The sequence below is a fragment of the Ctenopharyngodon idella genome, chromosome 6 (genome assembly GCF_019924925.1).
Source record: "Ctenopharyngodon idella isolate HZGC_01 chromosome 6, HZGC01, whole genome shotgun sequence".
Lineage (NCBI taxonomy): Eukaryota > Metazoa > Chordata > Actinopteri > Cypriniformes > Xenocyprididae > Ctenopharyngodon > Ctenopharyngodon idella.
The window spans coordinates 10,282,501-10,409,572 of NC_067225.1; the positions used below are offsets into that span (position 1 = coordinate 10,282,501).

Genomic DNA, 127,072 nt, shown 5'->3' on the forward strand with positions numbered 1-127,072 from the left:
CAAAAAAACAAAATAACGACTTTATTCAACAATATCTAGTGATGGGTGATTTCAAAACACTGCTTCATGAAGCTTCGAAGCTTTACGAATCTTTTGTTTCAAATCAGAGGTTTAGAGCGTGTATCAAACTGTCAAAGTCACGCCCCCTAGTGGTGAACCATTGAAATTTCGAAATGTTTATGATGATTTATACTGAAATCACATGACTTTGGCGCTCTGAACCTAGCTTTAGTCCCCTAGTTGGTTTTTGCAGGGATGATAAAAAAACAAAAGGTATTTGGTCACAATCAGCTATAAAACTGAAAAGCTTCTTGTGTTATAAAAGTACAAAATAAATAGAATAATGAAAAATAAAACTTGTTCCTTAAGAGTGTTACAATTTGCTCCACTTAAACTATATTTAAACTTTCAAAGCTTAAGCCCAACCCTCCTATACGCATTCCACTCCTTTTAAAGCTGTTCAAAGTATTCTCCTTTGTCGATGAGCGCAAAAAGGCGCATTCGACGCTCCAGTAATTCACATACAGTACGCACTGTTCTTCTTCTGCTCTTCTTTCTGTTGTGGCGGTTAGCAAACAGTGTTGCATTACCGCGCGCGCCCCCTTCTGGATTGGAGCGTGGATCACCCAACTGACTGTATTTGTCGTCTGATTGCATGCACCGAACTGTGACTTCCGGTTCGGGACGAATACATGTACCGTTACACCCCTAGAAGACACCGACTCTTCCACTGGGTTCTTGTGGATTACCATCACAATCGCTGTGTGTGGTTTTTCAGTCGTCATCCAAGCGGCAAACATTTACTTGCGTTATATGGACTCGCATTATTTTTTTCTAAAAATCTTCATTTGTGTTTATATGAAGAGAGAAAGCGATATACATCAGGTATGGCATCAGAATGAGTAAACGATGAGAGAATTTTCATGTTTGGTCGATCTATCCCTTTAAGAAATGGTCAAACAGTGTCAGAAAATTATTCAAATCCTTGAATTTTCAGTGCGAAAGGACACTTTTATTTCTTTCGTTTGCTTTTGTGTTTAGGAGAATCTGCAGGTAAAGATATCAACCAAGCAGTCTTCAATCTCTGCTAAAAGATATTTACAGCAACTGTATCACTGTATCAAATCCTTGTTTTAATGCTGTTGTTTATTACACTGGAACATCCATCCATGATGTTGTCTCTTCTCAGAGTTTCAGGAACATGATGCACTATTGTAGGAGTTCAAACAAAAGGTATTGTTCTGTGGTCCTCATCTTTTATGGTGTTACAGTCATTCTACCGCCTACAGGTGAACTACAGATATTCATGTGTTTCTTTTTTCTTCAAGCACATTCTAACATAGTGAAACATGATATGAACTTGCTAAAAGCTTGTTAAGCGCTTAAAAAGGAGCTTTCACGAACTGTTCTGAGAGAGAGAGAGAGCACAGAAGTTCACTCTAAATTGAGAAAGCAAAGCATAAAATGTTTAACAGTCTTTGTATTGTCATCAGTTTATATGTGTTGAATTATATTACTTTAGCATAGCAGCGTTTGTATACATCTGTTATATTTTGTACTTAGGTTTTGTTTTATCTTTATCTCAGACCCAGACATTCAGTAAAAATCTATAAAAAGAGAACAATCTTTTCAATATTTTATTGTGTGAAAATTATTTATATCAACTACAGCTATCCCACTGCACAAGTGCAATGCCCCTAATATTGTTTTAAATTAAATTATTATTATTTTCAAAAATTCTACTGTACTTGGTTGCCAAGAACACACACTGTCAATGAAGACCATGCTTGAGATGAAATATGAGACGTGTGATATGTAAAGAAAAAAACAAGGTTAATATCTCTTGTTAGCAGAATATGCTTAATGTATTTTATTTTCCCAAACAAGCTGTATAACAATACAAAAAAGTATGACAGTTATTTAACTGTGTTTAGGTTACATAAATGCAGCGATGTGATCCATTTTGTTCCAAAAATTTTTTAAAAGTAAGTATAACTACCACTACCATTATTTTCATCACAAAATGCTACTGAACACTGGTGGGAATTTTCCTTTTAAAAAAACAAAAAAGGCCAAAAATGACGTTATGACGTTACAGCAATTCAGTAAACTGGCTGCAGGACCAAAAGTGGCCATAAGAAACTCCAATTCATTATTACATGTGAAAAAAAAAAAAAAAAAAAAAAAAAAAATACACTACCGGTCAAAGGTTTGGGGTCAATAAGAGTTGAACTTTCTATTCATCAAATAATCCTGAAAAAAAATTGTACACAACTGATTTCAACATTGATAATAATAATAAATGTTTCTTGAGCAGCAAATCAGTATATTAGAATGATTTCTGAAGGATCATGTGACACTGAAGACTGGAGTAATGATGCTGAAACTGCACTTTATTCAAATAGAAAATAGTTAAATTTCATGCCTGGTTTTTTATTTGATTTGCCATCATGTTAACAGAACAGGTCTCATTTGAATGAACAGGTTTTCCTCCACACAAGCTTTCCACCACTACCAAAAAAATTATAAAAAAAATATATGCAATTACAATGACTAACCAGACAGGGAGGGTTATAACACTACTAGTCAAAGTCTTAACAGCAAACATTGTGCAAAATGGGACAGTGTAAAGGCTTACATTTATTTTTAGAAATGTTAGCTTATAGTTCAGCAGTGGTTCAACCTTAATGTTATGAAGCGACTTTTTGTGCTCCAAAAAAACAAAATAACGAGTTTATTCAACAATATCTGGTGATGGGCGATTTCAAAACACTGCTTCATGAAGCTTCGAAGATTTACGAATTTTTTGTCTCGAATCAGTGGTTCAGAGCGTGTGTCAAACTGCCAAAGTCACGTGATTTCAGTAAACGAGGCTTCGTTACGTCATAAGTGTTTCGAAACGTTTCAAAATTTCAATGGTTCACATGACTTTGGCAGTTTGATACACGCCCCAAACCACTGATTCCAAAAACAAAAGATTCATAAATCTTCGAAGCTTCATGAAGCAGTGTTTTGAAATCACCCATCACTAGATATTGTTGAATAAAGTCATTATTTTGTTTTTTTGGCGTACAAAAAGTATTCTCATCGCTTCATAAGGTTGAACCACTGTAGTCACATGAACTGAATATGTCTTTAGTAGCTTTCTGGGCATCTGAAACTATTAAGGTGCAGTATGTAGGATTTCTGTCCGCTAGAGGTCTATTCAAAACAAAGGCGTAGCTTGATGACGCCAAGTTTCAGCACGGAATCTTGGGACATGTGGTCTTTACCTCAACGGATGGTGCAAAAGAATAGGGATAGGACTCGGGAAGAAATCATGTTCATGGATGCGATTATTAACGTTATTGTAGTATGAAGCAGAGCAGGACCGAGTGTTGTGGGAGCTGAACGAGGCCGCTGGAGCGATTGTGCAACACACGCCTCACGAGCAGCGGAACTTTTGTTATGCCACAGTCGCCGGCGCCGCTTCCGCTTTTCCGGTCAAGTGTATGAGGTCTGTATGAGGTAACGCAGCTCTGTTTATCATATTAGATACATTTGAGAGTGTTGAAAATGATGTTATAACGTTACTCTGTGCGTTCGCTCAGCGGCTGCTGTGAGACACTTGTTTGAGACACACTGCAGAAAGATAGATCAATTTTAGAATATCATATTAAATGCTGGATTGCTTGTGTTGATAAATGGCATGGAATTAATTTTAAAACGTATTGTATGATGGAGAAAATTCTGTATTACTGTTACTAAAAATAAAGCTGCATCTGATTATGCTATGTTAGCTGCTTCACAAAATAGTGTTTTTCTCTGAGGCATGGTAAAGCATGGTACTCGCAAACAGTCAAGAAAACTAAACGTGTTGAGCTATATAAAAACAATTAGTTTTCTGTCTATAAATATATCAAAACAGTTGTTCCCTTGTCTATTAAAATGTGTATTATATTACATCTTCTTTGGTGTTTCCATGGTTTCTACAAAAAACCGGAAACCGAGGGTAATGCGGGTATGACGCAATTGACAGGCGACTCCTCACACGTCCCGGAGCCTTGGTTAAAATTGCAATTTTCTCACGATTTACAAATAGTTTTGTAACATTTGGGAAATTGTAAGTACTCAAGTGAACAAAATATATAACACTGGCCTAGTGGTTTTTGGATATTTTACTGCAAAAATCTTACATATTGCACCTTTAATTATCTTTCTGTCAATGGAGGCCTCACTGAGCCATCGGATTTTATCAAAAATATCTTAATTTGTGTTCTGAAGATGAACGAAGGTCTTACGGGTGTGGAACGCCATGAGGGTGAGTAATTAATGACAGAATTTTTATCTTTGGGTGAACTAACCCTTTAACCCAGCATTTTTTTAGAGTGTATATACTGATTTGTAATACATTGTGATCATCACATCGAACGTATGTTTGCTCATGGATTATTATGTACTAACAGAAACAAGTGAGGAGTGTTTCTACACTTCTGTTGGTGTTGTGAGACAGAGCAGTTGGCAAACTCCGTCAAGGCCGCAGGCTAATCACATCTCTCCTTGCATCACTACAGCATTCATTTCACAGTAAAATTAGTCCATTTACATCACAGGCCAGCCTACTCTCACACACACAGAGATAACCATTCAAAGTAGCTCAGTGAGTCAGCCAGGTCTTACATTAAGATAGTTAGATACTACTAACAATGTGTGGTAAAATTATATACAGTACTGTACATAAACACTCTCCCATTACTGCTGTTTTACCATGAGAATCATTCACTCCACCCACTCTTGGAGAGAATCCAAGGCTGACACATGTAGCTTGAATGTATTATATGGAGCTCAGTGTTCCAGCAGGACCATCACCTGCTTCTCACTTCCCCAGTCATTCAGCCATTACACAGAACAAACAGGTAGTGTTTACACATCTGCCCCCACTCCTGCTGTCTGCGTGCTACACCCTATACCTGTGTGTGTGTGTGATGAATGTTTATGAGTGTGTATCTCATTCTGTGTGTGAACGACAGGGTCAGATAGTATGCAAGTGCTGTGTGTGTGTGTGTGTGCCTCTTTCATAAATCCATCTGTTCCATGGTAACACTCTTCGTCCCCTGTTCTTTCTGCGTCTCTGTGAGACGGCATTAGCATCTCCATGTTGTCAGGTAGGCTCTGGAAAACAAGAGCTGTCTGGATGACGCACATCTCCAGGGCTGTTAACCGGTCACCTGTCCTTGGAACTATATTCAGTGAAGTTTACACACACCTTGAATATAATATCCTCCATACAGACACGCAGCACAACAGTTACACCAATTTCACTGCCAAATTTCTAATTTGCATTCATTTTAAAGATTCTATCTTTTATGTAAATGCAACAGACAACGAAGTTGCAGTATGGATATGTTTACTGGAATGGAAAAATAGAACAGATAAAATAATTATAAAATATAAATCAAATTAAATGTATTCGTTGTTGTATTTTTCCCATGTACATATACAAGTTCACGCTTCCTTCTAGCGTGTAGTTTCTGATTTATGACTGTCGTTTTAGGATTTCCTCATAGATGGTGACAAAAGTAGTGCCTTTTTCTGCTGGTAGTACAAAGCTGAGGGCAGAAACCACCTGCCACATGTTCACTGCCACCATGGAAACTAATCCTGCTCTGTGTGTGAAAAACGGGCCCTGACAGCTCAAACCCAGACATCTGCAACACCAACAAATATGCGGTGACTCTCGCTCTGGGCCTTTGTGTGTTTTTTGTTTGTTTGCAGTTGTGTGTGTTTCTGTCACATGCATGTTTGAAACAGTTGGTTAAAATATATTAGTAATCATTTTGTAAACTCATAAAATACCTCTTTATTTGTAACTTTTTTATTTCAGTTTTCATTTTTAATTACTTAATGGCTTTTCAATAAACTCACAAACCCCAGTCTGGGAAACGCTAAAATGTAATATTTAATGCACTTCATGTTGTTGATAACAAAGAATGGTATATATTTTCTTTCTCTTTGTATTTTTATATCAATATGGTACAAGATTATCATATTCAGATCACTGTGATAAATGAGTTAGGTAAAAAGTAATCTAAAAGTAATCAAAAAGAAGTGAGATTATATTACCCTAAAGGGTTAGTTCACCCAAAAATGAAAAAAATTGTCATCAGTTACTCAACCTTAGGATGTACCAAACTCGTGAGACTTTCGTTCATCTTCGAAACACAAATGAAGTTATTTTAATGAAATCTGAGATCTTTCTGTCCCTCCACGCTTCAAAAAGTTCATAAAGAGATTGTAAAACTAATCCATATGAATTGAGCGGTTTAGTCCAAATTTTCTGAAGACACTCGATCACTTTATATGATGAATTTAGGCTTTTATTCACATATAAACATTGATCAGCGAACTCAAATGGAAGCTCAACTGAACCTGCTTGACTTGCGAGAATGAACCTCATTGGTTCCTGTGGAAGCTCAAATGTGCTGCGTAACACGAGAACGAACCTCATTGGTTCTTGCTGAAGCTCAAAGGTGCTGCGTAACACGAGAATGAACCTCATTGGTTCCTGTGGAAGCTCAAAGGTGCTGCGTAACACGAGAATGAACCTCATTGGTTCTTGCTGAAGCTCAAAGGTGCTGCGTAACACGAGAATGAACCTCATTGGTTCCTGTGGAAGCTCAAAGGTGCTGCGTAACACGAGAATGAACCTCATTGGTTCTTGCTGAAGCTCAAAGGTGCTGCGTAACACGAGAACGAACCTCATTGGTTCTTGCTGAAGCTCAAATGTGCTGCGTAACACGAGAATGAACCTCATTGGTTCTTGCTGAAGCTCAAATGTGCTGCGTAACACGAAAACGAACCTCATTGGTTCTTGCTGAAGCTCAAATGTGCTGCGTAACACGAGAATGAACCTCATTGGTTCTTGCTGAAGCTCAAATGTGCTGCGTAACACGAAAACGAACCTTATTGGTTCTTGCTGAAGCTCAAACGTGCTGCGTAACACGAGAATGAACCTTATTGGTTCTTGCGGAAGCTCAAATGTGCTGCGTAACACGAGAACGAACCTCATTGGTTCTCGCACGTCAAGAAACATGCTTGAGCTTCCATTTACCATAACTGATGTGTTAACTGATGAATGTTTATATATGAATAAACGCCTAAATTAAATCTGTTCATCATATAAAGTGATCGATTCTCTTTATAAAATTAGGACTAAACCGCTCATTTCATATGGATTAGTTTTACGATCTCTTTATGAACTTTTTGAAGGGTCAAAGTGGTAGTTGTGTGGACTTTTTGTCATGTAATTTGGAATTAGTAACCGAAAATCTGTAAGTATATTTTGCTCTGTACACACACTCACACACACATATATATATATGTGCGTGTGTGTGTTTGTGTGTGTAGCAAGGATTCACAGAATTGATCAAAAGTGGCAGTAAAGACATTTATAATTGCAAAACAACCTATTAGAAGGATCATGTGACACTGAATAACTGGAGTAAGGATGCTGAAAATTCAGATTCAGAATTCAAATTGAGAAAATGAGAGTTTTAAAGTGTCCAAATGTGTTTTGGAGACACTGTATTGTGCTTACTGTATATGTGTGTGCATGTTCATGTATATATGTAGGTGTGTTGAGGTTTGTTTGCCAGATAGAGTCAATAAACAGCTCGAACAAAAGACACTTCCAAATCGCTTTGGGCATATTGTATGTTGACCTCAATATTTCTCAGTCTAATTGGTGATATTGAAGATACTCCTATGACCAATCACAGGCTGTGAAGCACCCTAAAGGCACTTGCATATTTCATTAGTGGTATTGTAATGGTCTTTGGCTGAAACACATGGCCCCTGGAGCCTCTTTAGTTGCAGTAGCCTTCAGCATCATCAGAGCAGAACATGAAATTCTGATCTAATAACAGCCCTCCGATTTCACATCTGCTACAAACAGCGTTTCTCTTTCAGCTAAACTGCTTGTGTTTTATTAGTATTCATGTGTAGTCTGCAACAGATGTGAAATAAAACAATGTGCCTCACACTATAACGGTTACTATAATGCATCTGTATGGTAAACGAAGACCAATACATCAGAAGCGTGCTATAATGATGCACTGCTAGCCTAACAACAGCCACAGATGTTGAATGGCTTTATGTGTGTGTTATCCAGAAGAGTTGGGGTAGTAATGGTAATTTATTTGAATGAATTTGACTTGAGAGATATGGAGGCCAGGGTGACTCAATGTGAACCTGTGTGAAACAGATGGTCAGGCCGATGGAGAGGGAAGAGAGAGTCCAGGCTCCTCTAGTTAATGTTTTACCTGTTACCTATTAGTGCAGATTACCCATTACCCCTTCTGCACATCAAACTCTCCACTGACTTCTAGATTTCCATAGCAATCATATGCTTCCACAGTTACCAGGCTAGCGTACGTGTGATAACTCAACACACAAACACTGAGGAGTTGAGAAGAACTTTATTTTGCCATTACATCACTGCAGCATATGTGAGAAGATAAAACCAGCACAGAAGAGAGGAAGTGGAGAGCTCAACAAACATTGTGTTGGATAACAGGTGACATTGTAAATCATGACCATTTCAGAAGACAGATGATCAATTGCGGCTCTTACATTTTATATATATATATGAATATCTCACATTTTGACGTTTGGGTTCTTGTTTTCCCATTCAGAAATGATTCCCAACAAAAGAGCATAGTAGTTATTCGTGCTTCTAATCCAAAAATGTCACACACGAAGAAGTTCTGCACTTGCTTAACGCGAGCCGAACGAACAAAACTGAATCCACATGTATTGTGCGTGTGGCTCAACGTAGAGCAAGTGCAGTTTTATCCATCGAAGTGATAAACTCCAGCCAAAAACTTTGAATCCAAGAAGTTTTCATTCATCTCATTTTTCAGGCATGTTCCCTGCAAGTAAGAAAAGTAAAATAAGTAAAACAGCTTAATTAAACTGTATATTCTAGCATTACCATATATTCAATACACTGATATATTGTTTACAATAGCTTTCCTGACACAATTCCTACTCAAGTTTTAGTTTTGGCTAGGATTTCTTACATTCAAAATGGTTGAAAATGCAATTAATTTTCCACTGCATGATGTAATACTTTCATTTTACTTTTTCCCCAATGCATGTTCCGTTCCCTTAATCTAAAAAAAAATGTTATTTTAATATGTTGATATTGTAGTTTGTGCATATATTGATATCAAATTCCAATTAATTAGTAAAATATGTTCTGCAAAATGCAAATAGTTTAACTAATAATAATAAAAAAAACACGTTTTTCTTAATGCATTTATGTATGGTATGACAAAATCCCTTTTAAGCTTTTTTTGTGTAGTTGGTTTTACCTGTCTGGCTCACCTCTGTAGGTTCATATCCAGGTTGCTCTGATGGAGGGCCTCAGTCGACATGCTCGTTTCCGTACCTGCAGGTCCTATGAATCAGCCTGGCCAGTGTCGGGTTTTTATAGTCGACAAAAAAATCATCCCCCTCTCCTTTTCCCGCAGCAGTGAAGGTGCTGATCTCTCCACGCACCTGTCGCACTTTAGACAGGTCTAATGTTGACCGAGGGGCGGGGTGTGATGGTCCTGCTGAAGTGTGGTTTGGGCCTCCAAGGCTTTAGATGCAAATTTCCTTTTACTTCCACGATCTAAGATCTGATATTTTATACGGATCACCCCTGGTCGTAAGCGGTAAACGTTTTTGAATCATTCAGTCACTAGGCTACAAATAAGATGACAAGGAAGGGCTTGCTGTGCTTCACGCAGGGCGGGTTTAATTTGCACAAAATTTACATGACACTTGCAAATGTCTCTTTTTTTTCCTGATTCAGATCAGGTGCTGAAAAAAGAGTTACCCGATGGACGTCTACTACTTCTTTTTATAGCTGTGTGCAGAGAAAACTGAATAACAGCAGTGTCTGAAAGATCTACTTCACTTCTGAGAAGATTATTAGGCTACTTCAAATAGGAGTTATTGTACATTAGGCCTATCACATCAACGATTGAAGTCTACCTCAGATAAAATACGTAACTCTTCTAAATTAAATATATATGTGTAGGCTAACATTCAAACCTACATTTATTTTCTCGCTTCAACTATTGTTTCTGCTCGGTTCTTGTAGCACGAATATTGTGCCATCATGTGGTGAATGATGGAAATGCCTTCTGTGTATAAACCTGTTTATATCAAATGAAAACGTTGTAGGGTCATTTTAAGAAACACGATTGTATAAAAGAGCAAGTCAACACCTCAAACTCGTTGTTGTGCTCCTCAAACCATTCCTGAACCATTTTTTCTTTGTGGCAGGGCGCATTATCCTGCTGAAAGGGTGTATCAAAGTAACATCCACATGGATGGCAGGACCCAAGGTTTCCCAGCAGAACATTGCCCAAAGCATCACACTGCCTCCGCCAGCTTGCCTTCTTCCCATTGTGCATCCTGGTGGCGTGTGTTCCCCAGGTAAGAAACGCACACGCACCCGGCCATCCACGTGATTCATCACACCAGGCCACCTTCCTCCATTGCTCCGTGGTCCAGTTCTGATGCTCACGTGTCCACTGTTGGCTCTTTCGGCGGTGGCAGGGGTCAGCATGGGCACCCTGACTGGCCTGCAGCTGTGCAGCCCCATACGCAACAAACTGTGATGCACTGTGTATTCTGACACCTTCTATCAGAACCAGCATTAACTTCTTGAGAAATCTGAGCTATAGTATGTTGGATCGGACCAAACAGCCAGCCTTCGCTCCTCACGTGCATCAGTGAGCCTTGGCCGCCCATGACCCTGTCACCGGTTCACCACTGTTCCTTCCTTGGAGCACTTTTGATAGATACTGACCACTGCAGACCGGGAACACCCCACAAGAGCTGCAGTTTTGGAGATGCTCTGACCCAGTCGTCTAGCCATCACAATTTGGCCCTTGTCAAACTCACTCAAATCCTTACGCGTGCCCATTTTTCCTGCTTCTGAAATATATATATATATATATATATATATATATATATATATATATATATATCCTATATCGCTGGACTCCACCCCTTAGATATATCTAAGGGGTGGAGTCCAGCGATATAGGATTTGGGGCCTTTAAACACAAAAATTGTACACTTTAATAGTACATAAATTACAACAGAAGTTATTTCTATAGATTCAGTTATTGCTAAACTATTTGTTGCGAAAATTTGCTGTTGTGAAATTTGTTGCTTAACATTTAGTTTTAGCCTAAATGATTAACAAACCCTTTGGTGATAATTCCCCCAAAATGAAAATTCTGTCACAATTTACTCACCCTGAGGTGTGTTTAAAACTTACCATTCACTTTCATGGCATATTTTTTTCCATACAATGAAAGCAAATGAAGGCTGTCATAAAGCCTATCTCTGTTTGTGTTTTATTTTTGAGTGAACTAATCCATTCTGCAGCTCCCCTGCATCTCTCCACCCCACTTACATGCTATAAACCTTGTATCCAGCAGGTGGCAGCAGTGGTGTTGCACTCTCTTTTCGCCAAGTTGCTCACGTCATTATTTTCCTTAGTCTGTTCTGTTGGAATGTTTGGCTGGCATATAAACCCCTGGAGTATATTGTTGTTGTTTTTTTTATGTGGCAAATTCTTCATTCATAAGCAAAAATTTGCAAACGCTATTCCATCCTATCCCCACTTTAAAAATGTAATTAAACTCACTTTTTAAATCTCTTTACTATATAAAGAAAATCCATGTATTTAAATGCTTTCCTAGTGTATCAATGTCTGTATGTTGTTGTATTAATACAACTCTAGTGTCTGTGTCCTTGTTATGTTGTTTTGCAGCTTATGTTTTGGTTATATTTTTTATAAAAAATATGTGTGTGTATTTGTACACTAAAAAATGCTGGGATGTTTCGACCCATGTTTGGGTCAAATATGGACCAACTCAACCATTGGTTTAAAGGCACAATATGTAGTTTTTCACCACTAGAGGTCACCTATTCAAAACAAAGGCGTAGCTTGATGACGCTGAGATTGAGCGCGGAATCATGGGAGATGTTGTCTTCACCTCATAGCCGGTGGAAAAGAATCGTGATGGGACTTGGGCAGAAATCATGTTCATGGATGAGATTATTAACGTTACTGTAGTATGAAGCAGTGCAGGGTGAGTGCTGTGGGAGTTGAACGAGGACGCTAGAGCGATTGCTAATGAGAGACGAGCGTGACATGCCTCGAGAGCAGTGGAACTTTTATTATGCCACAGTCGCCGCTTCCACTTCTTCCGGTCAAGCATATGTGAGGTAACACAGCGCTGTTTATCATATTAGATACATTTGAATGTGTTAAAAATGATGTTATAACGTTACTCTGTGCGTTCGCTCGGCAGCTGCTATGAGACACTTGTTGCACACTGCAGTAAGCTAGATCGATATTGGAATATCATATTAATAAATGCTGGATGGCTTGTGTTGTTAAATGGCATGCAGTTCATTTTAAAACATATTATATGACGGAGAGAATGCTGTATTACTGTTACTAAAAATAATGCTGCATCTGATTATGCTGTTAGCCACTTGACAAAATAGTGTTTTTCTCTGAGGCATAAAAACATGGTACTCGCGGAAAATCAAGAAAACAAGATTCAAACAATAAGACTAACCATGTTGAGCTATATATCAATGATTAGTTTTCTGTCTATAAATGTAACCAAACAGTTGTTCCCTTGTCTAATAAAACATAATATATTAAAGCGTCTTTGGTGTTTCCGTGTTTCTACAAAATAAAAACAGAAATCGAGGGTAACGCAGGTATGATGTCATTGATAGGCGACGCACGGACACAGCCCGTTTCCTGGTTAAAATTGCTTATTTCTCCGGATTTAAACATTCTTGGAAACATCTGAGATAATGTAAGTACACAAGTCAACAAAATAAAGAACGCTGTTCAAGTGGTTTTTGGATATTTTGATCCAAAAATCTTACATATTGTACCTTTAAATTTTTAAATTAAAATTTTAAACCAATGGTTGGGTTTGTCCATATTTGACCCAAACGTGGGTTAAAACAACCCAGCATTTAGAGTGTATGTATTCCCTTATGTTATTGTTATTCGAGCATTAATAATAAAAAATACAAAAATGTTGGTCTGGCATATTTAAGTAATTAATGTGAGAATAACAACGACATATAATGATATTTATATAGCCTATTCAATGACATTTGATAAAGTCTGATGAATGAATGCATCCACTCTTTTGTGCCAGTAGGTACAATGTTCCATAATCTGTAAATGTTTCGCACTGCATAAAAGTATCGATTTGTTTTTATTTGAACTGCGTCGATTCAAGAGAATAAGCGAACAGTTGTTTGTTAGATGAGGAAAACTGAACGTTTTATTACAGACACGGATTACTCAAATTCAAAATGGATTGGTTTTTATCAGATTTGCCTCCCGATACTACCTGGAGTAGCTTTAGAGATTCCCATTAATCGAAATGAATCCCAGGGATTTGCGTCTGTGTTCATTCAAATTCACGATCCTCCACTAGTAGCACTCGCGTGCCCTACATCTTTCCCTGACCCCGCCTGCTCGGGCCAACACGGTCCGCCCAGACTCCGTGAGTAGGTAACAGCAGTATTTATGTGTGTTTCGGCATCTTTTTGATCAGTGACTTTCATCCCACTGAAGTCACTCCACGGCATGGTAAAAAATACTGTGCTTTAGCAGTCTTAGAGGACTTGTTCACAAATGCAAAGCAATAATCGGTGCGTAAACTAATTGGCAGCACCCACGACCAACGAGAAGCCGACCGGGAACATCTCCGGAGCTCTTTGTCAGGACAAACAAGTGCTTTATATTCCCGACTGAGCTCAAGTGTGCAGGGCTTGATCGATAGGACTGGAATGTGGCTGTTTCGCCGGAGGTTAGACTGTCGGACGAGCGAAACCAAAGCACGGGACCGGGATCTGGGAGAAGCAGGATGCTGAACCTCGATCAGGGTGAGCGCATATGGCCACGTCTGGACGCTTTGTTCAGAATTACATGACAATGCCAATCGCGGGTTTGGTTTAAGCATTCTGGCACTGTCGTTCATGCGAAAGACACGCATGTCACTGTAAATGTCTGTACATCAGTAGCATAGGGGGATTTGCTTGCGCGTGTTATGAATCAAGAAAATGATGTCGTGGCCTACTTCGCTCACGATGTCTCATCTGCACTGAGTCTAAATGAGTTTATGCATGAGATTTTGTAATACACAAGATCATATGTTATGACACTGTTGTCGTTTAACGCAACCCGTCTGCGCTTATAGATTATTATATTCATTTACGCACGGAAATCTCTATGCATTAGCCTTCATACCTGCAGGTAAAGTGATTATGACTTCTGTTTGTATGCAGCAGTTGGGCATTGACGAGACACGACTTGACACACAAACTTGAGTGCGACAGCTTCATGAACTTAGACATGCTTTTTGTTATGTGTTGGCTTGCATATCATGTGAGTGTTGTAGTACGAGTATACTAAACATTTTCCTGTCCCAGAGAATGTACAATGATTATCTTATGGAATTGAGGGATAGATATCATGTCATACAACACCATTGACATCTTGGGGAACTGTTTTTATTAACGGGATACTCCACCCAAAAATGAAAATTCTCCCATGCTTTACTCACCCTCACGTCCCAGATGTACATGACTTCCTTTATTCTGTGGAACACAAACGGAAATTTTCAGAAAAATAATCCATGTAATGGAAGTGGATGGGTCCTTCAAAGTTGACGCTTTAAAAACCTTGACTGTAATCCATATGACCCCAGTTGATGAATCACTGTCTTCTGATGCAAAATGATAGGTGTGTGAGGGGAAAATACTAATATTTATGACTTTTGGCCAACTATCAGCGCGCTGTGAATGTTTGCGTGTTGTCAGCATGTCACTTGTCGTGTGAGTTTCACAACATCAACATTGTGGAACCTATCCACTTGTATTATATGGCCTCACAGAGATTATTTTTGTAAATCTACATTTGTGTTCCTTAGAAGAAAGTCATATTATACACCTGGGATGGCATGAGGGTGATGTTGTGTGGAGCATCCCTTCAAGAACCGGAACTATTTTTTAAATTCTGGAATTGTTTTGCCGTTTTCATGACATTTGGTTTGTTCATAGACTGTACAAAAATACTCTGACAATGTTTCCTGCCTCACTATTAAAGGGATAGTTCACCCAAAAATGAAAATTATCCCATGATTTACTCACCCTCCAGCCATCCTAGTGTATGACTATCTTCTTTCAGACGAACACAATCAGAGTTATATTAAAATATCCCAAAAAAGTGCATCCATCCATCATAAATATAATCCATACGGCTCCAGGGGGTTAATAAAGGCCTTCTGAAGCGAAGCAATGGGTTTTTGTAAGAAAAATATCCATATTTAAAACTTTATAAATTAAAATAACTAGCTTCCAGCAGAGGACCGTATGCATACTGTGCAAGTCGACTTGCACCACAAGAGTAACCCCTGACACGATGTATGACGCACGATGTAGAAGTATTGAAAGCTTAGACGCCTCTCGCGGTTTAAACAAATAGGGCTGTGCAACAAACTCAAGCTCCTTCTCTTATATCGAAATCCTCCAACATTTCTCCTTAAAATTTCTCGATTTAGACTTCTAATTTGTGACCGGCGTTTTGTTTTGCTCTATCCTCTACGCTTCCTCGTTCGTCATTGCGTCACGCGTCGGGTCAGAATTCACTCTTCCGCCGCAAATCGATGCGTACGGCCATCTGCTGGAAGCTAGTTATTATAGTTAATAAAGTTTTAAATATGGATATTTTTCTTACAAAAACCCATCGCTTCACTTCAGAAGGCCTTTATTAACCCCCTGGAGCCATGTGGAGTACTTTTATGATGGATGGATGCGCTTTTTTGGCGGTTCAAAATCATACCCCCAATTCACTACCATTATAAAGCTTGGAAGAGCCAGGATATTTTTAAATATATCTCCGATTGTGTTCGTCTGAAAGAAGATAGTCATATACACTAGGATGGCTGGAGGGTGAGTAAATCATGGGATAATTTTCATTTTTGGGTGAACTATGTTAATACAACACCACAACTACAGTAATATAGCCTACAGCGTAAAATACAGTGTGAACAGTGTAATCTGATTCAAGAACAAATGACTGTGAGAACCAGAATCATTAAATTCCTCCCAGTTTCAGTCTTTCTTTGATATCATTTTTACAAACGGTGCTTTTCTTAAGGATGAGCCAGTGATCTTGATCAGTGTCATGTACTGTACAAGTATATAATTTGCTTCTCGCATAACCTCTTGATATTCCAAGAATGTGATTTTAGGTATGTCACCCTATCATATGTCATGTTTACTAGTTTGTTTGCTTCATCTTATCACCGTGCCTTCTTCAGGTTCTTTGTTAGGTCTAACTCTGATCCCATCAGAGTTCCCATGCATTGTGGACTTTGTTGGAGCATGCTACAAAAAATGTACAAACATAGCATACCAAATCTTTTTCATTGACAGCAATACACATACACACTGGCATCTTAAGTTTTTTTTTAACCCTCTGTTGTTCTTTTAGGGGCTGTACACTTTTCAACTTTTTTTTTTTTTTTTTTCATTCCATTGCTCTACTTTTTTAGTTGTTTTTCTACATAAACATGCTAGACGGGCAAGTTGGACCATGTACTTGCATCTTGCATGACACAGCGTTCTAAAAATATGGTGCTCAAGTTAAAATAAGTTTTTAAAGACACGTCTCTAGACCTTGCTATTTTTCTCCTTCCAATGACATGCATCTTGCATTTTTAACCACAAAAACACCAGCTGTGTGAATGGCCACTTATGGACTTTCTCCCTGCAGACTGTTGCTTTAAGGAGTTGGAGACTGTCAGCACGTGCACTGCCAGTTTTATTTGTGTGATGTTGTCATTTGGCCTTTAGCCTGTGCGGACGTTCCCCAGGAACATTTGGTATTGGCACATGTCACCCATCGATTGCAGTGGTACAGTAAAGCAGCAGTGGCACAGCACAAATGATGCCCCCAGGGCGGCCCCCATCATTTGTCCTGCATGTCAGCTCACACATCGAATCAGAGTTAATTCATCATGGCTGGAGACCTATTCCTGTAAACGCTGTCATATTTAGCAAAGCTATCATGTGACACCAACAGATTTGAGTAGTTTGGATTGGAGCTTGTGATTGCTATGCTTAGGTTACAATGGTTGGCAACTGGTATATTACTGATTGGTCTGCAGTCAGGTGTTAGTATAATTAATGTTGATTAATTATTAATTTGTATTGATTTGGCTTGTCAATATGGACACCAGATTATGGATCACACTCAAGTGAGGTAGCATCAATACTCACGTGTCATTTCAATCAGTGCAATGGAGTTTTAAGTCATGGTCACATTTACTGTTGTTTGGCCAATTTTTGTGGCCGAAATCCAGTTGTTTCAATAGGAATTCAAACAACTGCAAATTTCGTGGGATGGCGAAAGATTTCCTCACACACATTTCACAATGTGTTCAAATTGATCACGCAGTGTTGATTGGTCATTTGCTGTGTTGATTAACAGAAAGCTACTACACTAGAAAGATATTACATTACACTATTGACAATAGACCTGTTTGCACATTTTTTGTGACCGCAAAGTCTTCATCTTTACATGAACCACTTTTCGATGATTGAATGCATTTAACCAAAACACATGTAACGGATGTTTTGTAAAATCATAATTTGATGCATATTGTTGACCTAAACTTCAGATATTGATGTGGTTTAGCTCTGTTTACGCTGGCTCAACTTCCATGAATACAGAAACAGAGCAAGATTTTTCCCCGGATACGCTGTATGATGAACAGACCATTCATTGTCCTGCAGGCCTTTAGCTGGTTGGTCAAATCTTTCGTCTTTAGCTCCCACTTGTGTTTGCCACATGGGGATCCTTTTGTTCCATGTCCAAATCACCAAAAGACTCGCATTCTTTTGATGTCCACCAACTCTGACAAATATATGACTCACAGACCTTCTTATGATGGACAAAAACAGATTTCAAATTAAATGGGAGCATAAAAAGTTTTGCTTTGTTTTGAGAAGTCCCGATCAGTATGTTTATCCCCATGTTATGTAACAGTTGTATTGGTTGCAGAACATATTATGTGGTAATTTCTGCATGGGTGTTAGAGGTTGTGTGTACTAAGTGTTACAGGCTAATAATGAACAAAAACATTGAGTGAAATGGTGTGTGCAGTTAAGTCACAGGTGGTTAGGTGGGGGCATTCCTTAAACCTTGAACGAACACAATAGAAGTGACCTGGAAAGACTGAGAGGTGCTATGGAGTTGCCGCTAAAGAATAGACAAAGGCGTATAGAGAAGGTGGAGGGGGTGAGGTCATAATACTATTAATCCACTCAACACAAGCCACATGTACTGCAGAATCATATTAAATATGCACAAGCACACTTGTTGAACTAGCATCACACTTGCATTGTCACCACTGTGTTGTTGTGAAAACAGTTACTGTTAATGGATTGGCCATTTCTGTCTGTGCATGCATGAAATTACTGTATTGACATGGGTAGATGGCATGTTTAATTTGTGGGACGTAAGTACAATGAGCTCCAAAAGTTATTGTTGAGAACTTCAGTGTAGATTGTTCAGCCAACAGAACAATTTTCAATCCGTGATATTTTCAGTGACCTTAAAGGGATAGTTCACCCAAAAATTATGTCACTCTGACCATCATTTATTCCAAAATGGTATGATTTTTCCTCCTCCTGTGGAACATAAAAGAAGCCATAAAAGTCAGTGGTTGCCAAAGCTGCGTTCGAAATCTTAAAAATGTTGCCTTCGGAGGATGTATTCCAATGTAGGAAGGCATCAAGGCACGTCCCAATCCTAAGTTAGCTTCATTTCGTGTCTCCTGAGATACCTTCATCTGATCGATTTTTGAAGGCAGCATAGATGTATCCTTCGCTGTCTTGAATATCCCACAATCCTGTTCTTTCTTTTCGGTGACAGTTGCGTTAAAAAATAAAGATGGCGTCTGAAAGTTGCAGTTGGTGGTTAGTTTGCGTGTAAATGTAGGCCACTTTTTTTGTCCAACGTTTTCCACTTCTAATTTCTAGCGAGAAATTGCTATTGTAGTAATTAAATATTCACTTAGTTATCACCAAAGCTTGCGCTATTTTGCTGTAGATCATTAAACCCATACAAAGTCCAAAATCGGTTTTGTGAGGTACATTCCTTGGCAAATGCTGCCTACAAAGTCATTGCCTAAATAAGGCAGCAAGGCGACAAGTAAGCTGACTAAGGCTGCATCCGAAAACCTAGGCAGCTGACTTGATGCCTCGATGCCTTATCAGGCAATGACTTGTAAGGCAGCGTTTGCACATGAAGGCACCTCACAAAACTGATTTTGGACAGACTTCTGAGGCAGCGTAACCGTTTAATGATCTACAGCAAAATAGCGCGAGCTTTGGTGAGAACTAAACAAATATGTAATTACTACAGTAGTAATTTCTCGCTAGAAATGACATCAAAAGTGGAAAATGTTGGTCAAAAACGTACATTTACACACAAACTGACCAGCAAACGCAACTTTCGGATGCCATCTTTATTTTTCTAGCTAAACTGTCATGAAAAGAATGCATAGGATTGTGGGATGCCAAAGGCAGCGAAGGATACATCTATGCTGCCTTCAAAAATTGATCAGATGAAGGTATCTCATGAAACAGGAAGTGAAGCTAACATTGGATTCGGACGTTCCTTGATACCTTCCTACCTTGAAATGTGTCCTCCGAAGGCAGCATTTTCTAGTTTTCGGACGCAGCCTAGAACTGCTCCAGAACACCTGCCTGAAAGTCTCTAGTAATCCTTAAGACCTTGATTAGCTGGTTCAGGTGTGTTTAATTAGGGTTGGAGCTAAACTCTGCAGGATATTGGCCCTCCAAGAACTGGAGGTTGACAAACCTGCCTTAAGACATCAAAACTGTACTGGAATAGACTCCAGAAAGTCTATCCCTTATTGCCTTGTTTTTTAACTGAAATATGGCGTCTGGCCTGACTAAGGTCCATTGTGATGCTTTGCTTGGATGGAAAGAATCAAATTATTCACACCTTCTTTGCTTCAATATGTTGTTAGTTTGGCATGCAATAAAATGATACAGAATAATGTATTTCAGTCTGATTCAGAATTAATGAAACCTTAAATAAACTGGATGCGTCAGGGATCTGATGTCCTTATGTGTATTAGACTAGTGGCTTCCCCATCTAAGGCCTGTCATCACTGATCAAGTCTGTTTACTACAAAACTCTTCCCTAGCTGGCTGTGATATTCAGTGTTCTGAACAATGCCATAACTTATTTGTGTTGAGTTGTAGTAGAATAGCCACAAAATCCTTTGTTTAGCTCTCTGTCAGAGCCAAGCAAGCATTGTAGTGAAATCTGGTGTGGTAATCTGAGGAAAGCCTGTCTCCCCCCCCAAACCTGTTTTTTTTTTTTCGTGTCAGGTACATTTCCTGTGCGTCAAATCTGTAACCTCACCCCGTTCACCTGGAATGATCCATTTTAATCCTTTTAGTATTACCCCTGGATATTCATTTGACGACCAGATATAAATTTAACAGAATGTCCAGCATTATTACTTGTTTAGGACAAAGTAATCACCGAACTGGATACATTTTTTGTGCCTTGATAAGATAACCATGCATCAGCATAAAGAAAACATAGTTTTATTAACTACACCTTTACTTGTTGTTGTTGTTATTCTTATCAACATATTTTCTGGTGATTCCAGTAAGCATTTGTTGCACATGAGCCTTTGTTGTTTTACATTGATGTGACCTTTTTTTTTTTTTTTTTTTTTTACTGTAGTTGGTCTCACGTGACCAACTGTGGGTACGATTACAGAACCTAAAATTCAATCCAGAAGTCACAAGGTTTGTAGAATGACAGATTGTTTTCATTACCAATGGTAGTTTGATGAGTGATGAGTGATGGACCCTGCGAAAGAAAATAGGTAGGCCAGCCTCTATATGCTAGTCATCTGCTTTTGTTTTGAAGTTGATTTTGTTGTTTTTATGCAATGTGTTTCCTGTAGACTGAGCCATGTGGTGCCGAGAGCGTGACCTCACTGGAGGCCCAGAGTTTGGCTGTTTGAAACTATAGCATATGAGGTTCATTTCCTCGTCATTCAGAGGAAAAAAAGTTCTTGTCCACATCCATGCATTTTAGCGTACATTTATATGACAACAATGTACTAAGAAACTGAAAAGTTTTTCCTTTTGCTCTTTTGTTGTACAGTTGACAATGTTGTCAAAACGATCCCCGTTCACACGGATCCACAAAAACGACTAAAAACGCTGTATAATGCTTAGGATTGTCACAAGTACTGACTTTGGTACCAAGTCATTTTAAAAATGTGACAATACCAGCTTTCCCATTAGCATTTTGAGTGGATTCGTAAACGCCTCTGATTGGCCATTGTGTTCACATGCTCAACAGATATGTTTGTGATTGTTGTGTGGCTACAATGATCAACGCTTCAAAAACATGTTGTAAATAGACATCTTTGACGGTATTCACCGAGCGCTTACACAGATACACAATCACAGACATATTACAGTACGTCGGGCAGGACATCCAAACGCTCGCCTATCATTCATCAATCTCAAATATGGCTTATCATCTCAAACATGTAAGTAGTAGCAACTTTACATGGCCACTCACTTTAACGTTAACCTAGAAAAATGTGGGCTATTTAAGTGTTTGTGCGGGGTGTGAACTGAATAGTAATGCGCTTACGGCATGACAGCTAACATGGAGGCGGCGGTGCGATCACTTGCACTTAAAATACTGGTCATACAGATAAGAGTAGTACATCTTTTGAATCTGTGAAAAGTCTACTTTTATTTGTGTGCACTCACAATAACAACAAAACGTTGTGCTTTTGTAAAATAATGAAAGCAAACAGCGTGCGATTTCTGCCGTCTCTCTCTGTGAACTTGAGCGTGCCAAAAAAAAAAGAACCAAAACTCCACGTAAACTTGCCTCACAGACATGAAAAATATATCTACTTTTTAAATGAACCAATTCAAATGTAAAACAAATATTCTCAGGTTATGTAATCCATATGAAACGTGCATATAGGCTCATCCAATCCTGAGGAGATTACGAGTCAGCATCGTCAACTTCATCACTGCAGGCGAAAATACAGTAAACACTAGTGTATCAATAAGTTATTAAAATGTTAAAGCAATCTCCTTTCTGTTTTTCCCTGAGGCATTCATAATCATTACTTCTGCCGGTGCGCTGTGGCAAGCTTTATGCGTGCCCTTGAACGCTGATTAGGCTATGTAGGCATTAAAGGTTCTTTATTATGATTTATATGGTTTATTAATAAACGTGCGATTAGTCGACTAATGTTTAAAATGAACGACTACTAGTCGACCAGAAAAATCTTAAGTCGAGGGCAGCCCTAAAAGAAACACTACACGCCTGTTAGGGCTGGGGCAATACATCGATTCTTGATCGATACAGTGAATCTGGATCGATCCTGATATTTTCTCTCTCTAATCCAGTGGTCTCAAACTCAATTCCTGGAGGGCCACAGCTCTGCAGAGTTTAGCTCCAATCAGCTCCAACTCACGCCTGCTTGGAAGCTTCTAATAATCCTGAAGACCTTGATTAGCTGGATCAGGTGTGTTTGATTAGGGTTGGAGCAAAACTGGGCAGAGCCCTCCAGGACTGAGTTTGAGACCACTGCTCTAATCGATTGTGAGCTTAGTTTTAACAGCAGATGGCGCTCTAGGCTAGTTTTTAACCGCACACTCTCAAATGCTCACGAAGAAGACTGCTGGAGTCATGCAAGTGGTTTAATATACTTGCACCTCGGCTCAGAATGCTTTTATGGTGCGAGATTTGTAATTTGCTTCAACCTTTCAAACTTTATGAATTATTATTTTAGGTTAAAGTGGTGTGTGTAAAGGAACTGGAAGCAGGCAGAGTATGAGTGTTTCTAAAGCACGTATAACAGTGCCATCTGCTGTTTAAAAACTAAGCTCAGATACGTCGGAAAATATCAGAATCGCTCCAGATTCTTCGTATCGCGAATCGATATTCAATGTATTGTCCCAGCCCTAACGCCTATAGACTGAACATGTAGCCTAATACGAATATGCATATCACCATTTTCACAAATATATATATATATATATATATATATATATATATATATATATATATAATTTTTTTTTTGTAGTTTACACAGAGACAATAACAGTATCTTTTATGGACTTTGAAACTGTTTTCAAAAGTTTGCATTTTCAGGCCCCCAATATGCAGTTGTCATGTAAATGAACAACCAAAACGCCTAAAGCTTTCTGTTTTTAGTTGAAAACGGTGTCGTGTAAATGACCCCCCCCCAGTCAGATTTGTTAGTCTCAGTCTGAAGAGTTGTGAAATGTTTCATCTGACTCCATTTTCTAGTTGTCTGCACAACCAGGCTTTGGGTTCCTTTCACCCTTCGTCAGCAGATACTGCAGGCGACACATGAACAGAATGAGCGGAGCATGACTGATCCATTATGAAGGAGTTATGCAAGAGAGGGTTCCATCTCTTTCTCCTCCCTACACACACGTTCTTCACACATTGTATTCCCCTCTCAGCCTCTTACACTCTTTAAAAATCACCACACATAGTCTTCTCCTCTCTTTTGTTTTGCTCATTGCTTTTCATTAATCTAATTTTTTCCTCCTTTTTTTTTTTTTTATTCCGTCCTCTCTATTCTCTGCCCGGCTTTCTTCCGCTGGCGGTGTTCCAGGTTCACCCACACACACACACACACATTCACTCACACTGATCTTTTCCGGAGTGGAATTCTGTAACTCCACGCTGGGTGTTTGGCGGTGTCCAAACCGCAATGGGATGAGAGAAAAACAGCCCCTGCAGGGTTTGGCCGAGACGGCAGACTATTTTAGTAGCAGCATGTGCCAAAGAGCACCTTCCGATTCATGAAAATAGGAAAATCTGCTAGTGGAGGATTATCATTTGGATGATGGTGTGTTGGGCGCTATCTAGACAATGTGTGAATGAGAGGGCACTTCCATGTCTGTGCAAATATGATACAGAATGTTTGTATGTGTGTTTTAAATTGGATAAGACAAAGAAAATGTGTAAATGTTTATGTAAGGGAAAGATAGAGTGGTGGGGTGTAGTTTTTGGCGCTTGTGGGAGGATATGATTGAGGTTTACAGCTGGACAGACACTTTTCTGACATTTTGCAACACACTAAGACTAGCACACAGTACTGGAACAAAACAGAGAGTGCGAGTCCAGAAAGTATGCATTTCATGAGCAAAACTGGATAGAGAGTTGGCAGAGAAGAGGAACGCTCTGGAGGCTGGATAAGATATGGAAAACAATGAGACAACACTATGATACACATTGATCTTTTCGCGAGGTGACGCATCAGGCTGGAACCCTGTGCTCCGATGAACATACACACTGTTCAACCCATCGGCCAAGTTATTCAGGAACTGAATGCTTTCCAAACACGACAGTGCCTAAAACACACACAATATCATCTGTAGCCAACGCATGCTGACGGTGCTGTAGGTGGGTTACTTAATAGATGATTGGTGTTGGGTGTGGGTGACTAAGGGAGTCGTGAGCAAACGTAGCCCACAGACAAGGCCCCGCTGTTGGGTAAGACAGGACAGCTTGTAGGGGGTGTAGCAGTTGGTGCCGGATCTGCTTCTGTGGTCAAATACCACTCACATAGTGCCACTCATTCAGTACATCATCAAACACATACAAACAAATGACTGTGCCTGTAGTTATTCATGCATGAATCAGTTGCTCTTTTTGTCTTCAAAGTAGTGGTATAGATAAAAACCGAACTTAAATGCAAAGTTTTTTGCACAACAAAGGTCCAATACTTGTAAAAACAATTCCTCATTTTCACTCTCTGTGAAAAACACTCAATTTCAATGGGCGTTACCTCTTGCAGAAACGTAAGTTAACGCCCACTGCTGTGATTGGCTAACTTCATCGCATCGTATCCATGCCCTCCTGTACAGCATGTGTGTTTTGATACTCGAGATGGCAAGCGCTGTGATTGAACCGTAGACTATATGTTTTAGCCCGCATCAGGTCCCGAGGCAGAAGAAATTGAAACAACCGGGTATGTACTGATGCTATTAGCAACACTCAAAAAATGATATGCTTGGTGTCTTAAAGGGTTAGTTCACCCAAAAAATGAAAATTGTGTCATCATTTACTGACCCTCATGTTGTTCCAAACCCATACGACTTTCGTTCATCTTCGAAACACAAATGAAGATATTTGAATGAAATCTCTGTCCCTCCATAGACAGCTACACAGCTACCACTACGCTTAAAAAGTTCATAAAGAGATTGTAAAACTAATCCATAAAAATTGAGCAGTTTAGTCCAAATTTTCCGAAGAGACACAATCACTTTATATGATGAACATATTGAATTTAGGCTTTTATTCACATATAAACTTTCATCAACTCACACATCAGTTGTGGTAAACGGAAGCTCAAGCATGTTTGCTTGACGTGCAAGAACCAATGAGGTTCATTCCCGTGTGTTACACAGCACGTTTGAGCTTCTGCAAGAACCAATGAGGTTCATTCTCATGTTACGCAGCACATTTAAGCTTCTGATTATGTTCGCTGATCAATGTTTTTTATTGTCCATAAAGCCTAAATTAAATCTATGCAACAAGATTTGGACTAAACCTCTCAATTCATATGGATTAGTTTTACGATCTCTTTATGAACTTTTTGAAGCGGCAAACTTAGTAGTTGCGTTGCTGTCAATGGATGGACAGAAATCTCTCAGATTTCATTTAAAATATCTTCATTTGTGTTTCGAAGATGAAAAGTCTTGCGAGTTTGGAATGACATGGGGGTTGAGTAATTAATGACAATTTTTCGTTTTTGGGTGAACTAACCCTTTAATAGCGTTAAGCGTTAGTTTGACATTTATTACAAACACACTGTAAGATAAAATAATAAATGTACTTACCTGCATTGCCTCAGAGGACAAAATGCTTGGCATTGCCGTATCTTTTAATAAAAGATATTTTGAAAAACCGGCAGTATGTTGAGAATAATTCACGAAACAGTCTGGTGTGAAATGTGAAGAACAAACGAGAATTTTTAACTTTCAGTCGCTCAGGGACTTCATTAAATTAAACATCAGCCATGCATTTGTAATGCTCGGATCTTTAAGAAGGCTATACAAAGTTTCTCTACATCCACTGAGAACAATGTCTGAGTTTGACGGACTCAACATCCTTATCCAACAGCAGTATCGCTCTTGTGATTGATTGAACAGACATGAGTTGTTCAGAACACACCTCCATAAATACATACGACGATGACCACCCATCATAAAACGATGCAGGTGTAGCTGCTGCCGCACAGAAACATGTCAGATATGATTACAGATAAAAAGTGAAACACTCTATCCACACCCAGAAAAGTTATCTTGCCAGTGTGAGTTTTTTTAGTTCTGTAAATAGATGGGGTGCAAGAAGTGCTCATCAACAGCTATCTCTCTGCCTCCCTACACATTTTGAGAGTTATTCATTGACCAAAAAAAGAGAAAACACAAAATAGGCAAAGTTGAATTTGACAGGTAGCATTATTTATTTATTTATTTAAATATGCTATAGAAATTGTGATAATATTGCCATTGTGAATTTTTTTGGTATGATAGCAATGTAGTGAAAACCTGGTATCATGACAGCCCGACTATCATATTTTTTTCCCCTTAATGCCGGGCTCAGACAGGAGTTTTAGGCCGATTTATCCCTGATTTACCTCTCCTGACAATCTGAGAAAAAATCTTGTCCACTACCTTGGTCGATTACGATGTTTGGCCCAGATTATCTGCTGTTGTGAGGCATTTACAGATCAAATCTTAAACCTCCTGATCTGCTCGCAGACACATCAGGGCCGCCCCAATAACATCAAACATCTTGTTTGATATTTAGATTTTTAAATCGGGATGATTATTATGACTATGATTATGTCAGTACTTTCACAATAGCCAATGAGAGACAAGTCTACAAGGAGACAGAGGTGAATGAGAGAATTTTTGAAACGGCGGCCACAAAACAAGTTGCTGTACTGGTCTGTTGAACAGCGGAGATGGAGGAATGGCTTGTGGAAGTGTGATTGTAGAAAACTGCTAGCATTATAAGCTAATATTCTGACAGTGTTGCCAACCAACGGTAAAGATTTTAGCCACTGAGGCTAACATTAACTAACATGCTATTGAGAAGCTGTAAGTATTCTCCTTATGTGCGTGATGCAACCTGATTTCAGAATTGGTTAGGATTTAAAAATTCCTGTAGTCTGAACCCGGCTTAAAGGGTTAGTTCACCCAAAAATTACAATTCTGTCATTAATTACTCACCCTCATGTCATTCCACACCCGTAAGACCTTCGTTCATCTTCAGAACACAAATTAAGATATTTTTGATGAAATCTGATGGCTCAGTAAGGCCTGCATTGTCAGCAAGATAATTAAGACTTTCATATGCCCAGAAAGCTACTAAAGACATATTTAAAACAGTTCATGTGACTACAGTGGTTCAACCTTAATGTTATGAAGCGACGAGAATACTTTCTGTGCGCCACAAAAACAAAATAATGACTTTATTCAACAATATCTACTGATGGGTGATTTCAAAACACTGCTTCATGAAGCTTCGAAGCTTTACGAATCTTTTGTTTCGAATCAGTGGTTCGGAGCGTGTGTCAAACTGCCAAAGTAACGTGATTTCAGTAAACAAGGCTTTGTTACGTCATAAGTGTTTCGAAACGTTTCGAAATTTCAATGGTTCACGTGACTTTGGCAGTTTGATACACGCTTCGAACCACTGATTTAAAAAGTATTCTCGTCGCTTCATAACATTAAGGTTGAACCACTGTAGTCACATGAACTGTTTTAAATACGTCTTTAGTAGCTTTCTGGGCATTTGAAAGTCTTAATTATCTTGCTGTCAATGCAGGCCTCACTGAGCCATCGAATTTTATCAAAAATATCTTAATTTGTGTTTTCCGAAGATCCACTGATCTCCCTGTTGGACGTTACGCACTTTTTGAGCTAACCTCGTAGGCTCCCTCTGGGAAAAGGACTGAACAGTAAACACTGGACTGTATTTCAGTTTATCAGAGGAAATATGGGAATGAAACAGACAAAAGCAAGGGATTTAATCTCATTGAGTGCTCAGCTTTTACATACAGTGGTGTAAGGTAAATTGGATTGTTATTTGAACGTGTTTCCTGGGATGGGAATGGGCCGGGTGGCTAATGTTGGACCAGCGGGCGATTAATCATATAGTGTTTGTCAGTAATCTGATTATGTTGTTGCTCTAGAGGACAGATAAACACAAGCGTGTGACATGGAGGCAACTCGGAGAGCTTTTAGGTGAGAAAAAGAAGAACAGGCGTCCAAATCCACTAAAACATCTCCAGGGAGTGAAGGCGGTCAACACTAAGCTTCTCTGTTTAAATGGAAAGAAGTGCAAGTTGAGTTAAACAGCCGCAGATGGAAGTAATTAATGAGCTTTAGAGGAAAACAGCAAGCGAGGAGGAACAAAATAAAGTGGGAGGCTAGGAGCTGAGCAGAAGGAAGGCAAACTGAAACAATGGGATAAATCGAAGCCAAACAGCTCTAACAGCTGTGTCAAGTTAGGTTACCGTGGTTACAAGTGTCCATCTCACTGGCCAACAACAGGCGGGTAAGACACTCCAGAGGTCATGATATCAACACGGCCGATAAACAGGTGTTGTCTATTTGACTGTGGTCATCCCAGAAACCACAGCAGTGTAACTCATTTCTCTGTCCTCTTCAGATATCATTCTAATATACTGATTTGGTGCTTAATAAACATTTATTATTATTATTATTATTATTATTATTATTATCAATGTTAAAAACAGTTGTGCTGCTTTATATTTTTGTGGAAATTGTGGTACGAGAACGCGCTGTCTGTGAATGTCGTGTCATGTGACACACACGACTCTGTGCACAGAAAGACGCGCAGCCAGTATCAAGTTCTCTTTCGCGCTTGAACAAACAATAACACACAGAATTATGCCAAAATGCCAGTTTTGTGGAGTATCCTCATAAGAGCAGTCTTAAATGAGTTAATAATGTCTTAAATGAACTTAAAGAGTTGTGAGAAAATGAGATGCACGTCAGATCCACGTCATGTTCGGCAGTGGCAGCTCTTAAAGTGACAGCAGCCTAATAAACCAGTTGCTGTGAAGTCTGTCATTAATGTTAATCAAAGAACAAAGGTAACAGAGAAAATTGTAGCTTTAATAGGGATTAATCTATATTTAATGTATAATTTATGCAGTGAGGACTGTTAATTGTTTGATAAATATTCATTTCTGTATATTTTCTACCTGTTAGACAGGAAAGACCACAGGTAAATATGACATTTAGCCATTTAGACTTTTTTTTTTAAAGCCTAATAATTGTTGAAATTGATAGCTTTTAGTTATACTGTAATGTTGAATGTCTATAATTAATGTTTAAAAAATAATAATTTCATAGAGACATCAGTAGCAGTATTAGTATCAGTGATACTGGCCTGCATTCATGAAAAGATGACATTAAACAAATATTTAAAATGTACTGTCTTTAAGTTGTTTCTACATTATTTTGGAGAGTAACTGTGAAATTATCACAATATAAAAATATAAAAAAAAAACAATGTTTTTAATTGCGATTAATTACAGAAAAAATATGAAAGTGTAAGTAAAAAGTAAAATCATCGAACTATCCTAAACATTTCTTTAAATCTTTCCATATCAAACTTAGACTATATATGTCCCTTAACTAGACTAGTGCTTGTTGTGTACTCAAATGTGAGTTTAAACATTCAGGAGAGTATAGTGTACTTTTGTGTAAGCATAAATGAGGGCATTGTGGTCAGTTGTTTTAGTTCCTCAGGTTGTGATGATGATGCTACAGCAACACTTAGAAGAGCCCCACAAGCTAAAATGGCTCTGATTGGATCCTAGTCTGTTGCTATGGAGGGGGAGGCTGCCTTCCTATTGGTCAATGCTGCCTGGCCTAAAGCTGATAAGGGTTGCATCTTTTCATTGTTATGGTGACAGACAGGAAGTGGAAGGTCATTATTGTTGGACATCTGTCTGGATAGGGAGATCTACTGATGTAAAATGAGGAGAATATGGCTGCTTTTCTTTCTGTGCTGGATTGTAGTTTGGTTTGGCAGGGATTCTCTGCCACGAGGGGGTTGACGTAAACAGAGCTTTGATTATCCCTAAGTTAAAGATAATTACTAAGGCATGTGTTTTGTATGACAGAGAATGGGAGAAAATAGGGAGGGAGTGTAACTGAATGAAGAATTTTCTCACGTTCTACTCGGACTGGCTTCAGGGGAATTATGGGCTTGGGATATGCAGAACTACATAGTTTCATAATCTACTCCTCAATTAGTTTTTTGAATGACTAGTTGACTAGTCGGTCTTAAGGAAGCCCTGTATAATTAAGTTGTTTTAGGGCCATGCCCACCAGATCAGACGCGTTTCATTTTTGCATTCAGAAACAGCTGTATATAACACTGCAGAATGAACACAGCTCAACCTTTATAGCTATTGCAGCTTTGCTTTAAAGAGGATGAAGTTTAAGAGACCGCTTCACTTCTAAGAGGGTTTTAGAAAGCACGCAATAATACACACACACACACACACAAACCAAAATCCATTTTTTGGCTCTGAATTAATTCCTTTTGAAATGCAGCTTTTAAAAATATTAAAGTTAAACAAAAATTCTAGATAAATGATTCCATTTTATTCAATATCACTAATCAACTATTGTCAAGTGATTGACAAGTCAATAGCAATTTTTATAAATAAATTGTCCTTTCAGTCAGATCTTTTCCGAAGCAGCTCAAAAGACTGTTCTGAATGATTTGTTCATGAATCACACTGAATCAGTTCAAGCCCGAAACACACCAAGCCGACGCCGACGAGCTAGTGGCGACGAAAGCAGACTGCGGGGTTGGCTCACGTCGGCAGCGTCTGAGTCCAAAGTTGCCCTGACACACCAAACCGATGCTTGACACCCGACGGCCAAGTAGCACGTCCGTTCTGCGCCTGCGTAAGAGGAAATGCCTTTCGGTACCAGCAGGTGGCAGTAGCTGAACAGCCAATCAGAATGATCAGATGGCCCAACTGACCGTTGAGCTCCGATGCCGATTCATCGTCGAATCGGCCGGGGGAAAAAAGCCGACTTCAGCTGACGGTGTGGAACACACTGAGAAAATTTAGTCGGCCGATATAAGCCAAATGAACTTAGTGAGAAATAAATCTGTAAAATAACCGATTTATACTTTTAGATAGCAGTTTCTTAATGCTAAAATACGACTACAGAATCTTCACACAAATAAAGAAGTTATTAAATTATTAGACAGGACTGTTAAACACAGTAAACTAATGAAGACAGCGAATGGGAGCGTTCTCAGCACTGTCAAAATAAAAGCCCCGTTTCTGGGCGAACAGAAAAAATGCCAAATATTGGTCGACTATCAAGCATTTCTAGAGTTGTCAGCTTGTCGCCAACAAGGTCATTAAACCGAGAACTAGGGCTGGGACAATACATCGATTCTCGATCGATACAATTAATCTGGATCGATCCTGATATTGACTCTCTTGAATCGATTCTGAGCTTAGTTTTAACAGCAGATGGCGCTCTAGGCTAGTTTTTAACCGCACACTCTCAAATGCTCACGAAGAAGACTGCTGGACAGCGCTTGTGCGTTCGGCTGAGTCATGCAAGTGGTTAAATGTACTTGCACCTCGGCTCAGAATGCTTTTATGACGCGAGATTTGTAATTCGCTTCAACCTTTTCGAACTTTATGAATGATTATTTTAGATTTAAGTGGTGTATGTAAAGGCAGAGTACGAGTATTTCTAAAGCACGTATAGCAGTGCCATCTGCTGTTAAAAACTAAGCTCAGAATCGATTCGAGAGAGAATTGCGATACATCGGAAAATATCAGAATCACTCTAGATTCTTTGTATCGTGAATCGAGATTTGATGTATTGTCCCAGTCCTACCGAGAACTCTGTTTTGGACATAATGAGCAGGATTACAACTGAAAATCATCTCTTTCAGACAAGTCTGATTAATTTTGAGAAAACAGATGAGTGAACTGACTCGGGCCATTTGGAATGTACTGAGTATTTGACTGATAGGGGTGAAAAGTTACTTTAATGGTTGAAAAGAAGAAATAGTACAGCAAAAACATGCTGGAAATATGTTTATGGCCTGATTTTATAGCTTTTTATCCAAACATGTATAAACAAGTTGGTTTTAATAGCATTTTATTAAACCATTTCATTAAACCTTTTAGCTAAGAGACATAATTTTCGTGTTGTTTATTGCCAATGCAAGGTATTTTTAGCTTCTTAAGGGCTGTTATTATTATGAATCATGGTTGCAACAAACCAGTTCATTGAAATGAATGGTTTAGAACAACCACTTTGCAGTTCCAAATCACTGCTGGTCAACAGTTCTGACACATCACTACTTTTCACTGCAGTGTCAAAGTGCATTTGCTTAAAAAGAGAGCTGGATAAAGAATGAGGAACTAGTATTAGAGGAATTCAAGATGTATGGCTGAGTTCTGTAGTAAACAGTGCCAGAACAATCACACAACTGTCAGAGAATAAGTGGCAATTGATTAGATTGTGATCATTTAGAGAAAGATGACCTGACCACAGAACAGTTATTAGGCATCGTTAAGCACAAAATTAACCACAACTGTGTGACAGAGGAGAAGGGCATGACTGAACAAGCAGTAGGGGAGATAAAGAAAGAGAGAGAATAAAAAAGAGTGAAGTAAAGCAGAGAATAAATAAAACGGCAAACATCTGTGAGTGAGTTATGGCCTTACCTATCAGTGGGGTCATGTGGACATGTTAAATTTCATAGAAGTAGCCTTATATTACCCAAAATCTTTTCCAAAGAGCCTCAGACACAATAGTCAAGTTCAGGGGAAAAGGTAAAGCTGAAGGGCCGGGACAGAATAAGAGGAAGATTAAAAGGAAAACAAAAACACAGTCTTTCACCTCTGCTCTGTTACAGATTGCGAGTCAGCATAATTCTGAACCTGTAAAACTTGAAATAAATATAGGCCTAGGTAACTACAAAGGAGTTAGATTTAATGTTCTACATAGCAAATCTCCACTGATTGATTGTTCTATAGTTGAAAGATTTAAACTAGCTATATTATCGCCCAGCAATAAATTAAAAGTGGGATAATTAGTTGATCCTACTTTACCTGCGCATACAGTATTCTCATATGAAGCAATATACTAATCGTTAAAAGAATGCAATCTCGATTCAAACATCCACGCGATCTCATTCCTAAAATGATCACAATTCGCTTGTGTTTATTAAACCTGACAAAATCACATGCGTTGGCCCTGAGCCAGAGAGAGCAGTCGTCATGTATAGCCTAGGTATGAAACAGCTTCACAAGCAGTATTTTCAACCACACAGTATTGTTATTTTTGTGTTACAAATATTCATGTGATCACAGAAGAACTGGGATTAAAGTTTATAATTCGGATATAAACACTGATGTCTACGGAAGTGATCAAAATAGAGTAAATCACCTTTTGAAAGTAACATGGCGCTTCAAATAACGACTGTCGTTAATCCACCAGGTTGCGACAAGTGACTTGTTAAAGGAGACCTATTATGAAAAATTCACTTTTAAATGGTGTTTGAACATCAATGTGTGTTGGCAGTGTGTGTACACAACCACCCTATAATGATAAAAATCCACTAACTCCTTTTTTTAATCCCCATAAAACCTCAACAGTCTCATAGAACAACCCGTTTTTATTTTCTGTACAATGTGATGTCATATTGTACAGGCTCCGCCCACAACTGCTGACGGACTCTGCCGTATTAGCATAGTTTCCGCCCTGAGCGAGTTGTACACTGTCCGCCATTGTTTTGACGCCAGAGCAGCTGCAGCGACATGATTGTCTCATAAGCAATTGAGGTGTTTTGTTGTTGGATGTAAGGGTGAACATAACAGTCTTCATTTACTCCCGACATCTCAGCTGCTGAAGACGCAGTAGATTGGTTTTGTTTTTGAAGGGAATGCGCCACAGATCTAATATACACATGCGATTTCTGTCCCGGCTGTTAACGTTCACAGACATAACTAACTGTGTTTGTGAACTTTGTGTGTTTTTGACATAACCATGTGGGTATTAAACACGATATGACATGAAAGAGAAGTTAGTTTAATACTCACAAGCCGTGCCGTCTGAAAGCCAGCTTTCTGTGCGTGTGCTTTAGATGTGTGCGCTCAGAAAACCATAAATTAGAAGTTTAAACTGATATAGCTTTAAAACACGTGCACATAATAAACTTTCATGATGAAGAAGAACTGCAATATCCCTGATCGCGATATAGATGATAATCAAAACCAAGCAGATGTTTTGTTAGTATTTGGCAGAGTATCCGATACTGGCAGGAGCTGTTGAAGGGAGTGCTTTCCTGGAAAGGGTGTGGAAAGCAGCAGCTCATTTGCATTTTAAGACACATGCACGAAAACAGCATGCACTCAAAAATGGCCTTTGTGTTCAAGCGCTCATCAGATATGTCCTCAGGCAACTTGTAGTCTTCCAATCTTTATATATAACACATTGATTTTTCTCTCTCTTACAGGTAGATTCATGTGGACACGAGGTGTACCCTGATTTCCCAGCCCCATCCCCTTCCCTCAGTCACCCCTTCCCTACAACCCGTTCGCTCCGCCCAGTGCACTACGGTCACCATGACGTCCACCTTGCAGACCTTAGCCTTTAAGCTGGCCCCTCCCTCAAGAGAAGCTGGCCCAGAGCAATTGGAGCCTTGTAACGATGTAGCGGGACGACGTTATGAGGTGGTCCCCTCGGTGGTCTGCTCTATGTGCTGTCTCTTCGGAATCATCTATTGCTTCTTTGGTGAGTTGAGTCTTCATGTTTATGTATGCATTACCAAGACACATTATTTGTATGTATTACCAAGACACATTGTTATAATTTTATTACAGGTAACAGTCTGTAGATGGCGCATGATCTCATGCTTGCAGTCTGTCCCTATTAGAATTATTTCTCAGTGTTTTGGTGGTGGTTTTAAATTTTTCATTCTGTTTCTGTGTCGAACACATGTTCTCTTATTCTGAGACTTGTTTTTTTTTTTGCCCATTTTTCAATATTGATGAGGTTCTAAATAAGGTCAAAGCTTGTATAACTGTACTGCAGTCTACTTGAGATGGCCACAGATTTAAAGGGAACATATTCTACTTTTTTGTACCATTCAATTTCCCCCCCCTAAATCCACTTATGTTGTTGTTAGTCAACAGCTGCCATATAGAATTCAATGGATGTTTTGGATACTGTACCTTTAAGCCTTCTCTATATTTGAATGGCTACCCACTTTGCATGAGAAATGCAAACAATAGCATTGAAAAATAGGCACTGATGAGAAAATAAACTTTGCAGAAAAACCTGTTGCACACAATTTACCATGTGCCTTCTGTTATCTGATTGATAGTTCATACTTTTTGTAAATAAAAAGCCTTTTAGAATAATTCTAAAAATGTCCACAATTAAAACTACTGAGCTTTGATCCTAAAACTGAGCATTTAAATATCATATTTACATGGCATTTTATTGGGATGTATAGAGTGAAAACTGATATTTATATGAATTTATTGTAAGTGATCTATATAAATAAAATCTACATATTATTGTATTTTATGTCTCTGAATAAAATTGAGGTGGGTCATTCCATGTCAAATCAACCATATTTCAGAAACTTCCCCAGCTCAAATGTTTTATTTTGTTAATATTTTTTCTTAAGAAAGACAAACAAATAAACAAAAACGAAAATAAAATGTCATGTAATGTATATTTACTGAGTAATCCACTATTTAAAAGTACAGCTGATACTTTTTTCTTTCAGGAACTGCTGAAGAACAAATAATGTTGAAACTAGAAATGTACCTGTTTTGCATAGAGTATACCTGTCTGAGTGCCAGAAATATTCTTTTTCCAAAGTAGTATGTGCCTGTAACTCTAAAAGTATTAAAGATATCCTAATATCCTTCTAGATTTTGGTTCTTAATAAACTGTATATGAGCCATAAAAGCTTAATGTATCAAATACGATACAAAACATAAAACACATGCTGCGTCCCAATTCGCCTACTTATACTATGGCCTAAAAGTATGTACTGTTTTTGAGAAGAAAAAGTACATACTTTTGAGTGTGTAGCAGAAGAGTATGCAAGCTTTGGGACATACTACTTCGTCATAATTGCGTCTTTAACTGATGCTCTTTTGCTTAGTTACGTGCAACCTGTCACTGTTTAAACTGCCCTGTCAATCATCTTGAAAATCCTCCACATTCAATTAAATTTAATTTCCTACTGTTTCGGAGAGAAATGTAGTCGCACGTTGATCTGCCAGTCATGGGTCTTTGATGCAGAGAACTCTCCTCATGTTTACATAATGATGCGTTTAAAAGTTAATGACCAAACGCATCGTTATAAAAAGTTCACAATGCTGTTTTAGATTAAATATAATGTGGATAACATTTAAATATGTTTTCGTCAGGTTAGATAGGCTACTGATTATTAATCACTCAAACCCCTTTATCTAAACCGCTCTGCTTACCCGCCGGTCTCGCACATGTTTGTAGTTTTTTAACACTTTCTATTCGTGTTTGTAGTTCTGATCAAATCCTCATCCACAGCACAATGGGTTGTGGGCAATATTAACCATTAGAGTGTTCACGGTATGTTGAGAAATCGAGTCCCCCCCAGGAATCGGGTCTCTTTTAGGACCCCAAGTGATCCCATTGGTTCATTGGGGGGTCTCGATTTCTCATGACACCGGATCTGCACTTCGGATTCTAACTGGGAAAAAGTAGACCATCTGGGTATCTTTGGAATACTCATTTCAACATACTATGATTTGGAACACACACATTCTAATTTCGAATACTATTTAGGACAGATAGTATACAAATTGGGATGCAGCAACAGACTTTTTATTTATTTTTTTATTTTTTTACATTTTTTATTTATGTGTCAGGCTGTACAGGGTTAAATTACACTTTAGCAAATCTCAAAATGAACATCCATTTTCATAATGCACATAATGCACTTTCTTTTTTTTTTTTTTTGTGATTTTATTTTTATTTAATACCCTGTTATTTTTTAGTATTATATATGAAAGTTATAATCCTCATTGAATCAACCTCAGAGTCATAGCTGTGTGTTTTTTTTTTTTTTTTTTTCTCCCACTGACAACTATGGAAAGTGTTGAACTGCTAATAAACTGCTATTCTTGAGCTGTGAAATCAGCCACTCTGTGCAAATTTCCAGTATTTATCCATCACAGATGTCTTTCTCTTCTCCCTCCTTCACTCTTTTGCACATTTTTTCACTCATTCAACTCTCACCTCCAGTTCTCTTTCCCTTTTGCAGGTTACCGCTGTTTCAAGGCTGTACTCTTCCTCACGGGTCTGATGTTCGGTTCTGTGATCATCTTCCTGCTCTGTTACAAGGAGCGAGTATTAGACACACAGCTGAGCGTCGAGGCCAGCGTGGGCATCGGGCTGGGCATCGGCACCCTGTGTGGCCTGGTGACTATGCTGGTACGGAGCGTCGGGCTTTTTATGGTGGGGCTGCTCCTGGGCCTGCTGGTGGGCATCGGGACCCTGATAGGCATGGAGGAGCTGTCGTCCAACCCCCCGCGGTCAGTGTGGGTGCCCCTGGGCGTGCTACTGGGGCTGGGCATGCTGTTCGCCGTCCTCACCCTGCAGTGGCAGAGATGCTTCACCACGCTCTCCACGGCCGTGTTCGGGGCTGCGGTGATAGTCGTGGCCACGGATTATTTCGTGGAGCTCTTTGCACTTGTGAGGTACATTTACGAGCGGGTGAAAACGGGCCCCCGGGAGCCGGTGTGCTGGACTACGTGGGTGGTCCTGGGAGCCTGGCCTGCTCTCGCCCTGCTGGGTGTTTTGGTGCAATGGAGAGTGACGGCAGAGGGCTACTCCCACACGAAGGGTGAGTCAGGGACGGCCGGAGTGTTGTTTGGAGTATGTGACACAGTGTTCTTGTAGATTTACTGTACCGGAGAGCGAGAGAGAGAGGTTTGTATGAATGTGTGTGCAGCACGGCAGATGGTTCCTGTCTGTCGGTGTGCTCTGAGGCCTGTGTGACAAATGTTCACAGAAACAATCATGCAGAGCAGAGCATCAGGTCATGGAGAGGCTCTGTCTGTCTGTCTCTCCAAGGCAGTTTCCAGTTCAGTAAGCTGAATGGTTTTAATGTCAGATTTCTTAAAGAAAGAGTTTACATGAAAGTTCTGGCATTATTTCACCCTCATGTCATTCCATTTTCCATTGAAAACAAGAGGAGACATTTAGCAGAACGTGCAGAGTGCTCTTTTGAAAGTGAATAGGCACAGATGCTGTCAAACTCCAAAAATAAGACCATAAAAGTAGTCTATACTAATTGAAACATGGCTTAAGGCCCGTTCACACCAAGAACGATAATTATAAAGATAACGATAAAGATATAGTTTTAAAAATCTTTCTAAATATAAAAGAATAGCACTGTCCACACCACAGCTATAACGATAATGACATAGAGAAACGATATCATTGGGATCACTTTCAAAACTATTTTTTTCCAACTGTTGAACAATAAAACACTGACAGCCAATCAGAATCCGTTCTAATTTAAGGGCCTGCGCATTTAAAATGGCAGACGACATTGCGGAGAAGTTAATCACCGAGGTCCAGAAAAAGCCACCACTGTTTGACAAGTCAAACCCCCTTTTCAAGGATACTTTAAAGAAAATGGATATATGGAAAACAATCGGTCATACCCTCAGAATAAATGGTGAGAAGTATTAATGATGAGATGATGCCAGGCTAACAAACAGTGTAAAATAAAATGACCTCAGGTATCCAGCGCTAGTTTCGACAACATTGTCTATCTTCCTTTGAAGTTGCAGTGAAAAAGACTAGGTGTTGTTTTTATTCCACTATATTGACTTTGTCAGCTAAATTCACTGTTAGATTAGATCGATTACACTAGCTATTTACTCGAAACATAGCATGCTGAGGACATCTGCTGGTTAAAGCCGTGTAAATGCAGCAAAAACATGTTCACACTTTGAAACTGCAGCGCATGAGCTTAGCATAAACAGACTGTTATTGTTCGTTGGTGTGGACGCAAATATAGTTATCGTTCTTGGTGTGACTGGGCCTTTATTACTGTAAATATCAATAGCAAATGCTGCGATTTTATTACATAATAAACATATGCACAGCGGGTTTGAGAGCAAAGGCACTGTGTTCATGTACACTCGTGCAGCTCATGATCTGATTTTTTTTTCAGTGTCTCCGAGCAGCTTGGAATAGTTTATAAAGAGAAAAAGCTTTAAAGTCGGCATTAAATGGAAATTCACTCTATATATTTTCTACATCAAGTTATAGTTCTTATTGTGAACAATTCATCCATGCATGCTTAATTTTTTTTAATGTTTTTGGCCTGAAAATCCAATTAACAAACAATGCATGGAACCAAGTTACGCCCTGCATTTTTTTCCTTTTTCGATAATCTGTTGTACTCGGATTTACGTCACAAGACAAGAAAAGAGCTGTCTCGACTTCCATTTCATTGTGAATTTAAGAGCTCCCTGCAGTTTTCAACCAAAATAAAAGCTTGGTTTGAAAGAAATAAATATTAAAATTGTAATTTTGCAATTGCACTAGAAAATAGAAATTAATAATAATGATGTTATTTTTCTTAAATACATTATTTTTATTTTACTGTATTATTGCAATAGTTTAGGGCTGCACAATTAATCGAATTTCTAATCGTGATTACAATTACAGATGCCACAATTATGTAATCGTTCAAAGGCGCAATTACAAAAAAACGGTGCAAAAAAAAAAAAAGTGTCCACTTACATTATTCTGCATGCTTAAGATGTGTTTTTTTTTTTTCTTTATTTCTTTCTTTCTGCAGGTTATCTTAAGGGTTTTATCCATTGTTTTAATTTTAGTTTTAGTATAACATTAAAATACCATGCATATTTTTACTCTTTTTTTTTTTAAGAAACTAAACCAATATATAGTTGACATTTGAGGCTTAATGCTACAGAAAAGCAATAAAAGCTTCAGAAAGAGTGTTTTCAGCTTATGTAAAAATTGCAAGCACAATTTTTATCCGAAAAATTACAACTTTTGCACTATGTTGATATTTTCCGCTATGTTTCTCGTAACAGGGCATGCTGTTTCAAGATTATCAGTGAATAAAGAAGTAAATTTCATTGACTACATTTACATACACCTAAGAAAATTCCAGGGTTTTTGCAGAAAGCCGCTTTCTAAAACATCATTTAAACACAAACTCTGTTTTCTTCACGCCGTTTCAGGGATTAAGAAAGCAGTTTTACACCTGGGTTTGTGCAAGAGAATGCGGCTTATTTGATCATGTAAACATATGTAGGTTTTTGAAGAATGTGCATGACTGTGGAAAAGAATGGATGATTAAAGTAGAGGAAAAATGTGGAGAAAACCGCTTACTGGTGGAGCCACATGTGTACGCAGGTTATAGTACACCACCAACACAGTGCATGTAAACATACTCTAGTTCATCGCATTAAAGCTATTGAATGGCTTGGGAATAATATATCACATGACATACCACATGTGTGCTGTATTACCTTGACAGGGTTCGTTCCCATTCACTGTAGTTGTATAGAAACAGTTTTAATTTTTGAGTGAACTGAGCCTATAAATGTTCAAAATGTACGTTACTGTTATGTAATGCACTCTTTCTCTCTTTCTCAGTGATGATCAGTCGTCAGCAGCGGCGGGTTCAGCTCATGCGTATTCGTCAGAAGGAGGAGAGGAGGGAGAGCAGCAGGAAGAAGAAGAGGAAGCAGCCGCAGAACTCACACCACACACATGCTGCCAAAGCCCTGCACCCAGAGCCTGCCTACCGCAGGAAACCCAACCCTATACGACGCTTTGATGGAGATGTACTTTCTCCTGTGAGTCCACACACACTGTCCTATACATGCATACTTGCTCAAACTTATACACATTTACTGGAGGGCAGGGTGTGAAATTAATGGGGCTTTTGACAAAAAAAAGTGACAAAAATGCCACTGAAACTTGAAATGTGATTGCAAAAGAATGCCGTCTCAGTGAATTCCTTGGAGTTTTTTTTTTTTTTTTTTAGCTTAATTATCTGGATGGAGAATTTATTTAACCCTTTACCGGTGTGATTAGAACGTTTAGTGCGTCATGTGATCAGCTGCTAAATTCAAATCCGCTTTTGTGCTTTGACTGGCGCTGAGCCAGAGAGACTTGTCATATCACAACTGTTCAGTGTTTTCAACCACATTTTGTTTCAGACATTTAAATACACATAAGTAAACATTTATAGTTTGTAAAATACACACTGATGTCTATGGAAGCAGAAAATCTATGAGAAATAATTGAAGTTGAACCCTTTCAAACATAATTTAACAATGTGTTTTATGTCAGAAACACATTGGGTAGGTAACTATAAAGTTTATTGTATTCTTCTCCCAGTTCACCGGCCACTTACTTTCATGACTTTTAGAAGTGAATGAATTTACCTGTTGTAAATCTTGCAGACTGATTCTGTGCATTGCAACATAAACTAACATGAAGGCACTGATCAATTAGCATGATCATAAATGTGTGTAAAAGACAAAATACATTTATTTACATATATTTGAGAAAATCAGATATTTCACAATCTAGTTAAGTCCCCCTGTGGTGAAAATCAAGTTTTTATTTGTTGCTTATGTTTATGTGGTGTTTTTAATATGCTTTAAGACAAACCATGGGCAAATTCATTAGTCAACACCATTGCTGAGTATTTTCTGTTTAAAACTTCAGTTTCAAAAACACAGTTTGAAATCGCTGGTATGTGTGACGTCACAAACTACTTTGTAACCAATCACGACAACGTGCGGGCGGGCTTTAGCATATCATTAACTATGAGTCTCAAGAGAAGGTTATCCCGGTATATTTTTCTGTTGATATGAAAAATCGTGTAGATTTAGCAATATAGCGGGTGTATGATGTATATTACGATGTTATGATGAACTGCCTTTTTCCACTGACATTCTGAGTTCAAAGTGTTTCTAAGGATGCTGATTGTTAGAAGGCAGCTGTCTGACTTGCGAACGGGAACATGGTTTGTGTAACATTAGCAACACATTATTAGCTGTTTGATAACGAAGTCAAGCAAAAGACTAATACTAATTAAAGCTGCAAGCAGCAACGAAAGGGCCCTCGCACCTGGGACCACCGCCACCCGATGGCCTTAGGAAAACAGTGAATAGTGGGCGACATGCATGTAAGTGAGTAAATACTGTTTCGTGGCGTTTATCGCATACATTAGCACTTAGCCAAGGGTTGCATGATTTAATGTGTTTCTAACATGATTAGTACTTCATGGCATGTTTAAATGTGTTTCTGGGAGTGAATTACAGTGTAAAGCATGCCATTTCCTGTTGCCAGCAGGTGGCACTATGACTAGCTGAATATTGGCATGTAGATGTTTTTAGGCCAGGACTTTTATCACACTTGTGAAGTTTGGGGCAGATCGGACACTGTATGCCTGAGTTACAACAACTTCTTGTTTCATGGCGAAACATCAGACTTTGTCAATCCGCCACGGACACGAAATCTCAACGAAAACTCAAGATCTTCGCAATTTAACATTGCTAAGGCCTTAAGATTAGACTGACAACATAATGGTGTTTAATTTCTGTGAGGAGTTCATCACAATGTAAAACATGATTTTTCCCGTTGCCCACAGGTGGCGCTATGACTGTAACTGAATATTGCCATGTAGATGTCTTCAGGCCAGGACTCTAATAAAACATGAAGTTTGGGGCAGATCAGACATTGTATGCCTGAGTTACAACTTCCTGTTTCATGACGAAAACTCAAGATCTTCGCAATTTATTGTTGCAAAGGCCTTTAGATTAGACTGACCAAATATGATGTTTATCTGATAACATCTCTAGGAGGAGTTTGTTAAAGTACAACGTCTGGAAATGGCAAAAACTGCAAAAAATTTTGCAAAAAAAATTCAAAATATCTCACTTCCTGTTGGGTTTACAGATTTTGCACCCAGGGACTTTTTTGTAGGTATTGGGCTGTTACATGTGTGTACCGAATTTCATACCTGTACGTGAGACGTAGCGTGAAGGGCGCTTAATTTAAATTTTGTAGGTGGCGCTTTCAAGCCATTTTGCCACACCTAATTCTGAAACCCATATTAGATGTAAATTTTCACCACTTCTGACGCGTGTGCAAAGTTTCATGAGTTTTCGAGCATGTTTAGGCCCTCAAAAATGAGATTCATTTCGGAGAAGAAGAAGAATCGACTGAGCAATTATAATAGGGTCCTCACACCATCAGTGCTCGGGCCCCAATTACCGTTATGTGTCCGACGTTGTAAAAACTGATACCATTGTGCAGCGTTTACCTCAGTAAGTTGACTGAGTGGATCTCTGAGCTGTGCGAGTGAGTGGAGGCGGGGCTAATTAGCATATTCATAGATCCGCAAATACTAAATGAGGCAAGGGTGTGGAGTTACATTCAAGCTATTTTAAGGCATGAAGAAATTTTTTCCACAGGAAAAAACATTTAAATATGTCATTTTAGTGATCAAAGATGAGTTTTAAGGGATAAAAATATTGACTACAGGGGGACTTTACCAAGTTTTATATTTTGAATAGAAAGGAAAAAATGAAATAAAACTGTTTTGTTTAATTTTTTTTCCACACTATTGTGGCAGTCATCATTTACAAAAGTTGTTCCAAAATCCATCAGACTTTCATTCATCTTCGGAACACAAATGAAGATATTTTTCTCTCCATTAAAAGTATGTTCACCCAAAACTTCAACAAAGAGACACTTTAGTTTTATATGATGATGAACAGATTTAATCTCGTCTTTTATTAACATATAAACATTGATCAGTGAGTGATGTTTACAGCATTCAAATTTGGTCACTGAAGCTCAAGCATGCTTTCTTGACATGCCAGAACCAATGAGGTTTGTTCTCGCAAGTACGGTTAAGCTTCTGTTTATGTTCGCTGTATAATGTAGTAATATTTTGAATCTATCCCTATGATGTATCAGCCTATTTGTGTTTTTCTCCCTGGCAGAGCTACATCCAGAGTTTTCGGGACAGACAGGTGGATGGACGTGCTTATCCCGTGGGCGGGCTGATGGCTTCGGGTCACACAAGTGTGGATATGGACTATGACTGTGGCTCTACCGTCCCCCTCACTTCTGGGGTTGGACCACATGTTCGGGTCTGACCACACTCACTTATTCACAAATAAACGCGCACACACACACACACACACACACACTCAAATCCGGTGCTGACCTGACCTGACCTTTGGTACCGCACGCACAGAGGCTTGGGTCTCCTCGGAACCGAACAATAAAGCACTTCTAACTATAATACTGGACGCATCATTCAGAGACCGTGGTTGTATTAAAGAGCTGCTTTCACACACACATAATTACACTAATACACTTTACCTGAACATGTGCCTGAGATGTGGCATTCTGTTCACCTAATATTGAAACCATCATGAGGTGGTCAAAAAAAAAATCAATCTGGGTTCCATTCTGTCGAATTATTTTCTAAAAACGTCAGTGTGGTGAATTAGCGTGTTGCCCGTTCATCAGTGTTCATCAACTATATTGCGTTTCTGTTTGTTTGTGACAAATTCATCAGTTTGGTGCTGAATCTCGTCTTTGTACAATAACGCTGACTCATTTCGAAGTCAGCCGCCCCCCCTCTCATAGTAAAGTCTGTGGATTCCACCGGTCAGTGTCTGTACTGTGAGATCCCGCATTCCGGCCCAGGACCGTACCAAATACTGCTGAGCAGGGGTGCCTTCGAGACACCAGTAAGAAACTCTCTCAGGAGAATATAACTCCTTAGCCTTGTTTCAGAAAGGCTGTAGGGCAAAGAGCCATATTACTGCTGATCAGAGCCACCTGGTCCACTCTGGGATGCAGAGCTGAACACCTGGTGATAAAACGAACGTCAAGATGGTGGAAAAAAAGTGAAGATGTTACTCAGGGACGGTGTGAATGTTGTGGAGCATTGGGGGAAGAACTACAAAGGACAAGGACACAGAACGATGATGCAAAAACTGTAGGTTTGTCCCCTTTGAGGATGTCACCATGACTGTTCAGTTACTGCTGTGTATAAAACTAGTTTGCAGTGCCATGCAAGTGAACATTTCACAACATCCTTCTAAAAAGACCCCCGCAATCCCTTGGGGCAAACTGCATGACATAAACACCCCCATTTTTCTTTCCACAATGCGTTTTCATGCCCATCTTCATACAAATAATTGAAATGAGCAGATTCTGCCATGGTGTCTTTCTCTCTTAAACTCTGCAAAGCAGAAAAGTCTATGTTATGTACATATAATGCACATTTAGTATATCCATTTCAACATGGCCTCTCATATTTATTAGATATTGGTTTAATTCTAATTAATTGTTTTTCAAGGGATTTTAAGTCCTGACAGGTGAATGGATGGTGGTATTTATTAGTTTGTTTAATTTGTTCGGTTTTACATGCCGAGTAATGTTTCTTTATAACTTACTTTCTGATAACGGAGCATAGTCTTAAAGACAAGAAGTCCTCATGCAATGAAACCTTTGACAATCTGACATCAACTTTATTTTTCTTTTTTTCTTTTTTTGACACTGTACAACAGCATGTGTTTGTATGGGCCTGGTTATTATAGTAAAGTTTGTGAATTCACTTTGTCTCTTGTGGTCTGTGACTTATCTGTGCATTTTTATACTATGTATAGGAGCTGCACGATTAATCGTAAAAAGATCGCAATCTCGATTCAAACACCCATGCGATCTGATTTCTAAATAGCATCGATTTTCCTGTGTCTGAGCCAGAGAAAGCAAGTGAACCACACATGTTATTTCTTGTGTTACAAATATCAAAATTATCACAGAATTATTGAGATGAAAGTTTATAGTTTGGATATAAACACAGAAGTCTATGTTAGCGATCAAAACTTTTAAATCTAACTTAGCGCATCAAATAACAGTTGTACCGATTACATCGTTACGCCACTAGGTGGCGACAAGCCAGGGTTGCCAGGAGTTTGATCGACAGGCGATCTAACCAATCATAACGCCGAATCCGCCATTTTGTCCGGCAAAGCCGTCAGGGGAGTTAGTAGATTAACATTAGTGGACTTGATCTTGAAAAATTGTGTACTGACATCTTTTTGTGGTTGAAATGTGGTTCATTCATGTTTATTTGATATAAATTAACTAGTAAGAAGAGATGATCAGTTCATGAGCCACTTGAACTGAGGCACTACAGCGATCTGTCACGACACATTAAAGAGCCACAAAATGGTATTTGTTTAAATTTCTTTAAATATTACAAAATTTGAAATTTGAGACTTTGTTTCATATCAAACGTAACCTGCTCTGTCTTGTCTGTTGATACGTTGTCAGTGTCCTCTTTGCTCCGTGATGTATTTTTCACTGTGAGAACATGATGTGTGGCGAGAGAGCAGCATGGCTTGTCGGACATAGCAACAGTAACTAAAGGAGGCGGGTCTTTGCAAACGGTCAATTGCTACTCAAAACTAGCCCAATCGTGTTTCAGGGGGGTCCTCCGGTAAAATTCAAGTTCCAGGGGCTAGCATCATGTTATTTGGGGTGGCTTCAAGCCGCGGACATGAAAAACAACCCGGGACAACAGTGTAAAATTCCGCAGTGACTGTTAAAAATGCATTTTACATGAAATGAATCATTCAAAAGATTTGTCCAAAAACATTGATTCATTCAGTAGGCTAATGAAGCAAGTGGTTATGAGTGAGTCATTCATTCATTCAAAAAACAAAAAAATTGTGACTCTCATTTTATCCAGAATCTTGCAGCTCTAGAAAAGACACACACAAACACAGAGAGAAGACATGATAATAGAATGTGTTGGTTTAGGTATCTTTATTTATTATGCTTGGTACCATCCTCCATTTTGTTAGCCTAGTCTGTTTTGCGCCTCTCTCCATTTACTGCACTCAACCTCCTTTAATATTTCCGTCATTCTTTTACTTTATTTGAAACTTAAAGTTTAATCTTTCTTATCTTACATCTTTCCAAATTGACATAGCTACTGGACTTATTAAAATACAGATTTGAAAAGAAAGTGATCTCTCTCTCTTCTCCCACTCATGCAGATGTGCTCATATCACTTTTAGGATGTGTGGAGGCAGAAAAATACAGAATATAATTAACTGTCCTAAAGGTTTTATTCTCAACTTTGTTTGATTCTTTAGTTGCAGCTCCTCGTCCGAGGTTTACATGATGTCCTGCTGGTGCTGCGTAGATTCACTCACCACCTGTAGGGGGCAGTAGAGAGTTTTAAATTCAAAGACAGTCTCTTCCTGTCACCAGGCAATTTGTGAGGAAATCACTACTGGTTTCTATTATTTCAGTACTTTAATCAAATATTTTGAAGTTGTATTGGAGTATTTGACCACAAAACTATCTTATCACCCTTTTGAGGTGATAGGCCTGAGGGAGAATGAACTTGGAAGACTATACTAAGGTGAACTGAAATGTTGGTTGTGTGTGTGTGTGTGTGTGTGTGTGTGTGTGTGTGTGTGTGTGTGTGGGTGGGAAGGGCATCAAACCTCTCCGTCACGCGTCTCGATGGTCTTGATCAGGACAGTTTTCTTTGAGTGCATTTCAGATGCTCTCTGTTGGTGCTCTGGACTCGTCTCTGTTGAAAATGATATTAATAAAAACATACACAACCATTTAAAGTTTGGGGTTAGTAAGATGTTTTTGAAACAAGTCTCTTAAGCTCACCGATGCTGCGTTTATTTGATCTAAAATACGGTAAAAAGGTAATGTTATTACAATTTAAAATAGGTTTTTTTAGAAAATAAAATATAAAAATGTAATTTGTTAATCCTGTAATTGCTAGGCTTCAGTGTCACATGATCCTGGCTTCAGAAATCATTGTAATATGCTGATTTTCTGCTCAAGAAACATTCTAGTAACACTTTACAATAAGGTCTCATTAGTTAACATTAGTTAATGCATTAACTAACATTAACTAATGAGTAATACATTTGTTACAGTATTTATTTTTCTTTGTTAACTTTAATAAAAAAGCCTACAACTGTTTGTTCAAGATAGCTCAGGTCCATTAAATAATATTAACAGATACAACATTTGATTTTATTAATGTATTAGTAAGTTATGAAATTAGCACCGACTAAGATTAATAAATGCTCTAGAAGCCATTTTGCAGTTTTCATTGTTAGTTCATGTTAACCAATGTAGCTAACTAACGTTAATAAATAGAACCTTATTGTAAAATGTTACCAACATTTCTTATTTTTATTGTTTTAGTTGAAAACACTTGTGCTGCCTAACATATAGTATATATATATATACATATTTATATATATATATATATATATATATATATATAATATAAAACAGCATTTATTTGAGAGTTTTCTTTATTAATAATATAAAAGTCTTTTTGATCTGAATAAAAGATCTTTCCTTTTATCTTTCTTGTAAATAAAAGTCTTGCTGACCCCAAATATTATTAAAAATATTATATTAACATTAAATTAAGTTATACTAACTGTATTTAACACTCATTTCCTGTTTAACCCTTCTGTTGTGTTCGGGTCTTTTTGAATGTTAGTTAATCTTATCGCATTGGACTAAAACGTACTGACACTGCTCACACAGTGTATTACTACTTCTCTTTTTTTTTTTGGATAATTTTTCGGATTTTTATTCCCACCTTGTAACACTTGTGGTGTTCAAGGTCAAAAATTGCCAGCCTACAAAAAAAATTGCTTATAAATCTCTCGAGGCCTACGATCAATCAGTTTAAAAAATAAATACAAAATCTGTCCTAACTGAAAGAAAACAAGATGACAAAATTATGATAATATAGCATAACGAGAGATTTATAAGCTATTTTTTTCTGTAGGCCGGTCATTTTTGACAGGGAACACCACAAGTGTGACTTTGTGCCATTTTGTACAAAATAAAAGCATTTCAAAACAAACTTCCTGGTTAAACATTGAAAAACAATGCAAATGTGTTCCACATTTTGTTGAATATTGACAAAATTATCAACAAATAATGCTACTTAAAAACTGAGGTGCATAAGATCAATCAGATCCAAAAAGAAAAAGAAAAATACCTGTCCTAATTGAAAGAAAACAATATTTGTTGATAATATAGGCCTAATGAGCGATTTGCAAGCCATTTTTAAAAGGCCGGTCATTTTTGACCAGGGTTAAAATAAAAAAATAATTAAAAGTCTTCAAAAAAACATACACGAGGCATCACAAATTGCATTCAGTCAGGCACAGCGCCTCCCTGTGGCCTCTGAGGAAACACATCTACAACATTTCTAGTTAAAACTGCAAGGTTTTCATCTTACCTCTAAAGCTTAAAGTGGAATACGACTGCATGGGCATCACAATCCTTTAACGTGGGAGAGGAAGGAAGACAAAAAAAAGTAAGAAAAAGCCATCGGAGTATGTTAAAAACAACAAGGACCCATCCGTTTAATTTCCTGTCCTTTGTACCTGCTCTCCTCTCCTTCCAACAGCTTCCTATAGGTGGCGATCTCCACATCCAGGGCCATCTTAATGTTGAGCAGGTCCTGATATTCTCGAAGGTGACGCGCCATCTCGTCCTTCATGTTCGCGATCTCCGCCTCCAGCCTGGCGATGGTGTCCTGGAAAGCATTGGCCTCACGACCGTGACGATCCTCCATATCTCTCATCTGCCTCATGAGAGACTCGTTCTACAGAGTGAGAGAGACAGAGATGAGTGACACATGGAGAAAGACAAAAAACAGCAATCCACATCAGATAGAGCAGATGAACGCACCGTGCCCTTGAGGGAGTCGATCTCACAGGTGTAGGACTGGATCTGGTGTCTGTACTCCATGGACTCCAGCTTGGATTGTTTGAGAGCCTCATTGTTCTTGCTCACTGCCTGGTTGAGGTCTGACACCTGATGGCGAAAAAGCAAAGGTCAAAGATCAGCAGGTTCTCCTTTCACACTGTATCTTTCTTCTGTCTCACCTTTGACTTGTACCAGTCCTCGGCCTCTGCGATATTCTTCGCAGCGATGCCCTCATACTGAGCACGGATGTCCCTCAGGGCAGCAGTCAGGTCTGGTTTGGACATGTCCATCTGGATCTGGACTTGGGTCTCTTGCATCTGGGCCTGCAACTCACGGATTTCCTACACAGAGAGGAAGAAAAGGCTTGCGTGTATGTGTTTGTGCTCGTTCTAATGAAGCAGCACGGCATTGTTGATAATAGGACTACTGGCAGGACTAATCTCAAACATCCACACACAGCTGGCCCTGAAACAGAGGCCCGTCATGCGGTGTTTTAAAGTAGCTGTGTAATCTTTAGGAACAGATGCAGCTCTAATAGAGCTCTGAGATTCACTCAGCTCCGCAGTTCTGGAGAAGCTACTTTGAAACTCTAGCTTTCAAAGCTTTAAGCTATTTGTAATTACAGTGAAGCTACTTTTCTGAAGAAGAAAAAAAGTATTAGCTACACTACTAGTTACTAATTAAAAAGTAGCTAGATTAATGCTATTTAAAGAGAGCATTTTGAATATACACTCTAAAAAATGCTGAGTTAAAAACAAGCCAAGTTGGGTTAAAAATGGACAAACCCAGCAGTTGGGTTGTTTTAATGTTTGCAAACCTGCTGGGTAGTTTTATTTAACCCAACTATTGTTTAAAAATGACTATATGGCTGACTTAAAATGAACCCAAAATTAAAAGTTGGAAATTAAAAGTCAGACACATAATTACTAGAGGCAAAGCGAGCAATACAGTTATTTTTAAACAATAGTTGAGTTAAGTAAAACTGCCCAGCACGTTGGGCAAACATTTAACCCAACCACTGGGTTAAAACAACTCAGTTGCTGGGTTTGTCCATTTTCAACCCAATTTGGTTTGTTTTTAACCCAGCATTTTTAATTGGTTCTACTTTATATTAGGTGTCTTTAATTACTTTTGCTGATACTGAGGTGAAATTCAGGTTAGGTTTAAGGGTGGGTTGAAGTTAGTCTCAACAACGTAAAAACATGTATGTACAATAAGCGAATTATATCATGTTAGTACATTTATAGACACTTAATTTAAAGTAGGTGTTACAAACGAGTCTCCCGCACCAGATCTCCTGGATCGCCAGAGGGAGCTCTCGCCTGAATATTGACTTCATTTGAACTCCATTTCCCATGAACCCTCATACCTGGGACTGATTACGTTGCACCTGCTGCTAATCACACACACTCAGACTCCCTTAAAAGACGCTCTCACTTACACTTCTGTGTGAAGTCTTGATTAGATATGGTTGTCATTTCTGAGTGTTATTTCTGTACTACCTACCTGTTGTTGACTTGTTTATCTGGATTCTGATTTCTGCTGCCTGCCCTGACCTTTGCCTGTTTATTGTTGTACCTTGCTTGCTGCGTGCCTCGACCCTCTGCCTCTTTTCTGGATTTGTCTCTGCTGTATTGCCCTTTGTTCAAATAAACTGCAGATGGATCAATACACTTCTGACTCATCACAGTAGGTCCTTTATCTGGTACAAGAATGGGTACATTTATATGAAATGCAAATAAACTGCAAAATATATATATACACTACTGTTCAAAAGTTTTTCTAAAGAAATAATTACTTTTATACTTTATAATAGCAAGGATGAATTAAATTGATCAAGAGTGTCAGTTTGGATTCATCAAAGAATCCTGAAAAAAAAAATATCACAAAAATTGATGATAATAATAAATTTCTTGAGGTATTAGGATGATTTCAGAAGGATCATGTGACACTGAAGACTGGAGTAATGATGCTGAAAATTCAGCTAAATTACATTTTAAAATATATTCAAATAGAAAACAGTTATTTTAAATTGTAATTATATTTCACAAAATTACTGATTTTACTGTATTTTTGATCAAATAAATCCATCCTTGATGAGCAGAAAAGTCTTCTTACAAAACATTAAAAAAATCATACTCAGACTTTTGACCAATAGTGTAACTGAGTCTAAAATATAGTGACGAACAGCAGAATTTAACCAAATATTGCACTACAAAAAAGCCCTAAGTAAAAGGACTCAAATGAATTGGTGAATTGTTTTGTGAAGAGATTCATATGCATAAGCTGTCTGACTCACTGATTCACTAATATGAGTTGAATTTTCAGAGCTACTTAATAATTTTGAGCCAAAAAAGTTTGTGTGAGACAGATGATGTCTTTTCACTTTCCAATACTTCATATAAATCAGTGAATCATTTTCTTTTTAATATGAGACACAGGACACAAAATGTGTTACAGTTTACCTGACTGACCTGGAGGCTGTGTTTGTGTGACTCTACAATGCTTCATTACACTACGCAGTATACTTTTTGTAAGGTTTGTTACTAGAAACAGCTATAATATTATTAGTTGGTTTGTGTAGTTTGTGTTTGCACCACTAACCAGGAGAAAAGTCAAATGGCACAGACAAAATAAAATAAAAGTCTTTAAACGTGCTGACCTCCTCGTGGATCTTCTTGAGGAAGGCGATCTCTTCCTGGAGAGTCTCTACACGTCTTTCCAGATCCAGGCGGGCCAAAGTGGCAGCATCCACGTCCTGTGAGTGGATGTGATACCAAAATAAACCTATGCCACACTTTAATATCCATTAATAAAATCAAGAGGGTGTGTGTGGGGGGGTTTAGGGGACTCACTGCTCTGAAAGCAGACAGATTATTCTCTGCCTCCTCCCTCAGTGCAATCTCCTCCTGAAGCCTGGCGAGAAGAAAAGGGAGAATGGGTGAGTTATGCATGTCATATTTATTACAACCAGCCTCTTTCCTTTCCTTTTATAGGCCGAAGGTGCACAACAACCTCACACAAATGCTCTTCACACTGGAAGGTGGAGTGGGGCCAGCACTTTTAGGCTGACTAACTCCTGAATAGGAAGTAAATCTAGGCTATTGTAAACAACATGTTTGAGAGGACAATAGCTTACTTACTAAGGGAGTTTCCTTAAGCCTTTAATAACCTCTCAAAGTCTGATGTAACATTTTATTTAGCTCATAATTAGGCCTGATGAAGTCATGTTTAATCATTTCTTAGCTTGGCCACTGCAGAGAGAGGCCATTTAAAACTCTTTTCAGCATTAATAAAGAACACTCCAGTGACCCTGTAACACCTGTGCCCAGAGATCTCTCAGCCGGACTTATCAAACCCATTATATAAATATTCTTTTCCTTTCCAACTGCATTCATTTACCTGTATTTTATTAACGCCTCTAACAGTTACATATATTCTGGAAAAAGTCATTTTTCCAAATTGTACACTCTAAAAACAACCCAAGTTGGGTTGAAGATGGACAAACCCAGTGACAGAATTGTTAAATATTAGACCAAGAGTAGCCCGTGCTCCTGTTGCTGTGATTTAGTCTTCACATTGTGTTATGGGTTAATGTGATGTTTGTATTCCTCTCAGATATTATTAACTTCAACCTGATCTCATGACAAAACATAACTATTGTACAAGGTGCTGATTTCGTATGAATTTGATTTGTATGAGAACATATGATTTTTAGAAAAACGAAGCAAGAGGTTCCACCCTAATCATAACCTTCAGTGGGGCTTAAGAAGATCTTAGGGAAAAGTTCGAATGAGATCGTATACAAATTCATATGAATTAGCCACCAATTCGGCAAAATGTAAAATCGCTACGAATTGCTATGAGAGTTTATGAGATGTTTGTGATGGGGAGAGATCATGTTCGTTCCCCTTTTGGCTCTGAAAGACTCTGGATTGTTTTGTGAAGCACTGTGTTTCTAAATATGAAGCTTCACTAACACAAAGAATACATACATAAAATTTGCCTGTTTTCCAAATGTTTTCTTTCAAATCATATTATTTTATTCCATTTTTAAACACTTAAACCAGCCCAAGCTGGTTTGCTGGTCTTAGATGGTTTAAGATGGCCTCCCAGCCTGGCTAAGATGGTCTTCAGCTGGTCCACTTGGACTCCCAGTCTGGCCAACACTCTTAAAAATAATAATTCTTTATTGTCATCTGTGGTTCCATAAAGAATCTTAATATCCATAGAAACTTTCCATTGCACAAAAGTTTCTTCATAGTGGAAAAATGTTCTTTAGATTCTTAAAAATGTTCTTCACACTTACAAAAAAAAAAAGGTTCTTTTAGATTCTGGAGTTTAGCTGGACACCCAGCTGGTTTCTTGCAGACTGACTAGCTGAAAAGTGTCCAAGACCCATCTAGACTGTTAAACCAACTTAGGCTGCTTTAAGATGTTTTTCCAGTCGAGTATTTATGCTTCATGCATCTTACCTGGCTTTCAGTTTCTGCAGGTCATCTGCCAAGTTGTCCCGCTCCACCTCCACACGTGATCTGTGATTGGTCACCACTTCGATCTCTCTCCTCAACTCCCTCATCTCATCCTCGTACAGGTCGGCGATGCGTGTGGGCTCCCGCCCCTTCAAACGCTCCACCTCAACCACCAGCACCTGATTCTGCTGCTCCAGCATGCGAACCTTCTCGATGTAGTTGGCGAATCGGTCATTTAGGTGCTGAAGCTCAGCTTTCTCATTAGTGCGTGTTTGGAGAAACTCCTGGTTGAGCGCGTCTGCCAGGCTGAAGTCCAGCGTCTCACCCATCCCACCATAGGAGCGGGTATAGCCCGCGGATAAGTTGGGCATACTGTAGGAGGAGGCTCGATAATTGGAGAATCCAGGAGAAGAAGTGGAGGACTTGGCGACCTCGTACACTCTGGAGCTGATCCTAGAGCTGCCGGACCCCCCGGTGGAGGCACGGCCAAACACAGAACGGGTCATTGGTGGCGTCAGGTAGCCGGGACCGCCGAACATTCGACGGTATGAAGAGGATGAAGAGGAGGCATAAGAGTGGCTCATGTTGGAGCACAAGAAGGACAGACCAGATGAATACAAACACCCTCCGGAGAGGACAGAGACAGAATGAGCACAGGGCATGATCATCTGTAGCTATTTGTAGGCTTCTGCCCCCTCCCTCCCTCCCCAACTACCCCAAACTCCTTCAGCCCCACTCTCACTCTCCCATCCTACCCTCAGATTATCTCTACCATCCTATCTCTTTCACTTACTGTCCAGCTGTCCCAACTCTTGGCACAAGAATATTGAGCTGATTGACTATGAAGTGAGAGAGAGAAGCTATTGCGCCCCTTCATCACAGTTGTGGACTTTAGATCATAAACTGCAAGCTTGGGAAATGACAAAATGACAAATATATGCATGTTTTCAACCTTTTTATAAGGGATAGATCAACCAAAATGAAAATGGACTCATCATTTACTCACCCCCCATGTAGCTCCATAAGTATGACTTACTATCTTATGTGAAATACAAAAGAAGATATTTTGAGAAATGTCTTTTTTGTTTTTGTTTTTTTGTTGTTGTTGTTTTGTTTTGTTTTTTGGACCCCAACTTTCACTGTATGGGCCAGGGTTATTATAGTTAACAAGTAATAACCAAGTACAAGTAATGAGCAGTGTGTAATGGAGTGCAGCAGAGCAGCATCAAGAATATCAAATATTTGGGGGGACGATTTGGTCACTTATAATTATTGGGGAGGACTTGTCCCCCTCAATGTCTATGGTAGTTACAGTCCTTTCGCAAGTATGGGCTTTATTTCATTGACTTCCTGTTTTACAACCAATGAGATTCATTCTCGCGTGTTACGCATCACATTTGAGCTTCAGCAAGAACCAATGAAGTTCATTCTGGTGTGTTACGCAGCACGACTGAGCTTCAGCAAGAACCAATGAGGTTCATTCTCGTGTTACACATCACATTTGAGCTTCAGCAAGAACCAATGAGGTTCATTCTCGTGTTACGCAGCACGTTTGAGCTTCAGCAAGAACCAATGAGGTTCATTCTCGTGTTACGCAGCACGTTTGAGCTTCAACAAGAACCAATGAGGTTCATTCTCGTGTTACGCAGCACGACTGAGCTTCAACAAGAACCAATGAGGTTCATTCTCGCGTATTACGCATCACGACTGAGCTTCAGCAAGAACCAATGAGGTTCATTCTCGTGTTACGCAGCACATTTGAGCTTCAGCAAGAACCAATGAGGTTCATTCTCATGTTACGCAGCACGTTTGAGCTTCAGCAAGAACCAATGAGGTTCATTCTCGTGTTACGCAGCACATTTGAGCTTCAGCAAGAACCAATGAGGTTCATTCTCGTGTTACGCAGCACGTTTGAGCTTCAGCAAGAACCAATGAGGTTCATTCTCATGTTACGCAGCACGTTTGAGCTTCAGCAAGAACCAGTGAGGTTCGTTCTCGTGTTACACAGCACGACTGAGCTTCAGCAAGAACCAATGAGGTTCATTCTCGCGTATTACGCATCACGTTTGAGCTTCAGCAAGAACCAATGAAGTTCATTCTGGTGTGTTATGCAGCACATTTGAGCTTCAGCAAGAACCAATGAGGTTCATTCTCGTGTTACGCAGCACGTTTGAGCTTCAGCAAGAACCAGTGAGGTTCGTTCTCGTGTTACACAGCACGTTTGAGCTTCAGCAAGAACCAATGAGGTTCATTCTCATGTTACGCAGCACGTTTGAGCTTCAGCAAGAACCAATGAGGTTCATTCTCATGTTACGCAGCACGTTTGAGCTTCCATTTGCTCTCCCGCATCAAGCAGATTCGGCTAAGCTTCTGTTTATGTTCACTGATCAAATGTTTTTAAATGTGAATAAAAGCCTAAATTCAATCTGTTCCTCATATAAAGTGATCATATCTCTTCAGAAAATTTGGACTAAACCGCTTGATTCATATGTATTAGTTTTACGATCTCTTTATGAACTTTTTGAAGCATCAAAGTGGTAGTTATGTAGCGGTCTATGGAGGGACAGAAAGCTCTCAAATTTCATCAAAAAGATCTTTATTTATGTTCTGAGGCTGAACGAAAGTCTTACAGGTGTGGAACGACATGAGGGTCAGTAATTAATGACAGATTTTTCAATTTTGGGTGAACTATCCCTTCAAGCTCAAAAGCAAAGGGTGACTTTGAGAATTAAATCATTCTTTAAAGGTGTTTAATTTATTGATTGGGAAAAATAGAAGAGCATTCACATTGGAATTCCATAAATTGCCCCAATGATGTCACTACATTGCACTGCCATTTGCAAATGCCCTGATAACAGCTTGAGAAAATGTTCTAAGACTGTTGGATGCAGCACCTAAAGCTTGTAAACAGATGAGCACATTGAGCAGAAGGTTTATCTAACTGCCTTAAAAAGGAAAGGCATGAACTGGAGAGCAGGGGATGTATGACTGTGTTCCTTCTCTGGAAATGGCAGAAGAGATGATCCTGTCCTCCTGCAACGGTAAATGCATTGTGTCATTGTTGATAATGTAATTTGCCATGTCACTACTGAAGGAGAACAGTTGCAAGATATGTTTCAACGCACCCTTTGTTACTCAGTTCATTTGATTTAGAGACCTGGTGGATGAATTTGTATAAAGTGGCAAATAATACTATAAACCAAGGGTCTTTAGTCATTATCAGGCCAGTGGATGAGAGGGAGTGCAGGGTTTCCTTACATACTGTATAAAACTGAGTGTTGCATTTAATGTCTTGCCCATATTCACATCTAGTATCATATTAATGCATTTAAATTATTCATAGCCTACATTGCAAAGCCATTAAAATAATCATTAGTGCATTTTAGATTTGCATAATACATTTTACTGTGGGAGGGACAATTAAACATGTAGCTGAGCCTTAACTGTTAACTTAATATTGTAATTTTGGTAACACTTTACAATAAGGTTCATTAGTTAAACATTAGTTAATGTATTAACTAACATGACCTAACCATAAGCAATACATTTGTTACTGTATTTACCAATCTTCGTTAACGTTACTTAATGTAAATACAGTTGTTCATAGTTTGTTCATGTTAGTTCACAGTGCATTAACTAATGTTAACAAGATTTTAATAATGTATTAGTAAATGCTGAAATTAACATTAACAATAAATGCTAACATTTTCATTATATCACAAACAATATTTTGAAATCAAAACTATTGGCAGACCCCCTAAGAGTTGTGGACCCCTTTTAAATACCCATATTTTAGACCTGCATCTAGCAGTAGTATTAATAAGATAAATAACCTAAGATGCATGTAATGACAGACCTATTTCTGCAGATGATCAGAATATGCTGAAAAGTGGAGATCAGTGATCTCTAATATTGTAAAGTGCAGGAATTTCGGATCTTTTGTAGGCTGCTTGATCAAATAAGGCATATAAATTGTTACAAGCCTCTGGTGGCTGTGGTTTTTGTTAAACCTATTTATAGAGAGTGTAAGAGGACTGGAATTTCATCATTACAAAAGCTTCTCTGGAAGCCTTCAACTGACAGGAGAGAGAGACCACAGGTGACAGAGGATATAAACAAATATTCTTTTCTTCTCTCCCACTCTCCTCCTGTTTATTCACCTCTTCTCTCAGCCTCTTCTATCTATTTCAGCTCTATATAAGGTGTACAAGTAGCTATATGAGCTGAGCAAGACATCACCAAATATTGAGAATGTTTGATTTGATACAATGAAGATAGGTTTTGTATTTAAAAGTTCATTCAGCAATGTTTGCTATTGGGTAATGCTACATTCACGCCGCTAGGTGTCAGTGTAAGTCCAAAATGACTGCCATATCGACGAGTGCAAAATAAATAAATAAATATATATATATATATAGTGTGTGTGTGTGTGTGTGTGTGTGTGTGTGTGTGTGTGTGTGTGTGTGTGTGTGTAGCCCCGCCCCTTTTCACCGCTGCGATCGTTATCTTTTGTCTTCCGGTTTGTATTTCCACAGCGACCTTGCGTATTTATGAATGAACTGTTCGTTTTAAAATCTTCACGGTCTACTGACATTTGTTAAGACATCTGCTTTAAACATTACAATGCTCATAATAACTTTCATTAACTCTACAACAAGTAAATCCACTTCACCAGCTAATTATTCTTTGACAGCAATGCCATAGAAATATACCGCAAAAACGGAAGTTCAAAGACAAAATTATAAAGATGGCGGCGCGCTTGTTTCTTTGGCGCATAAGGTCTTTATAAGCTGTGTTTCATGTCAGAGGCCGCTTTTGAAGGATGCATACATCATCAAGGATTTCTTATTAAGAAAAGTAACTGTAATAAAATTGACTGTTATTCCTCGTGAGGTGTAAAATACTGTAATTTCTTTCTTACTTTGCAATCTAACGGTTACTTTTCTTAAATGAGACCGCCTCGATGACATATGCAGTCTTCAAATGGCACTTTTAAATACAAAACTTATCTTCAGCCTTCGAAATGAGACACAGCTACTGTATTCACTAGTCTTTGACCAATTTAGATTTTTCAATGAAAGGGCGAATACCACTACCTAGGGAGAGTTGGCCAACGACTGATATAAGGACAAGATATAATAATAGAATCATAATAGAATAATGCACATAGATATATATTTTATTTGGCCAAGTGTCCCGGTTATTGGCTAGTGCCAAAAATGTAAGCCAATTAGTCATCCTGACAATATTTTAGTGTATCGTTTGTATTTTCTCTATTTAATGTGTAATTCTGAGTATAACAAAACAATAAATGCAAAACAAATACAAATAAATAAATAAATAATTGCTGTCCAAAACAGATCAAATTGTGACAAACTGTCTTTAAATCCTTGGCAACAGGAAAAACAGAAAAACAGTTCCTGTTTTCTTTGAAACTGCTTTAATTAAAGAGTGTGACCTTTCACGATCAGATATGGCCATGTTATTATTCACATAGAAGCTGTGACATTTCACTTTTGTTCTGTGACTGAATAAAAACATGCTGTGGTGGAAAATGTCACACCCTAAATGTTCAGAGACATACAGCATTCATTGCTGCCAAATATCCCTCATATAAGCTTGATGTCACGATTAGAGTGAATATGAAGAAGATGCCAAAACGATCAAATAGAAATAGTATTTATTAAACAAAACAAACTAATCCGAAACAGCATGTAACACACAATCAATGATTAAACTGAGGGACTTAAATACACAAGGATAATGAACTCAAATACAGACAGGTGTGCTAATTAATCAAATGATGAATTGCCATGACAACTAAGGAGCAAACAGGAACATAGAAGAAAGGAAACAAGAAACAAAGATGAGCAAACTAAAAGTCCTTGAAAATGAAACCAAAACAAACTAAACTAAGCATAACTGTGACACTTTAAAATCTAACAATTCATGGATTAGATCAAATATTTTCTGTTTCTAATTTAGAACAAGATAGGACACATAAAAACGTAAAATGTATAGATGTTTTCAAATAAATGTTACAGGATAACTCCAAACAACAATGACTTGTACAACTGTGAAAAATGCTATATTATATAATGAAGTTTTGTGAAGAGTTTAACCAAAGACTATAGAATAACACAAGACGCGTCACTCGTATTGTTTTGAATGGGAGAAAGTGCAACGCGCAATGTGGCAGAACAATGGCGCGTTAAAGGCAACCCGTAACCCGTGTTTTTCCAACCTTCTACCCGTGAAAATACACTGGAACAGCAGTCAAACCCGTGACTTCCCACCCGTGAACTCGTACTAGATCGATGTACTCCCAGTTACGGGTTCTGACGTCACATAGCCCGCGAAACAACAATGGCAGCGGTGTTTATGCAAGTGCAGAGTAAAATAACGTAAAATAAAAGGTATAACAGCTTCTCTTGCCTTATGTGCCGTTTTCCTCCTCCTTTTCCCTCAAATAAGCAAAGAGTAAGCACCTTTGGCGATAGAAATAATTAATGAGCATAAGCCCCGTACTGTCCGCCATGCTGGTTTGTTTATAGTTTGGCGTGATTGCCTGGAACGCTACAAAGTCGTGAGTCGTGATTTGAAGTCGTGACTTACGGGCTCAAAAACCTGCCTTCTAAATAAGAGCAAATCGCCGATTGGTAAAGTCATCGCGTCACTGAAGCGGTCGTTAGAAGCTCCGGTTCCTATAGAAACAGTCAGACGCGCGCCTCCGAAATGAGGCACAAGAGACGCGCTTTTAGGATTGCGCATGCACATTAGTTTGATCCAACCTAAAAAAGAATGCCGTTTTTTGTCATGATTCGAGCGTTTAGGAAAAAATTATGAGACAGTTGTTGTCAGATTTCATTGGTGATTACAAATATGAAATTTAATCAAAAGCTTGGCAAACAGCTTTGAAGAATTTAATGTCCCCCCATTCAAAGAGATAGAAGCTGCACTTGAATGCCCGAGAGGTGTTTCAAAGATGGCCACCGAGTGAAATGACTTGTCTTAAAGGGACTTTGGTTTAACTTCCTGCTTCAGGGCTGTGTGTGCTCTTGTGATGGGAAGGGGGGAAGATCAAGTTTCTAAATATTGTATTGCAACCAGACAACAGTATAAAAACTAGTCCTGGCCTGAACCCATTCTGTATTCCAGCTTTTGGGATGACAGTTATTGCAAAGCCCTTGTGCCTGATGATTGTCTGTTGTGGGATTTACAAATATATATAGACATACAAATACAACTAATGGTTTTTTGGTTGACGTACTCTTCTCTGGGCATTAAAATTATTTTAATGTTGATAAGCATTTCTATAATTATATCTTTTCGATAAGTATATCTTTTTAGTATAGCTTTTAGATTTGATATATTAAATATTTTGCTCTTGTGCAGTGGGTATGTGGACTGCCTTTGCCTCAATATAGTTATTATAAGCGCTATTGTACCTCCAACAACTAGAGGGAGTAACCGTTTTTCTGCTACCTGACTACAGCAAAGCCCCATAGCTTCCTCCGTTCACGCCTCGAACTAAATGTGAAAGTCCACTTTATCATATATGCAGGTAAGGAAGTTTGACGGGTAACTTTTAAAGCTGTGATTTTTCAATAGTGTTCCTTGTGTCGTATTTCCGGTATTCTGGAAGCGCTGTTGTTTTGTTATGTAGGTTTCCACTGTGTGATTGGTGTTTTTTTGCATTTGCATTTTATTTTTGTCGTTTTTAAGGTATTCATGTGCATTAGCTTACTAAAGCATGATAATGAAAATCTCTCAAGACAAGAATACATTTGTTTTCACGCTTATGACTGACCGCTTTCTCTGCATCTGCTTCTATTTACTGTTTCTTGTATGTTTACAGTCTTTCATCATGAAAAGCTCCAAAGAAGCTGTGCAGGCCGCTGCCAAAGAGTTTCTCACTTTTGTCAATAAAGGAGTTTCACCATACCATGGTAAGAAATGCTGTATAGTGAGCTGCGAGCTATGGCAATGTACAGAGAAATGCATGAAAGCTTGAGCCACACTTTGTCGATAATATGATTAGCCAACTTTACAGTCTGACTAGATATGGGTCTTGAACATTGTTCCTTACTGACATATAGAGCTCCAGATAAGGTTTAATCTTGATCTAGACTTTGAAAGAATGTACCTTTACTTTTTCCCTAGATTACAGGCTTTGTAATGTCACTCCTGTGAGCATTTCTCAGTTCAGCTGTACTGGAACATGCAAGAGTTCAATAGTATATAAGTTTACACTCTGTATATCTCACTTTTCCTTTCTTCTGTATGTCTTTTTCCACTTTTCCACCTTCCTTCTCTGTCTTGCAGTGGTGGAGGAGTGTAAATGTCGCCTCCTGCAGGCTGGTTTTACTGAGCTCAAGGAGGCAGAACATTGGGATATTAAACCTGCCAGCAAGGTGTGTGTGAGAGCTCGATTCTTAACATACCGTAACAAGCCCATGCAGATTTTATATATATATATATATATATATATATTAATTATAGTAATAAAAAATAATCGCTCTTCCAGCACCTGGATTGTAGCAGGTAGATGTGTAGACAATTGCAAAGGTCCTGCTCATCTTGCAAAATAACATTGGGCATATGTAGCTTATTCTCTTATTTTTGCACAGAATGAGAAACAACTCAGTGCTGCTCATCTTAAAGGGTTAGTTCACCCAGAAATGAAAATTCTGTCATTAATTACTCACCCTCATCTCGTTCCACACCCGTAAGACCTTCATTCATCTTCAGAACACAAATTAAGATATTTTTGATGAAATCCAAGGGTTTCTGAACCACACATAGTCAGCAACGTCATTGTACCTTTTGAGGTCCAGAAAGATAGTAAAGACATTGTTAAAATAGTCCATGTGACTGCAGTGATTCAACCTTAATGTTATGAAGCGATGAGAATACTTTTTGTGCGCCAAAACAAAAATAACGACTTTATTCAACAATTTCTTCTCTTCCATGTCTCTTTGCTGTTGACGTTGTACATACAGTTCAGCGCTTCCTAGGCCTGTCACGATAACTACTTTTTGTTGTGCGATATATTGTCCCAGAAATAATTGCGATATGCGATATTATTGTCATTTTAAGACCATTTTATGCCACTGAATATATAATCATAATATAACAACATAATAATGCATGTAGGCCTACACACTTTCAAATGATAATGAACTTAACTCTTAAGAATATTTAGATACTGGAAGTGCACCATTTCGCGCTGTCATGTTTATATTTGCACCAGTAGATTGCAGAAACTGAGTGCATTTGCACTTATTCTTCCAAACTGTCTGTTGTTGTCAGGAAAACACTATAATGACTCGAATGGCGCATTTTTCCGCCTGTCGATGTCAGCTCTGTGTATGAAGGAGCTGAGCCCTGCTTTCGCCTCGGAGAGCAGACGAGATGACAGGCAGCACGATCAGCAAAATGTCGGTGACATTTGTTTTTGTGTAAGCATAATGGGCAATATATCGCGTCACCAAAAATTATCGAGATCATGTCCATATATTGTGTGATAAATCAATATATCGACTATCGTGACAGGCCTAGCGCTTCCGTGTTCTACGTCAGACGCCAACTCATTATTGGCCGACTTTTGCGTCAGCATCACACGCATGCGTCGTACTGTTCACGTATACTGCGTCGGCCAATACTGAGTCGGCGTTCTGACATAAAACACGGAAGCGCTGCACTGTGTTTACTACATAAACAGTGTAGGAGGTTGAAAATTAAGGTTGAACCACTGCAGTCACGTTGACTTTTAACGATGTCTTTAGTACCTTTCTGGACCTTGAAAGTGGTAATTAAATTGCTGTCTATGGAGGAGTCAGAGAGCTCTCGGATTTCATCAAAAATATCTTAATTTGTGTTCTGAAGATGAACGAAGGTCTTATGGGTGTGGAACGAGATGAGGGTGAGTAATTAATGACAGTATTTTCATTTGTGGGTGAACTAACCCTTTACATATCTATTCACTGTGTTTACTGTAATCTTTCCCTTTACAGTACTTTGTAACCAGAAATTACTCCACCATTATTGCCTTTGCTGTCGGTGGTCTCTACAAGCCTGGAAATGGTTTTACCATGATCGGGGCTCATACGGACAGTCCATGTCTGAGGGTGAGGACAGACACCTGATGCCCTGTGAAAGAGCTTTAGTGTAGATAAAAGCTTTGTTCAGTAATTACATTATAGCAGTCAGATAACTGTATTGCACATTAATGTAAGTAGAGGATGCATATGGGTATCATTCTTAATTTCCTGTGTGTGTGTGTGCTCAGGTGAAGCCACGCTCTAAGAAGACAAAGTTAGGCGTCTTGCAGATAGGAGTGGAGTGTTATGGAGGGGGAATCTGGAACACTTGGTTTGATCGTGACCTGACCATTGCAGGACGTGTCATGGTTAAGGTAAACCTCTGGCTGCTTATACACTTGGCATTAACATATGATCACCGTGATCCGATCAAAAGCAAATTTACTGCGTTCTACTCCGCTCTCGATTGTCTTGCAAAAACTGAGGTCCCATCACAATGAGTCCTCGACTACCTCTGAACCAGATCTGTATACAGATAACATTCCAATCACAAACGTGTTTAGGCATTTGTCTTTTTTTAATGTGTATGCGGACAACATCTGGATACAGGTCGCATGTTAATGCCAAGTGTAAACAAGCCCTCTGATGTATGTATCAAGGCCTGTTCACAACAAGAACATTAACTATAACGATAACTATATTAGCATCCACACCAACGCACAATGAGTGTGTTTACATGCACGTTCTTAAAGGGTTAGTTCACCCAAAAATGAAAATACTGTCATTAATTACTCACCCTCATGTCGATCCACACCTGTAAGACCTTCGTTCATCTTCAGAACACAAATTAAGATATTTTTGATAAAATCCGATGACTCAGTGAGGCCTCATTGACAGCAAGATAATTAACACTTTCAGATGCCCAGAAAGCTACTAAAGACCTATTTAAAACAGTTCATGTGACTACAGTGGTTCAACCTTAATGTTATGAAGCGAAGAGAATACTTTTTGTGCACCAAAATAACGACTTTATTCACCAATATCTAGTGATGGGCAATTTCAAAACACTGCTTCATGAAGCTTCAAAGCTTTACAAATCTTTTGTTTTGAATCAGTGGTTCGGAGCGTGTATCAAACTGCCAAAGTCACGTGATTTTAGTAAACGAGGCTTCGTTACGTCATAAGTGTTTCGACATTTCAATGGTTCACCGCTTGATTTTTGCAGTTTGATACACGCTCCGAAACACTGATTCGAAACAAAAGATTCGTAAAGCTTCGAAGCTTCATTACACACTAACTAAAGTTAAAAAAGTAAATCATAATCAAGCACCCCTTTATTAAATCATGTAAACACAGTTTAATTGCATTTTCGGGTTATTGGTTTGCATGTTATTTCTTTAAGCTGATTTATCAGCATACTGGTGTGCATGTGAACGTGCTTAGTGTCATTTATTATAAGCTTTTTATATTGGCTGTCAGTGTTTTTGTTGTGGTGTGGACTCATTTTATATTATTTTACATTTAGAACGATTTTTAAAACTATATCATAATCATTATAGTTATCGTACTTGGTCGTGAACAGTCCATGATATAGAAATGTAAAACCTACCCAAGTTCATTTGAATGATCCATTGTTGATCCTAAGTTATACATGAACAACACTCACTTTTACCTGTGTTGTCTGTTTATATGTCTTTTTACAGAGCGAGGGCAAGCTGGTGCAGCGTCTGGTTCACATCCCCCGTCCCATCCTCCGGATCCCCCACCTTGCCATTCACCTGCAGAGAGACATCAACGACTCCTTTGGACCTAACAAGGAAAACCACCTGTAAGCACTAATTTAGCCATAGGAAAATACAGGGAGCAGGACAGGTGGAGGTACAGGAAATATGTGGATAAGCACACTGCAATGCTGCTGATTTTTTTTTCAGTATGTATCTGTATTTGTGTCCATTGTAGAGCACCTTTCCTGGCCACTGCCGTACAGGAGGAGCTGGAAACAGGATCTGCCTCCAGTGGAGATGCCTGTAATGCAACATCCATAGTAAGATCATGCAAATTCACGCTTTAGGTGTACAAAACCACACAAGCCTGATTAAAGTTGAAGTGTATGCTTTCTGCACAAGCAAATGATAATTAATAGGGCTGTCAAGACCTTAAAATTTAATTTAATTAATTACATGATGTGCCAATTAATCGAATTAATCACACATCCATTTTGGTGGAGAAATTACCCCCATAATATCATTGAAAGTAATTATTGTGTTAGATGAATAAAGCATTGAATAGACATTATAAAAAGTAGCTTTAGAAAGAATTTTTTTTTATTCAACACAGAATTTATTATACATAAACTTTGACCATAACATTTTTTTTTTCAGAAGCTGCATCTGAAGTGGCATTTAGGTATATTTACACAGACTGTTTAATGCAGCTCAGAGGTGGCATAAATATGAATGGAAAATGAAATGATACTCTAAATATAAAACTAAAACGGCACGTGGTGGCACGTCACTGTCTTAATGAGTCAGTCATTAATTCATCCTATACATTTAAACATCTGATTCATTCAGGAAAGAAGCAAGTGACCATCTTTATGAATGAGTCACTGAATCAATAGCTCACTCAATCTGTTAAAAAACATGGATTCATTCAGTAATGAGACACCGCTGTGTGTCGCTCGGAGATGAACAACAGTTCTGCTGTGGCTTTGTTTGGAACTATTTTAGTTGTCAAAATTGAGCAAAAACAGACAATGTTGACAATTTTGTGTCTAAAATGTAACAATATTAACTTCTTGTTTATTGAGCTGTTGTATAAAATCCATATCACATTTGCAATCGTGCAGATATTCGGGAAAACGACACTCTTGCTCGTGTGATGTTGCTAAACAAACCCATAAGACTTTCGTTCATCTTCGAAACGCAAGGTATTTTTGGCGAAACCTGAGATTTCCGTCCCTCCATTGAAAATCCATTCCATCCAAACTTTCAAGCTTCAAAAAGTTCATAAAGACATTGTAAAAGTAATCCATATGAATCAAGCCCTTTAACCCAAGACTTCTAAAGAGATATGCCTGCTTTATATTATGAACAAATTTAATTTAGTCTTTTATTCACATATAAACATTGATCAACACCTATATATCGAGCACATCAAATATGGTCAACGGCAGCTCATCCTTACGCATAAACAAACCGCATTGGTTCTTGAAGAAGCTCAAACATGCTTGCATCACATGCGAGGACAAACCTTATTGGTTGTCATGCGTCAAGCAAACAGCTTTCGTATTTGATGGAACGACATGTGATTGGGTGATAACAGAATTTTCATTTTTGGGCAAACCTTCCTTTTAAAATTCTAGCCAATAATTATTTTCTTGTTATGACCAATATTCAAATTCTATATTATAGGTCTATTAAGTAAATTTAAAATAGAACTCAAATTCAGTTGTTGTAGAATGAAGTGAACACCACAACATTATAATGTGCAGTATGAAAAACTGATATTTTAACTTTTCTGATGTTTTAAGATTTGCAAAATCGTGACCACACGCAAATTAAAGAACACAGACGGAGCCGGATCATTTTCATAATGACCTGGACAATCTACCAAGAGCAGTGCAAATTGGCACCTGGTTTAAGACATGCTTTTTTTTTTTTGGGTGGTAAATAATGGCGGAAATACCAGTAAATTGACTTGCGCAAACCTTAGTAAATCACTTTGCATGATTCATTTAAATACTCTCCTCCCATAAATTTTGCATCTGAAAGGGAAACTCCTACAAATGTATATGCAATAAGGTCAGCTGCAAAAATAACTGTCCACGCCATTTTAGCACTAATTTTTCATTGCGTGTCTTTAATAAATCCTGACAGAAGTTGTTTAACTCCAAAAGAGGGTTTGCGCTGCCACAAGCTGTTAGTAAATCTGGCCCTAAATGTAAAAATAGGGGAAATAAGCACATTAAAAAGCGGTCTGATTTCAGATCACAGGTCTAAGACAAATATCGACTGATAACAATAGGTGAACATTCCTTGTTAAAAAATAAAATGTTGATGAACACTTGTCTCAGTGTTTTTGCTTCAATGTGTGTACAGGCAGAGAAGCATCACCCTGCGCTGATCCAGATGCTGTGTGGACAGCTCGGGGTCGAGCCAAAAGCATTACTGGACTTTGAGCTCTGTCTAGCAGACACACAGCCTGGCGTAAGTCTCTTTGTCTTCATGTTGGGCAAATACCCAAAAGATCTGTTCTGCTTTCTACCCTAGTGGAAAATAAGTATACCAAAATGTATTTGAAATACATTTATTTTGTGCTAAGTATACTGCAGATACACTTACATATTTATGTACTTAATATAAATACCCTGCAGTTGTACTTTTGGTATACTAAATTGATAAAGTTTGCTAAATTAGAACAACTAATTTTGTACTTAATTCACTTTAGTTATCTGGAAGTAGTGCTGAGATCCAATTAAAGATATACTTAACTATATTCAGGGTTCCCACGGTATTTCTGGAATATCATGGAATTTTAAAAGGTCTATTCCAGACATTGAAAGTCAGGGAATTCTATTTTTTATTTTTATTTTTTTGTCCAAGTCATGGAATATCAGGGATTTTTGTTTGTCGCTTTAAATTTTAGTTTCCATTTATCAAAATGTAATTTTTCTATACCACATTTTTTTATTGCGTTGTTTCACGTGTTTTGCGTATTGTTATGGTTAGACTATTTTTCAGCTGCATTTTATTCCCTTCCCGCTCGTCAACTTAAGTCAAATGCAGTCACCTGTACCTGTAAACATGCCATGAAAATGTAAATTTCAAGAGCTTTGGCTACAAAATGACCACTTCAAAGACTGTCCTACACGACAAAGGATTCTATTTTTGAAATGGTTTCTATATTTCTGGGATTTTGCAGCTAATAGTTCAGGTCATAGAGAGGGAACAAGGACATAACTGCACAAAGAAAAGTATTTATTACAGTTTGAATGTTCTTGTTTCCTTTTATTTCTTTTCAAACTCTGAGGTAAATACATTGTTGCTCTCATAGTGGCTATTAAAGTCATGCAAAATGATATTCAAGCTCAAACCATTTTAATATTAAGCAAAGCTCAAACAAGTGTATTTCATGACAAAGATTGTATCAGTCACTGAGTATGTATTTTGAATAATGTTTTATGGTTTAATTTTATTTAGTTTAATTTTGTTTGGTTTTCGTGTTTAGCTGCGAACAGAGCCCGCCCACGCGCTGTTATGATTGGCTGTGATTTATGATTGATTTTGTGGTCTTGTAGCTTTGTCAAGTCTAGTTAGAACACGGTAACCTAAAAACGGTAAGCCGCCTTTTCACTGCACGATTGTCGCATTTTGCCCCCTAGTGGCAGTCGCACAGAATTTTCAAACTGGTCGTGCGTAGCTGTTACCTTCGTTTATTCACCATGGTAGAATGAATAAATATGAATAAATTAATAAATGCACATTAGATAAACTACCAACATTACTTCTGAAGGAAAAATATTATGGGACTTAATTATTTAATAATTATTAATTATTTATTTCAGACAATCATAACCATTTACAGAAATAGCCTAGGTCAGACGGTCTGCAAAAACTAAATGTGAAGAAATCAAAAGACTGAATGATGAACTTGATGAGAAACAGAAAATCCTCTAAAGCATTTAACCCCCGAAAGCATAAAAACTATAAATTAATTTCTATAGAAATAGTACAGAAAAATATCAAAGTGCATTTAACGGGTAAAAGCACAAAAAAAAGTAGTGTGTATGAGTGTTTAACTTAGTTTTGTACTAAAAACGTCTGTGAACAAGTAAATAAAGCTTGCAAATGGATGGATTTAAAATACTCTGTGGCTGATTTTTGTCTGCCCAGTGCTCAGCACAACAGCGGCCTGTTTTTCCGTTCATTATAGGTCATGAAAATTCAGCTTTTTAGTCAGTGAAAGTCAGGGAAAAGTCAGGGAATTTGACATTTGGCTTAGAGTGGGAGACCTGTATATTTGATTGTAGGGTTGTCAAAAGTACCTACTTCGGTACTGAGTCGGTACTGAAATTTTAAAATGTGACGATATCAGCATTTCCCCCTAGAATTTTGAGCGCTGTTGAGCGGATTCGTAAACACCTCTGATTGGCCATTGTGTTCACACGCTCAACAAATATGTCTGTGATTGCAAGTATACTTTAGGTACACTTTAAATATATTGCATTTAAAGGATGATATTATACAGTGATCATACTATCCTTACTAATAGTGATATTAAAACACATTTTAGACTTAATATTAAGAAATGTGCATTGTGCAATAAAAAAAGTACTCCAAATAAAGTTTAATTATAATATATCAGTAAGTCTCAAGCAATACTTATTTCATACTAAGTATGAAATAAATGTATAGATTGTTTTCACTAGAGTCTTTTTCTTTCTTTCTGTTTTTTGAGGTTTTGCACAAAATTGTGCTGACATAAAGAGGATTAGTATGCAGGGAACATTTGTGCTCAGCAAAGAGGATTGCTGTTATTTTTACCCGACTGAAGACAAGCCTTTAAATGCGAGAGTGGGACTCCCAGCAGAATGAAACATTGCTTTAGAGAATCTGGAAGGAACAAAACTAAGAGCTCTAACGGCTCTCATTTCCATATGATTTACACATTAACTAACTGGCAGAACTACGGCAGTGGGTTCTCACCAGGGCTTTTTAACTGATTATCATGAGTTTTGACATGTTTTTGTGCTCTGCAGGCACTAGGAGGTGTCTATGAGGAATTCATTTTCTCTCCCCGTCTGGACAACCTGCACAGTTGTTTCTGTGCCCTCACGGTACGTCTGAACGCAGAGAGCAACATCTTATTAAATATTCAGTCATTCACCCACTCAGAAATGATCTGAGGAGTGATGGTAAATAATTAATGCATAATTATGTCTTCTTTCCCAGGCGCTCATGGACTCCAGCACACCTGATTCTCTAGCTAAAGATCCAAACATCCGTATGGTTACTCTATATGATAACGAAGAGGTGAGACAAAAAATGCAAATATGGGCAACTGCAAATTATAAATCCATCGGTCGCTAGTCTCCTTACCCAAATAATCTGGCTTCTTCGTTGATCTGTAGGTGGGCTCTGAAAGCGCTCAGGGAGCCCAGTCTAACCTGACTGAGTTGATCCTGCGACGCCTAGCTTCGACCCCTGACAATCTGACCGCCTTTCAGGAGGCAGTGCCACTGTCCTACATGATCAGTGCAGACATGGCACACGCTGTGCACCCTAACTACCAGTCAGTCTCTCTCTATGGCAGCTTGTTTGTTTCTGTGGTAACACTTACCGCCTTTATCCTGGTACAATGTATCATCACTATGTTGACACTGGAATTTGTGCTTCTGGTTTTAATAATAATCAAATTTCCCAGTCATGAGAAACACCTGGGAATATCAAGGAATTTGGAAATTGTTATTTCTAGTCTTTATTAATACAAATTAATAAAATCATAAGTCATGGAGATTTATATAGTACAGTTATATAGTAAAATATATATATATACTGCCGTTTAAAAGTTTGGGATCGGTAAGATTTTATAATATATATATTTTTGAAAGAAGTCTCTTATGCTCACCCAGGCTGCATTTAAATAATACAGTAAAAACAGTAATATTGTGAAATATTATTACAATTTCAGCATCATTACTCCAGTCTTCAGTGTCATGTGATCCTTCAGGAATCATTCTAATATGATTTGCTGCTCAACAAACATTATCATTATCAATGTTACAAAAAAGATTTTTTTTATATTTCAAATAAATGCTGTTCTTTTGAACTTCATCAAATCATTATACACAACTGTTTTCAACATTGATAATAATAATAAATGTTTCTTGAGCAGCAAATCAGCATATTAGAGTGATTTCTAAAGGATCATGTGACACTGAAGAGTAATGATGCTGAAAATGATGCTTCACATCACAGGAATTTACATTTTAAAATATATTCAAATATTAAATGGTTATTTTAAATTGTAATATTTCACAATGATTACAGTTTTTACTGTGTTCTGGATCAAATAAATAAATAATTTTTTTGCATCAAATAAATGCAGCCTTGGTGAGCAGAAGAGACTTCTTTTAAAAACATAATAAATCATATATTTTAAAGAAATAAATACTTTTATTCAGCATCAATGCATTAAATTGATCAAACGTGACAGTAAAAACTTACATTGTTACAAAAAAAAAAATGTTTCAAAGAAATGATTTTGAACTATTAAGAATAAGAAATGTTTCTTAAGCAGCAAAGGATCATGAAGGATCATGTGACACTGAAGACTGGAGTAATGATGCTGAAAATTCAGCTTTGATCACAGGAATAAAGTTCATTTTAAAATATATTCAAATAGAAAACAGTTATTTGAAATTGTAAAAAATATTTCACAATACTTCTGTTTATACTGTATTTGTGATCCAGTAAGCATCCAACTGGGCAAGGGTCAATGACAAATGAGAGTGTCCACGATAAAGTAAAGGAAAACTCGTTTTCTAGTTTAATGTGTTATGTTTGTAATGTATAATATGATTATTCATCTTACAGGGAGAAACATGAGGAGAACCACAGGCCTGCTTTTCATAAGGTAACAGACATACGCACTAATAATGCCTCTTCAACACATTCATGAAGACCTCAGCAGAGCCCAGTCAGCTAAACCTCTCACATTGTTTGCCCTGGATCAGGGTCCAGTCATAAAGTTTAACAGTAACCAGCGCTATGCCACCACTGCTGTAACCGCTGCTATATTACGAGAGATTGCTGGAAAAGTGGGCGTACCTCTACAGGTGAGCAGAACATTCCCTCCTCCCTTCTATTTCATTTGATCCTCCTTCACCATCTGTCAAGACTCTTTTTCCCATATAAATCCGTAAAAGTGCTCCTTGTTATCTGAGCTAAAATTAGCATTACTGCTCTGAAGACGTGAAATGCAAGAGAAATCAGTTGATTCCTATCGTGTGGTTTGTTTTTGTTGGTAGGCATTTAGAATGTTTATTGATGTTTGTGTATATCAAGAGAATGCGATCTCTCTCTGCATACCATTGCTCCTAGCAACAGGCTGCTCATAAGACCGTGTGGGATTTTGTAAACAAAAGAGTGCAGCAGAAGAAAAAGAATGATATAAAGAGACTGAACGAAATCTTGCCACCATAAACCCTGTTTGTATACACTATTAAAGGGTTAGTTCACCCAAAAATGAAAATTCTGTCATTAATTACTCACCCTCATGTCGTTCCACACATGTAAGACCTTCGTTCATCTTCAGAACACAAATTAAGATATTTTTGATGATATCTCAGAGGTTTATGACTTGTCCATAGACAGCAATATAATCAACACTTTTAAGGTCCAGAAAGGTACTACAGACATTGTTAAAATAGACCACATGACTGCAGTGGTTCAACCTTAATTTTATGAAGTGACGAGAATACTTTTTGTGTGCAAAAACAAAACAAGAATAACGACTTTATTCAACAATATCTTCTCTTCTGTGTCATTCTCATACGTTGTTTACGTCCAGTGCTTCTGTGTTCTACGTCAGAACGCTGGCTCAGTATTGGCCAAAGCTGCACATGTGAGCAGCACGAAGCATGCGTGTGATGCTGACGCAGGAGCCAATAATGAGTCGCCGTTCTGACGTAGAACCTGGAAGCGCTGGACGTAAACAACGCATGAAAATGACAGAGAAGAGAAGATATTGTTGAATAAAGTCATATTTTTGTTTTGCTTTTGCGCACAAAAAGTATTCTCATCGCTTTATAATATTAAGGTTGAACCACTGCAGTGACATTGACTGTTTTAATGATGTCTTTACTACCTTTCTGGACCTTGAAAGTGTCTATGGACGAGTCATATAACTCACGGATATCATCAAAAATATCTTAATTTGTGTTCTGAAGATTAACGAAGGTCTTAGGGGTGTGGAACGACATGAGGGTGAGTAATTAATGACAGAATTTTCATTTTTGGGTGAACTATCCCTTTAAATGTACTTCAGATGTACTTTTTGTAAAGCAACCTTGTGTTTGTGGAAAGGCGCTATATAAATAAAAATTGCTTCTTTTTCCCCAGGATGTGATGGTTAGGAATGACAGTCCATGTGGATCAACGATTGGGCCGATTTTAGCAGCTCGTTTGGGAATGGCGGTCCTGGACCTCGGGGCACCGCAACTTGCCATGCACTCCATTCGTGAGATGTGCTGCACATCTGGAGTTCTCCAGACCACCACCCTCTTTAAGGTAAACGCCAGCTTAACCTCAGCCTGGCAGCTTGGCAGTCTGATAAGTCTTGATCATTCAGTATTATAAGGGCAAATATAAATCTAAAACACTTCAATTTAGGACCTGTTTCAACCTGGTATTAAGATGCATTTTAGTCGATCGGATCACAAGTGGACGACGCTAAATACAGGTGTAAGCGAGGTGTTTTGAGTCCACTTTCGACCACTTCCAGAGGTAGTCGAAAACACATTCAACCAGATTGTTTTTGTAGTGTAAACACTCATGTGGTCGAATGCGTTCAAACAGCCACTAAAGACGCCTGCTCTCCGCCTACTGACTTAACGCATTAAAATTATGGAAAGTGCGCTAGCCAGACAGGAAGATGAAAAATGTACCAAGCACAATGTTCTCTCACCATTCCAGATTTCTAACACACACTCACCACGTTTAGACGGTCTTGCGGTTGTCCGAGCAGAAACGAAAGCTGCTGCTCTCCGTAATTGTTTTTCCATCATCTCCAAGCGTTCATATGTAAATTACGCAAGCTTATTTTGTTCATTAGATCGAAAGATCCAAAAAAAAAAAAAAACATACATTTACATGCCTATAGACCCTCCCCTCGAAGAAATCAGGACAGGAGTGGTTGAAAGTGGACGAAAGACACGGATTAAAACACTAGGTGTAAATGGGCATGTGTCTCTCTCGTCTACTTGTGATCCGATCGACCAAAACTCATCTTAATACCAGGTGGAAACAGGGCCTTAGTTGTAAAGTTTGGAGTTCTGTGAAAATTTAAATATTAAATGGGCCATGGTAATGAAGTGAATCATTTTAAAATGACAAATCGAGCATGTAAATGCTGATAATAAGCTTAAAGGAATGGTTCACTCAAATGAAATTTGTCATTTATATGTTAATTCAATCCTGTATGACTTGCTTTCTTCCATAAACACAGGAGAAATTGTGAAGGATTGCATTGGTCTCTCCTTTAAAATTATGAAGAATGGGGACTGAAGATGTTTAAGTTTCCAAAAAAAGCACCATGAATGCAACAAAAAATGTTGCTATATTGGTGAATAAGTTTCAGAGAGGTTTTGTGAATGGGGTCAACCAATCTATTAAAAAGATCCAACACATAAGAATTAGTGCGTCACGGAAGTGTCATGGAAGAATGCAAGCCAAATGGGTTTGGAACAACAAGAGGGCGAGTTTTTAGTTTTGGATGAGCTGTTCCTTTAAGGATTGTCTAATGAATGTTTTTAAAGTCTGTTTTGGGTTGTAATAACTGTGTTGTAATGCAGGGCTTCTTTGAGCACTTCCACACTGTACGAAGCACAGTAACTGTGGACTAGACTGTGAGAGGAACTCCTTAGAACCATACAGTCGGGATTCATGGACGCCATTACTTCATCACTGCCATCTGTTCATTTGTCTGCATATGTCCATTTGTTGATCACTGAAAATGGAGAGTTTAGACACTCATATATGTGGCACTTCAACAGTGTTTCCATAAACTCGACTTTGTGAACTTGCTAATAAAACCAATAAACCAGTGATGCCTTGTTTTCATGTATTCCATCAATGTTATTTGCCTTGAATTTGTAAGCATGAAGTCCAAACCCCATACCAGCAATGCCCATTATGACGTAATTTGTGTATTACTCAAAATAACTGCATTACTGTACTTATTGTCGTGCCCACTTTCCGGGTTTTCTGTCTGTCCGGTCCTCTCACCCCCTCCCTTCAGGAGCGCGCTGGTGCTTCTTCTCGCAAACACTCATCTTTATCGCACTCTTGCTCAAGTCTCGTGTTTCTGGAGTTTGGCACACGCGCAACATCACATTGATCGCTGTGTCATCTAAATATGTCGGTGTAAACGGAGATAGAGGAGAGAGAAGCCGAGGGAAGATGAAATCGGCGCGTCTGTGGATGCTTGTCTGTTTGGCGACTGCGTGTTGTCAGCTTGGCACCGGTGATAGATACGGTATGTCAAGAGCACGAGCCACAGGTTAACTTCAAGCTGACTGAATGATGCATGATTCAACTGCGGAAAATCAACAGTGTTGAATATCAGATTTTAATATGGATGCATACCCAACACACAATGCATGTGCACAATTTTTTTTTTTTTTTTTTGCACCTAAATGAAACATAGTAAGCGTTTATCATCTAAAGCTGCTTTTGGAATTAGTAAAAACGGGTTATGTTATGCACAAGAACATGCTTGCTAAACGCTATCTGTAAATTTCTTACATGCATTTAACAATGTTGTCAAAGAAAATCGTCTGTGCTTGCTGTAAATGTTGACGTCGCAGAGATAACGCTCGTCTCGGGTGGGATGAATGGCAGCGTTATTTAATTGTGGAAGAAGTGCTTCTTGTTTTCACTGATTATCTTTAAGATGATGATAAAAATGTTCATATTCATTTAATCTTATAATTTTGACTAAATTGCATATATATATTTCAATAGCCTTAATGTAAATTTGCTAACAAAAAAACTAACTTTGTTGGATATGTTTAGTGAAATCAGGGGGGTTCATTGAGAATACTAGAAACTTTGAATAAAAAGCTTTTGAGATTAAATATGTGTGAATTGTACAAAATATTTATTTATATAAACTATTTTATATTTATTTGTATTCATTTTCTTGTTTAATTATTGTGTTGTTATATATATATAATGCTATAATATTCTTATGCTCTGACAAAAACAGCGTTTGGCGATCTGGCAACATCAGATAACGGCATGATTCATATACTCCGCAGTAACGCAGCCTACCATGCTAGTCTACTAGCAATTTATACCTTCACCGACGCCAGCAGCCATATCTGTGTTGGGAAGAGTTAACACTATTTTTATTCTGACATTAATCACATATGCAGCGATGATTTTAACAGTTGAGCAATCCTCTGCCTTCATAGGCATTTTACGACTTTAATACACGGCCATAGTTCATTGCTAAGAGGTCTTGTTCTGTTTGTTGTGGTGTAAAAACTCAGCACCATGGACAGCGGAAGTAGTCAATTTCTAATTGCGCACAATGGGTCGATTTGGGAACAATTGCTTCAGATTGATTTGAAGTTGATGGGGCGTATGTGTGCGGGGTGTCGGAGTGGTTGTCTCGTACAGAGACTGTATGTTCGCTTATGCACTGCATCTGTATTCGCTGCTCTTCTGCAGGCTGACTCACCACTGACGACCCATCCCGCGTCATTCTTCTAACAGCTGTCACTGTGAGGGCACACGCCACTCAGAAGCATACAAAACTCTGTGGGAATGTCTCATTAATCTATGAGAGAGCTGGTGTGTAGGAAGCTGAACAGCATAAATATTGATTTCCATGTGACAAAGGTGGCAGAATAGATAGGAGATGTGTAATTATTCACTCTAAAAAATGCTGGGTTAAAAACAACCCAAGTTGAGTTGAAAATGGACAAACCCAGTGGTTGGTTAAATGTTTGCCCAAGGGACTGGGCAGTTTTATTTAACCCAACTATTGTTAAAAAATTACTATATGGCTGGCTTAAAATGAACCCAAAGTATGTTGGCAATTAACATTTATTAATATGTTTAATAAATGAACATTTATTAAAGGGTAATGCACACAGTTTCCACCAATCTCACGTTAATCTTGAGTACCTATAGAGTAGTATTGCATCCTTCATTTCTCCGAAAAGTCTTTAGTTTTATCATAATTATAAAAGATAGATACGCTGTACCGACTCTTTCCGAAAGAAGCCGAGCTCCTGGAGGCGTGCCGAGAGTCACGCGCAGCTTTTGCGTAGCGATCGTCTGCAAGCTGTGACGTCATTTATAAATAAAAAGAGAACAAAAACGTTCGTGTTGTTTATATTATATGCACTTGTGCGCCGACTGCCAACAAAACACTGACATTTGATGCAGTTTTACTCATCGCCCGTGATCTGCAAATCCAGCGTCGAACTGGGACTTGTTTACAAAACTGTCTCCGAAATTCCGGGAACAAACATACGTGCACAACTCCTTAATGCTGGGTTCTTTGGGAAGCTGAAAAAGGTTGTCTTTCCCTCACAAACAAAAATACACTTCTTTGGTGACGTTGTTGAAAAATCTCTCGGCTTCCATAACCTGAACAAAGCGCGTAGATGGGCGTGCTCTTGCTTTTGCTCTGGGTGATGTGTGCGCACGCTTATCAGGGAGAAGTGCCCATACAAGGAATTCCGCCCCATCTCTTACCCTTTTGCCTCACATTATCGCATACAGCCTCAGGAAGACTTTACATTTATTTTGATCTCGGAGGCACACAGCAGACTGGAGCAGGAACTCCCACTCATGTAACCAACTTTCATCCCATGATTCAATTATGTATGACGAGTGTGTCTGCTCAACTCTCAAGTGTGTGTGTGTGTGTGTGAGAGAGCGCAAGGGGACTGGAGGAAACGGAAGGTTGGCAGAGTGCACAATATCTTGGTATGCTTTCAAACAAACATGAAAAACTGGCTTGTCTTCTAGAGTTTAATATTGCTTTTTTCCAGGTATTTGCAATTCTTGTTTGTAAATTCTATTAAGGAACATTTGTACTGAGATGCAGATGGTAGTTGGAGCTACTCTTGCTTGTTTTGTCTCTGTAATGCCCATTATGGTGGCTGGTCATTATTCCAAACCAGTACCTGTTTGTTGCTGTGGTGTTAAATTGATTGACAGTGTCTGATAAGCAATTGCACATACTGACTTACGGTGCTAAAATTGTCAGAGGTGTGCTGGTTAATGGAAATGTGACTCATATCTCTGGGATGTTTGTGCTGCTGTGAGCTAGTACAAATCTTGAAACAACCTGCTCACATATGAGAAGAGATGCTGGTCTGCTTTGTCAAATGTCAGAAAAACAACCTAAAAGCCTTTCATACTCTCTGTTCTCTTTCTCCATTTCTTTCTGGTAAGGTTGTCTGTTTGATGAAGGCCTGTGCTCCAACGGTCAGGTTTGCTGGGATGGTGAGTGCTGCCATATTTTACAGTTTTCATGTTTGACCCTTGCACAATGTTGCTCATCACTGGAAATAAATGTACAATAATGATAACATTTCACCTATTACCTCAGAGTCCCTGGAACAGTTGTGTAATTATGGCTCTACATAATAGCACTAGTGCCATCCCTTCAATCTTTTATGCTTTATTTGGCTTTCATGCATCAGTCTTGTTTTATATGTGTACAAAACTACCTTCATTGCCTTTGTCATGCTGACAAACATACTGATATTTTTTACGGATATATTTTGTAGCTTTTAGCTAAAGCTGATTTGTGCAACTGAGTGTGTAAAAAAAATCATTGACTACACAGTAAACACTCACTTTCACCATCACCTGGTCTTACCCAATCAGTGTTCTCCAACCGTTTCCATGGCAACTGTGACATCACACAACTTCACCCTCTCTGTAGTCTGTTTATGTCTAATATAAGCTGAAAGTGCAGCGGTGAGAAAGTAAAATATAAAAAGGCATAGATATCCTCAGATAAACCTTTATAGCATAAGGGTGTGTATAATTTGTCTAGGTTTGTGGCTGTCACAAATACATTGTTATATATTAGGTGAGCTGTTTGATCTCGGCAGGCCATGACCACTGTCTGTATGTCTAGAAGAGACATAGTATAAGGTGTCTATATGTTTGTTCTAGATGAGCTGTTTGGTCAGTGTCTTACACAGAGACAGGAAAGGTTTCGCTACAGGGTGACTGCAGTTCTACTGGACAGACTGCAGTCATTACTGCAAACGCTTATGAAAGAAGGTGAGTTTCACATGCAAATTTTAAAATTCTCCTTCAGTGGAAATTGAATTTTTTTTAGCACTTTTCCTGCTTACAAAAAATGATGGTTGTCATAGAAACCACATAATGCAAACACGATGGGCAAAGTGACGATTGTGACATAAAATGGTCCAAATGTTACCACAGTAACCAAGGTCAAATAAATCAAAAGTAAATGCATGTGTGAATGTACCTGTATCAGTGATGCCCATTTATTTCTGGATCTATTGATTTAATAAAAAATGCATTAAAAATGCAGTTCAAAGATATGACTTACCGGTAAATTATCTCTTTATTTTTTAGGGCATAAAGTTAAAGATGACAGTGTGCTAATTGTCCTGATTTCATAATAAAAAAGCCTCATAAAAAAAACAAAGGAAAAAAAAAAAAAGAAGGAAAACCTTTTGATGATACCATAGAGAGGGCCGTTGCAGACAAGTGTGACTCCTTACTCTGTGGAACTCATAAAACAAAAATAAATAACAATTAATATGTGTGTAAAGAAAAAAAAAAAAAAAAAAACATAACGTTTTATTTGATGGTTAACAAATGACATTTTTTTTTAGAATGGAACTAAAATGAGTACAAAGAGTACATTTCTAAGAACATGACACGTGTTTTAAACTAGATTTTTCCCTTTTTTTTTCATGGACATTCTTATTGTGTCATTTACCCACAAACATTACAAACCTTTTTGGTTGCTCTGAGCTGATGAGTTTTCCACTTTTTATTTTGCAGGATTAACTTGGCGGGATGATGTCACCCAATCAGTGATTAAGAAAGAACTTAGCAAAGTTCCGAAGATCCCACAGTCTTCTGGGATAAAGAATGTCCCATCCACAGAGTATACAATTTTGTCACATATTCCTTTTCTCTTACTTACCTTTTTCTTCCACTGTATTTATTTCTCTCCTAATCTCTCTATTATCAAAGGTCTCAGAGTGGCCCTTCAAACCAGTTCAACTCCAAACCGGTGCAGCCTTATATGGACTACATGATTGTCGATCCACCTCAGTCATCTCTCCATATGCAGAGTTTGGATCCTTATAGTTACCAGCGAGTGAGAGAACCTACACAAGCACCAAACACATACTGTAGCACTTTTGTTAAATTGCTCTCATTGTAGCTTTGGACGGATATCTACAACTACTTCTCTTTAATTCCAGCATCATGTCTTTTTGTCTCACAGTATGGTTACCAAGATGAAGAGGAGCGCTCTTTGAATCTGGTGGAGGGGGGCAGGTACCCACCGGCCTCCTCTCGCTTTAGGGGAAATTCGCCACTTCCTCCATCTCTAGATAAAGATGATCAGCTTCTGCAGGATCTGATGACTCTCCTCCTTTCCTCGCCCGCACAGCCCACCTCACGTCATCGCGTGGCAGCACCTCACTCCGCCTCATCTTTTTTTCAGGAGCTGGACTTCCCACTTGACTATAACAAGGATTTCTTTTCCCAAGATGAGAAGATCAACAGCCAACAGGAGCAAAAGAAAGGTCCCCAGAAGTATGGAGTGTTTTCTGGGCACAGTGGTGAGATTTTTTGTTAATGTTTTATATATACGTTATATATACTTTTATACTTTTTCAATGACTTCTGAACTCTGACTCCAGGACCCACTCAACAGAGCCTAAATGAGCTGCTCCTGCAACATGGATTTGATCTAAACCACTTGAACCCTGAGGAGATGGAGCGCCTCTTCACTGTCCTTCAGCTCCTGCAAAGTGAACCGACAAACAATGAGAGAAAACGTGAGCACCGTGAGATTTCACTGGAGCTTTTATAGAGTAACAGTATACTCCAAAATATACGCACCTTATATGAGGAGTTGAAGCTCCAAAAATATGTAAAGTCATGACTGCTTGTTTTCCTTTATTCAGCTGAAACAAAGGATTCTTCTGCGCCTCCAAAAGTGGTGAGCATCAAAAATGTTTTTGCTGTAAAGTGCTTTAGTATTGTTACAAGGTTGGGTTTATCTCAGTAGTAATGCTATATATTACCTACAGGGGGCAGCAAATGTTAACTCATAATACTATGAAAATAATTTTTTAATATGAGGGAAACAAGAGCCATGATTATGTTTGATTTGTTTTGTAAATCTTTTATCTTTTAGGCCTCTTACCCAACATTAGTTTATCTCTGCACACAGAATTTTAGGTGTTTTTATACTGCTGAAACAAGATCCTTTCCATTCCTTTCGTGTTTTTTATACTGCTGAAACAAGATTATCCTTTCCTTACCTTTCGTCCATGATCAATAATCATGGCTGGTCACAAAATAAACAAACTCTACTTGATGGTCCTCCCAAAAGCATTTTAAAGAGAATAAGAGAGAAAAGACTAGGAAGATAAACGTTATACATCATACATTGAGCAAATTATTATCTGTTGCCAGGTTAAGGCTGGAATACACTACACAACCTTTGCCCAGATTTTTTGCTCCGATTTACAGGATGAGCCGAGGTTAGCAGTATTGCCAAGTCTGCGGGTTTTCTGCAGAATTGGGCTACTTTTAAGTTGTTGCCCCGGATACATTTTTTTTTCACGGGTTGATTTCCACCCCCATACGTACGATTTCGGCACTCCAACACCCTCAAAACACCCCTAGATGTACAAATTCAGTGGAGAATTCAGCTGCCTGATGGAGAAAATCGCATTGGGCTATTTGTGGGCTACGTTTGACTGGCCATTGGGCTACTTTTTTTTGCACAGACCTGGCAACTCTGGAGGTTAGTTGCCCAAAGTCAGAGCAAGTCTGCAGATTTGAGTTGACAGATTTCACAGAAAATCATGTAGTGTATGAAGACTTTTTTTTTTTTAGCTTCAGACTATAATTCTGTCCAGTTGGAGAATATCCAACATGTTTGATATTTTGTGCCAATTTTAGAACGCGTGTTGTTTTTATTTGTCAAGCTACAAGGCAAGTGTTTCTGACTTGAGTTGGCTGTGTTCAGAACAACTTCAATATCTGGTAGTGTGTGATCCTCAGTTGATCAGTGCATGATGCCTAGTGTTTCTCTGTAACCAAGTCAGAATGTATATGATGCCTAGTGTTATAAAATCTGTTCAGATTTGAAAAGTTGTGGAGTTTAGAAGTTGCAGAGTCAGCCAATACCTGACATGGCATGTGTTATGTGCTATATTAGATGAAGATTACAGAGGGGGAGATGACCCATGTGGTGGAGAAGGCTTCTGCCCCAGCTACAAATTCCTCTTTCCCTTCTCAACTCAACCCCGGGCCCAAAACCTCCCCTAAGAGCCCCGGCTCCCCAGGATCCTCCCAGGATAACTCCATCCCAATGGGTGCCAGTGCACTAGGGCCTTCAGCTCTTAAACAAGAGGAAGGACGACTTGGAAAGGGAGCCCTGAGTGTGCCACCAGGAAATAATGAAACCAAGTTAAAGGAGGAATTTGGATACATTGTCACCAATCAAAGGTACAACTAACAGTTTAGACTGTTGGACTGAGTGCTAGTCTATGTGGGTGTTCCTTTTGTCTGAAAGCAAAGTAGTCATGTGGTATTTGTTTTCAAAACACTTCAATTGACGAAGGACCCGGGGCACACGTCAAACTGGCTATTCAGTGGAGAGTCTGTTTGTGTGTTGGTTTTGTGAGTTCTGTGTTAGTTTGTGCTTGTGAAATTGTGTGTGGGCATATGAATGTGTATGTCTCTCTACAGCCATCTTAGTCTGTCTGATGGGGTTCGTCTACTGAAGACCCTTGCTGAGAGGATCCATCTCACCACTGGCTCTTTCATCAATATCAGGTAGGCTTAGGTTTAGCGCAAGGAGGCAGCAACAGCTGAGGAGAGTCCCAGAATTTGCTTTGGTGGTGGGCACTAACCCTAAGCTTTATTTAATTCATAAACTTGCACAGGCATTTACTAACATAGAATTTGAAGATATGGAAATAAAAAAGCAAGCTGTTTAACTTAGCTAACAATGCTTTACTTATTTAATACAAATATTTTATCAAAGCAAACAGTCTTGATTGCTGTTTGTTGCTGTAGTTAGAAAGCAAACACTAATCCCCCTAACCCTTTTTACTAAATCAAACTGTGGTGAGCTGGAACCTTGAGCCATTGTTCTAGGAGGACAGAGGGGGATGGCTAAGAGGGAAAGAATGAGAGAGAAGTGAATGGAATAAACTGACCTCGAAAGTGGATTTTCTTCGCTCCTTGTCCTTCCCGCATTGCTTGGATCACAATATCTAACACACATAATCAGGGTTTGAAATTAACACCTGCCAACCCACCAAATGCGGGCGAAAATCTACTGTGGCAGGTAATGCATATCAACTCACTAGCTAATTTGGCAGGTTATGATTCATAAATTATGTCCTATCACTTTTCATGCCATCGCTATCAGAGCCCTTCCCCTAAGAGGAGCAAAACAAAGCTTAAAGAGGTTTGACGAGGAGCGCTGTGCCACATCTTTAAAATTAGAATATGTGAAAAGTCACTGAGAATTTTGTTCAGTTTATTCTATTATTATGGTATCCACAAACAATGACTGACTTTTGTAAAACTTAAAGCCATTTAATGATTCAGAATCAGAGTTAATAAAATATATTTAAATCTAAGCTTTTGAATTTGATAATCTGGTTTATCTCTGGTTTATTGGCAAGTTCTGAATGGCTTGTATTGAATGGCCTAATTGGCTGGTGAGTGAAAAAGTTAATTTCAAACCTTGCACATAATCATGCGGGAAACTTGCATATGATTAAATATTCTGCTCTACAGTGTGGTTGGTCCAGCTGTCACTTTCCGGGTGCTCCCCAACAGCCAGAATTTAACAGCAAACGAGGTGTCCGAAAAGACCGGTGAGTAATGAAGAAAAATTTTCATGACTATTAAGAGTGATGTCGGTCACACAGAAGTGTTTCTGAGATACATAATAATGGCTCAGAATTCAATACTAAATACTTGATATAGGCTTGATATAGGCTTAGTTTTCTTTCCTATCTTGATGTATTTTTGAAGGTCTTGTCCTTGTTTTAAATAGAAAATGGCCTTTATTTTATGTTACAGCCATGAACATGATTTGCCACTAGTCAGAAGTTGGTGTTATTAGGGGTAGGGGCATTCTCACTCTAGAGAGCATTTGATTTGAGAAAATAAGTGAGTGCACTGTGAGTCATCAGTTTTTGGTCCATTTCTGGAAGAGGACTGGATTGTAAATGCTTATAAAAAGTGAAATTTGACAATGTTTTGGAGCACACTAGCCTATGTCTTAAATTGTTAGTTCACCCAAAAATGAAATTTCTGTCATTAATTACTCACCCTCATGTTGTTCCAAACCCGTAGGACCTTCATTCATCTTCGGAACACAAATTAAGATATTTTTAATGAAATCCGAGAATTTTTTGTTATCCCCAATAGAAAGCAACGTAATTACCACATTCAAGGTCCGGAAAAGTAGTAAAGACATCGTTGAAATAGTCTATGTGACTGCAGTGGTTCAACCTTAATGTTATGAAGTGACGAGAATAATGTCATTCTTCTATGCTGTTTATGTTGTATAGACAGTGCAGGCTTCCGGGTTCTATGTCAGAACGCCGACTCAGTATTGGCCGACGCTGTTCTCGTGAGAAGTACGATGCATGTGTGTGATGCTGACGCAGGAGCCAGCCAATAATGAGACGGCGTTCTGACGAAGAACTGCGCTGCACTGTCTATACAACATAAACTGCATAAGAGAAATATGGTGGTAATTACGTTGCTTTCAATGGGGGATAAAAAAAACCTCTCGGATTTCATCAAAAATATCTTAATTTGTGTTCCGAAGATGAACGAAGGTCTTACAGATTTGGAACGACATGAGGGTGAATAATTAATGACAGAAATTCATTTTTTGGTGAACTAAACCTTTAAAAGCAAACAGACCCACATCCGTTGAATTCTATATTTGCACCAAGTGTGTATATTATCGATTAATGCAATTATTAACTGAACATAAGCAAGGTGTATTTTATCATATTGCGGTTACATACCATTATAAAAGCAATAAGCTACTTGAAGCTGTGCGCTTTTATAAATCACTGTAATGCACAACCTTTTGTGACTTGTTGCTTTATACGGCAAAATACTGGCGCACAGTAAATAGCCCTTACTCACTGCAGCACCATCTTTGATTTTAAAGCGAGGCTGCGAAGGATAGACATACATCTCTTCTGTGGGTTGTACTGTTATTTAATGTTTTTGGATTGATCTGCTGACAAAACACTGCAAAATTATCTTTCCAAGAAATTTCAGTAAACAAAAAACTCAGGACAACATGAGCTGTGGAAAATTATAAATGATCTAGTAGATTTATACAGCTTTTTTACAGCGGATGCCATTGAAAACATGGTAAGTCTATCTCTCACAGCCTCACTTTCATACCTGTCATGGTGCTGCTCTGAAATATAAGGTCTATTTAAATGTCTACGTATCAGCTTACAAAGTATAAGAAACTATGCTGAGAAAACATAGCTGTCTGTGACTGTCTTAAACACTGATTTTATTTTTTCACATGCAGTGGCTCAAAAGAACCTTCTAGAATCAGAGACTGGTCTAAAGGTGCTTCAGGCAGGTGTTGGGGAGGTAAGGATGTGCAGAAACATTAACGCAGTGTCTTAACATTTGAGCCTGTTGTTTATCCCTTTCCCGTTAATTTCTGTCTCTGTCAATGGTTGAGGAGGGAATATCTCACAAGACCCCTGACACCCACCCCCGTCTCATTTGCTTTGTTGCTATGACAACGACATCATACGTGTCAAACTGTCAGGCGCGTCCACGACTCTAAGCGCGCGTCCGATTGCCATCCCAAATGCTTCTCCCCTCAGAACACAACATTCCCGCAAAACATCACGATGTCTGTTGCAGGGCTGAGCTCTATCACCGTTATTCGTTTCCCGCAAACTTAAACTTACCGACCGTTACAGTTCCTAACAAAAGTGGACGAAATTCAAATGTCAAACCGGTGGAGAAGAGCTCTAGGGTTATTGCACGTACAATTTTTTTTTCTGCTCATCTTCGGCGGACCACCGGGCGCGTGAGGTTTCCATTCTCCATTAGTTTATTGATTTTTTGGTGAGTTGAACTTCTTCTTAAACTTGATTAAATACGTTGTATTAACATCGTGTTACATTATATATTAAACCTGTTAATTAGACATGTGCAGGTCGTACGGGGCAGTAATACTACAAATAAATCAGCTTTTTATCGATCCACCTACCTGTAGTTTCCGTTAACTTGATTCTTGACTAGAAATCTCATACAGATCACATGTTGCGGGAAAGATGCATTTAAAAACGTTAATTATAAAATATTACCGTTTTAATTTAACTCCTTGGTTCAGCTTTCATTCTACTCACTCTTCGAAGTCAGGCTTATGATCAGAAATTGTAAAAAATGAGTTTACTGGCCATATTATAGACGGTCGAGACTGTTTTTATTTGAATCTAGGAACCTGCTGTAGCCGTTAAACTGTTTTCCTTGAACTGCTCAGTGATTTGCTGAAATAAAGAACGCGCATTAAAAATGACCAATCAGAATGATTTGCACTCAGAATCTCAGCACAGACAGTGATGTCAGGTAAAGTTGGTTGCTGTGGCGACAAGGTCAGTGCGGTGTGCACCGGAGTGGTGATGTAATGCCCTGGCTCCTGTGTGGTCTGCATCATTCCAGCAGAGAAATAGGACTACGAGGGAATATGATGGGATTCTCATGTGTTGAAATGAGGTGTAAATGAGGTCTTTTTTCTCTCATCAGTTCCTTGCTTTCTATCTATTGCCATTTTAATGACTACTATGGTACTTACATCAGACATTATGATGTTGCCCACTGAGATCATAGTTCCAGACAGCAGGGTGGGATTGACAGCCCTGTTTTAATACTCGCTCCCTCTTCACTTTTCCATCTTAACATGAAATACACAGTCCTTTATGGTTCCTCTCAGGCATAAAAATCTGTGCTGCTCTAGGATAGTACAACATTAATTATGGGATGTATAAATTATTTGTGATTCATATATTTGTTTTCATCTGTCTCCGGCATTGCAGAAGAACGATGGCCATGCATTGCCAGTGGCAACACGTGTACGTGACAACACCCAGTGGGTGTTCCTCATGTTTGTGGGTGTGGCTTGTGTGGGTGGACTCCTGGTGGGGGCGTTGACCATCGCCTGCTTGCGCACCCATGCCCGCCAGTTGGCCTCAGGGAAACTGGGACTAGGACCTGAAGCAGGAAATGTGACGCATTATGAGTACCAGGTAGGAAGAAGTGTTTTAAATGCGTACTGCATCATATCTCTGCAATAAAAACATTCTCTGAATTCAGGCTATTTCAGTGGCTTTGGCTGTGATGGCATGTTATTATCAGACACTAATGTGATCAGATGTATTTGATTTGAACATAAGCAAACCAGAGTAATTTGATTAGCGTCGATATTGAGTTACTGTGAATTTCATTGTGAATTTGTCAGCAGTAGCTAATTCTCTGTTCTCTCTCTAATTCTCTTATTTTCTTAATTTTTCAGGATCTTTGTCGGCAGCACATGGCTGCTAAGTCCTCTTTGGGCAGGCAGGACTGCGGGGTCGGAGCTGCAGGTGGTGCCGGAGCGGGAGGAGGAGGAGGTGGTGGAGGAACGGATACGTCACGAGTCAGCAGTGTGTCGTCACAGTTCAGTGATGCACCTCAGCCAAGCCCTAGTTCACATAGCAGCACCCCCTCCTGGTGTGAGGAGCCAGCGCAGTCTAACATGGATATCTCTACTGGGCACATGATACTGGTAGACGCTCATACTCCTATTTACAGACACAATAAAATGTAATTCACTTCCAGTGAATAACAGTAAAGACCCATTCACACCAAGAACGATAACTATATGGTGTGGACTATATGGTTCTTATAGAATCACAACACTTATTAAAACTTTATATTTATGGTTATTAGAGCTGCACGATTATGGATGAATTGAGAATCACAATTTTTTTGTTTCAAATAGAGATCACGATTCTCCTACAATTCTGAACAGACAACTAAATAAAATAATGCAGTTTACTAGAGGTTCTGACAAAATGTTAATTGCCTCAGTCTATTTAAAAATGTTTTATTAATTTGAATTAATTATTTTTAAAAATCAGTTTGAATGAATGATCCAATGACTCACTCAAATGCTTCACATGTTTCATTACTGGATGAATCAGCGTTTTTGAACAAATGTCTTGAATGAATGATTCAATGACATACGTTTTTAAGTCACTTGTCGCCACCTAGTGGTGTAATGATGTAATCGATACAATTGTTATTTGAAGCGCCATGTTACTTTCAAAATTTGATTTGCTCTATTTTGATCACTACTGTAGACATCAGTGTTTATATCCAAACTATAAACTTTTATCCCAGTACTTTGATCATTTGAATATTTGAAACAAAAATAATGATACTGTATGGTTGAAAAGACTGTTTGTGAAGCTGTTTCATACCTATACATGACAACTGCTTTCTCTGGATCAGCGGCAGCGCAGACCTGAATGTTCCAGTGTGATTTTGTCAAAGGTTTAATAGACATAGAAAAATCGTTGTCATTTAGGAATGAGATAGCGTGGGTGTTTAAAGGGGTGGTTGATTATGATTTCACTTTTTTAACTTTAGTTAGTGTGTAATTGCTGTTAGACCATAAACCACATCGGTGAAGTTACAACGCTTAAAGTTAAATTAAACGCTGGATTTCATTTTGGCTGCGTGAGATTCTCCAGCTTTGTTGTTGTTGTGCAACCGAAGCACAAGCTGTTTAAGCTCCGCCCTCTTCTGGAAAGGGGGCCAGGAGCAGCAGCTCCTACGGATACGTCACGAGTCAGCAGTGTGTCGTCACAGTTCAGTGATGCACCTCAGCCAAGCCCTAGTTCACATAGCAGCACCCCCTCCTGGTGTGAGGAGCCAGCGCAGTCTAACATGGATATCTCTACTGGGCACATGATACTGGTAGACGCTGCGTGAGATTCTCCAGCTTTGTTGTTGTTGTGCAACCGAAGCACAAGCTGTTTAAGCTCCGCCCTCTTCTGGAAAGGGGGCCAGGAGCAGCAGCTCATTTGCATTTAAAGGGACACACACAAAAATGCTGTGTTTTTGCTCACACCCAGATAGGAGCAAATTTGACAAGCTATAATAAATGATCTGTGGGGTATTTTGAGCTGAAACTTCACAGACACATTCTAGGGACACCAGAGACTTATGTTACATCTTGTAAAAGGGACATTATAGGTCCGCTTTAAATTGAGATCACTCTATATTCATAGTTATCATTCTTGGTGTGAAACGGCCTTTAATTCCTTCCCTTTGGTTAACGCTTTTAAATATGAATTCCCTCCAGCTGTTCGTAAACATTAATATTTACTATATTTACTTCATGTTTTGCAAATAGTGTTTTGTTTCTTTTTTGATTTTGTTAGTATATTGGCATTCTCTAAATTTTCATTTCTTTTTTTTTTTTTTTAAGTATCACATGAACGAGCAGCATTTCTGAGAAATCATGCATCTCTACTGGTGTTTCTTTCCTTCTCTCTCTCTCTCTCTTCTAGGCATATATGGAGGATCATCTGAAGAATAAAGACCGTTTGCTCAAAGAATGGGAGGCACTGTGCTCCTACCAGGCTGAACCCAGCACCATCTCAGCGGCCCAGAGTGAAAGTAACATCAAGAAGAACCGCTGTTCTGATGCCGTGCCCTGTGAGTAAGACCCCATTGCTCCCCCATCCCCTGCCTGTCTTGAAATGCCTTGATTTTTGTGTTAGTGTATCTGAAGTGTTAGTGAGCTCTTTTTTTCAATGTTAACACACTACTCAAACTATTTATACTAAAAAATGGCATTAAATAGTGCATAAATTGGGATGCATCTCTTTTTCACACAACCTGATCGACTCTTTTTAATGGATTAGATGTGTAACTGTCAATTGTTTAATGCAGATGACCATTCAAGAGTGAAGCTGAAAGCTGAGATTAACCCCTCCAGGACAGATTACATCAACGCCAGCACCATTGTAAGTTTGTGCACTTGATGGTCCTCTTTGCCCTGGATCTCATCATGTGACTCATTTCTTTGGAATCAGAAACATAAGAGTTAGAAGGACCTGCATTATTGTCCCTTTCCTTCTCTGAAATCTAAGCTAGAAATCTAAAGCTGGAAAGCCCTCCTTTCCTTGCATCCCCTTCTGTTACCAAGGCGATAATCCATTTATTCCTCATAGATGTGCAAGTCTGCCACTGGTTTCGGAATACCCCTCTCAGCGTTGCTATGGTTACATTGTATTGATCTCATTCAGGATGTGTAGGTCTGGAATCCCCTGCTGCTCTGTTGTAGTTGAGAGCGAGGGATCATCAATTAAGCCTTCATGCGCCTCGGATCACATTAATGGCCTGTTGTCGTGGTGATGGGCAGATCCAGGGTTAAGAAGGGCTAAAGAACTGACCTCTGACCTTTTGTCCACTGTTGACCCTTTAGATCGAGCATGACCCCCGGATGCCAGCTTATATTGCCACCCAAGGACCTCTCTCACACACCATCTCTGATTTCTGGCAGGTCAGTCACATCTGTGTGTGAATGTGAGACCTATGTGATTATTTGATATAAAGTAATACAAGTTGCTTGAAATGTACATTACCATTCAAACATTTGGTGTCAGTAAAATTATATATATATATATATATATATATATATATATATAGGGCTGTCAAAATTAACACGTTAACGCATGCGATTCAGTTCAGTTTAAAGCATTAAAAAAATTTAACGCAGCATTTTCCGTCATAATTTGGCTAGCGTTACATTATATGATCACGCTCCTATTCACGCAAATGATTTTAAACCATTCAAGCGCCACAAGACAAACGAGAACGCGCTGTCTGTGAATGTCGTGTCATGTGACACAGAAAGACACGTGCCAGTATCGAGTTCTCTTTCGTGCTTGAACAAACAATAACACACAGAATTATGCCAAAATGCCCGTTTTGTGGCGTATCCTCATAAGAGCAGTCTTAAATTAGTTAATAACGTCTTAAATGAACTTAAAGAGTTGTGAGATAATGAGATGCGCGTCAGATCCGCGTCATGTTCGGCAGCGGCAGCTCTTAAAGTGACAGCAGTCTAATAAACCAGTTGCTGTGAAGTCTGTCATTAATGTTAATCAAATGTATGCAGTGAAGACTGTAAAGTGTTTGATAACTTTATTCAATTTCTGTATATTTCCTACATGTTAGACAGGCCACAGGTAAATATGACATTTATTATCATGGGTTTATGTGAAGATTGTTTTTGGTTCACTTAAATTAAAAGTTGTTATTTTCTTAAGCCCTAATAAATGTTGAAATTGGTGCTTTCAGTTATACTGTAATGTTGAATGTCTATAAATAATGTTTAAAAAACAAAATCAGTTTCATAGAGACATCAGTAGCAGTATTAGTATCAGTGGTACTGGCCTTCATTCATGAAAAGATGACATTAAACAAATATTTAAAATATACTGTCTTTAAGTTGTTTCTACATTAATTTGGAGAAATGATTACAATATAAAAAATATTAACACTTATTAAAACTTATTGCAATATTTTTAATTGTGATTAATTACAGAAAAAAAATGTGATTAATTAGTTAATTTTTTAATTGATTGACAGCACTAATATATGTGTATATGTATGTGTGTGTGCATTAATTTGTTCAAAAGTCACAAAAAAGATGTTTACATTAATACAAAAATTTCTATTTCAAATAAATGCTGTTTTTTAGCTTTCTATACATCAAATAAAATTCAAAAATGTATGATGGTTGCCACAAAAATATTAAGCAGCACGACTGTTTTCAACACTGATAATAAATGTTCACCAAATTAACATATTTAAATGATTTCTGAAGGATCATGTGACACTGAAGACTGGTGTAACGGATGGTGAAAATTTGAAAATTCAACTTTGCCAACACAGGAGTAAATAAAACTTTAAAATATATTAAAATATTTTAAATTGTAATAATATTTCACAATATTACCAATTTATGTTATTTTGCAGTTTTGGTGAGCATAAGAGAATTCTTTCAAAAACATTAGAAAATCTTGATGCCAAACTTTTGAATGGTAGTGTATTCTGTGTATTTTACACTGTTCTACGTATTAATTATTGCTTATTTTCTGCATATTAATGTAAATACTGCTTAAATGGCATGTTTTGTAAGCCGTGTATGTTGCGCAGATGGTTTGGGAGAGCGGGTGTACAGTCATAGTGATGATGACGGCTCTGGTTGAGGACGGAGAAAAGCAGTGTGATCGCTACTGGCCCGATGAGGGCTCTTCTCTCTACCACATTTATGAGGTTTGTAATATTACTTGTGAACCTGAACAGATGCCCAGAGGTGTTTGCTTTTTGTAGTGTGAACTACTTAAAATATTGTGTTACCCTTCAATTATCTCACTCAGGTGAACCTGGTGTCTGAGCATATCTGGTGTAATGACTTCCTGGTGCGTAGTTTCTACCTAAAGAATGTCCAAACCCAGGAAACTCGTACCCTCACTCAGTTCCACTTCCTGAGCTGGCCCGCAAAGGGAATACCCACCTCCACACGCCCTCTGCTGGACTTCCGCAGGTACTGCACATGCTCACAAACATACATGGTGTGTAAATACATTATTTAGACATGTATGAAGGCCTAATAATTGCTTGATTGCGATGATTTGCTCTAATGGCAATAACATCATAATGTTGATTAAATGCTATGAAATAATAAGGACCATTATTATTAAAATATTATTTGTGTTTTACTGTAATCATTTATTAAGGTGGGATAGGTGATATTTTTAACAATTACTAATATCTTTATATTTAAAATATTTTTATTCATGTCATTTTGCCTTGTGCAATATTATTATTATTTTTATATAGCTGGAAATCATACATATAAGTTCAGTGTGAACAAATGACAGCAAATTCTTAAGGTGTTTGTGTGATAAGCGTACACTATAACTGTCATACACAAAATTACAATAAAATAGTTATACATTACAATTATTTTTATAATTAGAAAACATCTTTTTCCGCAAAAAAACGTGTGAATTTATGTATGTCAGTTTCACATCATGTTCTCCATTTGCTCTGTCTTTTCTCCCAGCTCAGGGCTCCAGACTCCGACCAAATGGTTGCATTTTGCAACCTTTTTTTCTGCCAGTGCGACTAAGTTTGGTTAGAGGTCGCACTGGTGTGACCACCACATTGCTCAACTGATAAGAGCTGCTATTTCTGGCATCAAATGGCAAATGAAACTAAAATTGAAACGAAACAGCGCTACTCGTTTGAGCTGTGCAGCACGGATCTTTTATAAGCACGGAACAATAATAGACAGCGCAGCGCAAGATCAGCGCACGCCGATCTCGGTCATGTGACACTGTTACTATACAGCGCTGGGAGATCCAGTGAGAAAGCGTTTGAAATTGCAGCAGAATTAATAACATTGCTGCGAGATCCAGTGAGAAGCATTCAAATTCAGCGCAGGATTCTCTGCTTTAAACCACAGATATCAGATCAAATAGCGCTGACGTGGAAACCAGGAGAAACACTGTGCCATGAACGAACAAGTTAATAGCTCTCCAGTCCACAAATCACCATGGATTTAATGTAGTACCACTTACTGAAACCATGGTATTGTGGCAGAAATAGTCGAATGCTTCTACTTTATTCATTTTAGCGTTCATGCGAACTTTTGAAAGTGAAATTCAAACACTTTTCTAGGACTTTTTAAAGTGCTTCACACTTTTTCCTCCACTTCAAAGTGCTAAATATTATCCATTTTTAATGTGGTGATTTGTAAAACTAACACAACCCACATGAAATTACCATTAGATGGTGGCAGAGGAGCATTTATTGACTCCCTAACGTATGGAAAAGTCACAGTCTCATGAAAAACAAAAACTTTTTCAAATTATGACTGAATTACACAGAAAGTAAGTAAAGAGCCTCCTTTTATAATCACTGAAACTGTCGGTTAGTTCAGTGTGGTACATTTAATAAGAGTAGAATATTTACATTTTTCCCTATAAAATTGATGTTTTTGCACGCTACTGTTAATAAGTTAATTTTTTCTGCATCTCAGTTCAAGCTTAGTGCTTTACTGTCAAATTTCCAATAAATAAGCATATAATATCATTAGTTACTGTGCTAATTAATGCAAAACATTAGTAATATGATTAAATTACCTTTATAATTAAAAAAACCCAGCTCCACCTTCTGTAGAACTTGCTCTCAAATGTTAGTCTGGAGCCCTGCAGCTGCCATGATATCATCCCATCATCCTTCACTCTTATTCCCTCCACTCATATTCTGTCCCTTAACCTCTCAACCTCTGTCAGTCTCTTTCTGAGAGCGATGGAGCGCAGTAGCGAGGTATTGCACAGCTGTCTGTGTCATTTTTGTGGTTTGCAGCTAGTAGTCTGGTTCCAGTTGCATAGTCACAAAAATGAGCACAGACAGTTGTGGCTGCAGCAACGCTGATGAAACGCTCCATCGCCTAACTCCCCCTCCACGTTCTCTCTGCTTGAATCTCTGTCAACCTCTTCATCTTAGTCTCTTTTTATTTCCTTTTCTGTGTCTCTCCTTTCTCCATCACTTCCTTACATTACATGCTTTTTGATGTTTGGGTGGATGTTGCTTGTTTCTTACCACTCTTGACTGTGGTATAACTCTCCTCTTTTTGATCTTTCTGGCTCTCTACTGTGCAGTGGTCCTGATGTTTTCCTCTGATCTCTGTGGGTCTCTACTCTACATTAGCCTCGATTTTACAGTGCTTGCAAGGCGACCACTGTATTGAAATTCCTCTCATCCTTATTAATTTTGTTCTCCACCAAAGTGTGCAATTATTTTGGCTTAAACTGCTACATATATTCCACTCCAGACACAAGTTAATGAACTTAACCTTAAAATTTAAAATGATCAAAATCACACAGATCATCATCATTATTATATATATACACACTACCTTTCAAAGGTTTGGGGTAAGGAATATTTCTTTTAATAATTATTAAATTATTAAGTAATTAATTTTTTTTTTATACATTATTTTGCTTTTCATAACAAGAAACCATTAATAGCAATCACAATATGTTCAACTACTATAAGTGCCATCATTCGTGAATATTATAAGTACAAGTTATACATGTTGTACTCAAAGCAAATGAATTAATGAATAAGTGACTGAATACGTAAATAATGACGTCAATGTATGAATATATAAACGTGAGGAAAAATAAATAAATAAAATTAATGAATAAAATTAACATTATAAGAATGTATACTAACTTTTACAAAATTAATTTAAAATAAACGCTGTTCTTTTGAACTTTCTATTCTTCAAAGAATCCTGAAAAAAATATATCACTGTTTATACAAAATATTAAGTAGCACAAATGTTTTGTTTTTTAGCACAATAAATGTTTCTTAAGCACTAAATCAGTATATTACAATGATTTCTGAAGCATCATGTGACACTGAAAACTGGAGTAATGGCTCCTGAAAATTCTGCTTTGCCATCAAAGGATTAAATTAATTATAAATGTAATATATTAAAATAGAAAACAGTTATTTAATAATATGCAAATAAATGCAGGCTTAGTGAGCATAGTTGACTTCTTTCAAAACCATTAAAAAAATCTTACCAACCCCAAACTTTTGAACAGTAGTGTAGATATATTGTTTTTTAGATATTTAAAAATCTGACTTACATTAATAAAATGTTATCCAACATGTTAATGTTCGCATAATGGATTTGGATTGCTTTTCTGGCACATACTTTTATACTGCTTACACCTTTACACTGTCGTGCATTCTTGTGCACGGCTGACAGAAATCAACATGTCATGACAACTTCTAATCGTCATTTCATTTACTCCGAACCAAAGCCTAAATCCTGAGCTAATCTAACTTGCTTTGCAAGCACTTGCATTTCCTTTAGAAAATCTCTCTTTCTGCCCTTTAGGAAAGTTAACAAGTGCTACCGTGGCCGCTCCTGCCCCATCATTGTGCACTGCAGGTATTTTAACGCATTGATGCATTTGAGGAATTAAAAGTTTTTATTAAATAGTGTAGTTTGATTCCTTTTAGAGTCAGAGATGCCAAGCCTGCCAAACATTTTATTAGAAAGTTATTTTGAAATACACACAGTATTCTTGTGGAGATCAAGTATTGCATATTAGATTTTTTTTCAGAGTGTATTGCTCACAGTATCGCCCTTCTGTGCAGTGATGGTACAGGCCGGACTGGAACGTACATCCTGATCGACATGGTCCTGAACCGCATGGCTAAAGGTCAGCACATGATATAAACTTGTAAAGCTTGTGAAGAAATCACAGTGTTTAGGAAAGTAGAACATACTGAAGATGTTTAAAGGGTTAGTTCACCCAAAAATGAAATATCTGTCATTAATTACTCACCCTCATGTCGTTCCACACCCGTAAGACCTTCATTCATCTTCAAAACACAAATTAAGATATTTTGATGAAATCTGAGAGCTGTCTGACCTGTCTGTAGATGGCAATTTAATTACCACTTTCAAGGCCCAGAAAGGATATCGTTAAAATAGTCAATGTGACTGCAGTGGTTCAACCTTAATGTTATGAAGCAACGAGAAAACAAAACAAAAATAATGACATTAATAACAGCGCTTTCGGGTTTTACGTCAGAACGCCGACTCATTATTGTTTATTATAATGAGCCGTCGTTCTGATGTAGAACCCAGAAGCGCTGCACTGTTTAGACTTTATAGATAGAAAGACGGTGAACTTGTGTTATTATGAATGGGAGAAAGTGCAACACGCAATATGGCGGAAGTCCCGCCTTCTAAATAAGAGCCGACTGGTAAAGTCATCGCGTCACTGCAGCTGCCGTTAGAAGTTCCGGTTCCTATAGAAACAGATTTCCTATAGAGATGCGCACTTAACACATGCGCATAAGCTTGATCCAGCCTGAAAAATGCCGTTTTTTGTCATGATTTGAGCATTTAGAAACAACATTTATGAGACAGTTGTTGTCAGATTTCATTGGTGATTTCAAATATGAAATTATACCGAAAGCTTGGCAAACAGCTTTGGAGAATTTGATGTTTCCCCATTCAAAGATGCCCGAGAGGCATTTCAAAGATGGCTGCCAAGTGAAATGACTTGTCTTAAAAGTACTTTGACTGTGTTTACAATGTCAACAGAAGAGTTGACAGGGAAGAGAAGATATTGTTGAATAAAGTCATTATTTTTGTTTTGTTTTTGGTGCACAAAAAGTATTCTCGTCGCTTCATAAAATTAAGGTTGAACCACTGTAGTCACATGGACTATTTTAACAATGTCTTTACTAAATTTCTGAGCCTTGAAAGTGTTTATTATATAGTGGTCTATGGACGAGTCATATACCTCTCAGACTTCATCCAAAAATATATTAATTTGTGTTCTGAAGATGAACGAAGGTCTTACGGGTGTGGAACGACATGAGGGTGAGTAATTAATGACAGAAATTTTGGGGTGAACTAACGCTTTAACAAAATTTGTTATTTTGTTTTCAACTCAGGAGTAAAGGAGATCGATATCGCTGCAACCCTGGAACACATTCGAGACCAGAGGCCAGGAATGGTGCGCACCAAGGTATGAATGACAGAACAGCTCAGTAACACCACAGAGCCCCATATGAGAAATAAAGCACTATTGTACCCATAAAACACCACAGTATCAGCAGCCTCTCTTGTTCCCCTCGGTTGCAGTAACTGCTGTAAATCATTTTCATTGGTGCTGATGGTGTTATTAAAGGAGAGTTCGACGGATGGAGTAGTGGATTGTAAAATAGAAATGCTGATCTATGCTTTTCTCTCTCCTCAGGATCAGTTTGAGTTTGCACTGACCGCTGTGGCTGAAGAGGTTAATGCTATTCTCAAAGCCCTACCGCAGTGAAACGAATGCCCATGACTGAGCACACACACACACACACACTCACAGATTACATGCATGTGTGCATAACATGCCTTGTGTGGCCACTGAGGTTAGTATTAGGGATATGCACAAGTAATCATCTAGTCAAGTACTCGTTCTACAACTAACTAGTAAAACTCTACACAAACTACTTGCAAATTGATTTTCCATTGCCTTCACTTAAATCATTACATCTGCAGTAAGTGCATTGGGTGGCACTCTGGGTACACGATGAAGAGGGGTGAGAGATCCAAGTGTGCAGTATGTCAGTCTTCATGGTTCTTGTCACTTTTATGGTGGAAAGAAGGTGGCAGTTTCTATGAGAAGCTGCGAGAGTTGTAAAACTGTTTTTGCAGCTTGTGGCAGAAGACTATTTCACATCGGACCCTTTTGTTAACAGATGGATGGTAATTGTTTCTCATAGGGATGTAAGGTATTTTCAACATTTACAGGGGCTAGTCGCTGATTTTATTGCCGTCCGAATCCAGAATGTCACTGTTTTTCTCCCACCACCCGTGTAAAAATCCCCGGCCGAATTACCTACTGTTTTTTAACAAACGCCAAGGTCGTGTGGTAATTTAATTGCCGTCTGAATCCACATCTCTGAGTTTACAAGAGGAGATCAATTCAAAATTCACAGTTTAAATCCTTTTTGACAACTGCGGAACACCGTACGAGTGCTTCACATATACTTTAATTACTGAAACGCTGGGAAATGCTACTTCATCACGGCTCCACCTCAGTGAAAGGAGAAAGAAGAAAAAAGCATGTTTTCATTTGAAATGGGTCGTTCCAATTTTAAAATTTGTTATATACAATTATATACATATAAACTAAGCACCTTTATGTTTATCTCATGTAAATAAGAGGATGGATTAACTTATTTCCACTAATTTCCATATTTTTTAAAATGACATCCATCATTTTGAGATAAAATGCAAGACTATAATGTGTTTATCTTCCTATAACAGGAGATTTAAATAATATTATTTTCCTATTATTAAACTAAATATGAATTTATTCGTATTATTCCAAGCATATGACATTTTATTTACAGCAGACAATCATGCGACTGATCATGTGAGCAGTGCGTTCTCGGGTTCGTAGGATCACTAAACTCGTTCCTCCACCGTGAATAAATCGCCATCTGAACATGTGAGTTTTATGACTGAGCTGCCATGCAGATTTATTTTTACAGACGTCCACGTGAGAAACAATTACCGTTTGAATAGGGCTTAAGATGCCGACTTACAGCTCTTGTATTTCTGAGTAATATTAATGTATATGATAAAATAGATCATAGAACTAAATAGAAATTCAGTTTTGTCATATAAATTAATTAGCTTTTATATTATTTTCAAAAGAAAGGCATAGTTTGTGAAAGCATTGTAAAGCTGATTTAGCTTTATGTTTGTGAATAAAAAAATATTTAACATATTTTATTTTAAATGTATGAGTAATTGATACTTGTTTTTAATCTTAGAGTACTTGCCTACAAAATTACTCAATGCCATCCCTAATTATTATTGCTGATTTCCAGCACTCAAACACACTCAAAAACACATATCCCAACCAGTTCTCCAATATTGCCTTCCTACAGCATGTAAAATCAAATCTCCTTCAATTAATACTCACACAGAGATATACTTGGACCTATATTTAAGCTCTTCAGGATCTGATTTCTTCCTTGCCTTCACGCTTGGTAACAAAATGTAATTATCTAAAGGGAAGTCCGTTTCTCCGTGTTCCCTCTCTCTCTCTCTCAGTTTCACCATGGTGATGACTTAGTCCTGTTACGTACACTTCTTCAGTGTTATGTGAGTTTCCTTCACAATAGTCTTGTCTACTGTGGTGGTAGGAGGCAGGGAAAACAAGTATCATGAAGGTGAGCTTTGATGTAGTCTTATGTTCAACATATTTAACACACATCACATGTTAACGTGTGCCCTCAGAATTTTACACGCCCCCTTGCATGTTCATTTATTAAAAAAAAAAAAAAAAATGTTTTAGTTTTAAACTATTACACATAATTATAACAAGTGGCCCTCACGAGCAGAACATAAAATGTGGAAAAAAATGGCAGATTCCATTTGAGCCTATTCATGTTTCCACACAAACTCCACATTTCTTTAGTTCCCTAAGGGAATCCGTCACACTTCATTTCAACAAGAATGCCGTCAAATGCTCATGTGACAGCAGGAACTTAAAGTAGAAGGTATGTTGAATTTCAGATCAGATTTTGAAGAACATTCTGATCTGTTGTAGGATTATGTTGAAGACTTTACTCTTTTCTTTTCCTCCTTGGTCAAAATCTCTCTTTCTCTACTTTATGGTTATTGTGGTCAACCTAATTGTTCTATTCCTCTGGCAAATCAGTAAAAAAAAAAATAAAAACAAAAGATGTCAGAATTATTTAAAAAGCATATATTTTGTATCTTGTGATGACTAATAAAATAATTGTGAAGTGATGCAGAGCATCACTGTGTATATGTCTTTTTTCTTTATTCAGTGTTTTTTTTTTTTTTTTATGATTTTTTATATATTGAACCATTATATTTTCCACATTGAATATACCTTTCATTCTTAAATGGATTTTTCTAAAAACAGAAACTAACATTTTTTTCTATCTACCTGATTTTTCAACATGGAAGTAAGGGCGTGTTCACACTTGGCATCTTTTTTTGACAAGAAAAAGTTGACAAGGTAAAGAAAAGAAAAAAGCTGGCAGCGTTTGGTTCCAAGTAGACCCTTTTCACAGAATGATGAAATTTTTTTTATATATATATATATATATATATACACACATATATATATATATATATAATTTATTTTTTAAATGTATGTATATTTATAACATTATACATTGTATTATATTACCTTTGCATCAAATTACAAAAAAAAAAAAAAACTAGTTAAAGGGGACCTATAATGCCACTTTTATAAGATGTAATATAAGTCTCTGATGTCCCCAGAATGTGTATGTGAAGTTTTAGCTCAAAGTACCCCACAGATAATTTTTTATAGCATGTTAAATTCGTCACTTTTTGAGGGTGAGCAAAAACGCTCCATTTTGTGTCCCTTTAAATGCAAATGAGCTGCTGCTCCCAAGAAGAGGGCGGAGTTTCACAAGCTCATGTTAGCAGCTCCGATTACCTGATGCAGACTAACTGAAAATGTCAGAAACTGTTCAGCCTTTTATGTTCAAACCGGAGTCGGACAATGATGGAGAGACTCAAGAAGAAGTGACAGTGAATGGTTGGTTGATGAATTTATGTAGTTGATGTGGAGTTAACTATTTTACCCCTGGTTTCAAAGACCAGGTTTAACCCAGATAGCATGTAGTAATCGGCCCGAGCTCGGCTGCCCCGCGGCGCCTAAGCTAGTCACAGACTAAAATGCATGTTTGGGCTGTTTTAACTTGTACTGACATATCTTAAAATATGTCATAGCCATTGTTTTGTTTCAAGATGCTCACCAGTAATGTTTTTTCTAGTGAAAATTTATAAAAGCTACTTAAATGTCCTAATTGAACTAAGGCCTAATCCTGGCTCAGGCTAAGCCCTGTCTCTGAAACCGGGCCTTAAAGTCATTGATTAGCATATTCAGTCATGATAATCTATAAATCGCTTATAAAATGCCTACAGAGCCAGAGAATATATGCTGCATTAAGGTAGAACAAGTATAGTTTAGTTTAATTACGGTTATAACTTAAGCTGTCATTTTGCTTTTATGACATGCTATTGCATTTGTGTTACATACTGTATTGCAATAACATGGCCTCACCCCTTTGTTATGTTCTCGGGGGTGGAGTTTATGTACATTTTGGGGTTAGTGATGTCACTAACCCGGGAAGAAGCTCGTTGTAGTCCCTACCAGCCGTTTGTTGTAGTCTTTAAACATTTTTTAAAGGAAAATATCTCCCTTTGCATTGAACTTTGAGCACCCACTCTTACCTGAAAAATGAGATGGATTGCTTGTGCATATTTGTACAATTTGTAACAAGAATCATTTAAAAACACACTCAGTTATACATTTAAAAAAAAAAAATTAATTCAAAACCTAATGTGTAAAAAAAAGAGACCGAAAGGAGTCTCCTTGCTTTGTTTATGCAATTTCTCCTTGCTCTAGATGCCATGATTTTTACCAGTGTTGGGGAAAGTTTAAAGAAGGTAATGCTTTACCATATTGTGTTACTCCTTAAAAACTGTAATTGTGTTACTTAGTTCATTTTTATGGAAACGTTACTTTTGCTATATTTTTTCGGGGCTGGGTTTGCTTTCTTGTTATATATATATATATATATTTAAAAGCTAATTTTTTTGGCAAATGTAAAGGCCCTTTCACACCACAAATGAAATGAATAAGCCTCAGGCTGATGGAAATGCAAATTCACGCCTGTACAGCAGAGGGCGCAGCTCGAACAAACCTTTCAGCTTTGCTGCCATTCTGGACTTAAAGTCATTTTTGCTCATTCATATGGTTGAATTGGATAATCGAAGGTCAGCATCAAAGATATTAGTTAATATAAAGTTAGATTAAATACATAAAGTATATTTGTGTTATTTTTAATTATATTTCATTTTAACATATTTAATTATTGCAGGTTTGCGTAATATTCTGAGTTCGCATTTCACTGTTTTTATTCATTTTGAGGAATACCAAGTCTGTTTTTGTGCAAGTATGAGTAAATGCATGCTCACATGTAGTGTAGAACTACAATAACCATCATGTTTACACAGCGCACATCGTTACTTTAGCGTTACTTTACTAGTTACTTGAAAAAAGTAATCTGATTACATACTTGTAATGCGTTACCCACAACACTGATTTTTACTACCTACATGAACCACGACAGCACATTCTTACTGTCCTTGCTGCTAAATAAAGCCAGAACACAACTCTTTAAGATGTACCATGTTTTATTGTTAAAATATATGGTAAGTGTGGTTATATTTTAACTTAATACACAGATTTTATAAAGAATGAATATGAAAAAGATCATTTAAAAACAATTGAGGTCTGCTTTGGCACAAACATTGATAGCTATTTTGAGCAATATATGGTTTACTCCTATGTTCACATATAACATATACTGGCAAATCAGCAAATAAATTTTTCTGAACTTTCAGTCATTCAGTGCTCTTCCTGGAGTGTATACTGTACTTGTCAGTAACCCTCTTCAGAGCGACATAGTACACAAGATGAACTGCAAGAGGAAATTGAAGATGTTACAACAGGTTCCTATATGCTTTCAATGAAGTAACCCATTTTACTTCCACAATTAATCAGTGTAAACCAGCTGTCAGTAAAAATCATCTCAGATTTTAAAAAATAAGTGGAAGTAAGGCAGAAAATATAGGCACTAAATGGGAAAATTTTGTCATCACTTACATCATCATACTGGAAGTTCACCATTCCCTGCTGCATTGTATCTCTCCTCCTAAAGTTGTCTACAGAAAAATAAATAAGTAATACGGTGTTTGATCAGAAATACAATTAACAGATTACTTAGTGTAACTGTAATCAGTGTAGTAGTTATAATAATCAAGTTTTGTATAGATTTGCATTTCTAAATTTTACAAAAAGTCTCACCTGTAAGTGCCCTTAGCTTCACACAACACGCCACATAGTCATCAAAGTAGATCTTTCCAGACCTGCTGTAGCGTTTGATGATGGCGTTCAGTGCCTGAGGGCTGATTCGGTAACCTGTGCAATCAAAATTTTGGTTACATCACAGTCTTAGTGCAACTAAGGCCATTGGCTAAGAGATGCAATCTTTCCCTTACAGAAACATGTACACTGTAGTTTTCAGTTTGATTGTATCTTAAAGCTCCAAATCTGTGACCTATTATTTACTCTTTGAGAGATATTTTGCCCTGAGAACTGGGTACATTTTGATCTCAGTCAATAAAAATAGACTTGGTTTATACTTCTATGAAAGGTCACACTCACCCATGTTAGCAAGGCACTGGGACATCTCATGAGGTTCCACCGTTCCACTGCAGTCCCTGTCCACCATTATGAAGTTCTGCTTCCAGCCGTTTAGCACAGCAAACAGTTCTTTAAACTCATTGAATCCCATCTTTCCGGTGTAATCTCTCTGCGCACATATGCTTAAAGAAACTAAACCACATCAAGGGATCTGTTGGGTTACTGAGACTAGCATGAAGCAAACGTTTGACTCAAGTTGGAGAGATAAGGACAGAGCTGTTTTATGTTTCTGTGAAGGATACATCCAACATGGCAATCATAATCCTGCAGGTATCCAAACTGAATGCTGCAAACAGAAAGAAAAGAAAGAAAGCAGTGAGCATGATCCACTCACTCTATATTATGCTTTGCTAGTCCAAGCATTTGAAACTAAAAACTCTTCTACAATCTCTGTACTCACGATTGTAGGAGCCACTGATTCCAGTCTGGGTGAGGCACCTTTGAAGCTCTTCAGCATCAACTTCACCATCCTGACATAACATTTATGTTACTACATGAACAACATGATGGGACAGAAAATACATTATAGCCACAAATACCCAGCAGCCCTCACCTGACCAGCAATTGCTGTGAAATAGCCCCACATTGGGTCCTGGGCAGCAGAAGCAGGAAAAGTCCCCTGGTACGCCCCATATGGTTGTTGTGCTGGGTAACCACCTGCAGCAGGCATCCCTGGCATTGCCATGCCTTGAGCAGGAACTCCTGGCATTGGGCCACCAAACTGCAAGTAAAAGAGTGACACTTTTAAGAAGCCTACTTGGATGGATGGATGGATGGATGGATGCACGAGATGGATGAAGCATGTGACGGACAGATGGATGTGACGGATAAATGGATGCGCACGCTGGATAGATGGGCAATGGATGCATGTGATGGATGGATGATGCATGTGACAGACAGATGGATGGACGCACAAGATGGGTAGATGGATGCACGCGATGGATGGATGGATGGATGGATGCATGTGATGGAGAGATAAATGGATGGATGCATGTGACAAATGGATGATGGATGCATGTGATGGATGGATGGATGGATGGATGGATGGATGCATGTGAAGGATGGATGGTTGATGGATAGATGCACGCGATGGATGGATGGATACACGCGATGGATGGATGGATGCATGTGACGGATGGATGGATGGATGCATGTGACAGATGGATGGTGGATGCATGTGACGGATGGATGGATGGATGGATGGATGCATTTGACGGATGGATGGATGGATGCGCGCGATGGATGGATGGATGCATGTGATGGAGAGATAAATGGATGGATGCATGTGACAGATGGATGATGGATGCATGTGATGGATGGATAGATGGATGGATGGATGATGGATGCATATGACGGATGGATATATGGATGGATGGATGGATGCATGTGACGGATGGATGGATGGATGGATGGATGGATACACGTGATGGATGGATGGATGCAAGCGATGGATGCATGTGACGGGTGGATTGATGGTTGGATGGATGGACGCGATGGATGGATAGATGCACGTGATAGAGCGATAAATGGATGGATCGGTGCATGCGATGGATGGATGGATGGACGTGATGGATGGATGGATGGATGAATGGATGCACGTGATGGATGGATGGATGCATGTGATGGATGGATGTGACAGATGGATGGACGCGATGGATGGATGGATGGATGGATGGATCGGTGCACGTGATGGATGGATGGATGGATGCATGTGACGGATGGATGGACGCGATGGACGTGATGGATGATGCACCGAAAAACCGAAATTGAAATTAAAAGTTTTCATTTAGCTGAAAACCGAAAACAAAAACAAAGTTTATTTAATAATCAATTAATTAATCAAATTATACGAGCTGTATACAAACATTTAAACTGCACACAGGGCAGTTTTTATATCAGCCTTTTAATGATATAATTATGTTTCTACTCCAATTCGTTGTTGAAATATTAACATTTAAATGGTGGCTGCATTAAAAACTTGCTTTTGTGACAGATTTAGTCAAACACATTAAATAATGAAGACGACAGTTTAAGTAAAAAATACAATGAATATGTAATATGTTGCTTTTTTAAGGTGACTAACGAGCTGTGGACATTGAATGGCTTTCCTGAGGTAAATGTAATGATACGTTACAAGCTGTTTTATTGACATCTCGAAACAACAATTGAGCGATTACATGAGACATGATGCGGATTTTAGTAAGTTGTACTGTTTCAACTGAAAACAGTATAGACTAAAATATCTCAGTTCATCGAAATAAAGATTGATTCAAAATGAGAAATCATTTTCAGATGGAAATTTCGGTGCATTACTCCTTTTAAGACGTATTACAACAACGTTCAAGTGGTTACAACATCCCCGATTAGCCAACAGCTAGAATCAAAAGTGCAATCAAAATCAATCTTTAGTGTCTGTTCAAACAACACTGAATGTATCAACCAACCAATTGCTGAATGAATACTATGAACATCATGTATTACTCCACTTGGATTTGTTCCAAAACACACAATTGTCCAATTAAACTGATAACATTCAGTCTGACACATCCCACCTGGTTCAATCACTATTTGGCCTAAATAAACTCCAGCCTACAGCCTGTTCATATACACGAGGCTATACATGTGGTTTCTGTGGTGAAAACCATGTTATATGTTTATATCCATTCTTTTTCCCCCCACTTTAAACTGTTCATGCTAAATCAGACAGGCATGACTTGGAGCAGGAAATGTCAATGAAAGTGACTAAAAGATATTTGGATTTATACACTCTCGGGAAAAATGTTAAGGCTACAGCTTTTCCCAGACATCTTTTCCCCCCACATATTTTCAAGTTTCCTAGTATTACCTTAAATTACTACTATAAAATTACTAATATGCACCTTTAGGGGTAGATAAAGTGCAAAGTTGTCCCTTTAAAGGTACTGTCCCAATCTCAATCTGTTGTAGAAGTTGCACTTTTTTTCTGACAGTGTAGGTAAAACCAGAATTTATTTCACTTGATCAATTTAACTTGTTTTTGACATAGATGGACGACGTGCTGTGACATGCAGCTGAAAAAAGAAAGAAAAAAAAGAAAAAATCTACACATCCTGAAAATAACATTTACTAGAAGTGAAAAGCGAAAGTGAAAAGTGAAAGTTTATATTTAAAACAAGACAAATTATTTGACAAATAGGGGGAAAAAATATATAAGACATTTTTTTCTGGTTACAAAAAAACAAACAAAAAATGTTTCTTCCACAATTTTAAATCTTAAGATAATTTGCTTTAGCATTGTTTCTTTGTTTCACTATAAAACAAAACAAAACCAAAATGCTTATGATTGTAATGTTGAAAATGCCCTTGAAAACCAATTGTAGGCTGGGCAAATATTGCCTTGTAACGTTACTTAAAAAGTTAATTTCTGATACTAACGTGCCGCGGTTTCAATCGTTATAGTTTATGCCCAATTCATATCAGAGCAAATGTAATTATTAAATTCTATGTAATTTATTTGATGTAACAATTTAGGGCGTAACAACACATACTGTACACATTTCTCAACCAATCTGGCGTCTCTTAAGCTAATTATCAAATTATTCTCACATTCTACAAACTGAATTCAGCATAAAAAAAATAAGTGATACTTACATTGTTATATCCAGGATACGCCATACTTAGCGATTGCACGCTCAACGAATAAAAACGACTTAAAAACGACTCTTACGGGAAAGTTTTCGGCCAGTCCAGCTCACTTCCGTACTTCTGCTGTGACGGGAAGTGATTGGGTGACGTCATTAGGATGGGAGCGACTGAAGGTGGCAGGCGTTTTGTGATCGCTGAGTTTTAATTTAACCTTACCTCATAAAACATAACTGCATAAGCTATGCAGAGCCGATTTGGATCACCTCCAAATGGAAAGCAAGTGTTCAGTGACAGATACACGGAAGTCATATGGCCATTTGACTGACAACTTTGTTGGCTAATGATATATGCTTATTAAATGCATCATGGGAAACACCGTAGCGTTCAAAATGATCACAGACGTATTTACTGGTGATTAAGAGTTATTCTGCCATTGCTTGGGGTGACGCGTTTATATTAATGGTGCGTGCTTATATAACACCAACTTGTCATTTACGTTAAAAAACCAACAGTCGGCGCTACTACACTAAAAGTAGAAGCTAGCAGCTCCTGTACTCAACCCAGCAACAAGACTAGTTTGGTGGCAAGTTTTGGACAGTGTTTCCTTCCATTCAGGATGTTTTGGGCGTGTGAAAGTTTTTGACGTCATAAAAATAAAGGTCATTAATGGTTCCACGAAGAAGCTTTAACATCCATGGAAATTTTCCATTGCACAAAAGGTCCTTTATAGTAGAAAAAGATTATTAAAAAAATTTTTTTACACCCAAAACGGTTCTTTTTTATAGCATTGTTGTGAAAACACCCTTGTGGAACATTTATTTTTAAGAACTATGACATAAATACACTGTTAAAACTGTACATTTATTTAAAGCTGCAGTCCGTATATTTTATTTTATTTTTTTGTTAAAAATTATTCAAAATTAATTTTCTCCTTATAATCTCCTTAGCTTAGCCCGATTCACAACAGTAAGCTTGTAATAATGTTTTCTAATTCAGGGTAGTACTGGTGGGTTTCCGCGGGAAATTCGAGCATGCCGCCGTTCGTCTTTGCGTCATTACGTCACGTCTGTTTACATAAAGAAGGAGTCCCAGCTGGTAGGCTAAATCACATGTGAGGATAGCGGATCATTTATAGCCTTTTCTCACAGCAGCTGCAATAATTAAATTTATCATTTTGATGGCAGATTGTAATCCAGAAAGGTCCAATCATGAGTGACAACTGGAGATTCACCCGTAGTCAAAAGGAAAAGACGTCGGAGTGGCTACAGAAACTGAAATCTACAGGTAACGCTAATACACACTAAATACTAGGGCTGGGTAAAAAATATCGAATTCTCGATTTTAATCGATTCTCATTTTTATGAACCGATATCGATTCTTAAATCCGAAGAATCGATTAGTCTAGTCTGTTTTCAGCTGATGAATGAACAGAACATGTAGCGTGCCTCTCATCCAATAAATCGCAATAATCTTTGTGCTTTGTTACTTTTGATATGAAGCAAAGTCTCATTCAAATGACATACATCTTATTATGAGATTCAAAAAATAAATACCATTTTGGCGCTGTTAAATGTGGCGTGACAGATCGCTTTAGCGCCTCAGTTAAAGAGAAGCGGCAGCACGGAGCGCATGTGAACATCCTATCCTCTGCTTTAATACCAGTTACAGCGCGAAATAAACATGAATGAACATCTGAAGGTATGTTAAAATATACAGTACAACTTACCGAAATCCGTATCATGTCTCATGGAATAGCTCAATCAGTGTTTCAACCTCGGAAAGACGTCAATAAAACAGCTTGTAAACAATGTCACGTAACGTCACATTTACCTCAGAAAACCATATTCAGTGACCATAAACTCATTAGTCAGCTAGAAAAGTGAACTCTAGAGAGCAGCATTCTGATAAATACAGATAAGCACCGTTACATATTCATTATAATGTTCTTCAATATTTAATGCTTGTTTGAATAAATCAGTTATGACAGCCACAATTTAAATGTTTATAGGCTATTTAAAAAAAACCTGCATTGGAGTAGAAATATGATTATATAATTCTAAACTTTATTTATTAGAAAAAAAATTCATTGAGTGTAATTTAAGTGTTTGTATATAAATAAGTTAATTTTAACCTTCAGTATTATAGTAATGTAGTACCAACTGACTCCCATGGGTAGTTTACAGCATTAGTTGAGAGATTTTTTTCCTCTAGAAAATTTGCCATGTACTGTAACTGATATACTACATCCACAAATAATCGATATCGAATCGAATCGAATCGAATCGCAAGCATGTGAATAGAAATCGAATCGAAGCGTGAAAATTGTGTCAATACCCAGCCCTACTAAATACACATAGTCACGCAATGCTGATGTTGTTAACATTAACAATTTGAGAACAAAGTATAACAATAATAATAATTTGCACAGTTTGACATGATCTGAGCTAAGCGATCGTTAGATTTAATCACCATTGGAAGCGCGATTGTAATGCTTTTTTCCTCAGTTTTTCAGAACAAAAGTGGCAGACATGTCACTTACTTGTTCAGACATTTTCCGGTGAAAATTCTTATTTTGGTCATACTTCCAAGTCGCAGAATCTGTGATTCCGAAGTACAGTATCCACACCGGTGTGGTGACTGACAGCAAACATTAGATTCATCCGTGCTGAGGAGCCGTGCCAATGCACAACCCACGTAAAGATGATAACTGCAATTACAGGTTTCAAACAGAGATGGCGACAAAGAGGGAAAACTTACGGACTGCAGCTTTAAGCAATATCACATGAGCAGGAGTGCTGAATATCTGCAGGGCTGCAGCCTTGTGTCATAAATAAATAATCACAGCTGATATTCAGCAAGATTGTGAGTGAGATATTGCTCTTATTCAGCAGTTGTATAAACAAGTAATTGATACAAAGTAATTTACATTTCAGACAAAAATCAATCTTTTCTTGGCTTTCACTCAGCACCGCTCACATACTGTGGTCGGAAACAGCAGAGAAACAGACTTATACGAACAGTTAAACATCCCAGTATAGCTATTACATATCAATATTCTTGGAACGCCGCTCAGCCAGTCAGATTTGAGTACTGGAACTGTTGTTGTATAATAGTAAATATAATAATCAATCTCTAACAATAGTACATTTTTAGGTATACTTTTCTGTAGTTTGGCATCACAAATGTTACACTTCATCATTCCTCAAGCATTCAATTAGCTGATCAGAGTGACAGCTTAATAACCCTTCTATTCTCTGGCTCCATGGAACAAGGTCACTAAGGATTAAGACTAACCCTGCTAAAGGAGAGAGGAGAGAAGAAAGAGAATGAGCGTCACTAGGTTATGCAATACCCTGTTACTTTGCGTCGCCTCGTTACGCAGGCTTTGCTGGGTTACAGTTTAGTGGTCAAACTGAGAGGTTCCTGGAAAGATCACGGACGCATGTAAATGAGATTCCTCAGTGTGCCAAATGGACTGAATAGTCTGAATGTAAAGGCTGGAATACACTATGAATAGATTTTAAAACAATAGGCATCACACACTTGCTGACTTTGAAAATGGTTATAGAAAAAACTGGGCATTATACACTAAACGACTGAGGATCGCACACTACCAGACTTTTAAATCATAAGAACATAAATTAATGCAGAAACATGGCATGCTTTGCTAGGAGACACATGACAAATGAAAACTGTAATGTGTTCTAAAATCGGCTCAAAGTATCAAACATGCTTGATAATCATATGCTGCGTCCCAATCATAGACTGTAAAATATTCCCATATTATCCGTAGTATTTGAAATTAGAATGTGTCCCAAATATGTTGAAATGAGTATTCCAAAGATACCCGGATGGTCTACTTTTTCCAGTTAGAATCCAAAGTGCAGATTCGTGAGCACTCCAACGGCTAATATTGCCCACAACCCATTGTGCTGTGGACGAGGCTTCGATTAGAACTACAAACATGAATAGACCCTTTTCACATTTAAGGGTTTCTAATAAGCAGAAGTCGTCATAGTTGGGTAAACTTTTATAGCGGTGACTTTGTTAAATATATTTTTTGTGTTTCCATTTGCACAAATAGCAAAAGAGAAAACTCCACAATAGTGTTTTCATAACTTTCAAAAAGAGGGGAAAAAAATAGAGAGCGATTGATAACGGCAGTCAGAAGAGAGAAAGATGTCATTTTTACCGTCACTTCCATAGAAACACCCTCACAGCAGCATTAACTAGTTTTTTTGTAATTTGATGCAACGGTAATATAATACTAGCCTAAGTATAGTGTTATAAATGTACATACAAATTTTTAAAAATGAAAATATAAAAAACTTTGCAGGATTTACGATATTGATGACCGTTAAAACGCGTCATCACAGTATGTGAAAAGAGTCGTGTTAAAAAACTACAAACATGGCGGATGTGCGAGACCGACGGTTAAGCAGAGCGGTTAAGATAAAGGGGTTTGAGTGACTGATAATTAGTAGCCTATCTAACCTGACGAAAAGATATTTATCCACATTATATGTCATCTGCAACAGCATTGTGAACTTTTATAACGATGCGTTTGGTCATTAACTTTTAAATGCATCATTATGTAAACATAAGGAGAGTTCTCTGCATGAAAGACCCATGACTGGCAGATCAACGTGCGACTACATTTCTCTCCGAAACGGTAGGAAATTAAATTTAATTGAATGTGGAGGATTTTAACTGTGACAAGATGACTGACAGGGCAGTTTAAACGGTGACAGGTTGCACGTAACTAAGCGGACAGAGCGTCAGTTAAAGACGAAATTATGACGAAGTAGTATGTCCCAAAAATCACACTCTTCTGCTACACACTCAAAAGTATGTACTTTTTCTTCTCAAAAACAGTACTTTTAAGGCATAGTAGGCAAATTGGCACACACTGATGGTCTGAAACGAAAAAAAAAAAGCCCATCACACACTAGGTCACCGTGATTTTGCAAGCAAGACATGTTTCTGGATCAACAGATTTAGGAACATGAAGGAAAAAACATAGTCCTAACCATATCCCTACCCCTAAACTTAACCCTACCCATAAGTTATCCCTAAAATCAGAGGGAAATGATAGGTGAATAACACTGATAGAAGCACCTAAGCCTGGTTGTAAACCTAAACTTGACAAACTGTAAACTTGTGCCTCAAATCTGATTGGTTGATTGGAATGTTGATCCAGGAACATGTTGTACTTGGTGAAATCAAGTTCACCCAACTGGCATCATTTCATCCAGACTGCAAATCTGGGCAAAGTCATGTAGTGTATTCCAGCTTTAAGTAGGAGAATTTAATGCTCTTTGTGGCAAGTTTTGGACAGTGTTTCCTTCCATTCAGGATGTTTTGGGCGTGTGAAAGTTTTTGACGTCATAAAAATAAAGGTCATCAATAGTTCCACGAAGAACCTTTAACATCCATGGAACTTTTCCATTCCGAGTCTACTTTGTTAATTTACCCCTAATAGTTCTCAAAGTGGAGGTGGCTATAAATGAGACAGAAACCAAACAAACCATATCCAAAAAGAACCATATCTGTTTATGGACGTTTATTTATCCTGTACCTTGTAGTTTAGAAAATACAGATCTGTAATTGTACACCAAAACTGTACTTGAAAATTCTTAATGAAAGAAATTGTCTTCAAAAGACAATGAAACAACAGTTTTATCCACAGTGAAACAGAACTAGGGGTCTGTTGTACCCAGTACAGACAAGCAAGGTTGACAGTGAAGGTGGAAAGAGCTAGGGGGATTCATGCCATGCTTGTTTACTACTGAACAGTGATCAGATGGCCTTGCTGTAATCCTTTGGTAAACAGTTAAAGGTCGCACAAGCATGACAGATCCTGAATCAGTAATCAGGCCTTTTCAGCCTCGATTTCCCCCTATATCAAGAGCTGGCTTTCAATTTCACACACACCACTGTACAAAAAGAACAGATTAGAAGTGATAAAAGTCTGTTGTACAGCTTATACAATGCAATTCAATTCTGCTTTTGCAAAAATATACTCATAATATACATAGATTTCACTTTTCAATTCCCCTGCACTCTTTTTGCCCATTCTACCCCGCCCCATATCCATAAAAATCACATTACAAAAGCAGTTGAAATAACCATTTCTGAACAGTTATAAAGCATTTTACTTGGCCAGCTGGAGAAAAATTGTGCATTTTTCCAGATTATAATCAAAGCTATATACACTCTGATAATGACAACAGCCTGAGGTGCATCATTATGCATTGTCAGAAGTCTAAAAATCTCACTGAAGCAGAGCATTAAAAAAAAGACACCAGGCCCAATACACAAAGAAAGCAGTGCACAAAAGCCATATTTTAAAATATACACTTATTTATATATCTATATATATAAAATCAAAGGTTATACTGAAAAATACTGTTGTGTCCCTTTACGTTTTTTTTTGTTTTGTTTTTTTGTTGGTAAATTTAAAAAAGCAGACATTTTTCCAACCTGTGTAAGTAACAAACAAATGAACAATAAAAATGTGGCAAGAAAGTCTAGAGACTTTTCAGCAGGCTTTACAGATTCTTCATTGGAGCGATTACAGTTTGACATGAGCTGCATTTGGAGTGTGAGGATGCATTTTAGAGTTCTGGTCCGCTCGGCGGTAGTGAAGCAGTTCAGAAAGCGTAATTTTCAGGAAAGGACGGCCCAACTAAGCACTGGTCCCTGGCTTCTGCTGGATAACTACAGCTTCTGTTAGTCTCATCAAAGTGTGAGAGTGGAACAGTGTCATCCTCAGGAACCTGCAGCCCGTCGGGGTCTACCTTCAGACTGGGCCTCTGGTTGTCAGGGAATGCCATAGAGAAGAGCGCATCGGGATCACACACAAACTTATACACGTACCGCTCTCCAGCAACCTGCATGTGAACGAGAAAGATAAATGTTTTAGAAGATCTTGTTTGGAAAAAGCTGATATGCTTTGATGGGGTGGACTTTACTAACTACAGCCAATGAGGGAACTACAATCTAATTATTAAGGGATTGAAAGAAGAAAAATGACATTGGAACGTGAACGTGCCTTTACCTTCTGCATGATGCCCTTCTCATAGTAGTAACGCAGGGAGCGGCTCAGCTTGTCATAATTCATCGCAGGCCTGTTCTTCTGGATACCCCAACGGCGAGCAACCTATTGAAAATGTGGGTGTTAATTCTGCTAGTTGGCTGAAATAAAAAAGTGGTCTATAAAGCCATTTGCTTTCATAACACACTGACCTCCTCTGGTTCAATGAGTTTAAACTCGAGCCCACGGCCAGTCCAAGCAATGAAGTGGCTGTTGGATGGGTCGTCCAGCAGAGTGACCAGAAACTGCCAGAGTTGCAGAGACCCCCTTCGTTGATACGGAGGACCCTCCCGGAAAACTCCACCCTCCTGCTTCAGCTTTCCCTCCAGGCGGTCTGGGACCACACACGCATCATCATAATAGAGGTGGGATTCTCCATCATACCCAAAACCTGCAGTCGACAGCCAGAGAGAGAGAGACAAAGTGGATTTAATATGGACAGTCTGAGAAAGAAATTTCATTATAACATAAGACTAATCAGAAGCTGTTGCTTAATAAAACATCTGCACTTCAAAGAAATTACAGATGAAACTAAACTGATAAAAGTCTCACCCTCGCTGTTGGTGCCATAGAAATTTGTTGATTTCCCAAAAGATGACTGGCAATTCTGTACTTCTGCAAGACAAGAAGATTAGAATTGAGAAGATTATAAAAATCACATTAATAATACATACATATACATACACACACACACATTATATATATATATATATATATATAAAAAACAAACAATATTATATAATTTGGGAGTTATCAAATTATTAATAATAATTATTAAAATAAAAAAATATATACACAATATAATATATGATAATATATTTTGGGAGTTCAAAAAATAATGTAAAAATATATATTATAATTATATTACATATTGCTTTATTTTGTATTGTATGTTTTTTTAATTATTTTTACGTTAATATATTATATAATATTATATTATAATATAATAGAATTTGGGAGCTCAAGTTTTAAAAGTAATTAAAAAAAAAAAAAAAAATACAATGTAGGAGTTCCTCAGAGTCGTTTCTATAGGAATCCGTGCTACTGGGAATTTCGCTTCAGGGCAAAAGATTTCCACATTCAGATTTCATCTTGAGTTTACAAATTTGGCAAGTTGACCAACAGAAAGTGACTTCTGTGTGAGCTTTCATACGTGGCTACACTACTGACACTGGACCTTTTGCTTGTGTCGCTATTATGACAGTTTCACAACCAGCAGACCTAGTGGGAGCTAAAAGGTTCTCATTACATCACTGCATGCTTCACAGGGACTGAATCCCAAATCTCTGAGAGATTTACACCCACCTGAGTCAAAGCCGAAGTCTCTGGGCTCTTGTTTGATTGACAGTTGGTGGATCAATGGTGCACGAGGAGGTCCCATGTTTTGCACACCCTGCTCATTGTAACGAGGATCCACCATTTCCTTTTTGAATCCCTGCGGAGGCATTGGCACCAATGGCTCTGACATCTGCCGGTGATAAGGGGGGCGGCTATGTCGGGGAAAATGGCCACGGTTCTGTGGGGGGTAAGGTGTCTGACAACGGCCATCGGACTGTGGGAACGGCAGACAGGGCTCGGAAAGCTGCCGATGGAACCTAATGAGATGAAGAGTAAGAGAAAGGGGGAAAAAAAAAAAGGAAAAAAGACGTGAGAAAGCATTTACAACATCGAGGGCAATTGAGATCATGAGTTTCACGTCAAAGGGATAAGCCTTTTTTTTCCATTAGTTAAACCTGAAGACTTGAAGGGGATAAACATAGAACTGCTTTCCAGGTCAGTGTGGCATCTTTAACAAGATAATACCCAATGAAAGGCTCAACCTGAGCTGATTACAGTACTTTTAACATGCACGAGCAGCTCAAGCTGAAGCCAAAGATAGAAATGAGGTTAGAAATCGAACACCGTGACCCAAAAAATGACTTTGATGTGTCGTAAAGAAAAACAACCTAGTAATAAATTGCAAGATGTCATATATTCATACCTGTGGTCTGTGCTGTAGGAGGCATCTGGGTGATTGACAGGTGGGCAGGGCACAGCAAAAGGTGGGCTTTGACTGTGGAGTGGAGTCTGTGCTGTCTGATGTGGTGGGGTAGAACTGTGGTTGTGGACAGGTAGAAGTGGCAGTCCTTGTGTCTGAGTTTGGGCTGGTGGCATCGCTCTTTTTTGCACATGATGTGTTGCTGTGCTGGTGGAGGAGCCGAAGGGTGATGCCGGTGTAGAAGGAGGAGTCAGTGGCTTGTTGAAAGAAAATGGCTTTCTGTCGAAGGCACTAAAATTGATAAAATACAAATAAAGCATGAGTGAGGGGGAATATGGAGAAGGGAAAGATGGGGAAAGGACGAGGAAATGTATACCTGTAGTTATATAGGCACTTCTCTCCATAAGGAGAGAGTCTCTGCTCTTGTCCACAGGGGGAAAATTCCCTGCTTGGGCTTAGTTCCCTCTTTACTTTAGTTTGAAGAGGTCCATGGAACATCACTAGAGAGACAAAGTTTTTCATTTAAATTTGTGTGGCACAAATACAGTCTACATAAACTAAAATGTCAAAATAAAAAATATAGTTCTTTGACTGGGAACCTAACTATGGAAGCTTGTTTCCGCCACTGAATAAAAAAAAAATAAAAAAGGTAATTGCGACTTTTTATCTCACGACTGACTTTTTTCCTCGCAATTCAGAGTCTACATCTTGCAATTCTGACTTTTTTTCTCTGAATTGTGTGATATAAACGTGTGTGTTATAAAGTCAAAATTGTGATATAAAGTTGCAATTGGGAGTTATAAAGTCAGAAATGTGAGTTATAAAGTCAGAATTGTGTTGATATCTCGCAATTCTGACTTCTCAGAATTATGAGTTTATATTGTGCAATTCTGACTTTTAACACGCAATTGTGACTTTATAGTCATGCAATTCTGACTTTATAACACGCAATTGCGACTTGTATCTCACAGTTTTGAATTTATAACACGCAATTGCGAGTTTATATCTTGCAATTCTGAGGAAAAAAAGTCAGAATTGTTAGATAAAAAGGTCGCAATTATCTTTTTTTTTTTTTTTTTTTTTTTTTATTCCGTGGCGGAAACAAGCTTCCATACCTAACCTGGTACGTTTCTGGTGATAAATATTTAGTACTGCACTACTGGAACTTAAAAGGGGGAGGAAGAAAGGCCTTTCCCTCTAGAAAAGGAGGCCGCAAGTTAGAACTTGCAGACTATCACGTGATTCCTATGGAAAAGGGGCCCCACTGCCCAGCTGTGGTGAAAGAGGGGCCTGTGAGAGCTACAGGCACGATGCCAGATAAGAGGAATTGTGCCAGACAAACACACACATACCCTCTCACACACAATTTCTATGCAAACACATCCATGTGCATTCACGTTCTACAATAAACACCATTGACACCATAGAAAATGCACACAATTAAGACTTATTCAGAGCCAAATGGGAAGAAAAACTAACAAGGGAAACAGCCAGAGCACTGTTCACCAGCACATAATAACCAGAGTGTGTGTGCGCCGAGGATCCAGCCCCATTAAAATGTCACCAAGCTGGAGGCTGCCATGAGTTACAGCACCGCAGCAGCACACTGGGCCTCACATGTGCACACACACACACACACACACACACACACACACACACACAATAGAAACATCTTTAACTCATGCCTAGGAATCAGGTTTGGCACAGAAACTCTTGGAAAAAAGAGTAATTGTTTTTCTTGGTTTCAAGGGGGAAGGTACGCTTCAAAATGTCCATAGCAAATTTGATAATTTGTGCAGTATAAATAAATAAATGTTTTTTATATGCCAGGAGTTTCTATAATTCATTAAGACAAGTTCTATATGCTATTCAGCAACCAAACCCACTTCCTTGTTACATGAATATTCAAAAGGTACTCACAGTTATCCGACTGGAAATCTGGAACAAACTGTTCGTCATCAGGTACCTGGGCTGCACATGGAGAAGGAAAACAAGTTATACTGACTGACTTGCTTCAGACCTGTTCAGAGTCAGTGAATAAAGGCATTAAATATTTAACACGAATATAAATAATTTGTATGTTTATATGTATGCTGTATTGTCTTATCCTATTTGCATGGGACCCCAGAGATCAACCACTGAGATGATGCATTAACCACCAAGTTGTGTTTTAACAGTAGTTATGAAATGTATTCCATAACCTAGAGCTGTTGGCGTACCTTCTGCTATCCAAATCTCTTGTAGCTGGCTAAGATCTTGAAAGAGCTCTGTGGAACAAAAAGATTGATTTGTGAATAAACAGGCTCATTTGTTTGGGCCTGGGTTAAATGATGTGGATGTTCATTTGTTTACCCTCAGTATCCTGTGCCAGCTCAGTGTCAACAAACTTCCTTTTTCGGTCATTGAAAGGCCTGCAAGATGGTTCCTGCATGTGAGACTTCTGTAAAACGAGACCAAGATCAAATAATGAACGTTTGAACAAGTGATCATTGTGTACAGCCATCCACATTGATGGATATTCTGTAGTAAAATATCAAAATTACAGTCACAAAAGTGAAGAAAATGAGGCATGACAAGTTAAAGCAGAGACGTACACTGGGGGGCACCATGAAAGGGACCTGCTGGTCGTAAAACCCGTCCATGTTGCTTGCTTCTCACTGCGGCCTAAGGGGCTGCAGCAGGAGGGAAAACGGGAATAAACAGGGATAAAAGGGGGGTGGGCCCACGGGTGAGATCGTCGCCTGTCGGAAGAAGAGCCGAGAAAAGTTGCACTTAGAGAAAGACAAGCACTCTGTCAGGATCTGATGCAGCTGTCAGTGATCGTCCCGGGTCCTGACAGTTCAGGACCAACTGTCCCTTTGATCTGTGAAAACTTCAGCTAGCATGTTTGTTTGTGTAACACTCACTCTCAGCTCCTGCTCGGATGAAGTGTGCTGCATTAGTGCAGGACACTTACACTCGCTCACCCTCTTCTTTCTCTCTCTTTCTCTCACACACACACACACACACACACACACACACACACTCTAAGGCTCACGGTACAGATGGGGGTCCTTACATAACCATACAGTACCATCTGTTGCCCATGAAACTATCCAAGAAACTATAACAATTTAAACGAATGTGATAATTAAAAAAAAAAAAAAAAAAAAAAAAAAAAAAGCAGCTACTTTTATTAAAGCAAATAAGGTTTGGATTTAAAGGGCTAGTTCACCCAAAAATGAAAAAATTGTTATCCATTTACTCACCCTCAAGTTGTTCCATACCTGTATAAATTTCTTTGTTCTGCTGTACATGTAAACCCTCCTGTTCGAACCGCCCGCTCTAAGCGGGACTCGAACCCTGGTCCGCCGGCATTGGAGTCAGGCGCTCTAACAATAAGTCTAAAGACCGCAACCTCTTGAGATCAGAGGGAGTGAGGTTTACAGGCAAAGCTCTGACCAGCCTACATCCGTTACACCCACCCCACTAAACCTCACTCCCATCCGGGTCAAGGGACCAATGTAACCCCTCCTGTTCGAACCTCCCGCTCTAAGCGGGACTCGAACCCAGGTCCGCCGGCATGGGAGTCAGGCGCTCTAACAAGAAGTCTAAAGACCGCAGCCTCTAGAGATCAGGGGAGTGAGGTTTACACGCACAGCTCTTACTGTCCTTACTGTCCACCCCCTGTCCATTACATACACAAAAGAAGAAATTTGGAAGAGTGTTTGTACCCAAGCAGATCTCATCCCCCCATTTACTACAATAATAGGAAAAAATGACTATGGTAGTCAATGGGGGGTGAGATCTGCTTGGGTACAAACATTCTTCCAAACATCATCTTTATGATATCACAAAGATATTTACACAAGTTTGGAACAACTTGAGGGTGAGTAAATGATGACAATTTTCATTTTTGGGTGAACGATCTCTTTAAATAGTGGAACGACAAGAATAAAATAACGACGCCTAAGCTGTTCCTCACGCTTCATCACACACGTGTGTTTATTTTCCCTGACGCAAGTGTTCAGGCCATAAAATCGTATTACAGCCGCGAGGCCAAGAAAACACCTCACAGCCAACACCGCCTAACCTCCCTGGACCAAGAACTAATTAAACATCCATCGCTTAACATTATTGCTTCCTGAAGCTTATCAGACCTTTATACAACAGGAGGAACGTGCGTCTGCACTTTTCATTCTGAAAAAGAAGAGTTTGTGCTTTTAAAGATTTTTATTGGCGATAATAAAGGCAGCCAGCGGAAGCTATAGTTGTTGAATAAGTAAAACGAGATTATAGCATTACAACAGCGAGTTAACAGGTATAAGAGCGAGTTCAAGAAGTTCAATCCCTTCCCCCCAGCGCCCATTATCGCCGCGCGCTCCCCCTCCCTTCCCTCGGCCGCTTGTTTTTCTCAATGAAGTGAAATTTGATCCTTCGTGCGCGCTACCCCAAAAAAACCTCAGCCGTTCCATTCATAAAAACACCAAACGCGCGAGAAGCACTTCGTCAAACCGCGTATGGATTGTGCAGAGAGCAAAGTGCGATTATGATTAAGTTTAAAACAAGCTTCATAAAGTACGGAGAAATCAAACAACTGGGAAATGGTTGCCAAATATGTGCACAAAGAAAATGGCGTGCGAGCCAGCAAAACTAAACGCGGCGTTTTAAGTAATACAACTTTTTATAAAAATAAAAGCAGAAGATGAAACTTGCATTGGCTCATAATTAAACAATACAAAGCTAGAGCAGCGTGTAAAATATACTCACCCAACGGTGGTTAAATCCTTTTCTTTTACAAAAAAAAAGAGTGATTTGATAAATCCCAGAGAGAAAAACAGCCTGTGTTTGCGAGCACTAATGGGTATCGCACTCACCCTCAGCTTGACGCGACTGAAATTTTCTCAATGGAATCGCCTGCTTTTCCAAGAGCGTCGGCTTAACGCTGTAAATCACGCTCATTGGCTAGTCCCTCACGTTATTCAAGCGATTGACCAATAGCTGTCTCTGCATTACCTATGCGAGTATGAGGCTGTAGTCAGCCAATCAGAGCAGGTCTCTCTTCTGTTTTTATGAATGACTGGGTTTCATTCAACAACCAGATGTTTCTCCACCGCAAAGAGACTTTTAAAGGGCCAGAAGCGAAACGAGAGTGAATGTCCAACTTGCGCGGCCGATCTGAATTTTATTCTAAGCGATTTTTTTAAATATAATTTCAGTGTAATAAGTAAAGACTGCGAGTTTAGGCTATATGTAAAGTTAAAACCTCGGATTCCAAATCAAAACATACAAAATGCTTTTGAAAAACTTGCCAAAAAGTGCCAATACTAGTTTTTTATTTTGTAATCATTAATTAGAAATTAAATAACAATGTAAAAGGGTAGAGAAAATGTTTACAGTAGAGTCTAATCCAGCTATTGCTTTTTCAGTGTGAATATTGACTGGGCTTCGAAAACCACTGACCTCTATCTTGGGTGACAGAAGAGTGGACGTGTCACTCTGGACAATGACTGGAATCCATTGTGATAATCATATTCTTACCAAAACATTTCCCAACAACATGTTTGTTTTTGCACACTCCCTACAGCCAATTCACAGATCACTTATATTCACACAAGGTTTTGAAACAGACAAATGAATATACCCCAAAATGAAAATTCTGTCATGAATTACTCACCCTCATGTTGTTCCACATACGTAAGACTTTCATTCTTCTTCGGAAGACAAATTAAGATATTTTTGATGACAGAATGCTGATAGATTTGCTTCCATTGACTGCCTTTGTAACTTCCACTTTGACACTTTAAAAACTTCATAAAGAGATCGGAAAACTAATCCATATATGAATCGAGTAGTTTAGTCCAAATTTTCTGAAAAGAATCGATCGTACTGGAGCCCCGCACATGACATGCAAGAAAAAAAAGTAAATTGTGCGCACGCTTTACTAATTCGTTCCCTTGATTTACTAAATCGTACACGCGATTTACTATTTCATTCCCTCGATTTGCTAAATCTTGCGCACAATTTAGCAAATCGAGGGAATGAATTAGTAAATTGGGCGCACAATATATAAATCAAGGGAACGACTTAGTAAATCGTGCATACGATTTAGCCTATACTATTTTTTTCCTGCATGTCATGTGCGGGCTCCATACGATCACTTGTTATGGCGAACAGATTTAATTTAGGCTTCTACTTGCATGTAAACATTGATCGGCGAACATAACCAGAAGATCAACCAAACCTCTTCTGGAAGCTCAAATGTACTGCAAAACCAATGAGGTTCATTTTCATGGGTTACGCAGCACCGGAAGAGGTCTGTTCTCGCGCATTTAGCAGGTTTGGTTGAGCTTCTGCTTACGTTCGCTGATCTATAATGTTTACATGCGAGTAAAAGCCTAAATTAAATCTTTTCTTCATAACAAGCGATTGATTCTCTTCAGAAAATTTGGACTAAACTACTCGATTCATATGGATTAGTTTTCCGATCTCTTTATGAAGTTTTTAAAGCGTCAAAGTGGAAGTTGCAAAGGCAGTCAATGGAAGGAAATCTGACAGCATTCTGTCATCAAAAATAGTCTTACGGGTGTGGAACGACATGAGGGTGAGTAATTAATGACAGAAATTTCATTTTGGGGTGAACTAACCCTTTAAATAATCATGGCACCATAACTATATCCCCAATAGGGAGGCCGATTATAAAATCAGTGTTGCTGCCTGCTGGGAAACTCCACTGAGAGAGAACACTTTGTTGTCTGATCTATTATTCATGCCTGTTCCTCAAAGAAACATCTGCACATCAGACAGTGATGTCTGATCTCTGGTTTCCCCTGCCTATAGGTTACAACCTTAAAAACTTCAAAGCTAATACGTGTCTACTCTACTAAACTTATATTTCAATTAATTTCATTTTGAAAGAAATGGTACACATCATTACAAATAATCATCTGATCTCAAATGCATTACTGTATTACTTAATTTGTGGTAAGCCATCTTCTGTTTGAAGAAAAGAAAGTATTCACTACTAAAATGTTTGTGAGTTGTTTATGCTGTCTACATTGGACATGAAATGGAAAAAGCACTTATACAGGTGCTGGAAGTCTCTAAACCCACATTCCCAAAAACTGACAAATACAGTCTGCTCAAGCAATTAATCATCGGTCTTTTTTTGAACAATAAAACATTAAAAAGAGTGTAGCTAATGGCTATAGACTAACAGCTTCTTCAAAACCTTCAAAATCTGGAGTTTAGTGTCAGCTAACATGTAGGTTCTCATACTTTTTCCTGTAATTGTAGATTAGGGTATAATTCATCTAACTTGTTCACTAATATGGTTTATTAGACAAAATGTTTGTGCAAGAATAAAAAATGGCACGCACTCCTGCTGCGTCGATGGCAACATGAATGTTACACCCCTCTGTAAATAGGTGAGTCATCTTTCAGCCCTCTCTCTCTCTCTCTCACTCTCTCTGTCACACACACACACACACACACACACACACACACACACACACACACACACACACACACACACACATGCCTGCTCAAGAAGAAAGAAAAGAAGCCTACAGACTTTTAAACAGTAAGAGGAAAGTAAGCAAGCACATACTAATTTAGTGATGTGTCTATACAACTTCATTAGGTTGTAATAGTTACATATGAATATAGAGTTGGCAAAATGACAACTTTTATCAAGGATATATGTTAAAAAATCCTATAAACATCATCTTCTACAAGAAACAAGTCAGGACAAAATGTCACCTTGGCTCCTTTCATGAAAGCTTTGTGGTGTTGATAGTTGCCTCTGAACTGTGAATCTTAAAGTTGGCATGACATCAAAATTCACCCTTCATTTTTTTTCTAAATGCATGTTATTGATCTTATTATAAACAATTTGTTCATGCATATGTATTATTATTATTTTTTAACCTTGCCATTTTTATAACTATTTTATGAGGTGATACAAATTCATACGATTTTTAAAAAAGTAAACATTAAAATCCACCCTAAACATAACCGTGAACAGTGAGATTGTATGATTGTACAAAATGAGATTGTACAAATTCATAAATATTAGCCACCAATTCGGCAAAAGTAAAATAGTTATGAATTGGCATGAGATTGTATTAAAGGGTTAGTTCACCCAAAAATTAATATTCTGTCATTAATTACTCACCCCTCATGTCGTTTCAAACCCGTAAGACCTTCGTTCATCATCGGAACACAAATTAAGATATTTTTGATGACAACCAAGAGGTTTCTGATCTGCTTATACACAGTAATGTTATTCCAAATTTCAAGATCCAGAAAGGTATTAAAGAGGTTAAAATAGTCCAAGTGACTGCAGTGGTTCAACCTTAATGTTATGAAGCGACGAGAATACTTTTTGTGCTCAAAAACAAAACAAAAATAACAACTTTATTCAACAATCTCTTCTCTTCCCTGTCAGTCTCCTACGCAGTTGACGTAGTGAACGCAGTGCAGCGCTTCCGTGTTTACGTCCGAACGCTGACTCATTATTGGCCGGCTCCAGCGTCAGCATCACACGCATGCGTCATGCTGCTCACGTGTACAGCGTCGGCCAATACTGAGTCGCTGCTCGGTTCGAAGCGCTGAACATAAACAGAGTAGGAGAATGACAAGAGAAGAGAAGAAATTGTTGAATAAAGTCGTTATTTTTGTTTTGTTTTTGCGCACAAAAAGTATTCTCGTCACTTCATAACATTAAGGTTG

The 127,072-nt window shown here is 38.3% G+C and overlaps 6 protein-coding genes and 2 long non-coding RNA genes across 16 annotated transcripts; 4 read left to right on the forward strand and 4 right to left on the reverse strand.

The window, feature by feature from the left end:
- Positions 1-8,437: 8,437 nt before the first annotated feature.
- Positions 8,438-9,806, reverse strand: LOC127514471 (uncharacterized). Its single transcript, XR_007930645.1, has 2 exons — positions 9,354-9,806; positions 8,438-8,909 (listed from the first exon to the last, which is right to left on the reverse strand). It is a non-coding gene; the product is annotated as an uncharacterized LOC127514471 (long non-coding RNA).
- A 3,738-nt stretch (positions 9,807-13,544) lies between these two features.
- Positions 13,545-45,973, forward strand: tmem198b (transmembrane protein 198b). 2 transcript variants are annotated; one of them, XM_051897297.1, is made up of 5 exons: positions 13,545-13,974; positions 34,781-35,058; positions 37,589-38,170; positions 40,972-41,174; positions 44,343-45,973. In XM_051897297.1, the coding sequence occupies exons 2-5, from the start codon at positions 34,890-34,892 to the stop codon at positions 44,496-44,498; spliced, it is 1,110 nt and encodes a 369-aa protein (XP_051753257.1). In that variant the 5' UTR covers positions 13,545-13,974; positions 34,781-34,889; the 3' UTR covers positions 44,499-45,973. The 2 variants fall into 2 exon arrangements, with proteins under 2 accessions (XP_051753257.1, XP_051753259.1); XM_051897299.1 differs by lacking the exon at positions 13,545-13,974 and having other exon boundaries at positions 34,926-35,058; positions 37,570-38,170.
- Positions 45,974-47,173: 1,200 nt separating this feature from the next.
- Positions 47,174-55,264, reverse strand: desmb (desmin b). Its single transcript, XM_051897296.1, has 9 exons — positions 54,615-55,264; positions 52,995-53,055; positions 52,802-52,897; positions 50,319-50,480; positions 50,122-50,247; positions 49,815-50,035; positions 49,667-49,710; positions 47,880-47,968; positions 47,174-47,585 (listed from the first exon to the last, which is right to left on the reverse strand). Exons 1-9 carry the CDS (start codon positions 55,193-55,195, stop codon positions 47,544-47,546), a joined length of 1,422 nt encoding a protein of 473 aa, XP_051753256.1. The 5' UTR covers positions 55,196-55,264; the 3' UTR covers positions 47,174-47,543.
- A 140-nt stretch (positions 55,265-55,404) lies between these two features.
- On the forward strand, positions 55,405-57,036 carry LOC127514455 (uncharacterized). The gene is made up of 2 exons (XR_007930640.1): positions 55,405-56,394; positions 56,446-57,036. It is a non-coding gene; the product is annotated as an uncharacterized LOC127514455 (long non-coding RNA).
- A 4,998-nt stretch (positions 57,037-62,034) lies between these two features.
- On the forward strand, positions 62,035-76,482 carry dnpep (aspartyl aminopeptidase). Of its 3 annotated transcripts, none has more exons than XM_051897304.1 (15): positions 62,035-62,175; positions 62,470-62,560; positions 62,937-63,025; positions 64,628-64,741; positions 64,903-65,028; positions 66,358-66,482; positions 66,614-66,698; positions 68,755-68,862; positions 71,415-71,492; positions 71,608-71,688; positions 71,787-71,947; positions 73,252-73,291; positions 73,392-73,493; positions 74,779-74,946; positions 76,230-76,482. In XM_051897304.1, exons 1-15 carry the CDS (start codon positions 62,170-62,172, stop codon positions 76,278-76,280), a joined length of 1,425 nt encoding a protein of 474 aa, XP_051753264.1. In that variant the 5' UTR covers positions 62,035-62,169; the 3' UTR covers positions 76,281-76,482. The 3 variants fall into 3 exon arrangements, with proteins under 3 accessions (XP_051753264.1, XP_051753265.1, XP_051753267.1); XM_051897305.1 differs by lacking the exon at positions 62,035-62,175 and adding an exon at positions 62,194-62,273; XM_051897307.1 differs by lacking the exon at positions 62,035-62,175 and adding an exon at positions 62,313-62,336.
- Positions 76,483-76,690: 208 nt separating this feature from the next.
- Positions 76,691-102,148, forward strand: ptprnb (protein tyrosine phosphatase receptor type Nb). 2 transcript variants are annotated; one of them, XM_051897302.1, is made up of 23 exons: positions 76,691-76,912; positions 79,852-79,902; positions 80,584-80,694; positions 81,451-81,556; positions 81,646-81,772; positions 81,902-82,241; positions 82,323-82,460; positions 82,590-82,624; positions 83,855-84,144; positions 84,388-84,474; positions 85,450-85,529; positions 87,227-87,291; positions 88,752-88,961; positions 89,228-89,479; positions 91,272-91,419; positions 91,657-91,730; positions 92,192-92,269; positions 93,931-94,050; positions 94,155-94,321; positions 97,700-97,753; positions 97,963-98,027; positions 99,277-99,350; positions 99,582-102,148. In XM_051897302.1, exons 1-23 carry the CDS (start codon positions 76,837-76,839, stop codon positions 99,651-99,653), a joined length of 2,820 nt encoding a protein of 939 aa, XP_051753262.1. In that variant the 5' UTR covers positions 76,691-76,836; the 3' UTR covers positions 99,654-102,148. The 2 variants fall into 2 exon arrangements, with proteins under 2 accessions (XP_051753262.1, XP_051753263.1); XM_051897303.1 differs by lacking the exon at positions 84,388-84,474 and having other exon boundaries at positions 76,693-76,912.
- A 2,424-nt stretch (positions 102,149-104,572) lies between these two features.
- Positions 104,573-109,559, reverse strand: gca (grancalcin). The gene is made up of 8 exons (XM_051897886.1): positions 109,293-109,559; positions 106,216-106,383; positions 106,063-106,132; positions 105,905-105,948; positions 105,624-105,771; positions 105,264-105,377; positions 105,063-105,121; positions 104,573-104,877 (listed from the first exon to the last, which is right to left on the reverse strand). The coding sequence occupies exons 1-8, from the start codon at positions 109,314-109,316 to the stop codon at positions 104,851-104,853; spliced, it is 654 nt and encodes a 217-aa protein (XP_051753846.1). The 5' UTR covers positions 109,317-109,559; the 3' UTR covers positions 104,573-104,850.
- A 5,275-nt stretch (positions 109,560-114,834) lies between these two features.
- etv5b (ETS variant transcription factor 5b) lies at positions 114,835-123,311 on the reverse strand. Of its 5 annotated transcripts, none has more exons than XM_051897790.1 (12): positions 123,217-123,311; positions 120,955-121,101; positions 120,713-120,800; positions 120,580-120,627; positions 120,281-120,331; positions 118,737-118,860; positions 118,364-118,651; positions 117,688-117,977; positions 116,935-116,997; positions 116,535-116,773; positions 116,341-116,448; positions 114,835-116,179 (listed from the first exon to the last, which is right to left on the reverse strand). In XM_051897790.1, the coding sequence occupies exons 2-12, from the start codon at positions 121,000-121,002 to the stop codon at positions 115,940-115,942; spliced, it is 1,587 nt and encodes a 528-aa protein (XP_051753750.1). In that variant the 5' UTR covers positions 121,003-121,101; positions 123,217-123,311; the 3' UTR covers positions 114,835-115,939. The 5 variants fall into 5 exon arrangements, with proteins under 5 accessions (XP_051753750.1, XP_051753753.1, XP_051753751.1 ...); XM_051897793.1 differs by having other exon boundaries at positions 116,347-116,448; positions 120,713-120,797; positions 123,110-123,276; XM_051897791.1 differs by having other exon boundaries at positions 120,713-120,797; positions 123,110-123,276.
- Between the last annotated feature and the right edge of the window lie 3,761 nt (positions 123,312-127,072).

Bases quoted from the DNA above. Each gene is read 5' to 3' on its own strand.
- tmem198b (XM_051897297.1), top strand. From the start codon at position 34,890: ATGACGTCCACCTTGCAGACCTTAGCCTTTAAGCTGGCCCCTCCCTCA. The intron at 38,171-40,971 runs GTGAGTCAGGGA...TCTCTTTCTCAG, and splicing joins GGGCTACTCCCACACGAAGG to TGATGATCAGTCGTCAGCAG. The intron at 41,175-44,342 runs GTGAGTCCACAC...TCTCCCTGGCAG, and splicing joins ATGGAGATGTACTTTCTCCT to AGCTACATCCAGAGTTTTCG.
- desmb (XM_051897296.1), bottom strand. From the start codon at position 55,195: ATGAGCCACTCTTATGCCTCCTCTTCATCCTCTTCATACCGTCGAATG. The intron at 53,056-54,614 runs GTAAGATGCATG...TCTTCTCGCCAG, and splicing joins CTGCAGAAACTGAAAGCCAG to GCTTCAGGAGGAGATTGCAC. The intron at 52,898-52,994 runs GTGAGTCCCCTA...ATCCACTCACAG, and splicing joins ATCTGTCTGCTTTCAGAGCA to GACGTGGATGCTGCCACTTT.
- dnpep (XM_051897304.1), top strand. The intron at 66,699-68,754 runs GTAAGATCATGC...ATGTGTGTACAG, and splicing joins CCTGTAATGCAACATCCATA to GCAGAGAAGCATCACCCTGC. The intron at 73,292-73,391 runs GTAACAGACATA...GCCCTGGATCAG, and splicing joins ACAGGCCTGCTTTTCATAAG to GGTCCAGTCATAAAGTTTAA.
- ptprnb (XM_051897302.1), top strand. From the start codon at position 76,837: ATGAAATCGGCGCGTCTGTGGATGCTTGTCTGTTTGGCGACTGCGTGT. The intron at 82,242-82,322 runs GTGAGATTTTTT...CTCTGACTCCAG, and splicing joins AGTGTTTTCTGGGCACAGTG to GACCCACTCAACAGAGCCTA. The intron at 92,270-93,930 runs GTCAGTCACATC...TATGTTGCGCAG, and splicing joins CCATCTCTGATTTCTGGCAG to ATGGTTTGGGAGAGCGGGTG.
- gca (XM_051897886.1), bottom strand. From the start codon at position 109,316: ATGGCGTATCCTGGATATAACAAT. The intron at 105,949-106,062 runs GTGAGTACAGAG...TTCTGTTTGCAG, and splicing joins AATCAGTGGCTCCTACAATC to CATTCAGTTTGGATACCTGC. The intron at 105,122-105,263 runs GTGAGACTTTTT...ATTTTTCTGTAG, and splicing joins GAAGCTAAGGGCACTTACAG to ACAACTTTAGGAGGAGAGAT.
- etv5b (XM_051897790.1), bottom strand. From the start codon at position 121,002: ATGGACGGGTTTTACGACCAGCAGGTCCCTTTCATGGTGCCCCCCAGT. The intron at 120,628-120,712 runs GTAAACAAATGA...TTTGTTCCACAG, and splicing joins GCTGGCACAGGATACTGAGG to AGCTCTTTCAAGATCTTAGC. The intron at 116,774-116,934 runs GTGAGACTTTTA...TGTCGACTGCAG, and splicing joins CTATGGCACCAACAGCGAGG to GTTTTGGGTATGATGGAGAA.